We start from the raw sequence: 110050 nt of genomic DNA, 5'->3' as shown, positions 1-110050 counted from the left end.
TTGCCCGTAGGCGTAGGTGTGAGTGTGAAAAGCTGCTGTCAATATGTGTCAGCCCTGTGATGGAATGGCGATCAGCCAAGGGTGTAACCCCACCTCTCGGCCAATGACAGCTGGGATAGGCTCCAGCCCCCTGCCACCCCGAATAGAATAAGCAGAGTAGATAATGTATGGATGGATGGATGGATGGATGGGTAGAGACAGTTAAAGATGGACAGTTAAGGGGGGATAGAGAGAGAATGACGGACAGCAAAGGGACAAGGTCAGAATTGAACTCGGTCCGCTGTGATAAAGACTCAGCTTTAAATGGTACGTGCTCTACCAGATGAGTAACTGGTAGTTTATTTTCATTGTTCAGTAATATTAATATTTAGTTTGTAGCACACACTCATATAGTCATGTATTTAGTGTGAGCCACAGGCCTTATCTTGTCAGTACATATAAAATATATTTTGAAAAAATGAACAACTTCCTCTTTGTACTTAAAGTTCTCAGTATTTTCTCAGCACTCTTCATCAGGTTACTTTCCACCACTTCTCTTTGACTCATTTTGGTTCATTAACCACACAGTGAGAAACCTGAAGCTTTTCACGCTGATGTTTCATTGCACTTACAGCAGCATCTTCAGCATGAGAACGTCAAGTACTGATGGAAACCAGACGAGTCGACTGCATGCTGCAGCTTTTACAGTTGATGTGTCTCACAATGAATGAGAAGTTCTCTTAAAGGACTTTCAGCAAACTGCTGACTGTGTTATAATGTTTGTAATATGTGCACCTGTCAATAAAAGTAGAGATTATTCAACAGATGGATTATATTAATCCTCATGATTATTTACCACAAAAAATACAACCAAATGCATTCAAGGGGAACTTACGAAACATTTTGCAGACTGCTTTCCTCGTCCTGCCGACTCACAAGCTTTTCATATGATGAAATGATAGTGACTGATGAGTTATTCATTAACTCCATGAGAGGAGCAAATAAAAAGACAAATAGCAAATTGTGTGAACAATGACCTTTTCTTTATTATATAATGGAAAACAAACTTTGTAAAAACCCTAAAAAAAGGTTTGTTTTGATGTATCAATAAAACGTTTTCACACTTTCTGCTCCTCCATCATCTCAAATGTCTCATTTCAATCATCCTAATTTCTCTTCTAAAATTAGATATTTTGAATCCAAAGAAAACAGCATGAAGGCAAATAAAGAGAATTACAATAACAAGAACACAAATCAGCACAGACCTACACAGTGTAAAGATGAAGCTGCAGTATATTATATTTGAGTTATCTGCTAAAGAATAAAAACATCTGTCCTATTTACATTCCATCTTTTGTTCATGTCACCAATCTGCTGCAGAGTAATACCATTTAATAATTCAGAATTAGAGGACGAGAAATAGAGAAGTATTCTATTCATGGTGAACATGATGTCGTCCTCTTCTCCTTCATGATGCTTGAATCTCAATGACTCTGTTCACATAGTCTGCTTCTACTGCTTCCTGTGAAAATAACACAACACAGAGGGAGTGGTGTCAGCGCTCGGCTGTGACTTTAATGCATCTGAAAGAGAAATACCAGCAGCACTGAGAGTTTGTCTCTGTGAACCAATCAGTCAATATAAAGTAAGATCACTTCTCCTTAATGACATTTGGCTCCATTGCATTCTCCTGTCACTGATGTAATGGAGACATGGATATCTAAACATTGTTGTTTCTGAAGGAATTCTTCTGTATGATTATTCAGTGTTAATGACACACACTCAGAAAACGTTGCTCATTCACAATAAAAGCTTTATTCCTTTATTGTTGAAAGAATGATGAACCTGTCCTCAGCTAGTAGCTCACCTTCTCTGGTTTGTTGCAGCATCTTGACCTAAACCAACTGAAAGAAAGAAGATGGAATTAATAAACAGGAATAAAAGTTTACTTTCAGTGTTTTAAGAACATTGTACAGAGACCAATAAGTCATGAACATATTGTCGGAAAGTTTGTCTCACCACTCAAAGATGATGATTGTACTGCAGAGCATTACAATTCCCAGGATCTTCATTGTGACGTAGACAACAACCCCAAACTCTGGATCACCTGTAACAAGACAGCACGGTCACCTGCTGCTTAATGGAAGGTGTTATGTCTCTGAAAAATCCGTAACTTTAATTCCACCTTTAACTAAAAGTGTAAACTTGTTAATTACATTTATTGTATCACATAATGGTGCAAGAACTTTGTAAAAGTTGCTTTATAGGGTTAAACAAGCAAACAGAAGTGAAAAGAGAGCGTGTTGGATAAAGCAGATTCACTACAGTTCTACATTTACCTGCATCATTTAAATTAATCCATGATGACGTCTGATAACCGAGATCATTCATGGCCACACAGTAATGAACTCCTCCATCTGTCACAGGGAAGCTGTAAAACTCTCCTTCAGATACGATCATGCTTCCATCTTTGCTGATCTTGAACCAGATGAAGTGACTGACAGGAGGCTTTGCTCTGCTGGAGCAGGTCAGGATCACCTGCTCACCTGCTGACACCAAACCTGATGGACTGATGGACACTGAGGTGTTTTTAGGAGCATCTGAGGAAAAAGAGAGATTAACTTTATTCATTAAAAACAGCTGACATTGCATAAATCATCATGTGCTGACAGGATCCAAATACAAACTCTGGTTGTCTCACATGAAACACTGAGAGTCTTTGTCTCCTCTGCTGTCTTCGGATCTTTTCCTTCATTCACAGGATATTTGGCAGAACAGGTGATGTTGTATCCATCATATTATTATTGCAACATTCGAAAACAATGACAAATACTCTGATCACTTTGCTTTGCTTCAGTCCCCCCAACACACCTGCACCTCTGCTTTCTGCACAGCTTCTGGCCCCGCCCCCTCTTTCTGTCTGTCTCTCTGTCTGCTTTGTTGACTGTCTTCATCAGCAGTCTGTTTAATTAAGTCACAAAAGTTAAATATTTTCTCTCCCAATTCAGTTCTCACAGCACGTGAGCCGCGTGTGCACGAGGGACATTATTAATGACTTAGCGATCAAAACGATCCATCGATCGTTACCGAATGACATCTGCACCTTTTTATAAGCTTTATTAACAGTGACAATCAATGCATTTACAATAGGGACATACGGTGATACACAGTAGGAATGTTTACATTGCGCAGAACTGCATATGATTGTGTGCGGACAGAGAGCGTCCTGATGTCCTGTGACTCATGTCACTGTTTCAGTGCGCTTCCTCAACAAGGAGAGCGGGCGAACACTACCGGTGGTAACTCGGTTCAAATCGACAGTAAAAACGGTCTTGTCCAGAGAACCATCTAGCAGGGCTTTGAGGCTGAGTTTGTCATTTAAAAGACCCTTTTCTTTATCCATTTCTGCTCACATTTGTTTCTGCATGCTATCCACAACATTGCAGCTGCATCGGTTCCTGATTTCTCAAACTACGGGGCGGGCGGAGGCTCAGAATAATAGAACGCGTGTGCGTTAATCGCGCCTTAAAATAATTAGTGGCGTTAAAGGGAATGTAACCTTGACAGCCCTAAAATAAACATTTTGTTTTCCTTCAAGGTGACTGCCAGTATGGGGATCATGACGCGCATGGGCACTCCTGTCCTGAATAAACTGGCTGAAGGAACAGAGTTTGTCCGCTGTCAGCATTCTTTGGGAAGACCTTTACCACTTAAAGGTACAAAATCCAAGAGCCTGACACAAGTTGTCTGACTGCTTTGTAATGTCCAATGTTCCCTCTCTCTCTCTCTGTCTCTCTCTGGCCCTACTCTGGTTATACATTATACATCCTTTATCATCCAACCTCTCTAGCACCGTTGGTAAACTCTTGGCCCTGTAACCCAGAGAAAGTGCTGATATCTCACCTGCCGGACATGAGGCAGATCATGTCCTTCGGCAGTGGCTATGGAGGAAACTCTCTCCTGGGGAAGAAGTGCTTTGCCCTCCGCATCGCCTCCCGCATCGCCAAGGATGAGGGTTGGCTGGCTGAACACATGCTGGTGAGTGTGTGATGATGTCCTGAATGCTTGATACATAATTCTTGATGGTAAAACTTGCAAGATGTTTATTTTGTGCTCTTAAAACTTAAGGTAAATGTTTCGTGTATCTAGTGTAGACTATTGTAGTGGTCCTTCTTTTATTAGTGTTGGTCAAAAGGTTGAGTAAAAATTATAGAATGATTAATAAACATTTTTATTGCCCACTCCTTCTCTTTAGATCCTGGGTATCACTAACCCTCAGGGAGTGAAGCGTTACGTAGCAGCGGCCTTCCCTAGCGCCTGTGGTAAAACCAACTTAGCCATGATGAAACCAGCTCTGCCAGGCTGGAAGGTTGAGTGTGTAGGCGATGACATTGCATGGATGAAATTTGACAGCCAAGGTGAGAGGGAGGAGGAGAAGGTTCACACACATGGAATACTTTTTTCATCCATCGGTATCTTAGCAAATCCTAATTTGTTTGTATGATGATTCCGTCTCTGCAGGTAAACTGAGAGCCATCAACCCAGAGAACGGCTTTTTTGGCGTGGCTCCCGGCACCTCAGACAAGACCAACCCCTACGCCATGGCCACCATTGCCAAAAACACTGTGTTCACAAATGTTGGCGAGACCAGCGATGGAGGAGTGTGGTGGGAGGGCCTTGACCTCCCTGCAGCTGGGGTCACCCTCACAGACTGGCACGGCAAAACCTGGAAGAAAGGTAACATCAACCTGGCATTCCAGGCTATATAAAAACAATATAGCCTATAGACTGACAGGCAGGCACTAAACAGTAGTTTTACTGATGTGATTTCAGAGCAGGTTAGTTTTATGTTAAACTTGAAGAATTAGTCACGCTAATCCCCTTCACAACAGACTGTGAATACATCAATCTAACATAAGGAATAAAAGTAACACCCACTGAGTTTTCAGTGCCATCTACAGGTTTGCCAAAACAATGTGTTTCATTTAGTGACCTAAAGATCAGACTAAATATTATCTATGATATTTATATTTGGATGTTCATCGAATGTAAAATAACTATTGTAGTGATAGGAGTAAGTCCACAGTTTCCCATAGATGGTGTATCTCTCATCCTGGGTAACGATTTGGCTGGGGGTAAAGTTTTATTAAATCCTCAAGTAACTGCTGTTCCTCTTTCTGAACATCTCTATGATTTGGAGCAGAGTTTTCCGGAGGTGTTTACTGTTTGCGCTGTTACACGCGCAATGTCAAAAAGACAGAAGCAGGATCCAACTGATGAAGTAGGCGAGGTAGAATTAGGGGATAGTTTCATGAAGGATGACACTGAATGTTTAGCTTCTTTGCCAGTTGTTTCACCTCCTGCTCCGTCTTCTCCATCCGTTGTCACTTCCATTTCATCCATTTCCGATGAGAAACTTAGCTCTAAAGTGTGTATGTCACGGGAGCTGCTTATCGTTGAACAGAAACGTGATTCGTCACTAACTTCTTCTTTTGATGCTGTTGTCCCAGGGGATGAAGTTGAGAAAATGTCCACACGTTATTTTTTGAAAGACGATGTGCTCGTCCGTAAATGGACACCATCGCATGTGTCCACACAGGATGATTGGAGTGTTGTGACACAAATTGTAAGTCCGCAAACGTATAGACATGAGGTCCTCAAATTGGCTCACGACAATCCGCTTGCTGGCCATTTAGGGGTTAATAAAACCTATGTCCGAATCTTGCGGTGTTTTTTCTGGCCAGGACTGAAACGGGATGTGCGGCAGTATTGCAAAACATGTCATTTCTGCCAAGTTTCGGGTAAACCGAATCAGAGTATTCCTTCATATCCTCTTTATCCGATTCCAGTTGTGGGTGAGCCGTTTGAGCGCGTTCTTGTAGACTGTGTTGGTCCCTTTCCACGCACAAAAGCTGGTAATAAGTTTCTTTTGACCGTTATGTGTTCTGCAACTCGGTTTCCTGAAGCCATTCCCATGCGCAAAATCACGGCCCCTACTGTTGCAAAGGCACTGATAACATTTTTCTCTTTGTTTGGGTTACTTAAAGTAATACAAACTGATCAGGGATCCAATTTCATGTTATGTTTTAAGTTATGAAACAACTTGACATTACTCACTGCTTTCAAGTGCATATCATCCAGAGAGCCAGGGAGCTATTGAACGTTTCCACCAGACTCTAAAATCTATGCTATGCACTTATTGCCTGGAGGTTAACAAAGACTGGGACGAGGGTGTCCATCTCCTCCTCTTTGCTGCTCGTGAGGTGGTTCAGGAGTCCCTGGGCTTTAGTCCGGCAGAGTTGCTCTTTGCGCACACTGTGCGAGGCCCTCTCAAGCTCTTGCAGGAGAAATGGCTGAGTGATAGCAAACCGCAGAATTTGTTTGACTACGTTAGTAATTTTCGTTTCAAACTTCATCGCGCGTGTGAATTGGCAAAGCAAAACATGTCTGCTGCCCAAACAAAAATGAAAACATGGTTTGATAAAGACGCTAAAAGTAGAAGTTTCAGTCCTGGTGATAAAGTGTTGGTGTTGTTGCCCATTCCTGGTTCTGCGCTGCAGGCCCGTTACAGGGGCCCTTACGTAGTACAGAAAAAAGTGAGTGACCGAGACTACATAGTTTCCACTCCGGAGCGGAGACGGCAAAGCAGATTGTGCCATATAAATATGTTGAAGCCGTACCTGGACAGAGACTCTGCCCCTTTGTCTTCTGTGACTGAGGAGGGCAAAACAGTTTTGGCGCTGTCCAGTGCTGAACTTATTGACGAGGCTCAGGTAGAAGCGTTGCTGTCCAGTGCTGATCCCGCTGAGACACCGACTGCTTCAGACATTCCGGATGAGGATGTTTCTGGTCCGTCCTGTGGTGTCGTTCAAGGACGGTTAAATAATTCGGAAATGTTGTCTAAACTTGATGAGTGTTTTCTGCATTTAACTGAGTTACAGCGTGAGGATGTGGTCAGTTTAATAAAAAGTCACGTTTCATTATTTTCAGATGTTCCAACTCAGACTCATGTGCTGCAACACGATATTGATGTGGGGGATTCTCCTCCGATAAAGCAGCATGCCTATAGAGTAAATCCAGATAAGCGTCTACGTCTGCAGAAGCAAGTTGATTACATGCTTGAAAATGGCATTGCAGAGCCCAGCTCGAGTTCTTGGAGTTCACTGTGTCTTCTAGCTGGCAAATCTGATGGCTCTGATCGGTTTTGCACGGATTTTCGTAAAGTGAATGGGGTTACTAAAGCAGACTGTTTTCCTCTTCCCCGGGTTGAGGACTGCGTTGATCATGTCGGCAGTGCCAATTATGTAACAAAACTTGACCTGTTAAAAGGGTATTGGCAGGTGCCCTTGACTCCTCGGGCGAAGGAGATCTCTGTGTTTGTGACCCCTGATGCTTTCCTGCAATATTCTGTTATGCCGTTTGGCGTGCGTAATGCTCCTGCTACGTTTCAGCGTTTAGTTAATACCGTGTTGTCCGGTATTTCAGGTTGTGAAGCGTATCTTGATGATATAGTTGTGTACTCCACTTTGTGGGACGAGCATATTCGGCAGCTTCATATAGTGTTCGGCCGGCTGCGTGATGCTAATCTCACACTGAATCTGGCGAAGTGCGAATTTGGACAAGCTACGGTGACATACTTGGGTAAAGTTGTGGGCCGGGGGCATGTCAAGCCGGTAACTTCAAAGGTGGAAGCTATCCTGTCCTTCCCTGCTCCGACTTCTCGGCGTGAGCTACGCTGTTTTTTTGGGGATGGCAGGATATTACAGAAGCTTCTGTAAAAACTTTTCTGCTGTTGCGGCTCCGCTCACTGACCTGTTGAGCCCTAAGGTTCGGTTTCAGTGGTCAGACAATTGTCAGCGCGCTTTTGAATGTGTTAAGGCTTTGATGACTCACGCTCCTGTCCTTGCTGCGCCTGCGTTCGATCGTCCGTTCAAACTTGCTGTTGATGCGAGTGATGCGGGGGCGGGTGCTGTGCTCCTTCAGGAGGGGAATGATGGAGTAGAGCATCCAGTTTCGTATTTCTCCAGAAAATTTAATCGGCACCAACGCGTGTACTCTACCATTGGAAAAGAGGCGCTTGCTCTCGTATTGTCACTGAAGCATTTTGAGGTTTATGTCGGTTCTGCCAGTACGCTTACTATCATATACACTGACCATAATCCACTCGTGTTCATAAATCAGATGCGAAACACAAATACTCGATTAATGCGCTGGGCTCTTTTCTTGCAGTCCTTCAATGTGGAGGTCAGGCATATTAAGGGCCGAGATAATGTCCTGGCCGACACGTTGTCGCGCGCTTAATGAAAATGTCTACTGTGTCCACATTTATCATCTTAGGGTGGGGGTGTTACGTGTGGCCAGTTCTCTCCCTGTGTCTCTGATTCTCCATCCTCCTTCTGCCTGCTGCGCACCTGAGTGCAATGAGCGCTCAGGGAGGGGGAGGAGATATAGAGGTGCAGGGAGAGCAGAGTGAGGAGGGCAGACACACACACGCAGACAGCAACCTCGTGGTGAGGAGGGTTTTTCTTTTGTTTTTTTTATATTGTTGGGGTTTTGTTGTTTTAGTTTGGGCTGGAGATTTCCGGTAGTCTAGTTATTTCGTCTTTTGTTTTATGATGATTTTCCCAGTTTAGGTAGTTTAGGGGGAGGTGCTGGGAGCGACGGTCCATTGCGTGGCTGGCCCAGTACTTGCCCACTTTTGTTCATTTTGGCCGGGGTCTCCAGCTCCTTTTTTTTCCTTATCACTTATTTTCGTAGTGATGATTTTCTGATTCTTTATTCAATAAACAAATTAAAACCCTGTGGGTTTTCAAACATTCTTCTGTTGTGTGGCGTCCTTTTTAAATATGTTGCGGTCCTCATTGTGAGCCTTTGTTTTGTCTTATACTTATTTTGAGAGGCCGTAACATCTGTTAAAAGGAAACTCGACTCCGTGTGCCCACCCCAATTCCCGCTCAGTGTCCTATCATTGACCCCCATTGGGAGAGTGAGGAGGGCGTCCCCATCGATGCCATTATTTTCGGTGGCAGAAGGCCAGAAGGTTGGTGCTCATCTCATTCGATAAGTGTTGATAAAAGCATTTTCACATGATTTCACATTTTAAACATGTAGTTTTTAGTCATCAGTGGTGTGACTGGCAAAGAGGGAAGGAAGATTAAAAAGGTGAAGTTACCTTGATATAAAGCAACCAGAAAAGGAAGTCTACAAATATCATGTCTGAGACAGATAAAGGCAAGATATATTATAAACAATTAATTAGGGAAACGAAAAGGCAAAACATTTTTTAATAGAGGAACAGAGGAAAGATATTTTGCAAGTAGTTTCTATAAAGTTTAAGCGATATTACAGTCATGACTGCCATTTCCTTCCACTATTGTATGTTTAATTCAGACTGAAACTGAGCCATGAAATAGTGTGCACAAAACAGATCTCAGAGTAAAGCCACTGATATAAATTGAACAACAGAGGATCAAATACAAAGTATACTGTATACGGCCTTCCTCACATAACGGTTGTCATGAGTTTCTAGTTTAGTTCCGGTTTTCTTGTATTTTGGGTGTTCAATTATTATTTCTTGTTTAACCATGTCACTTTGTCTCCCTGTCATGAGTTTTCATTGTTCAATTTTGTATTTAATATATTGTGTTCTTGTCTTGATTTAGTCTTGTTTAGTTATGTAATTCATTTGTGTTTTATTGTCTAGAGATTTTCTGCATGAGTTCTACTATCACAGTCCTGAGTTTGGTTTTTAGTGTTTCCTGTTTTATTTTGTAGCCCTATGTATGTTTTGTCTTGTTTTACTTCCTGCCTTTGTGTGTTTTCCCGCCTGTTGGATTATGTGCCCTGCCCTTATTGTTTTCACCTGCTCCCTTGATTGTCTCACCTGTGTCTGATTAGCCTCACCTCCTAAGTTTATTTAGTCTTTGTGCTCCCTTGTCTCGTGTGCCAGTAAACCAGCTCCGTGCCGTCATCACTTCAGGAATTGTCAGCATTTGCTCCATGCCCGTCTTGTCAGGTTTTGTACTTTTATTTTGATACTTTGTCAAGCCCTTGGTTTTGTCAGTAGGTTTTCCTCCTTGTGAGTGATTTTCTGTTGTTCTTTAATAGTGACCTTTTTCCTCCTTGTGAGTGATTTTCTGTTGCACTTTAATAATTAAAGATTTGTTTATTTTCTACTTTTGCCTCCTGAGTCATGCATTTGGGTTCGAGTCCTTGTTCAGTTGTGACAACGGTGTTTGTGCTGACTTCTATTGAATTTCCCCTCTGGGGATCAATAAAGTACGATCTTCTCTTCTTTGAAGGGGCCGTTTCATTTTAATGGATATTCACACATTTTGTATGGGTTTCACATTTTTGGGTGTTTATTGTTCACTGTGAAAAAGTAAAAACTCCATAATTCTGTGTTTTTCCAGAATAGTTTTTATAAAGGTAGCCTCTGAAATGGGCCGTTCATAACAGCTGCAGGTTTCTACGTAGAACCTTGCTTTCACTGAAATCGACCAATCATCATTCACCTCAGGCTGCCTTCTTCACTAGCTTGTTGTCAAGTTGTTAAGATTTCAACTTCCGATACCTCCTGCCGGGCTCGTACATATAAGGCCGAATAACCGATCCTAGAGCAGCCATGTTTTCTACAACTTCGGAGTGACTGTGCAGTGCGGCCGCTTCCTCACGTGGGATCGCACACGTTGGGGAGGGGCTATGCTGTCACTCCAAATACTGTCATGGTCAAACCTTTCAATGGCAAAACGACTTGTTCGTTTCAGAAAGACGGAGAGGCTCTGAAGAATAATTAAATTAAAATATGTATATAATTTTAAAAATTAAACAAACTTATCCAATATGATTCAATTAGAATAATAGAAGATTGATGGCATAGCTAAAATATGTCCCTTTTAACATATATGTTTGAGTCATTACACCTACAATCTTTATTACATATTGACATGGGGTGTCAACACTTACAACACAAAACTAAGTGTGCAAGAAAATGATAGCATGCTTATGTTTCAGGAGTCCCTCTGGTTTACGAGTCCTTAAACTGGCAGCATGGAGTCTTTGTTGGAGCAGCAATGAGGTCGGAAGCCACAGCAGCTGCTGAGCATCAAGGTACAACCTCACACACATTATTTTCCTGTAGTCTAAATCCTTTACATATATTAGTGCTGATTTACAGATCTGAAAACAGAGACTTGATTGTTGTAGCGTTCATGGTGAATTTTTTTTGTGACTATCTTTTGTCATCACTTGTTATACATCAAACATTACTGAATTTCCCTGTTTAAGACATTTTTATGTTAATGGGGTGGTAAGGAAGTGACTATTGCTACATCTAAAGTGTTTCATATTTCCTTCAGGAAAGGTGATCATGCATGACCCCTTTGCCATGCGCCCGTTCTTCGGTTACAACTTTGGCGACTACCTCGCTCACTGGCTGAGCATGGAGAGCCGAAAGGCCCCCACTCATCTGCCCAAGATCTTCCACGTCAACTGGTTCAGAAAGGACCCTTCCACCGGCTCCTTCCTCTGGCCCGGCTTTGGCGAAAACGCCCGCGTACTGGAGTGGATCTTCAAGCGCTGCAGCCGGGAGAGGGAGGATGAGGCAGCCAAGAAGAGCATTATTGGCTGGCTGCCAGAAGATGGCGCCATCGACACTACAGGTCTCAGCAGCAATGTTGATATGGGTGCTCTGTTTGACGTGCCTGCGCCTTTCTGGCAGAAGGAGACAAAGGAGTTGAGAGCTTACTTCACTCAGCAAGTTGGAGCTGATCTGCCAGCTCAGGTGGAGGCTGAGCTGAAGGCACTGGAGGACAGAGTGCACAATTAAAAACCTACTGACAGGAAGTCCATCAAAAAACAGGGAGGAAGTCTTTAGTAAAACAGGATTCAGATTATTTGGGCGCAATCAGTCACTGGCTGAGTTCACATACACTGAGAATTTAGACCTGAACCCGGTTAGTTAGAAAACTGTTTGGGGTTTATTCATAAAAACTGGGATTCTTAATTGTTAATAATTCAGAAAAGCAAGAAAGATGTTATTTCTCTTTGCATGAAAACACAGTCAGTGAGGTTAGAGAAGATAATAATCTGAGATGCATTCCCCACCTTTTGATTACTACCTGACAGAGATGCTGCAACACTGAGGGACTGGTGCTGGGTTGGTGGTAGGAGGGAGGTTTGGCTTACAACATGAAGGTTAGATTTCTGTGAAGCTCGAGAAGCACACGTCTCTACCTCTGCTCTTTCACATAACTGGGCATGATACTGAAGCAACATCAACATGGCCCTGTAGTGCCTTTGAGACATTTAACAGTTTCATGGCTGCTAATGTTTACAGGCTGATACCCAAAGATTTTTTTATTTTTGCAAAATTCTGACAAAGAATAGATTAGGTTTTAACATTTTTACTCACAGAAAGATCTAAAATATATTTTAGCGTTAGCTCTTTAATGCACTACTGTCAGAGTCTAATGAAATGCCCCTCATTTTGAGTTAAACTTGGTATTTACATATACATAAACCAGAAGTCCTTTAACTATTCAATATATTGATTTCCCTGTGCCCGAGGATTACTATGCATAATTCATCTTTCCACTTTTGTAATGTTTGTGATTAAATTCTTTGATTTCAGGTGATGTTTACGCACATTATGTAAAAATGTTGGACCAATAAATGCGACTGAGATTATTAGGTATTTTTAGAAGCCAAGGTTTTTATTACTGTGCAATGAATAAATATCTTCAAATACAGAAACTATGTCTCATGTTCATTTTTATAGTAATTAAAATACAAATGAAAATGTGGTTTACAAATTAAGAAAGAAAGTGAATACACAATAGGCACGTAAATGAGACTAAAATGCCTTATTACACATGATAATACTGCAAAACTGAAACTAAAATGATTGATAGTCTAGTTTACTATAATTCATTCTCAACAGTCCCTTACAGACGATTCAACTTTCTCTTGCACATATGTGACATGCAGATTACTAAACACAGCAACAAGGTTGGAACACAAATACAAGCTCTGATAATGTGATTAATTATATACTAGATTGTGATTGCTGAATGTCTCCTGTCTTTAATCAAACAAACTCAGCCATGTTATTTTGGTCATAGCATTTTCTAAATAAACATTTAGGCATACCTTTTCCTTGAATTGTTTTTAAAAGTGTATAGTTTCCTGTTTTAGTAATAAACTAACATAAAACATCTTGTGTAAGCAAAGCAAACTGACTGCATATTAGGAAACTAAACTAAATGTGGTGTTAAAACAATACTCATTTTTTCTTCACTTGAGCATAGAGGTCCTCTGGGCTGTCAGCAGTCTGTCTTAAGCTGTTTGTTGCCTCAGACACTTTGACCTCTGCATACAGCGTATCCTGCTGCTGTCCACTGTCCTGCACTGAGACAGAGACGGGTTGAGGTTTACGTGCAGAAAAGTTGATCTCTCCGTAGTGGATGTTGTCCTCTGTTATGCTGGCTGACTGTTGAAGAGCCAGCACGCCATCTCTTTGACTCTGAAAAATAAATCAAATACCTTTTCAGGGCATATCTTGAATGCAGGAGTCTTGTTGTTTCCATTAGTGATATTTAATTTGAATGAAGTCCCCCAGGGTTTGATTCTTGGGCCTCTATTATTCAGCCTCTACATGCTCATGCTCATGGTTGCTCTGACTACTTGTTTTCTTCTTACACACTAGTTTTAATTCTAACTTCACACTAGAAAATGAACTAATGCTATGCTAACATATCTGACATTTGGATATTCAGTTAGGACAAAGTTGACGGTATAACCTTTTTTAACTTGATGTGTTATCTTTGTTAAATGTTATTTAGGACTCCCAAGTACTCAAATAACATTTTAATCCAATGCGCCAGCTAGCTGTTCCTTCCAAGTTACTAACGTTACTCTTTACTCTGAACAGCTAGTATAATCTTTGACTGTTGGTTACACCTGGCAGTCACTTGATGTAAATATTTTATAACAACTTATATCCATTTAAGAAATTGTTAGTTTAGAGCATTATTTTTATGTATTATTTAGACCATATAAACAAGTAAAGTTATGGTAGACTATAACTAGGCTAAGTTTGACTTTCTAACTGCTGCTGCACATTCCTCCTTTGCATAAATCTTAACACTGCCTCCAGTTAGCTACAGAATAGAATTTAAAGTTTTGCTCTTTGTTTATAAATCATGTTAAAGTCTGGCCAAAATATCTTTCTATATGCTTTAAGAATATATCGAGATCCCTTTGACAATAAAGAAACAGCTTCCTCAAGTCAAAACCAAACTTAAGCTGCATTTATCTATAACTTTCTGATTAAATCAAATCTGCTTTATCTTTAGACACTTTCTGAATCAAAACTGAAACGACAAAAAAATTGTGTTTGTTTGATAGTTGTGTTAGAGTGATGCTTACAGGCTGTTTTGTCACATTGGTTGTGTTTCCTAATATTTAACCCACCACTAACCGCTAACTTCTTAAATATTGCTGAGTCTAAAGACTGATGCTTTACATATCAGGCCAGAGTCACTGTTGACAGATATACTATAAAATCTCCTTACAACACACAGTTCAGCTTATTCTCACCTCAGTCTGTTGAGGAGTTTGATGTTTGGACTTAAACCACCTGGAGGACATTAGAGAGGTCATAATAAGTATACAGTTTCAGGTATAGACTGTTTAAAAAGATGGACGACATGTTAGCTCCTAAAAGGAAAGCCAAAATATTTCCAGCGACCCCTGCTTAATGGCTGCAGTATAGGTCATAAAGCCTGCCTCCTCCATGTTAACAGATGGGACATGAGTGAAACTATAAAATCAAAATACACGATCAATATCACATACGGCTCCTGCAACTGATCTGTTCCAGATTAGCAGAGTAGAGGAGGAACAGCAGCTCCACCCTGAGATCCTTACTGTGCATTCTCTGGCTCCAAAAAACAACACCAGCACTAGATGGCAGTGCCCATCTCGGGGTATTTTGGCTTCAATTTTGTACAATGAGAGCAGATGGAGACGTGTCGACCATCTTTACATACAGTCATTGGTTTCAAGTTTATTAGACCGCCAAAACAAAACAAACAAAGAAATAATTTAAAAAAAAATACTGCAAAATAATAATTAATAATTAATCACGCCAAATCTAGGTTAGAAGCTAGTTGTAGAAGATAGGTAGGTTATACTGACAATAACAAAGAAGCTTTGTCAAACTTGAGTCATGCTAACAGAACAAAGATGTAAAGGTGGAGATTCTGTTGCTGTAGAAACAGAAGATTGCATACTCATACTCATTTCCTTAGGAACGTAGTTTTGCAAAACTTACCAGATAGAGACCGTGAGGAAGATGAGTATGATGAGTATGATGACAACAATCCCTCCAAGAGCTGAACCCCAGAGTAGAGAGTTCTCTGTTCCTTAATAAAACAGTACAAGAAACCAAGTGACTAAAAAACGTAAAAAATGTTGCCATTATTTCTATAAAACCGTTTCATACAAATGCTGTAAAAATGACATTATAGTCAAAAGATGAACACAATGAACAAGCAAAGCTTCACAGCAGCAGAAACAAGGAAAAGGACGAGATTGCCTCAAAACAGGAGATTCACTACAGTTCTACATTTACCTGCATCATTTAAATTAATCCATGATGACGTCTGATTACCGAGATCATTCATGGCCACACAGTAATAAACTCCTCCATCAGTCACAGTGAAGCTGTAAAACTCTCCTTCAGATACGTTCATGGGTCCATCTTTGCTGATCTTGAACCAGATGAAGTGACTGACAGGAGGCTTTGCTCTGCTGGAGCAGGTCAGGTTCACCTGCTCACCTGCTGACACCAAACCTGATGGACTGATGGACACTGAGGTGTTTTTAGGAGCATCTGAGGAAAAAGTGAGATTAACTTTATTCATTAAAAACAGCTGACATTGCATAAATCATCATGTGCTGACAGGATCCAATAACAAACTCTGGTTGCCTCACATGAAACACTGAGAGTCTTTGTCTCCTCTGCTGTCTTCGGATCTTTTCCTTCATTCACAGGATATTTGGCAGAACAGGTGATGTTGTATCCATCATGTTTGTCTGACAGAGTGATGGTCTCCTGGATTTTAGTTGTAAAGTTTCCATCTGTGTTTTCCTCCATGTTGTTGTGAGAGTGTTGTTGGAGATTCCAGGTGAGTTTAGGAGGGGAGTGTGGACAGGGAGTGAAAGCTGAGCAGGTTATATTGACAGACTCCTTCTCCTTCAGATCACCTGAGATCTCTATGCTGGGGCTCCGAGGAGAATCTGTGGTTTAAATTAGACACAAGTTTTACACTGAGGCATACATTTAAATTTACTCACTTTTTTTCTGCAGCTGTCACAGACGGCGAGACTTCTGTCTTGAAAGCGAACAAAGTATAAATAACAGTTTGTTCTGCTTTTCAGTATTCTTACATTTGACCATTTTAATGTCAAACTGTAACAACAGACTCAGTTTAATATAAACTGATGACAAAGTAAAATAACAATAAAAAGTTTTCTATTCGGACCAAAGAAACTGATTTCACTGTTTATAACAAACAACAACATTATAAAGTGACTGATAAAAACAAATCTCTCTTACCTTCAATTGTTATGTGAAGAGGATCACAAACAGCTGTTGCTATGAATGGCGAGTTTATTATTCTGAAGTAGTATTTTTCTGTATATGTTGTGGTTAAGTTGTAAAACAGAGTGGTGCAGTTTTTCTCTTTCAGGTTTCCAGTGATCTTCATTGGATAGATGTTAACTGTCCCACTGCTGTTATAAATCGCATTGTTTAGATTGCTGTCACTTTTAATCCACACTCCAAATGTTTCTCTTGTGCTGATGAAGCCTGTTTCTGGTTCAGCCCTAAAGCTACATGGGATCTGCAAACAAGATCCACTCAGTGCGTCCATCTTCTTCGGTGTCGTAACAAAGAAATGTGACCATTTAGTCCGACAATCAGCCGTAGCATCTGTAAAACCAGACTCATGATTATTATAATGTAGAGCAAAATCTGCACAAAGAAAATGTTGATGATAAACTAAGAGGTAATGTGTTGCATGCTGGTCTTTTTCACTGTGCTGTTAACACATCAGTGTAAAACACTTCACTTTGCAGTCAGAACATAAACAGTTGAAAGTAACTCTGTCTGCTCTTCTTTTCCTGCTTGTTTCTACATAAAGTTCAAACTGTGAACATTAAACATCTTTAAATAAAAGTGAGAGAACAAACAGCTCACCTGAAAGAGAGAAGACACTCTGTAACATGTTGGCTGTCAACATGTTCACACACAGGACTGCAAGGACACCCATCACCTGGATTTGATAATAAGTTACTATTCAATGTCTTAATCAAAGCATCTGTTAAACAAAGCATTTTTCCTTTTGAAGAAATGAAATATGTTTTTTTGTATAGTGTTTCTAAAAAGCAGCTAAATAAAAAGCTCAAACATAAAAAGCAGTAACATTTGATCTTACCAAACAAGCTGCGAGACGCTAAAGAAGAAAAACAATGTTTTAAAATGTGTGACCTTCAGCAGAACTGCAGCAGACCAGTAACCTCCCTGCTAAGCTGCAGAACTAAAAGGAGTCTTCATCCTTCCTGCTCTCACCCTGTGAACGAGGAAGTTGACAGAGGCTGCACGATGGTGCAGTGGTTAGCACTGTTGCCTGACAGCTAGAAGGTTCCTAGTATAAACCCCAGTTCGGACAAAGTGGACCTTTCTGCGTGGAGTTTGCATGTTCCTGTGCATGCCTGGGATCCCTCCAGGTACTCTGGCTTCCTCCCACAGTCCAAAGACATGCTCGTCAGGTTCATTAGTGACTCTAAATTGCCCGTAGGCGTAGGTGTGAGTGTGAAAAGCTGCTGTCAATATGTGTCAGCCCTGTGATGGATTGGCGATCAGCCAAGGGTGTAACCCCACCTCTCGGCCAATGACAGCTGGGATAGGCTCCGGCCCCCTGCCACCCTGAATAGAATAAGCAGAGTAGATAATGTATGGATGGATGGATGGATGGATGGATGGGTAGAGACAGTTAAAGATGGACAGTTAAGGGGGGATAGAGAGAGAATGACGGACAGCAAAGGGACAAGGTTAGAATTGAACTCGGTCCGCTGTGATAAAGACTCAGCTTTAAATGGTACGTGCTCTACCAGATGAGTAACTGGTAGTTTATTTTCATTGTTCAGTAATATAAATATTTAGTTTGTAGCACACACTCATATAGTCATATATTTAGTGTGAGCCACAGGCCTTATCTTGTCAGTACATATACAATATATTTTGAATAAATGAACAACTTCCTCTTTGTACTTAAAGTTCTCAGTATTTTCTCAGCACTCTTCATCAGGTTACTTTCCACCACTTCTCTTTGACTCATTTTGGTTCATTAACCACACAGTGAGAAACCTGAAGCTTTTCACGCTGATGTTTCATTGCACTTACAGCAGCATCTTCAGCATGAGAACGTCAAGTACTGATGGAAACCAGACGAGTCGACTGCATGCTGCAGCTTTTACAGTTGATGTGCCTCACAATGAATGAGAAGTTCTCTTAAAGGACTTTCAGCAAACTGCTGACTGTGTTATAATGTTTGTAATATGTGCACCTGTCAATAAAAGTAGAGATTATTCAACAGCTGGATTATATTAATCCTCATGATTATTTACCACAAAAAATACAACCAAATGCATTCAAGGGGAACTTACGAAACATTTTGCAGACTGCTTTCCTCGTCCTGCCGACTCACAAGCTTTTCATATGATGAAATGATAGTGACTGATGAGTTATTCATTAACTCCATGAGAGGAGCAAATAAAAAGACAAATAGCAAATTGTGTGAACAATGACTTTTTCTTTATTATATAATGGAAAACAAACTTTGTAAAAACCCTAAAAAAAGGTTTGTTTTGATGTATCAATAAAACGTTTTCACACTTTCTGCTCCTCCATCATCTCAAATGTCTCATTTCAATCATCCTAATTTCTCTTCTGAAATTAGATATTTTGAATCCAAAGAAAACAGCATGAAGGCAAATAAAGAGAATTACAATAACAAGAACACAAATCAGCACAGACCTACACAGTGTAAAGATGAAGCTGCAGTATATTATATTTGAGTTATCTGCTAAAGAATAAAAACATCTGTCCTATTTACATTCCATCTTTTGTTCATGTCACCAATCTGCTGCAGAGTAATACCATTTAATAATTCAGAATTAGAGGACGAGAAATAGAGAAGTATTCTATTCATGGTGAACATGATGTCGTCCTCTTCTCCTTCATGATGCTTGAATCTCAATGACTCTGTTCACATCGTCTGCTTCTACTGCTTCCTGTGAAAATAACACAACACAAAGGGAGTGGTGTCAGCGCTCGGCTGTGACTTTAATGCAGCTGAAAGAGAAATACCAGCAGCACTGAGAGTTTGTCTCTGTGAACCAATCAGTCAATATAAAGTAAGATCACTTCTCCTTAATGACATTTGGCTCCATTGCATTCTCCTGTCACTGATGTAATGGAGACATGGATATCTAAACATTGTTGTTTCTGAAGGAATTCTTCTGTATGATTATTCAGTGTTAATGACACATACTCAGAAAACGTTGCTCTTTCAAAATCAAAGCTTTATTCCTTTATTGTTGAAAGAATGATGAACCTGTCCTCAGCTAGTAGCTCACCTCCTCTGGTTTGTTGCAGCATCTTGATCTAAACCAACTGAAAGAAAGAAGATGGAATTAATAAACAAGAATAAAAGTTTACTTTCAGTGTTGTAAGAACATTGTACAGAGACCAATAAGTCATGAACATATTGTCGGAAAGTTTGTCTCACCACTCAAAGATGATGATTGTACTGCAGAGCATTACAATTCACAGGATCTTCATTGTGACGCAGACAACAACCCCAAACTCTGGATCACCTGTAACAAGACAGCACGGTCACCTGCTGCTTAATGGAAGGTGTTATGTCTCTGTAAAATCCGTAACTTTAATTCCACCTTTAACTAAAAGTGTAAACTTGTTAATTACATTTATTGTATCACATAATGGTGCAAGAACTTTGTAAAAGTTGCTTTATAGGGTTAAATAAGCAAACAGAAGAGAAAAGAGAGCGTGTTGGATAAAGCAGATTCACTACAGTTCTACATTTACCTGCATCATTTAAATTAATCCATGATGACGTCTGATTACCGAGATCATTCAGGGCCACACAGTAATAAACTCCTCCATCAGTCACAGTGAAGCTGTAAAACTCTCCTTCAGATACGTTCATGCTTCCATCTTTGCTGGTCTTGAACCAGATGAAGTGACTGACAGGAGGCTTTGCTCTGCTGGAGCAGGTCAGGATCACCTGCTCACCTGCTGACACCAAACCTGATGGACTGATGGACACTGAGGTGTTTTTAGGAGCATCTGAGGAAAAAGTGAGATTAACTTTATTCATTAAAAACAGCTGACATTGCATAAATCATCATGTGCTGACAGGATCCAATAACAAACTCTGGTTGTCTCACATGAAACACTGAGAGTCTTTGTCTCCTCTGCTGTCTTCGGATCTTTTCCTTCATTCACAGGATATTTGGCAGAACAGGTGATGTTGTATCCATCATGTTAGTCTGACAGAGTGATGGTCTCCTGGATTTTAGTTGTAAAGTTTCCATCTGTGTTTTCCTCCATGTTGTTGTGAGAGTGTTGTTGGAGATTCCAGGTGAGTTTAGGAGGGGAGTGTGGACAGGGAGTGAAAGCTAAGCAGGTTATATTGACAGACTCCTTCTCCTTCAGATCACCTGAGATCTCTATGCTGGGGCTCCGAGGAGAATCTGTGGTTTAAATTAGACACAAGTTTTACACTGAGGCATACATTTAAATTTACTCACTTTGTTTCTGCAGCTGTCACAGACGGCGACACTTCTGTCTTGAAAGCGAACAAAGTATAAATAACAGTTTGTTCTACTTTTCAGTATTCTTACATTTGACCATTTTAATGTCAAACTGTAACAACAGACTCAGTTTAATATAAACTGATGACAAAGTAAAATAACAATAAAAAGTTTTCTATTCGGACCAAAGAAACTGATTTCACTGTTTATAACAAACAACAACATTATAAAGTGACTGATAAAAACAAATCTCTCTTACCTTCAATTGTTATGTGAAGAGGATCACAAACAGCTGTTGCTATGAATGGCCAGTTTATTATTCTGAAGTAGTATTTGTCTGTGTATGTTGTGGTTAAGTTGTAAAACAGAGTGGTGCAGTTTTTCTCTTTCAGGTTTCCAGTGATCTTCATTGGATAGGGGTTAACTCTCTCACTGCTGTTATAAATCGCATTGTTTAGATTGCTGTCACTTTTAATCCACATTCCAAATGTTTCTCTTGTGCTGATCAAGTCTGTTTCTGGTTTAGCCCTAAAGCTACATGGGATCTGCAAACAAGATCCACTCAGTGCTTTCATCTTCTTCGGTGTCGTAACAAAGAAATGTGACCAATTAGTCCGACAATCAGTCGTAGCATCTGTAAAATACAGACTCATGATTATTATAATGTAGAGCAAAATCTGCACAAAGAAAATGTTGATGATAAACTAAGAGGTAATGTGTTGCATGCTGGTCTTTTTCACTGTGCTGTTAACACATCAGTATAAAACACTTCACTTTGCAGTCAGAACATGAACAGTTGAAAGTAACTCTGTCTGCTCTTCTTTTCCTGCTTGTTTCTACATAAAGTTCAAACTGTGAACATTAAACATCTTTAAATAAAAGTGAGAGAACAAACAGCTCACCTGAAAGAGAGAAGACACTCAGTAACATGTTGGCTGTCAACATGTTCACACACAGGACTGCAAGGACACCCATCACCTGGATTTGATAATAAGTTGCTATTCAATGTCTTAATCAAAGCATCTGTTAAACAAAGCATTTTTCCTTTTGAAGAAATGAAATATGTTTTTTTGTATAGTGTTTCTAAAAAGCAGCTAAATAAAAAGCTCAAACATAAAAAGCAGTAACATTTGATCTTACCAAACAAGCTGCGAGACGCTAAAGAAGAAAAACAATGTTTTAAAATGTGTGACTTTCAGCAGAACTGCAGCAGACCAGTAACCTCCCTGCTAAGCTGCAGAACTACAAGAAGTCTTCATCCTTCCTGCTCTCACCCTGTGAATGAGGAAATTGACAGAGGCTGCACGATGGTGCAGTGGTTAGCACTGTTGCCTGACAGCTAGAAGGTTCCTAGTATAAACCCCAGTTCGGACGAAGTGTACCTTTCTGCGTGGAGTTTGCATGTTCCTGTGCATGCCTGGGATCCCTCCAGGTACTCTGGCTTCCTCCCACAGTCCAAAGACATGCTCGTCAGGTTCATTAGTGACTCTAAATTGCCCGTAGGCGTAGGTGTGAGTGTGAAAAGCTGCTGTCAATATGTGTCAGCCCTGTGATGGAATGGCGATCAGCCAAGGGTGTAACCCCACCTCTCGGCCAATGACAGCTGGGATAGGCTCCAGCCCCCTGCCACCCCGAATAGAATAAGCAGAGTAGATAATGTATGGATGGATGGATGGATGGATGGATGGATGGGTAGAGACAGTTAAAGATGGACAGTTAAGGGGGGATAGAGAGAGAATGACGGACAGCAAAGGGACAAGGTCAGAATTGAACTCGGTCCGCTGTGATAAAGACTCAGCTTTAAATGGTACGTGCTCTACCAGATGAGTAACTGGTAGTTTATTTTCATTGTTCAGTAATATAAATATTTAGTTTGTAGCACACACTAATATAGTCATGTATTTAGTGTGAGCCACAGGCCTTATCTTGTCAGTACATATAAAATATATTTTGAATAAATGAACAACTTCCTCTTTGTACTTAAAGTTCTCAGTATTTTCTCAGCACTCTTCATCAGGTTACTTTCCACCACTTCTCTTTGACTCATTTTGGTTCATTAACCACACAGTGAGAAACCTGAAGCTTTTCACGCTGATGTTTCATTGCACTTACAGCAGCATCTTCAGCATGAGAACGTCAAGTACTGATGGAAACCAGACGAGTCGACTGCATGCTGCAGCTTTTACAGTTGATGTGTCTCACAATGAATGAGAAGTTCTCTTAAAGGACTTTCAGCAAACTGCTGACTGTGTTATAATGTTTGTAATATGTGCACCTGTCAATAAAAGTAGAGATTATTCAACAGATGGATTATATTAATCCTCATGATTATTTACCACAAAAAATACAACCAAATGCATTCAAGGGGAACTTACGAAACATTTTGCAGACTGCTTTCCTCGTCCTGCCGACTCACAAGCTTTTCATATGATGAAATGATAGTGACTGATGAGTTATTCATTAACTCCATGAGAGGAGCAAATAAAAAGACAAATAGCAAATTGTGTGAACAATGACTTTTTCTTTATTATATAATGGAAAACAAACTTTGTAAAAACCCTAAAAAAAGGTTTGTTTTGATGTATCAATAAAACGTTTTCACACTTTCTGCTCCTCCATCATCTCAAATGTCTCATTTCAATCATCCTAATTTCTCTTCTGAAATTAGATATTTTGAATCCAAAGAAAACAGCATGAAGGCAAATAAAGAGAATTACAATAACAAGAACACAAATCAGCACAGACCTACACAGTGTAAAGATGAAGCTGCAGTATATTATATTTGAGTTATCTGCTAAAGAATAAAAACATCTGTCCTATTTACATTCCATCTTTTGTTCATGTCACCAATCTGCTGCAGAGTAATACCATTTAATAATTCAGAATTAGAGGACGAGAAATAGAGAAGTATTCTATTCATGGTGAACATGATGTCGTCCTCTTCTCCTTCATGATGCTTGAATCTCAATGACTCTGTTCACATCGTCTGCTTCTACTGCTTCCTGTGAAAATAACACAACACAGAGGGAGTGGTGTCAGCGCTCGGCTGTGACTTTAATGCATCTGAAAGAGAAATACCAGCAGCACTGAGAGTTTGTTTCTGTGAACCAATCAGTCAATATAAAGTAAGATCACTTCTCCTTAATGACATTTGGCTCCATTGCATTCTCCTGTCACTGATGTAATGGAGACATGGATATCTAAACATTGTTGTTTCTGAAGGAATTCTTCTGTATGATTATTCAGTGTTAATGACACACACTCAGAAAATGTTGCTCTTTCAAAATAAAAGCTTTATTCCTTTATTGTTGAAAGAATGATGAACCTGTCCTCAGCTAGTAGCTCACCTCCTCTGGTTTGTTGCAGCATCTTGATCTAAACCAACTGAAAGAAAGAAGATGGAATTAATAAACAAGAATAAAAGTTTACTTTCAGTGTTTTAAGAACATTGTACAGAGACCAATAAGTCATGAACATATTGTCGGAAAGTTTGTCTCACCACTCAAAGATGATGATTGTACTGCAGAGCATTACAATTCCCAGGATCTTCATTGTGACGCAGACAACAACCCCAAACTCTGGATCACCTGTAACAAGACAGCACGGTCACCTGCTGCTTAATGGAAGGTGTTATGTCTCTGAAAAATCCGTAACTTTAATTCCACCTTTAACTAAAAGTGTAAACTTGTTAATTACATTTATTGTATCACATAATGGTGCAAGAACTTTGTAAAAGTTGCTTTATAGGGTTAAACAAGCAAACAGAAGTGAAAAGAGAGCGTGTTGGATAAAGCAGATTCACTACAGTTCTACATTTACCTGCATCATTTAAATTAATCCATGATGACGTCTGATTACCGAGATCATTCATGGCCACACAGTAATGAACTCCTCCATCTGTCACAGGGAAGCTGTAAAACTCTCCTTCAGATACGATCATGCTTCCATCTTTGCTGATCTTGAACCAGATGAAGTGACTGACAGGAGGCTTTGCTCTGCTGGAGCAGGTCAGGATCACCTGCTCACCTGCTGACACCAAACCTGATGGACTGATGGACACTGAGGTGTTTTTAGGAGCATCTGAGGAAAAAGAGAGATTAACTTTATTCATTAAAAACAGCTGACATTGCATAAATCATCATGTGCTGACAGGATCCAAATACAAACTCTGGTTGTCTCACATGAAACACTGAGAGTCTTTGTCTCCTCTGCTGTCTTCGGATCTTTTCCTTCATTCACAGGATATTTGGCAGAACAGGTGATGTTGTATCCATCATATTATTATTGCAACATTCGAAAACAATGACAAATACTCTGATCACTTTGCTTTGCTTCAGTCCCCCCAACACACCTGCACCTCTGCTTTCTGCACAGCTTCTGGCCCCGCCCCCTCTTTCTGTCTGTCTCTCTGTCTGCTTTGTTGACTGTCTTCATCAGCAGTCTGTTTAATTAAGTCACAAAAGTTAAATATTTTCTCTCCCAATTCAGTTCTCACAGCACGTGAGCCGCGTGTGCACGAGGGACATTATTAATGACTTAGCGATCAAAACGATCCATCGATCGTTACCGAATGACATCTGCACCTTTTTATAAGCTTTATTAACAGTGACAATCAATGCATTTACAATAGGGACATACGGTGATACACAGTAGGAATGTTTACATTGCGCAGAACTGCATATGATTGTGTGCGGACAGAGAGCGTCCTGATGTCCTGTGACTCATGTCACTGTTTCAGTGCGCTTCCTCAACAAGGAGAGCGGGCGAACACTACCGGTGGTAACTCGGTTCAAATCGACAGTAAAAACGGTCTTGTCCAGAGAACCATCTAGCAGGGCTTTGAGGCTGAGTTTGTCATTTAAAAGACCCTTTTCTTTATCCATTTCTGCTCACATTTGTTTCTGCATGCTATCCACAACATTGCAGCTGCATCGGTTCCTGATTTCTCAAACTACGGGGCGGGCGGAGGCTCAGAATAATAGAACGCGTGTGCGTTAATCGCGCCTTAAAATAATTAGTGGCGTTAAAGGGAATGTAACCTTGACAGCCCTAAAATAAACATTTTGTTTTCCTTCAAGGTGACTGCCAGTATGGGGATCATGACGCGCATGGGCACTCCTGTCCTGAATAAACTGGCTGAAGGAACAGAGTTTGTCCGCTGTCAGCATTCTTTGGGAAGACCTTTACCACTTAAAGGTACAAAATCCAAGAGCCTGACACAAGTTGTCTGACTGCTTTGTAATGTCCAATGTTCCCTCTCTCTCTCTCTGTCTCTCTCTGGCCCTACTCTGGTTATACATTATACATCCTTTATCATCCAACCTCTCTAGCACCGTTGGTAAACTCTTGGCCCTGTAACCCAGAGAAAGTGCTGATATCTCACCTGCCGGACATGAGGCAGATCATGTCCTTCGGCAGTGGCTATGGAGGAAACTCTCTCCTGGGGAAGAAGTGCTTTGCCCTCCGCATCGCCTCCCGCATCGCCAAGGATGAGGGTTGGCTGGCTGAACACATGCTGGTGAGTGTGTGATGATGTCCTGAATGCTTGATACATAATTCTTGATGGTAAAACTTGCAAGATGTTTATTTTGTGCTCTTAAAACTTAACGTAAATGTTTCGTGTATCTAGTGTAGACTATTGTAGTGGTCCTTCTTTTATTAGTGTTGGTCAAAAGGTTGAGTAAAAATTATAGAATGATTAATAAACATTTTTATTGCCCACTCCTTCTCTTTAGATCCTGGGTATCACTAACCCTCAGGGAGTGAAGCGTTACGTAGCAGCGGCCTTCCCTAGCGCCTGTGGTAAAACCAACTTAGCCATGATGAAACCAGCTCTGCCAGGCTGGAAGGTTGAGTGTGTAGGCGATGACATTGCATGGATGAAATTTGACAGCCAAGGTGAGAGGGAGGAGGAGAAGGTTCACACACATGGAATACTTTTTTCATCCATCGGTATCTTAGCAAATCCTAATTTGTTTGTATGATGATTCCGTCTCTACAGGTAAACTGAGAGCCATCAACCCAGAGAACGGCTTTTTTGGCGTGGCTCCCGGCACCTCAGACAAGACCAACCCCTACGCCATGGCCACCATTGCCAAAAACACTGTGTTCACAAATGTTGGCGAGACCAGCGATGGAGGAGTGTGGTGGGAGGGCCTTGACCTCCCTGCAGCTGGGGTCACCCTCACAGACTGGCACGGCAAAACCTGGAAGAAAGGTAACATCAACCTGGCATTCCAGGCTATATAAAAACAATATAGCCTATAGACTGACAGGCAGGCACTAAACAGTAGTTTTACTGATGTGATTTCAGAGCAGGTTAGTTTTATGTTAAACTTGAAGAATTAGTCACGCTAATCCCCTTCACAACAGACTGTGAATACATCAATCTAACATAAGGAATAAAAGTAACACCCACTGAGTTTTCAGTGCCATCTACAGGTTTGCCAAAACAATGTGTTTCATTTAGTGACCTAAAGATCAGACTAAATATTATCTATGATATTTATATTTGGATGTTCATCGAATGTAAAATAACTATTGTAGTGATAGGAGTAAGTCCACAGTTTCCCATAGATGGTGTATCTCTCATCCTGGGTAACGATTTGGCTGGGGGTAAAGTTTTATTAAATCCTCAAGTAACTGCTGTTCCTCTTTCTGAACATCTCTATGATTTGGAGCAGAGTTTTCCGGAGGTGTTTACTGTTTGCGCTGTTACACGCGCAATGTCAAAAAGACAGAAGCAGGATCCAACTGATGAAGTAGGCGAGGTAGAATTAGGGGATAGTTTCATGAAGGATGACACTGAATGTTTAGCTTCTTTGCCAGTTGTTTCACCTCCTGCTCCGTCTTCTCCATCCGTTGTCACTTCCATTTCATCCATTTCCGATGAGAAACTTAGCTCTAAAGTGTGTATGTCACGGGAGCTGCTTATCGTTGAACAGAAACGTGATTCGTCACTAACTTCTTCTTTTGATGCTGTTGTCCCAGGGGATGAAGTTGAGAAAATGTCCACACGTTATTTTTTGAAAGACGATGTGCTCGTCCGTAAATGGACACCATCGCATGTGTCCACACAGGATGATTGGAGTGTTGTGACACAAATTGTAAGTCCGCAAACGTATAGACATGAGGTCCTCAAATTGGCTCACGACAATCCGCTTGCTGGCCATTTAGGGGTTAATAAAACCTATGTCCGAATCTTGCGGTGTTTTTTCTGGCCAGGACTGAAACGGGATGTGCGGCAGTATTGCAAAACATGTCATTTCTGCCAAGTTTCGGGTAAACCGAATCAGAGTATTCCTTCATATCCTCTTTATCCGATTCCAGTTGTGGGTGAGCCGTTTGAGCGCGTTCTTGTAGACTGTGTTGGTCCCTTTCCACGCACAAAAGCTGGTAATAAGTTTCTTTTGACCGTTATGTGTTCTGCAACTCGGTTTCCTGAAGCCATTCCCATGCGCAAAATCACGGCCCCTACTGTTGCAAAGGCACTGATAACATTTTTCTCTTTGTTTGGGTTACTTAAAGTAATACAAACTGATCAGGGATCCAATTTCATGTTATGTTTTAAGTTATGAAACAACTTGACATTACTCACTGCTTTCAAGTGCATATCATCCAGAGAGCCAGGGAGCTATTGAACGTTTCCACCAGACTCTAAAATCTATGCTATGCACTTATTGCCTGGAGGTTAACAAAGACTGGGACGAGGGTGTCCATCTCCTCCTCTTTGCTGCTCGTGAGGTGGTTCAGGAGTCCCTGGGCTTTAGTCCGGCAGAGTTGCTCTTTGCGCACACTGTGCGAGGCCCTCTCAAGCTCTTGCAGGAGAAATGGCTGAGTGATAGCAAACCGCAGAATTTGTTTGACTACGTTAGTAATTTTCGTTTCAAACTTCATCGCGCGTGTGAATTGGCAAAGCAAAACATGTCTGCTGCCCAAACAAAAATGAAAACATGGTTTGATAAAGACGCTAAAAGTAGAAGTTTCAGTCCTGGTGATAAAGTGTTGGTGTTGTTGCCCATTCCTGGTTCTGCGCTGCAGGCCCGTTACAGGGGCCCTTACGTAGTACAGAAAAAAGTGAGTGACCGAGACTACATAGTTTCCACTCCGGAGCGGAGACGGCAAAGCAGATTGTGCCATATAAATATGTTGAAGCCGTACCTGGACAGAGACTCTGCCCCTTTGTCTTCTGTGACTGAGGAGGGCAAAACAGTTTTGGCGCTGTCCAGTGCTGAACTTATTGACGAGGCTCAGGTAGAAGCGTTGCTGTCCAGTGCTGATCCCGCTGAGACACCGACTGCTTCAGACATTCCGGATGAGGATGTTTCTGGTCCGTCCTGTGGTGTCGTTCAAGGACGGTTAAATAATTCGGAAATGTTGTCTAAACTTGATGAGTGTTTTCTGCATTTAACTGAGTTACAGCGTGAGGATGTGGTCAGTTTAATAAAAAGTCACGTTTCATTATTTTCAGATGTTCCAACTCAGACTCATGTGCTGCAACACGATATTGATGTGGGGGATTCTCCTCCGATAAAGCAGCATGCCTATAGAGTTAATCCAGATAAGCGTCTACGTCTGCAGAAGCAAGTTGATTACATGCTTGAAAATGGCATTGCAGAGCCCAGCTCGAGTTCTTGGAGTTCACTGTGTCTTCTAGCTGGCAAATCTGATGGCTCTGATCGGTTTTGCACGGATTTTCGTAAAGTGAATGGGGTTACTAAAGCAGACTGTTTTCCTCTTCCCCGGGTTGAGGATTGCGTTGATCATGTCGGCAGTGCCAATTATGTAACAAAACTTGACCTGTTAAAAGGGTATTGGCAGGTGCCCTTGACTCCTCGGGCGAAGGAGATCTCTGTGTTTGTGACCCCTGATGCTTTCCTGCAATATTCTGTTATGCCGTTTGGCGTGCGTAATGCTCCTGCTACGTTTCAGCGTTTAGTTAATACCGTGTTGTCCGGTATTTCAGGTTGTGAAGCGTATCTTGATGATATAGTTGTGTACTCCACTTTGTGGGACGAGCATATTCGGCAGCTTCATATAGTGTTCGGCCGGCTGCGTGATGCTAATCTCACACTGAATCTGGCGAAGTGCGAATTTGGACAAGCTACGGTGACATACTTGGGTAAAGTTGTGGGCCGGGGGCATGTCAAGCCGGTAACTTCAAAGGTGGAAGCTATCCTGTCCTTCCCTGCTCCGACTTCTCGGCGTGAGCTACGCCGTTTTTTTGGGGATGGCAGGATATTACAGAAGCTTCTGTAAAAACTTTTCTGCTGTTGCGGCTCCGCTCACTGACCTGTTGAGCCCTAAGGTTCGGTTTCAGTGGTCAGACAATTGTCAGCGCGCTTTTGAATGTGTTAAGGCTTTGATGACTCACGCTCCTGTCCTTGCTGCGCCTGCGTTCGATCGTCCGTTCAAACTTGCTGTTGATGCGAGTGATGCGGGGGCGGGTGCTGTGCTCCTTCAGGAGGGGAATGATGGAGTAGAGCATCCAGTTTCGTATTTCTCCAGAAAATTTAATCGGCACCAACGCGTGTACTCTACCATTGGAAAAGAGGCGCTTGCTCTCGTATTGTCACTGAAGCATTTTGAGGTTTATGTCGGTTCTGCCAGTACGCTTACTATCATATACACTGACCATAATCCACTCGTGTTCATAAATCAGATGCGAAACACAAATACTCGATTAATGCGCTGGGCTCTTTTCTTGCAGTCCTTCAATGTGGAGGTCAGGCATATTAAGGGCCGAGATAATGTCCTGGCCGACACGTTGTCGCGCGCTTAATGAAAATGTCTACTGTGTCCACATTTATCATCTTAGGGTGGGGGTGTTACGTGTGGCCAGTTCTCTCCCTGTGTCTCTGATTCTCCATCCTCCTTCTGCCTGCTGCGCACCTGAGTGCAATGAGCGCTCAGGGAGGGGGAGGAGATATAGAGGTGCAGGGAGAGCAGAGTGAGGAGGGCAGACACACACACGCAGACAGCAACCTCGTGGTGAGGAGGGTTTTTCTTTTGTTTTTTTTATATTGTTGGGGTTTTGTTGTTTTAGTTTGGGCTGGAGATTTCCGGTAGTCTAGTTATTTCGTCTTTTGTTTTATGATGATTTTCCCAGTTTAGGTAGTTTAGGGGGAGGTGCTGGGAGCGACGGTCCATTGCGTGGCTGGCCCAGTACTTGCCCACTTTTGTTCATTTTGGCCGGGGTCTCCAGCTCCTTTTTTTTCCTTATCACTTATTTTCGTAGTGATGATTTTCTGATTCTTTATTCAATAAACAAATTAAAACCCTGTGGGTTTTCAAACATTCTTCTGTTGTGTGGCGTCCTTTTTAAATATGTTGCGGTCCTCATTGTGAGCCTTTGTTTTGTCTTATACTTATTTTGAGAGGCCGTAACATCTGTTAAAAGGAAACTCGACTCCGTGTGCCCACCCCAATTCCCGCTCAGTGTCCTATCATTGACCCCCATTGGGAGAGTGAGGAGGGCGTCCCCATCGATGCCATTATTTTCGGTGGCAGAAGGCCAGAAGGTTGGTGCTCATCTCATTCGATAAGTGTTGATAAAAGCATTTTCACATGATTTCACATTTTAAACATGTAGTTTTTAGTCATCAGTGGTGTGACTGGCAAAGAGGGAAGGAAGATTAAAAAGGTGAAGTTACCTTGATATAAAGCAACCAGAAAAGGAAGTCTACAAATATCATGTCTGAGACAGATAAAGGCAAGATATATTATAAACAATTAATTAGGGAAACGAAAAGGCAAAACATTTTTTAATAGAGGAACAGAGGAAAGATATTTTGCAAGTAGTTTCTATAAAGTTTAAGCGATATTACAGTCATGACTGCCATTTCCTTCCACTATTGTATGTTTAATTCAGACTGAAACTGAGCCATGAAATAGTGTGCACAAAACAGATCTCAGAGTAAAGCCACTGATATAAATTGAACAACAGAGGATCAAATACAAAGTATACTGTATACGGCCTTCCTCACATAACGGTTGTCATGAGTTTCTAGTTTAGTTCCGGTTTTCTTGTATTTTGGGTGTTCAATTATTATTTCTTGTTTAACCATGTCACTTTGTCTCCCTGTCATGAGTTTTCATTGTTCAATTTTGTATTTAATATATTGTGTTCTTGTCTTGATTTAGTCTTGTTTAGTTATGTAATTCATTTGTGTTTTATTGTCTAGAGATTTTCTGCATGAGTTCTACTATCACAGTCCTGAGTTTGGTTTTTAGTGTTTCCTGTTTTATTTTGTAGCCCTATGTATGTTTTGTCTTGTTTTACTTCCTGCCTTTGTGTGTTTTCCCGCCTGTTGGATTATGTGCCCTGCCCTTATTGTTTTCACCTGCTCCCTTGATTGTCTCACCTGTGTCTGATTAGCCTCACCTCCTAAGTTTATTTAGTCTTTGTGCTCCCTTGTCTCGTGTGCCAGTAAACCAGCTCCGTGCCGTCATCACTTCAGGAATTGTCAGCATTTGCTCCATGCCCGTCTTGTCAGGTTTTGTACTTTTATTTTGATACTTTGTCAAGCCCTTGGTTTTGTCAGTAGGTTTTCCTCCTTGTGAGTGATTTTCTGTTGTTCTTTAATAGTGACCTTTTTCCTCCTTGTGAGTGATTTTCTGTTGCACTTTAATAATTAAAGATTTGTTTATTTTCTACTTTTGCCTCCTGAGTCATGCATTTGGGTTCGAGTCCTTGTTCAGTTGTGACAACGGTGTTTGTGCTGACTTCTATTGAATTTCCCCTCTGGGGATCAATAAAGTACGATCTTCTCTTCTTTGAAGGGGCCGTTTCATTTTAATGGATATTCACACATTTTGTATGGGTTTCACATTTTTGGGTGTTTATTGTTCACTGTGAAAAAGTAAAAACTCCATAATTCTGTGTTTTTCCAGAATAGTTTTTATAAAGGTAGCCTCTGAAATGGGCCGTTCATAACAGCTGCAGGTTTCTACGTAGAACCTTGCTTTCACTGAAATCGACCAATCATCATTCACCTCAGGCTGCCTTCTTCACTAGCTTGTTGTCAAGTTGTTAAGATTTCAACTTCCGATACCTCCTGCCGGGCTCGTACATATAAGGCCGAATAACCGATCCTAGAGCAGCCATGTTTTCTACAACTTCGGAGTGACTGTGCAGTGCGGCCGCTTCCTCACGTGGGATCGCACACGTTGGGGAGGGGCTATGCTGTCACTCCAAATACTGTCATGGTCAAACCTTTCAATGGCAAAACGACTTGTTCGTTTCAGAAAGACGGAGAGGCTCTGAAGAATAATTAAATTAAAATATGTATATAATTTTAAAAATTAAACAAACTTATCCAATATGATTCAATTAGAATAATAGAAGATTGATGGCATAGCTAAAATATGTCCCTTTTAACATATATGTTTGAGTCATTACACCTACAATCTTTATTACATATTGACATGGGGTGTCAACACTTACAACACAAAACTAAGTGTGCAAGAAAATGATAGCATGCTTATGTTTCAGGAGTCCCTCTGGTTTACGAGTCCTTAAACTGGCAGCATGGAGTCTTTGTTGGAGCAGCAATGAGGTCGGAAGCCACAGCAGCTGCTGAGCATCAAGGTACAACCTCACACACATTATTTTCCTGTAGTCTAAATCCTTTACATATATTAGTGCTGATTTACAGATCTGAAAACAGAGACTTGATTGTTGTAGCGTTCATGGTGAATTTTTTTTGTGACTATCTTTTGTCATCACTTGTTATACATCAAACATTACTGAATTTCCCTGTTTAAGACATTTTTATGTTAATGGGGTGGTAAGGAAGTGACTATTGCTACATCTAAAGTGTTTCATATTTCCTTCAGGAAAGGTGATCATGCATGACCCCTTTGCCATGCGCCCGTTCTTCGGTTACAACTTTGGCGACTACCTCGCTCACTGGCTGAGCATGGAGAGCCGAAAGGCCCCCACTCATCTGCCCAAGATCTTCCACGTCAACTGGTTCAGAAAGGACCCTTCCACCGGCTCCTTCCTCTGGCCCGGCTTTGGCGAAAACGCCCGCGTACTGGAGTGGATCTTCAAGCGCTGCAGCCGGGAGAGGGAGGATGAGGCAGCCAAGAAGAGCATTATTGGCTGGCTGCCAGAAGATGGCGCCATCGACACTACAGGTCTCAGCAGCAATGTTGATATGGGTGCTCTGTTTGACGTGCCTGCGCCTTTCTGGCAGAAGGAGACAAAGGAGTTGAGAGCTTACTTCACTCAGCAAGTTGGAGCTGATCTGCCAGCTCAGGTGGAGGCTGAGCTGAAGGCACTGGAGGACAGAGTGCACAATTAAAAACCTACTGACAGGAAGTCCATCAAAAAACAGGGAGGAAGTCTTTAGTAAAACAGGATTCAGATTATTTGGGCGCAATCAGTCACTGGCTGAGTTCACATACACTGAGAATTTAGACCTGAACCCGGTTAGTTAGAAAACTGTTTGGGGTTTATTCATAAAAACTGGGATTCTTAATTGTTAATAATTCAGAAAAGCAAGAAAGATGTTATTTCTCTTTGCATGAAAACACAGTCAGTGAGGTTAGAGAAGATAATAATCTGAGATGCATTCCCCACCTTTTGATTACTACCTGACAGAGATGCTGCAACACTGAGGGACTGGTGCTGGGTTGGTGGTAGGAGGGAGGTTTGGCTTACAACATGAAGGTTAGATTTCTGTGAAGCTCGAGAAGCACACGTCTCTACCTCTGCTCTTTCACATAACTGGGCATGATACTGAAGCAACATCAACATGGCCCTGTAGTGCCTTTGAGACATTTAACAGTTTCATGGCTGCTAATGTTTACAGGCTGATACCCAAAGATTTTTTTATTTTTGCAAAATTCTGACAAAGAATAGATTAGGTTTTAACATTTTTACTCACAGAAAGATCTAAAATATATTTTAGCGTTAGCTCTTTAATGCACTACTGTCAGAGTCTAATGAAATGCCCCTCATTTTGAGTTAAACTTGGTATTTACATATACATAAACCAGAAGTCCTTTAACTATTCAATATATTGATTTCCCTGTGCCCGAGGATTACTATGCATAATTCATCTTTCCACTTTTGTAATGTTTGTGATTAAATTCTTTGATTTCAGGTGATGTTTACGCACATTATGTAAAAATGTTGGACCAATAAATGCGACTGAGATTATTAGGTATTTTTAGAAGCCAAGGTTTTTATTACTGTGCAATGAATAAATATCTTCAAATACAGAAACTATGTCTCATGTTCATTTTTATAGTAATTAAAATACAAATGAAAATGTGGTTTACAAATTAAGAAAGAAAGTGAATACACAATAGGCACGTAAATGAGACTAAAATGCCTTATTACACATGATAATACTGCAAAACTGAAACTAAAATGATTGATAGTCTAGTTTACTATAATTCATTCTCAACAGTCCCTTACAGACGATTCAACTTTCTCTTGCACATATGTGACATGCAGATTACTAAACACAGCAACAAGGTTGGAACACAAATACAAGCTCTGATAATGTGATTAATTATATACTAGATTGTGATTGCTGAATGTCTCCTGTCTTTAATCAAACAAACTCAGCCATGTTATTTTGGTCATAGCATTTTCTAAATAAACATTTAGGCATACCTTTTCCTTGAATTGTTTTTAAAAGTGTATAGTTTCCTGTTTTAGTAATAAACTAACATAAAACATCTTGTGTAAGCAAAGCAAACTGACTGCATATTAGGAAACTAAACTAAATGTGGTGTTAAAACAATACTCATTTTTTCTTCACTTGAGCATAGAGGTCCTCTGGGCTGTCAGCAGTCTGTCTTAAGCTGTTTGTTGCCTCAGACACTTTGACCTCTGCATACAGCGTATCCTGCTGCTGTCCACTGTCCTGCACTGAGACAGAGACGGGTTGAGGTTTACGTGCAGAAAAGTTGATCTCTCCGTAGTGGATGTTGTCCTCTGTTATGCTGGCTGACTGTTGAAGAGCCAGCACGCCATCTCTTTGACTCTGAAAAATAAATCAAATACCTTTTCAGGGCATATCTTGAATGCAGGAGTCTTGTTGTTTCCATTAGTGATATTTAATTTGAATGAAGTCCCCCAGGGTTTGATTCTTGGGCCTCTATTATTCAGCCTCTACATGCTCATGCTCATGGTTGCTCTGACTACTTGTTTTCTTCTTACACACTAGTTTTAATTCTAACTTCACACTAGAAAATGAACTAATGCTATGCTAACATATCTGACATTTGGATATTCAGTTAGGACAAAGTTGACGGTATAACCTTTTTTAACTTGATGTGTTATCTTTGTTAAATGTTATTTAGGACTCCCAAGTACTCAAATAACATTTTAATCCAATGCGCCAGCTAGCTGTTCCTTCCAAGTTACTAACGTTACTCTTTACTCTGAACAGCTAGTATAATCTTTGACTGTTGGTTACACCTGGCAGTCACTTGATGTAAATATTTTATAACAACTTATATCCATTTAAGAAATTGTTAGTTTAGAGCATTATTTTTATGTATTATTTAGACCATATAAACAAGTAAAGTTATGGTAGACTATAACTAGGCTAAGTTTGACTTTCTAACTGCTGCTGCACATTCCTCCTTTGCATAAATCTTAACACTGCCTCCAGTTAGCTACAGAATAGAATTTAAAGTTTTGCTCTTTGTTTATAAATCATGTTAAAGTCTGGCCAAAATATCTTTCTATATGCTTTAAGAATATATCGAGATCCCTTTGACAATAAAGAAACAGCTTCCTCAAGTCAAAACCAAACTTAAGCTGCATTTATCTATAACTTTCTGATTAAATCAAATCTGCTTTATCTTTAGACACTTTCTGAATCAAAACTGAAACGACAAAAAAATTGTGTTTGTTTGATAGTTGTGTTAGAGTGATGCTTACAGGCTGTTTTGTCACATTGGTTGTGTTTCCTAATATTTAACCCACCACTAACCGCTAACTTCTTAAATATTGCTGAGTCTAAAGACTGATGCTTTACATATCAGGCCAGAGTCACTGTTGACAGATATACTATAAAATCTCCTTACAACACACAGTTCAGCTTATTCTCACCTCAGTCTGTTGAGGAGTTTGATGTTTGGACTTAAACCACCTGGAGGACATTAGAGAGGTCATAATAAGTATACAGTTTCAGGTATAGACTGTTTAAAAAGATGGACGACATGTTAGCTCCTAAAAGGAAAGCCAAAATATTTCCAGCGACCCCTGCTTAATGGCTGCAGTATAGGTCATAAAGCCTGCCTCCTCCATGTTAACAGATGGGACATGAGTGAAACTATAAAATCAAAATACACGATCAATATCACATACGGCTCCTGCAACTGATCTGTTCCAGATTAGCAGAGTAGAGGAGGAACAGCAGCTCCACCCTGAGATCCTTACTGTGCATTCTCTGGCTCCAAAAAACAACACCAGCACTAGATGGCAGTGCCCATCTCGGGGTATTTTGGCTTCAATTTTGTACAATGAGAGCAGATGGAGACGTGTCGACCATCTTTACATACAGTCATTGGTTTCAAGTTTATTAGACCGCCAAAACAAAACAAACAAAGAAATAATTTAAAAAAAAATACTGCAAAATAATAATTAATAATTAATCACGCCAAATCTAGGTTAGAAGCTAGTTGTAGAAGATAGGTAGGTTATACTGACAATAACAAAGAAGCTTTGTCAAACTTGAGTCATGCTAACAGAACAAAGATGTAAAGGTGGAGATTCTGTTGCTGTAGAAACAGAAGATTGCATACTCATACTCATTTCCTTAGGAACGTAGTTTTGCAAAACTTACCAGATAGAGACCGTGAGGAAGATGAGTATGATGAGTATGATGACAACAATCCCTCCAAGAGCTGAACCCCAGAGTAGAGAGTTCTCTGTTCCTTAATAAAACAGTACAAGAAACCAAGTGACTAAAAAACGTAAAAAATGTTGCCATTATTTCTATAAAACCGTTTCATACAAATGCTGTAAAAATGACATTATAGTCAAAAGATGAACACAATGAACAAGCAAAGCTTCACAGCAGCAGAAACAAGGAAAAGGACGAGATTGCCTCAAAACAGGAGATTCACTACAGTTCTACATTTACCTGCATCATTTAAATTAATCCATGATGACGTCTGATTACCGAGATCATTCATGGCCACACAGTAATAAACTCCTCCATCAGTCACAGTGAAGCTGTAAAACTCTCCTTCAGATACGTTCATGGGTCCATCTTTGCTGATCTTGAACCAGATGAAGTGACTGACAGGAGGCTTTGCTCTGCTGGAGCAGGTCAGGTTCACCTGCTCACCTGCTGACACCAAACCTGATGGACTGATGGACACTGAGGTGTTTTTAGGAGCATCTGAGGAAAAAGTGAGATTAACTTTATTCATTAAAAACAGCTGACATTGCATAAATCATCATGTGCTGACAGGATCCAATAACAAACTCTGGTTGCCTCACATGAAACACTGAGAGTCTTTGTCTCCTCTGCTGTCTTCGGATCTTTTCCTTCATTCACAGGATATTTGGCAGAACAGGTGATGTTGTATCCATCATGTTTGTCTGACAGAGTGATGGTCTCCTGGATTTTAGTTGTAAAGTTTCCATCTGTGTTTTCCTCCATGTTGTTGTGAGAGTGTTGTTGGAGATTCCAGGTGAGTTTAGGAGGGGAGTGTGGACAGGGAGTGAAAGCTGAGCAGGTTATATTGACAGACTCCTTCTCCTTCAGATCACCTGAGATCTCTATGCTGGGGCTCCGAGGAGAATCTGTGGTTTAAATTAGACACAAGTTTTACACTGAGGCATACATTTAAATTTACTCACTTTTTTTCTGCAGCTGTCACAGACGGCGAGACTTCTGTCTTGAAAGCGAACAAAGTATAAATAACAGTTTGTTCTGCTTTTCAGTATTCTTACATTTGACCATTTTAATGTCAAACTGTAACAACAGACTCAGTTTAATATAAACTGATGACAAAGTAAAATAACAATAAAAAGTTTTCTATTCGGACCAAAGAAACTGATTTCACTGTTTATAACAAACAACAACATTATAAAGTGACTGATAAAAACAAATCTCTCTTACCTTCAATTGTTATGTGAAGAGGATCACAAACAGCTGTTGCTATGAATGGCGAGTTTATTATTCTGAAGTAGTATTTTTCTGTATATGTTGTGGTTAAGTTGTAAAACAGAGTGGTGCAGTTTTTCTCTTTCAGGTTTCCAGTGATCTTCATTGGATAGGTGTTAACTGTCCCACTGCTGTTATAAATCGCATTGTTTAGATTGCTGTCACTTTTAATCCACACTCCAAATGTTTCTCTTGTGCTGATGAAGCCTGTTTCTGGTTCAGCCCTAAAGCTACATGGGATCTGCAAACAAGATCCACTCAGTGCGTCCATCTTCTTCGGTGTCGTAACAAAGAAATGTGACCATTTAGTCCGACAATCAGCCGTAGCATCTGTAAAACCAGACTCATGATTATTATAATGTAGAGCAAAATCTGCACAAAGAAAATGTTGATGATAAACTAAGAGGTAATGTGTTGCATGCTGGTCTTTTTCACTGTGCTGTTAACACATCAGTGTAAAACACTTCACTTTGCAGTCAGAACATAAACAGTTGAAAGTAACTCTGTCTGCTCTTCTTTTCCTGCTTGTTTCTACATAAAGTTCAAACTGTGAACATTAAACATCTTTAAATAAAAGTGAGAGAACAAACAGCTCACCTGAAAGAGAGAAGACACTCTGTAACATGTTGGCTGTCAACATGTTCACACACAGGACTGCAAGGACACCCATCACCTGGATTTGATAATAAGTTACTATTCAATGTCTTAATCAAAGCATCTGTTAAACAAAGCATTTTTCCTTTTGAAGAAATGAAATATGTTTTTTTGTATAGTGTTTCTAAAAAGCAGCTAAATAAAAAGCTCAAACATAAAAAGCAGTAACATTTGATCTTACCAAACAAGCTGCGAGACGCTAAAGAAGAAAAACAATGTTTTAAAATGTGTGACCTTCAGCAGAACTGCAGCAGACCAGTAACCTCCCTGCTAAGCTGCAGAACTAAAAGGAGTCTTCATCCTTCCTGCTCTCACCCTGTGAACGAGGAAGTTGACAGAGGCTGCACGATGGTGCAGTGGTTAGCACTGTTGCCTGACAGCTAGAAGGTTCCTAGTATAAACCCCAGTTCGGACAAAGTGGACCTTTCTGCGTGGAGTTTGCATGTTCCTGTGCATGCCTGGGATCCCTCCAGGTACTCTGGCTTCCTCCCACAGTCCAAAGACATGCTCGTCAGGTTCATTAGTGACTCTAAATTGCCCGTAGGCGTAGGTGTGAGTGTGAAAAGCTGCTGTCAATATGTGTCAGCCCTGTGATGGATTGGCGATCAGCCAAGGGTGTAACCCCACCTCTCGGCCAATGACAGCTGGGATAGGCTCCGGCCCCCTGCCACCCTGAATAGAATAAGCAGAGTAGATAATGTATGGATGGATGGATGGATGGATGGATGGGTAGAGACAGTTAAAGATGGACAGTTAAGGGGGGATAGAGAGAGAATGACGGACAGCAAAGGGACAAGGTTAGAATTGAACTCGGTCCGCTGTGATAAAGACTCAGCTTTAAATGGTACGTGCTCTACCAGATGAGTAACTGGTAGTTTATTTTCATTGTTCAGTAATATAAATATTTAGTTTGTAGCACACACTCATATAGTCATATATTTAGTGTGAGCCACAGGCCTTATCTTGTCAGTACATATACAATATATTTTGAATAAATGAACAACTTCCTCTTTGTACTTAAAGTTCTCAGTATTTTCTCAGCACTCTTCATCAGGTTACTTTCCACCACTTCTCTTTGACTCATTTTGGTTCATTAACCACACAGTGAGAAACCTGAAGCTTTTCACGCTGATGTTTCATTGCACTTACAGCAGCATCTTCAGCATGAGAACGTCAAGTACTGATGGAAACCAGACGAGTCGACTGCATGCTGCAGCTTTTACAGTTGATGTGTCTCACAATGAATGAGAAGTTCTCTTAAAGGACTTTCAGCAAACTGCTGACTGTGTTATAATGTTTGTAATATGTGCACCTGTCAATAAAAGTAGAGATTATTCAACAGCTGGATTATATTAATCCTCATGATTATTTACCACAAAAAATACAACCAAATGCATTCAAGGGGAACTTACGAAACATTTTGCAGACTGCTTTCCTCGTCCTGCCGACTCACAAGCTTTTCATATGATGAAATGATAGTGACTGATGAGTTATTCATTAACTCCATGAGAGGAGCAAATAAAAAGACAAATAGCAAATTGTGTGAACAATGACTTTTTCTTTATTATATAATGGAAAACAAACTTTGTAAAAACCCTAAAAAAAGGTTTGTTTTGATGTATCAATAAAACGTTTTCACACTTTCTGCTCCTCCATCATCTCAAATGTCTCATTTCAATCATCCTAATTTCTCTTCTGAAATTAGATATTTTGAATCCAAAGAAAACAGCATGAAGGCAAATAAAGAGAATTACAATAACAAGAACACAAATCAGCACAGACCTACACAGTGTAAAGATGAAGCTGCAGTATATTATATTTGAGTTATCTGCTAAAGAATAAAAACATCTGTCCTATTTACATTCCATCTTTTGTTCATGTCACCAATCTGCTGCAGAGTAATACCATTTCATAATTCAGAATTAGAGGACGAGAAATAGAGAAGTATTCTATTCATGGTGAACATGATGTCGTCCTCTTCTCCTTCATGATGCTTGAATCTCAATCACTCTGTTCACATAGTCTGCTTCTACTGCTTCCTGTGAAAATAACACAACACAGAGGGAGTGGTGTCAGCGCTCGGCTGTGACTTGCAGCTGAAAGAGAAATACCAGCAGCACTGAGAGTTTGTCTCTGTGAACCAATCAGTCAATATAAAGTAAGATCACTTCTCCTTAATGACATTTGGCTCCATTGCATTCTCCTGTCACTGATGTAATGGAGACATGGATATCTAAACATTGTTGTTTCTGAAGGAATTCTTCTGTATGATTATTCAGTGTTAATGACACATACTCAGAAAACGTTGCTCTTTCAAAATAAAAGCTTTATTCCTTTATTGTTGAAAGAATGATGAACCTGTCCTCAGCTAGTAGCTCACCTCCTCTGGTTTGTTGCAGCATCTTGATCTAAACCAACTGAAAGAAAGAAGATGGAATTAATAAACAAGAATAAAAGTTTACTTTCAGTGTTTTAAGAACATTGTACAGAGACCAATAAGTCATGAACATATTGTCGGAAAGTTTGTCTCACTACTCAAAGATGATGATTGTACTGCAGAGCATTACAATTCCCAGGATCTTCATTGTGACGTAGACAACAACCCCAAACTCTGGATCACCTGTAACAAGACAGCACGGTCACCTGCTGCTAAATGGAAGGTGTTATGTCTCTGTAAAATCCGTAACTTTAATTCCACCTTTAACTAAAAGTGTAAACTTGTTAATTACATTTATTGTATCACATAATGGTGCAAGAACTTTGTAAAAGTTGCTTTATAGGGTTAAATAAGCAAACAGAAGAGAAAAGAGAGCGTGTTGGATAAAGCAGATTCACTACAGTTCTACATTTACCTGCATCATTTAAATTAATCCATGATGACGTCTGATTACCGAGATCATTCAGGGCCACACAGTAATAAACTCCTCCATCAGTCACAGGGAAGCTGTAAAACTCTCCTTCAGATACGTTCATGGGTCCATCTTTGCTGATCTTGAACCAGATGAAGTGACTGACGGGCTTTGCTCTGCTGGAGCAGGTCAGGATCACCTGCTCACCTGCTGACACCAAACCTGATGGACTGATGGACACTGAGGTGTTTTTAGGAGCATCTGAGGAAAAAGAGAGATTAACTTTATTCATTAAAAACAGCTGACATTGCATAAATCATCATGTGCTGACAGGATCCAATAACAAACTCTGGTTGTCTCACATGAAACACTGAGAGTCTTTGTCTCCTCTGCTGTCTTCGGATCTTTTCCTTCATTCACAGGATATTTGGCAGAACAGGTGATGTTGTATCCATCATATTATTATTGCAACATTCGAAAACAATGACAAATACTCTGATCACTTTGCTTTGCTTCAGTCCCCCCAACACACCTGCACCTCTGCTTTCTGCACAGCTTCTGGCCCCGCCCCCTCTTTCTGTCTGTCTCTCTGTCTGCTTTGTTGACTGTCTTCATCAGCAGTCTGTTTAATTAAGTCACAAAAGTTAAATATTTTCTCTCCCAATTCAGTTCTCACAGCACGTGAGCCGCGTGTGCACGAGGGACATTATTAATGACTTAGCGATCAAAACGATCCATCGATCGTTACCGAATGACATCTGCACCTTTTTATAAGCTTTATTAACAGTGCCAATCAATGCATTTACAATAGGGACATACGGTGATACACGGTAGGAATGTTTACATTGCGCAGAACTGCATATGATTGTGTGCGGACAGAGAGCGTCCTGATGTCCTGTGACTCATGTCACTGTTTCAGTGCGCTTCCTCAACAAGGAGAGCGGGCGAACAACTGGCAAAATAGCAGAAACACTGCCGGTGGTAACTCGGTTCAAATCGACAGTAAAAACGGTCTTGTCCAGAGAACCATCTAGCAGGGCTTTGAGGCTGAATTTGTCATTTAAAAGACCCTTTTCTTTATCCATTTCTGCTCACGTTTGTTTCTGCATGCTATCCACAACATTGCAGCTGCATCGGTTCCTGATTTCTCAAACTACGGGGCGGGCGGAGGGTCAGAATAATAGAACGCGTGTGCGTTAAAATAATTAGTGGCGTTAAAGGGAATGTAACCTTGACAGCCCTAAAATAAACATTTTGTTTTCCTTCAAGGTGACTGACTCGCCATATGTTGTTGCCAGTATGGGGATCATGACGCGCATGGGCACTCCTGTCCTGAATAAACTGGCTGAAGGAACAGAGTTTGTCCGCTGTCAGCATTCTTTGGGACGACCTTTACCACTTAAAGGTACAAAATCCAAGAGCCTGACACAAGTTGTCTGACTGCTTTGTAATGTCCAAAAAGCTAACATGTTCCCTCTCTCTCTCTCTCTCTCTCTCTCTGGCCCTACTCTGGTTATACATTATACATCTCTTTATCATCCAACCCCATCTCCTTTCTGTCATCTCTGGTTCTTAACTCGTCTTCTACATTATTTGCGTCATCATCCCTATTCCATTTCACCAACTCTAACTATCCCTCTCATTATACTCTGTCTGTGTCCTCTCTAGCACCGTTGGTAAACTCTTGGCCCTGTAACCCAGAGAAAGTGCTGATATCTCACCTGCCGGACATGAGGCAGATCATGTCCTTCGGCAGTGGCTATGGAGGAAACTCTCTCCTGGGGAAGAAGTGCTTTGCCCTCCGCATCGCCTCCCGCATCGCCAAGGATGAGGGTTGGCTGGCTGAACACATGCTGGTGAGTGTGTGATGATGTCCTGAATGCTTGACATAATTCTTGATGGTAAAACTTGCAAGATGTTTATTTTGTGCTCTTAAAACTTAAGGTAAATGTTTCGTGTATCTAGTGTAGACTATTGTAGTGGTCCTTCTTTTATTAGTGTTGGTCAAAAGGTTGAGTAAAAATTATAGAATGATTAATAAACATTTTTATTGCCCACTCCTTCTCTTTAGATCCTGGGTATCACTAACCCTCAGGGAGTGAAGCGTTACGTAGCAGCGGCCTTCCCTAGCGCCTGTGGTAAAACCAACTTAGCCATGATGAAACCAGCTCTGCCAGGCTGGAAGGTTGAGTGTGTAGGCAATGACATTGCATGGATGAAATTTGACAGCCAAGGTGAGAGGGAGGAGGAGAAGGTTCACACACATGGAATACTTTTTTCATCCATCGGTATCTTAGCAAATCCTAATTTGTTTGTATGATGATTCCGTCTCTGCAGGTAAACTGAGAGCCATCAACCCAGAGAACGGCTTTTTTGGCGTGGCTCCCGGCACCTCAGACAAGACCAACCCCTACGCCATGGCCACCATTGCCAAAAACACTGTGTTCACAAATGTTGGCGAGACCAGCGATGGAGGAGTGTGGTGGGAGGGCCTTGACCTCCCTGCAGCTGGGGTCACCCTCACAGACTGGCACGGCAAAACCTGGAAGAAAGGTAACATCAACCTGGCATTCCAGGCTATATAAAAACAATATAGCCTATAGACTGACAGGCAGGCACTAAACAGTAGTTTTACTGATGTGATTTCAGAGCAGGTTAGCTTTATGTTAAACTTGAAGAATTAGTCACGCTAATCCCCTTCACAACAGACTGTGAATACATCAATCTAACATAAGGAATAAAAGTAACACCCACTGAGTTTTCAGTGCCATCTACAGGTTTGCCAAAACAATGTGTTTCATTTAGTGACCTAAAGATCAGACTAAATATTATCTATGATATTTATATTTGGATGTTCATCGATTGTAAAATAACTATTGTAGTGATAGGAGTAAGTCCACAGTTTCCCATAGATGGTGTATCTCTCATCCTGGGTAACGATTTGGCTGGGGGTAAAGTTTTATTAAATCCTGAAGTAACTGCTGTTCCTCTTTCTGAACATCTCTATGATTTGGAGCAGAGTTTTCCGGAGGTGTTTACTGTTTGCGCTGTTACACGCGCAATGTCAAAAAGACAGAAGCAGGATCCAACTGATGAAGTAGGCGAGGTAGAATTAGGGGATAGTTTCATGAAGGATGACACTGAATGTTTAGCTTCTTTGCCAGTTGTTTCACCTCCTGCTCCGTCTTCTCCATCCGTTGTCACTTCCATTTCATCCATTTCCGATGAGAAACTTAGCTCTAAAGTGTGTATGTCACGGGAGCTGCTTATCGTTGAACAGAAACGTGATTCGTCACTAACTTCTTCTTTTGATGCTGTTGTTCCAGGGGATGAAGTTGAGAAAATGTCCACACGTTATTTTTTGAAAGACGATGTGCTCGTCCGTAAATGGACACCATCGCATGTGTCCACACAGGATGATTGGAGTGTTGTGACACAAATTGTAAGTCCGCAAACGTATAGACATGAGGTCCTCAAATTGGCTCACGACAATCCGCTTGCTGGCCATTTAGGGGTTAATAAAACCTATGACCGAATCTTGCGGTGTTTTTTCTGGCCAGGACTGAAACGGGATGTGCGGCAGTATTGCAAAACATGTCATTTCTGCCAAGTTTCGGGTAAACCGAATCAGAGTATTCCTTCATATCCTCTTTATCCGATTCCAGTTGTGGGTGAGCCGTTTGAGCGCGTTCTTGTAGACTGTGTTGGTCCCTTTCCACGCACAAAAGCTGGTAATAAGTTTCTTTTGACCGTTATGTGTTCTGCAACTCGGTTTCCTGAAGCCATTCCCATGCGCAAAGTCACGGCCCCTACTGTTGCAAAGGCACTGATAACATTTTTCTCTTTGTTTGGGTTACTTAAAGTAATACAAACTGATCAGGGATCCAATTTCATGTTATGTTTTAAGTTATGAAACAACTTGACATTACTCACTGCTTTCAAGTGCATATCATCCAGAGAGCCAGGGAGCTATTGAACGTTTCCACCAGACTCTAAAATCTATGCTATGCACTTATTGCCTGGAGGTTAACAAAGACTGGGACGAGGGTGTCCATCTCCTCCTCTTTGCTGCTCGTGAGGTGGTTCAGGAGTCCCTGGGCTTTAGTCCGGCAGAGTTGCTCTTTGCGCACACTGTGCGAGGCCCTCTCAAGCTCTTGCAGGAGAAATGGCTGAGTGATAGCAAACCGCAGAATTTGTTTGACTACGTTAGTAATTTTCGTTTCAAACTTCATCGCGCGTGTGAATTGGCAAAGCAAAACATGTCTGCTGCCCAAACAAAAATGAAAACATGGTTTGATAAAGACGCTAAAAGTAGAAGTTTCAGTCCTGGTGATAAAGTGTTGGTGTTGTTGCCCATTCCTGGTTCTGCGCTGCAGGCCCGTTACAGGGGCCCTTACGTAGTACAGAAAAAAGTGAGTGACCGAGACTACATAGTTTCCACTCCGGAGCGGAGACGGCAAAGCAGATTGTGCCATATAAATATGTTGAAGCCGTACCTGGACAGAGACTCTGCCCCTTTGTCTTCTGTGACTGAGGAGGGCAAAACAGTTTTGGCGCTGTCCAGTGCTGAACTTATTGACGAGGCTCAGGTAGAAGCGTTGCTGTCCAGTGCTGATCCCGCTGAGACACCGACTGCTTCAGACATTCCGGATGAGGATGTTTCTGGTCCGTCCTGTGGTGTCGTTCAAGGACGGTTAAATAATTCGGAAATGTTGTCTAAACTTGATGAGTGTTTTCTGCATTTAACTGAGTTACAGCGTGAGGATGTGGTCAGTTTAATAAAAAGTCACGTTTCATTATTTTCAGATGTTCCAACTCAGACTCATGTGCTGCAACACGATATTGATGTGGGGGATTCTCCTCCGATAAAGCAGCATGAGTAAATCCAGATAAGCGTCTACGTCTGCAGAAGCAAGTTGATTACATGCTTGAAAATGGCATTGCAGAGCCCAGCTCGAGTTCTTGGAGTTCACCGTGTCTTCTAGCTGGCAAATCTGATGGCTCTGATCGGTTTTGCACGGATTTTCGTAAAGTGAATGGGGTTACTAAAGCAGACTGTTTTCCTCTTCCCCGGGTTGAGGACTGCGTTGATCATGTCGGCAGTGCCAATTATGTAACAAAACTTGACCTGTTAAAAGGGTATTGGCAGGTGCCCTTGACTCCTCGGGCGAAGGAGATCTCTGTGTTTGTGACCCCTGATGCTTTCCTGCAATATTCTGTTATGCCGTTTGGCGTGCGTAATGCTCCTGCTACGTTTCAGCGTTTAGTTAATACCGTGTTGTCCGGTATTTCAGGTTGTGAAGCGTATCTTGATGATATAGTTGTGTACTCCACTTTGTGGGACGAGCATATTCGGCAGCTTCATATAGTGTTCGGCCGGCTGCGTGATGCTAATCTCACACTGAATCTGGCGAAGTGCGAATTTGGACAAGCTACGGTGACATACTTGGGTAAAGTTGTGGGCCGGGGGCATGTCAAGCCGGTAACTTCAAAGGTGGAAGCTATCCTGTCCTTCCCTGCTCCGACTTCTCGGCGTGAGCTACGCCGTTTTTTTGGGGATGGCAGGATATTACAGAAGCTTCTGTAAAAACTTTTCTGCTGTTGCGGCTCCGCTCACTGACCTGTTGAGCCCTAAGGTTCGGTTTCAGTGGTCAGACAATTGTCAGCGCGCTTTTGAATGTGTTAAGGCTTTGATGACTCACGCTCCTGTCCTTGCTGCGCCTGCGTTCGATCGTCCGTTCAAACTTGCTGTTGATGCGAGTGATGCGGGGGCGGGTGCTGTGCTCCTTCAGGAGGGGAATGATGGAGTAGAGCATCCAGTTTCGTATTTCTCCAGAAAATTTAATCGGCACCAACGCATGTACTCTACCATTGGAAAAGAGGCGCTTGCTCTCGTATTGTCACTGAAGCATTTTGAGGTTTATGTCGGTTCTGCCAGTACGCCAACTATCATATACACTGACCATAATCCACTCGTGTTCATAAATCAGATGCGAAACACAAATACTCGATTAATGCGCTGGGCTCTTTTCTTGCAGTCCTTCAATGTGGAGGTCAGGCATATTAAGGGCCGAGATAATGTCCTGGCCGACACGTTGTCGCGCGCTTAATGAAAATGTCTACTGTGTCCACATTTATCATCTTAGGGTGGGGGTGTTACGTGTGGCCAGTTCTCTCCCTGTGTCTCTGATTCTCCATCCTCCTTCTGCCTGCTGCGCACCTGAGTGCAATGAGCGCTCAGGGAGGGGGAGGAGATATAGAGGTGCAGGGAGAGCAGAGTGAGGAGGGCAGACACACACACACAGACAGCAACCTCGTGGTGAGGAGGGTTTTTCTTTTGTTCCTCCTATCTTTGGTTGTATTCTTTTCCACAGGTCCTTTTCCCCTCAACATGTATTTATATTGTTGGGGTTTTGTTGTTTTAGTTTGGGCTGGAGATTTCCGGTAGTCTAGTTATTTCGTCTTTTGTTTTATGATGATTTTCCCAGTTTAGGTAGTTTAGGGGGAGGTGCTGGGAGCGACGGTCCATTGCGTGGCTGGCCCAGTACTTGCCCACTTTTGTTCATTTTGGCCGGGGTCTCCAGCTCCTTTTTTTCCCCTTATCACTTATTATTGTAGTGATGATTTTCTGATTCTTTATTCAATAAACAAATTAAAACCCTGTGGGTTTTCAAACATTCTTCTGTTGTGTGGCGTCCTTTTTAAATATGTTGCGGTCCTCATTGTGAGCCTTTGTTTTGTCTTATACTTAGTTTGAGAGGCCGTAACATCTGTTAAAAGGAAACTCGACTCCGTGTGCCCACCCCAATTCCCGCTTCTGTGCTCCAGCGGCTCAGTGTCCTATCATTGACCCCCATTGGGAGAGTGAGGAGGGCGTCCCCATCGATGCCATTATTTTCGGTGGCAGAAGGCCAGAAGGTTGGTGCTCATCTCATTCCATAAGTGTTGATAAAAGCATTTTCACATGATTTCACATTTTAAACATGTAGTTTTTAGTCATCAGTGGTGTGACTGGCAAAGAGGGAAGGAAGATTAAAAAGGTGAAGTTACCTTGTTATAAAGCAACCAGAAAAGGAAGTCTACAAATATCATGTCTGAGACAGATAAAGGCAAGATATATTATAAACAATTAATTAGGGAAACGAAAAGGCAAAACATTTTTTAATAGAGGAACGGAGGAAAGATATTTTGCAAGTAGTTTCTATAAAGTTTAAGCGATATTACAGTCATGACTGCCATTTCCTTCCACTATTGTATGTTTAATTCAGACTGAAACTGAGCCATGAAATAGTGTGCACAAAACAGATCTCAGAGTAAAGCCACTGATATAAATTGAATAACAGAGGATCAAATACAAAGTATACTGTATACGGCCTTCCTCACATAACGGTTGTCATGAGTTTCTAGTTTAGTTCCGGTTTTCTTGTATTTTGGGTGTTCAATTATTATTTCTTGTTTAACCATGTCACTTTGTCTCCCTGTCATGAGTTTTCATTGTTCAATTTTGTATTTAATATATTGTGTTCTTGTCTTGATTTAGTCTTGTTTAGTTATGTAATTCATTTGTGTTTTATTGTCTAGAGATTTTCTGCATGAGTTCTACTATCACAGTCCTGAGTTTGGTTTTTAGTGTTTCCTGTTTTATTTTGTAGCCCTATGTATGTTTTGTCTTGTTTTACTTCCTGCCTTTGTGTGTTTTCCCGCCTGTTGGATTATGTGCCCTGCCCTTATTGTTTTCACCTGCTCCCTTGATTGTCTCACCTGTGTCTGATTAGCCTCACCTCCTAAGTTTATTTAGTCTTTGTGCTCCCTTGTCTCGTGTGCCAGTAAACCAGCTCCGTGCCGTCATCACTTCAGGAATTGTCAGCATTTGCTCCATGCCCGTCTTGTCAGGTTTTGTACTTTTATTTTGATACTTTGTCAAGCCCTTGGTTTTGTCAGTAGGTTTTCCTCCTTGTGAGTGATTTTCTGTTGTTCTTTAATAGTGACCTTTTTCCTCCTTGTGAGTGATTTTCTGTTGCACTTTAATAATTAAAGATTTGTTTATTTTCTACTTTTGCCTCCTGAGTCATGCATTTGGGTTCGAGTCCTTGTTCAGTTGTGACAACGGTGTTTGTGCTGACTTCTATTGAATTTCCCCTCTGGGGATCAATAAAGTACTATCTTATCTTTGAAGGGGCCGTTTCATTTCAATGGATATTCACACATTTTGTATGGGTTTCACATTTTTGGGTGTTTATTGTTCACTGTGAAAAAGTAAAAACTCCATAATTCCGTGTTTTTCCAGAATAGTTTTTATAAAGGTAGCCTCTGAAATAGGCCGTTCATAACAGCTGCAGGTTTCTACGTAGAACCTTGCTTTCACTGAAATCGACCAATCATCATTCACCTCAGGCTGCCTTCTTCACTAGCTTGTTAAGTTGTTGTCAAGATTTCAACTTCCGATACCTCCTGCCAATTCGGGCTCGTACATATAAGGCCGAATAACCGATCCTAGAGCAGCCATGTTTTCTACAACTTCGGAGTGACTGTGCAGTGCGGCCGCTTCCTCACGTGGGATCGCACACGTTGGGGAGGGGCTGTGCTGTCACTCCAAATACTGTCATGGTCAAACCTTTCAATGGCAAAACGACTTGTTCGTTTCAGAAAGACGGAGACGCTCTGAAGAATAATTAAATTAAAATATGTATATACTTTTAAAAATTAAACAAACTTATCCAATATGATTTAATTAGAATAATAGAATATTGATGGCATAGCTAAAATATGTCCCTTTTAACATATATGTTTGAGTCATTACACCTACAATCTTTATTACATATTGACATGGGGTGTCAACACTTACAACACAAAACTAAGTGTGCAAGAAAATGATAGCATGCTTATGTTTCAGGAGTCCCTCTGGTTTACGAGTCCTTAAACTGGCAGCATGGAGTCTTTGTTGGAGCAGCAATGAGGTCGGAAGCCACAGCAGCTGCTGAGCATCAAGGTACAACCTCACACACATTATTTTCCTGTAGTCTAAATCCTTTACATATATTAGTGCTGATTTACAGATCTGAAAACAGAGACTTGATTGTTGTAGCATTCATGGTCAATTTTTTTTGTGACTATCTTTTGTCATCACTTGTTATACATCAAACATGACTGAATTTCCCTGTTTAAGACATTTTTATGATAATGGGGTGGTAAGGAAGTGACTATTACTACATCTAAAGTGTTTCATATTTCCTTCAGGAAAGGTGATCATGCATGACCCCTTTGCCATGCGCCCGTTCTTCGGTTACAACTTTGGCGACTACCTCGCTCACTGGCTGAGCATGGAGAGCCGAAAGGCCCCCACTCATCTGCCCAAGATCTTCCACGTCAACTGGTTCAGAAAGGACCCTTCCACCGGCTCCTTCCTCTGGCCCGGCTTTGGCGAAAACGCCCGCGTACTGGAGTGGATCTTCAAGCGCTGCAGCCGGGAGAGGGAGGACGAGGCAGCCAAGAAGAGCATTATTGGCTGGCTGCCAGAAGATGGCGCCATCGACACTACAGGTCTCAGCAGCAATGTTGATATGGGTGCTCTGTCTGACGTGCCTGCGCCTTTCTGGCAGAAGGAGACAAAGGAGTTGAGAGCTTACTTCACTCAGCAAGTTGGAGCTGATCTGCCAGCTCAGGTGGAGGCTGAGCTGAAGGCACTGGAGGCACTGGAGGAGTGCACAATTAAAAACCTACTGACAGGAAGTCCATCAAAAAACAGGGAGGAAGTCTTTAGTAAAACAGGATTCAGATTATTTGGGCGCAATCAGAGTCACTGGCTGAGTTCACATACACTGAGAATTTAGACCTGAACCCGGTTAGTTAGAAAACTGTTTGGGGTTTATTCATAAAAACTGGGATTCTTAATTGTTAATAATTCAGAAAAGCAAGAAAGATGTTATTTCTCTTTGCATGAAAACACAGTCAGTGAGGTTAGAGAAGATAATAATCTGAGATGCATTCCCCACCTTTTGATTACTACCTGACAGAGATGCTGCAACACTGAGGGACTGGTGCTGGGTTGGTGGTAGGAGGGAGGTTTGGCTTACAACATGAAGGTTAGATTTCTGTGAAGCTCGAGAAGCACACGTCTCTACCTCTGTTCTTTCACATAACTGGGCATGATACTGAAGCAACATCAACATGGCCCTGTAGTGCCTTGAGACATTTAACAGTTTCATGGCTGCTAATGTTTACAGGCTGATACCCAAAGATTTTTTTATTTTTGCAAAATTCTGACAAAGAATAGATTAGGTTTTAACATTTTTACTCACAGAAAGATTTAAAATATATTTTAGCGTTAGCTCTTTAATGCACTACTGTCAGAGTCTAATGAAATGCCCCTCATTTTGAGTTAAACTTGGTATTTACATATACATAAACCAGAAGTCCTTTAACTATTCAATATATTGATTTCCCTGTGCCCGAGGATTACTATGCATAATTCATCTTTCCACTTTTGTAATGTTTGTGATTAAATTCTTTGATTTCAGGTGATGTTTACGCACATTATGTAAAAATGTTGGACCAATAAATGCGACTGAGATTATTAGGTATTTTTAGAAGCCAAGGTTTTTATTACTGTGCAATGAATAAATATCTTCAAATACAGAAACTATGTCTCATGTTCGTTTTTATAGTAATTAAAATACAAATAAAAATGTGGTTTACAAATTAAGAAAGAAAGTGAATACACAATAGGCATGTAAATGAGAATAAAATGCCTTACTACACATGATAATACTGCAAAACTTTACAGTAAAATTATACATCTAAAATGATTGATAGTCTAGTTTACTATAATTCATTCTCAACGGTCCCTTACAGACGATTCAACTTTCTCTTGCACATATGTGACATGCAGATTACTAAACACAGCAACAAGGTTGGAACACAAATACAAGCTCTGATAATGTGATTAATTATATACTACATATTACTATATGGATTGTGATTGCTGAATGTCTCCTGTCTTTAATCAAACAAATTCAGCCATGTTATTTTGGTGATAGCATTTTCTAAATAAACATTTAGGCATACCTTTTCCTTGAATTGTTTTTAAAAGTGTATAGTTTCCTGTTTTAAGTAATAAACTAACATAAAACATCTTGTGTAAGCGAAGCAAAATGACTGCATATTAGGAAACTAAACTAAATGTGGTGTTAAAACAATACTCATTTTTTCTTCACTTGAGCATAGAGGTCCTCTGGGCTGTCAGCAGTCTGTCTTAAGCTGTTTGTTGCCTCAGACACTTTGACCTCTGCATACAGCGTATCCTGCTGCTGTCCACTGTCCTGCACTGAGACAGAGACGGGTTCAGGTTTACGTGCAGAAAAGTTGATCTCTCCGTAGTGGATGTTGTCCTCTGTTATGCTGGCTGACTGTTGAAGAGCCAGCATGCCATCTCTTTGACTCTGAAAAATAAATCAAATACCTTTTCAGGGCATATCTTGAATGCAGGAGTCTTGTTGTTTCCATTAGTGATATTTAATTTGAATGAAGTCCCCCAGGGTTTGATTCTTGGGCCTCTATTATTCAGCCTCTACATGCTCATGCTCATGGTTGCTCTGACTACTTGTTTTCTTCTTACACAGTAGTTTTAATTCTAACTTCACACTTGAAAATGAACTAATGCTATGCTAACATATCTGACATTTGGATATTCAGTTAGGACAAAGTTGACGGTATAACCTTTTTTAACTTGATGTGTTATCTTTGTTAAATGTTATTTAGGACTCCCAAGTACTCAAATAACATTTTAATCCAATGCGCCAGCTAGCTGTTCCTTCCAAGTTACTAACGTTACTCTTTTCTCTGAACAGCTAGTATAATCTTTGACTGTTGGTTACACCTGGCAGTCACTTGATGTAAATATTTTATAACAACTTTTCTCCATTTAAGAAATTGTTAGTTTAGAGCATTATTTTTATGTATTATTTAGACCATATAAACAAGTAAAGTTATGGTAGACTATAACTAGACTAAGTTTGACTTTCTAACTGCTGCTGCACATTCCTCCTTTGCATAAATCTTAACACTGCCTCCAGTTAGCTACAGAATAGAATTTAAAGTTTTGCTCTTTGTTTCTAAATCATGTTAAAGTCTGGCCAAAATATGTTTCTGATATGCTTTAAGAATATATCGAGATCCCTTTGACAATAAAGAAACAGCTTCCTCAAGTCAGAACCAAACTTAAGCTGCATTTATCTATAACTTTCTGATTAAATCAAATCTGCTTTATCTTTAGACACTTTCTGAATCAAAACTGAAACGACAAAACAATTGTGTTTGTTTGATAGTTGTGTTAGAGTGATGCTTACAGGCTGTTTTGTCACATTGGTTGTGTTTCCCTAATATTTAACCCACCACTAACCGCTAACTTCTTAAATATTGCTGAGTCTAAAGACTGATGCTTTACATATCAGGCCAGAGTCACTGTTGACAGATATACTATAAAATCTCATTACAACACACAGTTCAGCTTATTCTCACCTCAGTCTGTTGAGGAGTTTGATGTTTGGACTTAAACCACCTGGAGGACATTAGAGAGGTCATAATAAGTATACAGTTTCAGGTATAGACTGTTTAAAAAGATGGACGACATGTTAGCTCCTAAAAGGAAAGCCAAAATATTTCCAGCGACCCCTGCTTACTGGCTGCAGTATAGGTCATAAAGCCTGCCTCCTCCATGTTAACAGATGGGACATGAGTGAAACTATAAAATCAAAATACACGATCAATATCACATACGGCTCCTGCAACTGATCTGTTCCAGATTAGCAGAGGAGAGGAGGAACAGCAGCTCCACCCTGAGATCCTTACTGTGCATTCTCTGGCTCCAAAAAACAACACCAGCACTAGATGGCAGTGCCCATCTCGGGGTATTTTGGCTTCAATTTTGTACAATGAGAGCAGATGGAGACGTGTCGACCATCTTTACATACAGTCATTGGTTTCAAGTTTATTAGACCGCCAAAACAAAACAAACAAAGAAATAATTAAAAAAAAAAAATACTGCAAAATAATAATTAATAATTAATCACGCCAAATCTAGGTTAGAAGCTAGTTGTAGAAGATAGGTAGGTTATACTGACAATAACAAAGAAGCTTTGTCAAACTTGAGTCATGCTAACAGAACAAAGATGTAAAGGTGGAGATTCTGTTGCTGTAGAAACAGAAGATTGCATACTCATACTCATTTCCTGAGGAACGTAGTTTTGCAAAACTTACCAGATAGAGACCGTGAGGAAGATGAGTATGATGAGTATGATGACAACAATCCCTCCAAGAGCTGAACCCCAGAGTAGAGAGTTCTCTGTTCCTTAATAAAACAGTACAAGAAACCAAGTGACTAAAAAACATAAAAAATGTTGCCATTATTTCAATAGAACCGTTTCATACAAATGCTGTAAAAATTACATTATAGTCAAAATATGAACACAATGAACAAGCAAAGCTTCACAGCAGCAGAAACAAGGAAAAGGACGAGATTGCCTCAAAACAGGAGATTCACTACAGTTCTACATTTACCTGCATCATTTAAATTAATCCATGATGACGTCTGATTACCGAGATCATTCAGGGCCACACAGTAATAAACTCCTCCATCAGTCCCAGTGAAGCTGTAAAACTCTCCTTCAGATACTTTCATGGGTCCATCTTTGCTGGTCTTGAACCAGATGAAGTGACTGACAGGAGGCTTTGCTCTGCTGGAGCAGGTCAGGATCACCTGCTCACCTGCTGACACCAAACCTGATGGACTGATGGACACTGAGGTGTTTTTAGGAGCATCTGAGGAAAAAGTGAGATTAACTTTATTCATTAAAAACAGCAGACATTGCATAAATCATCATGTGCTGACAGGATCCAATAACAAACTCTGGTTGTCTCACATGAAACACTGAGAGTCTTTGTCTCCTCTGCTGTCTTCACATCTTGTCCTTCATTCACAGGATATTTGGCAGAACAGGTGATGTTGTATCCATCATGTTTGTCTGACAGAGTGATGGTCTCCTGGATTTTAGTTGTAAAGTTTCCATCTGTGTTTTCCTCCATGTTGTTGTGAGAGTGTTGTTGGAGATTCCAGGTGAGTTTAGGAGGGGAGTGTGGACAGGGAGTGAAAGCTGAGCAGGTTATAGTGACAGACTCCTTCTCCTTCAGATCACCTGAGATCTCTATGCTGGGGCTCCGAGGAGAATCTGTGGTTTAAATTAGACACAAGTTTTACACTGAGGCATACATTTAAATGTACTCACTTTTTTTCTGCAGCTGTCACAGACGGCGGGACTTCTGTCTTGAAAGCGAACAAAGTATAAATAACAGTTTGTTCTGCTTTTCAGTATTCTTACATTTGACCATTTTAATGTCAAACTGTAACAACAGACTCAGTTTAATATAAACTGATGACAAAGTAAAATAACAATAAAAAGTTTTCTATTCGGACCAAAGAAACTGATTTCACTGTTTATAACAAACAACAACATTATAAAGTGACTGATAAAAACAAATCTCTCTTACCTTCAATTGTTATGTGAAGAGGATCACAAACAGCTGTTGCTCTGAATGGCCAGTTTATCATTCTGAAGTAGTATGTGTTTGTATATGTTGTGTTTAAGTTGGAAAACAGAGTGGTGCAGTTTTTCTCTGTCAGGTTTCCAGTGATCTTCATTGGATAGATGTTAACTGTCCCACTGCTGTTATAAATCGCATTCTCTAGATTGCTGTCATTTTTAATCCACACTCCAAATTTTTCTCTTGTGCTGATGAAGTCTGTTTCTGGTTTAGCCCTAAAGCTACATGGGATCTGCAAACAAGATCCACTCAGTGCTTTCATCTTCTTCGGTGTCGTAACAAAGAGGTGTGATTTATCCGGACAATCAGTCGTAGCATCTGTAAAACCAGACTCATGATTATTATAATGTAGAGCAAAATCTGCACAAAGAAAATGTTGATGATAAACTAAGAGGTAATGTGTTGCATGCTGGTCTTTTTCACTGTGCTGTTAACACATCAGTGTAAAACACTTCACTTTGCAGTCAGAACATGAACAGTTGAAAGTAACTCTGTCTGCTCTTCTTTTCCTGCTTGTTTCTACATAAAGTTCAAACTGTGAACATTAAACATCTTTAAATAAAAGTGAGAGAACAAACAGCTCACCTGAAAGAGAGAAGACACTCGGTAACATGTTGGCTGTCAACATGTTCACACACAGGACTGCAAGGACACCCATCACCTGGATTTGATAATAAGTTACTATTCAATGTCTTAATCAAAGCATCTGTTAAACAAAGCATTTTTCCTTTTGAAGAAATGAAATATGTTTTTTTGTATAGTGTTTCTAAAAAGCAGCTAAATAAAAAGCTCAAACATAAAAAGCAGTAACATTTGATCTTACCAAACAAGATGCGAGACGCTAAAGAAGAAAAACAATGTTTTAAAATGTGTGACTTTCAGCAGAACTGCAGCAGACCAGTAACCTCCCTGCTAAGCTGCAGAACTAAAAGGAGTCTTCATCCTTCCTGCTCTCACCCTGTGAATGAGGAAGTTACATTTTGTTGCATCTTCTGCTGTAACAGTTTTGGCTTTTTTGGTAGTGACAGAGGCTGCACGAGGGTGCAGTGGTTAGCACTGTTGCCTCACAGCTAGAAGGTTCCTAGTATAAACCCCAGTTCAGACAAAGTGGACCTTTCTGCGTGGAGTTTGCATGTTCCTGTGCATGCCTGGGATCCCTCCAGGTACTCCGGCTTCCTCCCACAGTCCAAAGACATGCTCGTCAGGTTCATTAGTGACTCTAAATTGCCCGTAGGTGTAGGTGTGAGTGTGAAAAGCTGCTGTCAATATGTGCAGAGTAGATAATGTATGGATGGATGGATGGATGGGTAGAGACAGTTAAAGATGGACAGTTAAGGGGGGATAGAGAGAGAATGACGGACAGCAAAGGGACAAGGTCAGAATTGAACTCGGTCCGCTGTGATAAAGACTCAGCTTTAAATGGTACGTGCTCTACCAGATGAGTAACTGGTAGTTTATTTTCATTGTTCAGTAATATTAATATTTAGTTTGTAGCACACACTCATATAGTCATGTATTTAGTGTGAGCCACAGGCCTTATCTTGTCAGTACATATAAAATATATTTTGAATAAATGAACAACTTCCTCTTTGTACTTAAAGTTCTCAGTATTTTCTCAGCACTCTTCATCAGGTTACTTTCCACCACGTCTCTTTGACTCATTTTGGTTCATTAACCACACAGTGAGAAACCTGAAGCTTTTCACGCTGATGTTTCATTGCACTTACAGCAGCATCTTCAGCATGAGAACGTCAAGTACTGATGGAAACCAGACGAGTCGACTGCATGCTGCAGCTTTTACAGTTGATGTGTCTCACAATGAATGAGAAGTTCTCTTAAAGGACTTTCAGCAAACTGCTGACTGTGTTATAATGTTTGTAATATGTGCACCTGTCAATAAAAGTAGAGATTATTCAACAGATGGATTATATTAATCCTCATGATTATTTACCACAAAAAATACAACCAAATGCATTCAAGGGGAACTTACGAAACATTTTGCAGACTGCTTTCCTCGTCCTGCCGACTCACAAGCTTTTCATATGATGAAATGATAGTGACTGATGAGTTATTCATTAACTCCATGAGAGGAGCAAATAAAAAGACAAATAGCAAATTGTGTGAACAATGACTTTTTCTTTATTATATAATGGAAAACAAACTTTGTAAAAACCCTAAAAAAAGGTTTGTTTTGATGTATCAATAAGAAGTTTTCACACTTTCTGCTCCTCCATCATCTCAAATGTCTCATTTCAATCATCCTAATTTCTCTTCTAAAATTAGATATTTTGAATCCAAAGAAAACAGCATGAAGGCAAATAAAGAGAATTACAATAACAAGAACACAAATCAGCACAGACCTACACAGTGTAAAGATGAAGCTGCAGTATATTATATTTGAGTTATCTGCTAAAGAATAAAAACATCTGTCCTATTTACGTTCCATCTTTTGTTCATGTCACCAATCTGCTGCAGAGTAATACCATTTCATAATTCAGAATTAGAGGACGAGAAATAGAGAAGTATTCTATTCATGGTGAACATGATGTCGTCCTCTTCTCCTTTATGATGCTTGAATCTCAATCACTCTGTTCACATAGTCTGCTTCTACTGCTTCCTGTGAAAATAACACAACACAGAGGGAGTGGTGTCAGCGCTCGGCTGTGACTTTAATGCAGCTGAAAGAGAAATACCAGCAGCACTGAGAGTTTGTCTCTGTGAACCAATCAGTCAATATAAAGTAAGATCACTTCTCCTTAATGACATTTGGCTCCATTGCATTCTCCTGTCACTGATGTAATGGAGACATGGATATCTAAACATTGTTGTTTCTGAAGGAATTCTTCTGTATGATTATTCAGTGTTAATGACACACACTCAGAAAACGTTGCTCTTTCACAATAAAAGCTTTATTCCTTTATTGTTGAAAGAATGATGAACCTGTCCTCAGCTAGTAGCTCACCTTCTCTGGTTTGTTGCAGCATCTTGATCTAAACCAACTGAAAGAAAGAAGATGGAATTAATAAACAGGAATAAAAGTTTACTTTCAGTGTTTTAAGAACATTGTACAGAGACCAATAAGTCATGAACATATTGTCGGAAAGTTTGTCTCACTACTCAAAGATGATGATTGTACTGCAGAGCATTACAATTCCCAGGATCTTCATTGTGACGTAGACAACAACCCTAAACTCTGGATCACCTGTAACAAGACAGCACGGTCACCTGCTGCTTAATGGAAGGTGTTATGTCTCTGTAAAATCCGTAACTTTAATTCCACCTTTAACTAAAAGTGTAAACTTGTTAATTACATTTATTGTATCACATAATGGTGCAAGAACTTTGTAAAAGTTGCTTTATAGGGTTAAATAAGCAAACAGAAGAGAAAAGAGAGCGTGTTGGATAAAGCAGATTCACTACAGTTCTACATTTACCTGCATCATTTAAATTAATCCCTGATGACGTCTGATAACCGAGATCATTCAGGGCCACACAGTAATGAACTCCTCCATCAGTCACAGTGAAGCTGTAAAACTCTCCTTCAGATACGTTCATGGGTCCATCTTTGCTGATCTTGAACCAGATGAAGTGACTGACGGGCTTTGCTCTGCTGGAGCAGGTCAGGATCACCTGCTCACCTGCTGACACCAAACCTGATGGACTGATGGACACTGAGGTGTTTTTAGGAGCATCTGAGGAAAAAGAGAGATTAACTTTATTCATTTAAAACAGCTGACATTGCATAAATCATCATGTGCTGACAGGATCCAATAACGAACTCTGGTTGTCTCACATGAAACACTGAGAGTCTTTGTCTCCTCTGCTGTCTTCACATCTTTTCCTTCATTCACAGGATATTTGGCAGAACAGGTGATGTTGTATCCATCATGTTTGTCTGACAGAGTGATGGTCTCCTGGATTTTAGTTGTAAAGTTTCCATCTGTGTTTTCCTCCATGTTGTTGTGAGAGTGTTGTTGGAGATTCCAGGTGAGTTTAGGAGGGGAGTGTGGACAGGGAGTGAAAGCTGAGCAGGTTATAGTAACAGACTCCTTCTCCTTCAGATCACCTGAGATCTCTATGCTGGGGCTCCGAGGAGAATCTGTGGTTTAAATTAGACACAAGTTTTACACTGAGGCATACATTTAAATGTACTCACTTTGTGTTTTTTCTGCAGCTGTCACAGACGGTGAGACTTCTGTCTTGAAAGTGAACAGTCTAAGTCTGTTCTATTTAGTATTCTTACATTTGACCATTTTAATGTCAAACTGTAACAACAGACTCAGTTTAATATAAACTGATGACAAAGTAAAATAACAATAAAAAGTTTTCTATTCGGACCAAAGAAACTGATTTCACTGTTTATAACAAACAACAACATTATAAAGTGACTGATAAAAACAAATCTCTCTTACCTTCAATTGTTATTTGAAGAGGATCACAAACAGCTGTTGATCTGAATGGCCAGTTTATTATTCTGAAGTAGTATTTGTTTGTATATGTTGTGGTTAAGTTGTAAAACAGAGTGGTGCAGTTTTTCTCTTTCAGGTTTCCAGTGATCTTCATTGGATAGGTGTTAACTGTCCCACTGCTGTTATAAATCACATTGTTTAGATTGATGTCACTTTTAATCCACACTCCAAATGTTTCTCTTGTGCTGATGAAGCCTGTTTCTGGTTCAGCCCTAAAGCTACATGGGATCTGCAAACAAGATCCACTCAGTGCGTCCATCTTCTTCGGTGTCGAAACAAAGAGGTGTGATTTATCCGGACAATCAGTCATAGCATCTGTAAAACCAGACTCATGATTATTATAATGTAGAGCAAAATCTGCACAAAGAAAATGTTGATGATAAACTAAGAGGTAATGTGTTGCATGCTGGTCTTTTTCACTGTCCTGTTAACACATCAGTGTAAAACACTTCACTTTGCAGTCAGAACATGAACAGTTGAAAGTAACTCTGTCTGCTCTTCTTTTCCTGCTTGTTTCTACATAAAGTTCAAACTGTGAACATTAAACATCTTTAAATAAAAGTGAGAGAACAAACAGCTCACCTGAAAGAGAGAAGACACTCAGTAACATGTTGGCTGTCAACATGTTCACACACAGGACTGCAAGGACACCCATCACCTGGATTTGATAATAAGTTACTATTCAATGTCTTAATCAAAGCATCTGTTAAACAAAGCATTTTTCCTTTTGAAGAAATGAAATATGTTTTTTTGTATAGTGTTTCTAAAAAGCAGCTAAATAAAAAGCTCAAACATAAAAAGCAGTAACATTTGATCTTACCAAACAAGCTGCGAGACGCTAAAGAAGAAAAACAATGTTTTAAAATGTGTGACTTTCAGCAGAACTGCAGCAGACCAGTAACCTCCCTGCTAAGCTGCAGAACTACAAGAAGTCTTCATCCTTCCTGCTCTCACCCTGTGAATGAGGAAGTTACATTTTGTTGCATCTTCTGCTGTAACCATTTTGGCTTTTTTGGGTTAGTAACAGAGGCTGCACGATGGTACAGTGGTTAGCACTGTTGCCCCGCAGCTAGAGGCAAGCGTGCAAGCGTAGGTTCCCTCTGGGTACTCCGCCTTCCTTCCACAGTCCAAAGACATGCTCGTCGGGTTCATTGGTGACTCTAAATTGCCTGTAGGTGTGGGTATGAGCGTGAAAGGTTGTCTGTCTCTATGTGTCAGCCCTGTGATTGACTGGCAATCAGTCCAGGGTCCAATGACAGCTGGGATAGGCTCTGGATGGATGGATGGGTAGGGACAGCTTACTCTGGTACACACTCTACTAAAATAAAAACTGCACGACTGCATTTTTTAACTTAACCACAACATATACAGACAGATACTACTTCAGAATTGAGAACAGACCCTTCATGGCAAATAGGGGTGTAACGGTATGCAGAAGTCACGGTTTGGTACATACCTCGGTTTGGGGTCACGGTTTGGTATGAGTTCAGTACAACAGGAAAAAAGCAACAAAAGGTCCCAAAAGCATAGTTCCAGGTTTCTTTTCATGTATTTTGAACAGACAGTAGTTTACGTTACTGTTTGTTAGTCCTACGGTCCTTTAGAACTACTTGAGATAGTTGATGCATTTTTAGGGATGAACTGAGGTAGCAGGTATAGCATATAGTGTAGCATATGACAACAGGCATCTTTGGTAACTTATCATTATATAAATAAGGAACTCTAACATATTTCACTGTATTAGAAAGGAAAATACAAACAGTAAAAAAATTATCTCACATAGGCCACGCTTTTATATTGACTGAGGTCCAACAAAAATGTAAAATAAAGTCAAACCGAAAAGCATCTTTTGAAAATATTACAAAATTACAAGGGAGTGTTTTAATTGCTTCAGCCAGAGCTGTTGCAAAATAACAAGCAATAAGAACTGAATGACATCTCCTGATGTTAATACAAAATAAATACAATGTTAAATATAAAACAAAATATAAAATATCTGCCATTTTATTATTATTTTATTAAACAATTAAAAGAGTTTTCATTTCCCACTCGGAGTTAACAAAGTGTGCGGTCACTGTGAGATAGCTTTCAGTGGCACCGGAAGTCCATCCTTCAGTTGTTAGTGCAACAGCGGGTGCAGCGGACACCTTGTGCTCGTGCTCTATCACCGCTCGTGTACGCCTGTAAAGGGCAGGGACCACGGACTGGCTTATGTGCGCACGGGAAGGGACATTGTAACGAGGCATCGAGCACTTTTAATAAATACCTGAAGCCGGGGTCCTCTACTACTGCATAAGGGCGCAGAGCCGTTGAAATGTAAATGCCAATAGCTTTGGTAATGTCTTTGGCTCTGTCTGCTTTCACATCTAGGGGCTTTTTAAAACAGTGCGGATGAGTTGTTGGACCCCCGTTAACTTTTGCCTCGCTCTGGTGATAGGCACATCTGGGTGATGCTGTCGTGCGTTCCATTTGTACTCGGAAGTCGGAATTTCAGAGTTCCCAGTCGAAAATTTCAACTGGAAGGCCCCCTGAGGTTGGATTTCCCGACTCAGAAAGTCGGAGGAACCTCACCAACACCAACCTCATATCTCCGTGCATCAACAGTAAATGAAAGCTGTAGTATTAACTGTTTATTACCACTTCTGTCTTATTTGTGTCTCATTAAATCAGCCGTACTCACAGTACTGTCCAACCTCTCTCTGTGGACAAGTTGTGGACCTTATATTTGTTCTGTAGTTGACTTGTTGTACTGGAACTACAGACTGTACTGGAACGTGGTCAACTCGAATGTGACATCATTCCCATTTCCGAATTCCAACTTCCTAGGTAAATGGATGGAAATGCACGTCATTAGCATGTTCCATTGTTTCCACTGACATACCGCACAACTGTCGAACAACGCGGACACACTGTCCTCGTCCGATCCACCACTCGCACTCCATCGCCATTGTAGTCAACTGGGAACCCGAAAATTCCCCACACAGCTATAGTTGCCATAGTTACGCGTCTGCTTCTTCTTCTGTTTGTTGTTTGTTTGTTGTCACACCTGTTGTACATATTTTGTACTATTTGTATAACACGTATTGCTTTTTATATTTTTATTCTTATTCCTGTTTTTTATCTTATTCTATTTAAGTCTTTTACTACTGACGTATTCTGCCTATGACTGAATGCACTCGACCATGACGTTCGTACCGTGACGGTTCGGGACGAATACACATACCGTTAAACCCCTAATGGTAACAGATGTTTGGGATTTCCTTGTGATGAGGAGGGTTTTCTTTAGTTCCTCCTAACTTCCGTTTTGCTTTCCACAGGCCTTTTCCCCCAGCATTAATTATATTATTGGGTTTTGCTGTTTTAGTTTGTTGTTTAAGTTTGGGCTAGAGATCTCCGGTAGTCCAGTTATTTCGTCTTTTGTTTGGATTTGTTTTCTTTGGATTCAAAATATTTAATTTCAGAAGAGAAATTGCATTTGGTTGTATTTTTTGTGGTAAATAATCATGAGGATTAACTCCTGAATATAATCCAGCTGTTGAATAATCTCTACTTTTATTGACAGGTGCAAATATTACAAACATTATAACACAGTCAGCAGTTTGCTGAAAGTCCTTTAAGAGAACTTCTCATTCATTGTGAGACACATCAACTGTAAAAGCTGCAGCATGCAGTCGACTCGTCTGGTTTCCATCAGTACTTGACGTTCTCATGCTTAAGATGCTGCTGTAAGTGCAATGAAACATCAGCGTGAGAAGCTTCAGGTTTCGCAATGTGTGGTTAATGAACCAAAATGAGTCAAAGAGAAGTGGTGGAAAGTAACCTGATGAAGAGTGCTGAGAAAATACTGAGAACTTTAAGTACAAAGAGGAAGTTGTTCATTTTTTCAAATGTTACTATTACATAATACACTGCACAAATAAAATAAAGTGAACACATAAACATTACAATGTAACTCCAAGTCAATCACACTTCTGGGATATCAAACTGTCCTGTTAGGAAGCAACACTGATTGTGAATCAATTTCACCTGCTGTTGTGCAAATGGAACATACAACAGGTGGAAATGAGAGGCAATTAGCAAGACAACCCCTATAAAGGAATGGTTCTGCAGGTGGTGGCCACAGACCATTTCCCTGTCCTCATCCTTTCTGGTTGATTTCTGGTCACCTTTGCATTTTGCCAGTGCCCTCACCACTAGAGGAAGCATGAGGCGGTGTTGAAGAAATTGCTCAGGTAGTGCAACTCATCCAGGATGGCACATCAATGCGCGTTGTGGCAAGAAGGTTTGCTGTGTCTCCCAATACAGTAGCTGCTTCCCAAGTCTCTAACTTGATAGCTCCTCGCTCCCCGCTCCTCGCCCGAACCGGAAGTAGTTCTGGAGCCACCATATTGAGGACTGTCTTAAAGCTCTTATCGCAGCTCGGAGGAGCGAGGAGCGAGGAGAGAGGAGGAAGTTCCGAGGAGCGATAAGCGAGGATACACGAGAACAGCCTCCACGGAAGTCTTTTACTGGCCGACACGCCCCCTTATTAGATATCAGTGAGTGATTGGACGCTGCAACAGATCGGACTTCTGTGAAACTTCACAACATCACCGGAGTTTCATACCGCAGAGAGGAAGAAGCAGACCTTAAAACAGACTTTACAGGGCGCCTTGAAACCGACTATAAACAACGTCGGTATAATGAGTTGGTATTTGACAACCTGTGATCGTTTAGAACGAAATATTGATCATAACTTGTCGTAAAATATATAAAATGCAGTGAATAACTGCAGATTTGCTTTGTTTTCTGAGTGAAAATCTGAGTAAAAAATAAGTTGTCTAACAATCCAAAGTAGCAAAAACAGATTCATTTCTATTAAATTGAATCTAAAAAAATACCTCTTGTCATGATCAGTTATTTCCCTGCTAACTTTTATTACGGGTGAATGAATGAATTCAGAGGGAGCAGGAGAATCTCTCTGTCAGCAGGTAACACTACGTGTGAGAGTGATCATCAGTGAGGTCGGGTTTGATCGGCATGACGTGATTTCTATTTCTCCTGAAACTTTTAGCCTAATAAATCATTTCCATAGTTCATGAACAGACAGTATTTGGGCTTATTAAATAATTAATTCAGATCAGATTATCTGTGAGGAAAAATGTAAATAATGAACAAATAATATAAAGGCATAGTGCTGGTAAGAAATGTCCGTCTGGCTCTGCAGCAGGAACACAGACTGCAGCCAGTTCTTCATGTGCAGGTGTTTGTGTTACGTGTGGCCAGTTAATTTTGTTTTGCTCCTTTCTCTCTCTCTCCCTGTGTCTCTGATTCTCCATCCTCCTTCTGCCTGCTGCGCACCTGAGTGCAATGAGCGCTCAGGGAGGGGGAGGAGATATAGAGGTGCAGGGAGAGCAGAGTGAGGAGGGCAGACACGCACACGCAGACAGCAACCTCGTGGTGAGGAGGGTTTTTCTTTTGTTCCTCCTAACTTTGGTTGTATTCTTTTCCACAGGTCCTTTTCCCCTCAACATGTATTTATATTGTTGGGGTTTTGTTGTTTTAGTTTGGGCTGGAGATTTCCGGTAGTCTAGTTATTTCGTCTTTTGTTTTATGATGATTTTCCCAGTTTAGGTAGTTTAGGGGGAGGTGCTGGGAGCGACGGTCCATTGCGTGGCTGGCCCAGTACTTGCCCACTTTTGTTCATTTTGGCCGGGGTCTCCAGCTCCTTTTTTTCCCTTATCACTTATTTTCGTAGTGATGATTTTCTGATTCTTTATTCAATAAACAAATTAAAACCCTGTGGGTTTTCAAACATTCTTCTGTTGTGTGGCGTCCTTTTTAAATATGTTGCGGTCCTCATTGTGAGCCTTTGTTTTGTCTTATACTTAGTTTGAGAGGCCGTAACATCTGTTAAAAGGAAACTCGACTCCGTGTGCCCACCCCAATTCCCGCTTCTGTGCTCCAGCGGCTCAGTGTCCTATCATTGACCCCCATTGGGAGAGTGAGGAGGGCGTCCCCATCGATGCCATTATTTTCGGTGGCAGAAGGCCAGAAGATAGGTGCTCATCTCATTCCATAACTGTTGATAAAAGCATTTTCACATGATTTCACATTTTAAACATGTAGTTTTTAGTCATCAGTGGTGTGACTGGCAAAGAGGGAAGGAAGATTAAAAAGGTGAAGTTACCTTGTTATAAAGCAACCAGAAAAGGAAGTCTACAAATATCATGTCTGAGACAGATAAAGGCAAGATATATTATAAACAATTAATTAGGGAAACGAAAAGGCAAAACATTTTTTAATAGAGGAACGGAGGAAAGATATTTTGCAAGTAGTTTCTATAAAGTTTAAGCGATATTACAGTCATGACTGCCATTTCCTTCCACTATTGTATGTTTAATTCAGACTGAAACTGAGCCATGAAATAGTGTGCACAAAACAGATCTCAGAGTAAAGCCACTGATATAAATTGAACAACAGAGGATCAAATACAAAGTATACTGTATACGGCCTTCCTCACATAACGGTTGTCATGAGTTTCTAGTTTAGTTCCGGTTTTCTTGTATTTTGGGTGTTCAATTATTATTTCTTGTTTAACCATGTCACTTTGTCTCCCTGTCATGAGTTTTCATTGTTCAATTTTGTATTTAATATATTGTGTTCTTGTCTTGATTTAGTCTTGTTTAGTTATGTAATTCATTTGTGTTTTATTGTCTAGAGATTTTGTGCATGAGTTCTACTATCACAGTCTTGAGTTTGGTTTTTAGTGTTTCCTGTTTTATTTTGTAGCCCTATGTATGTTTTGTCTTGTTTTACTTCCTGCCTTTGTGTGTTTTCCCGCCTGTTGGATTATGTGCCCTGCCCTTATTGTTTTCACCTGCTCCCTTGATTGTCTCACCTGTGTCTGATTAGCCTCACCTCCTAAGTTTATTTAGTCTTTGTGCTCCCTTGTCTCGTGTGCCAGTAAACCAGCTCCGTGCCGTCATCACTTCAGGAATTGTCAGCATTTGCTCCATGCCCGTCTTGTCAGGTTTTGTACTTTTATTTTGATACTTTGTCAAGCCCTTGGTTTTGTCAGTAGGTTTTCCTCCTTGTGAGTGATTTTCTGTTGTTCTTTAATAGTGACCTTTTTCCTCCTTGTGAGTGATTTTCTGTTGCACTTTAATAATTAAAGATTTGTTTATTTTCTACTTTTGCCTCCTGAGTCATGCATTTGGGTTCGAGTCCTTGTTCAGTTGTGACAACGGTGTTTGTGCTGACTTCTATTGAATTTCCCCTCTGGGGATCAATAAAGTACGATCTTCTCTTCTTTGAAGGGGCCGTTTCATTTTAATGGATATTCACACATTTTGTATGGGTTTCACATTTTTGGGTGTTTATTGTTCACTGTGAAAAAGTAAAAACTCCATAATTCCGTGTTTTTCCAGAATAGTTTTTATAAAGGTAGCCTCTGAAATAGGCCGTTCATAACAGCTGCAGGTTTCTACGTAGAACCTTGCTTTCACTGAAATCGACCAATCATCATTCACCTCAGGCTGCCTTCTTCACTAGCTTGTTGTCAAGTTGTTGTCAAGATTTCAACTTCCGATACCTCCTGCCAATTCGGGCTCGTACATATAAGGCCGAATAACCGATCCTAGAGCAGCCATGTTTTCTACAACTTCGGAGTGACTGTGCAGTGCGGCCGCTTCCTCACGTGGGATCGCACACGTTGGGGAGGGGCTGTGCTGTCACTCCAAATACTGTCATGGTCAAACCTTTCAATGGCAAAACGACTTGTTCGTTTCAGAAAGACGGAGAGGCTCTGAAAAATAATTAAATTAAAATATGTATATACTTTTAAAAATGAAACAAACTTATCCAATATGATTCAATTAGAATAATAGAAGATTGATGGCATAGCTAAAATATGTCCCCTTTAACATATTACATGTTTGAGTCATTACACCTACAATCTTTATTACATATTGACATGGGGTGTCAACACTTACAACACAAAACTAAGTGTGCAAGAAAATGATAGCATGCTTATGTTTCAGGAGTCCCTCTGGTTTACGAGTCCTTAAACTGGCAGCATGGAGTCTTTGTTGGAGCAGCAATGAGGTCGGAAGCCACAGCAGCTGCTGAGCATCAAGGTACAACCTCACACACATTATTTTCCTGTAGTCTAAATCCTTTACATATATTAGTGCTGATTTACAGATCTGAAAACAGAGACTTGATTGTTGTAGCGTTCATGGTCAATTTTTTTTGTGACTATCTTTTGTCATCACTTGTTATACATCAAACATTACTGAATTTCCCTGTTTAAGACATTTTTATGATAATGGGGTGGTAAGGAAGTGACTATTACTACATCTAAAGTGTTTCATATTTCCTTCAGGAAAGGTGATCATGCATGACCCCTTTGCCATGCGCCCGTTCTTCGGTTACAACTTTGGCGACTACCTCGCTCACTGGCTGAGCATGGAGAGCCGAAAGGCCCCCACTCATCTGCCCAAGATCTTCCACGTCAACTGGTTCAGAAAGGACCCTTCCACCGGCTCCTTCCTCTGGCCCGGCTTTGGCGAAAACGCCCGCGTACTGGAGTGGATCTTCAAGCGCTGCAGCCGGGAGAGGGAGGACGAGGCAGCCAAGAAGAGCATTATTGGCTGGCTGCCAGAAGATGGCGCCATCGACACTACAGGTCTGAGCAGCAATGTTGATATGGGTGCTCTGTTTGACGTGCCTGCGCCTTTCTGGCAGAAGGAGACAAAGGAGTTGAGAGCTTACTTCACTCAGCAAGTTGGAGCTGATCTGCCAGCTCAGGTGGAGGCTGAGCTGAAGGCACTGGAGGACAGAGTGCACAATTAAAAACCTACTGACAGGAAGTCCATCAAAAAACAGGGAGGAAGTCGTTAGTAAAACAGGATTCAGATTATTTGGGCGCAATCAGAGTCACTGGCTGAGTTCACATACACTGAGAATTTAGACCTGAACCCGGTTAGTTAGAAAACTGTTTGGGGTTTATTCATAAAAACTGGGATTCTTAATTGTTAATAATTCAGAAAAGCAAGAAAGATGTTATTTCTCTTTGCATGAAAACACAGTCAGTGAGGTTAGAGAAGATAATAATCTGAGATGCATTCCCCACCTTTTGATTACTACCTGACAGAGATGCTGCAACACTGAGGGACTGGTGCTGGGTTGGTGGTAGGAGGGAGGTTTGGCTTACAACATGAAGGTTAGATTTCTGTGAAGCTCGAGAAGCACACGTCTCTACCTCTGCTCTTTCACATAACTGGGCATGATACTGAAGCAACATCAACATGGCCCTGTAGTGCCTTTGAGACATTTAACAGTTTCATGGCTGCTAATGTTTACAGGCTGATACCCAAAGATTTTTTTATTTTTGCAAAATTCTGACAAAGAATAGATTAGGTTTTAACATTTTTACTCACAGAAAGATTTAAAATATATTTTAGCGTTAGCTCTTTAATGCACTACTGTCAGAGTCTAATGAAATGCCCCTCATTTTGAGTTAAACTTGGTATTTACATATACATAAACCAGAAGTCCTTTAACTACTCAATATATTGATTTCCCTGTGCCCGAGGATTACTATGCATAATTCATCTTTCCACTTTTGTAATGTTTGTGATTAAATTCTTTGATTTCAGGTGATGTTTACGCACATTATGTAAAAATGTTGGACCAATAAATGCGACTGAGATTATTAGGTATTTTTAGAAGCCAAGGTTTTTATTACTGTGCAATGAATAAATATCTTCAAATACAGAAACTATGTCTCATGTTCATTTTTATAGTAATTAAAATACAAATAAAAATGTGGTTTACAAATTAAGAAAGTGAATACACAATAGGCACGTAAATGAGACTAAAATGCCTTATTACACATGATAATACTGCAAAACTGAAACTAAAATGATTGATAGTCTAGTTTACTATAATTCATTCTCAACAGTCCCTTACAGACGATTCAACTTTCTCTTGCACATATGTGACATGCAGATTACTAAACACAGCAACAAGGTTGGAACACAAATACAAGCTCTGATAATGTGATTAATTATATACTACATATTACTATATGGATTGTGATTGCTGAATGTCTCCTGTCTTTAATCAAACAAACTCAGCCATGTTATTTTGGTCATAGCATTTTCTAAATAAACATTTAGGCAAACCTTTTCTTTGAATTGTTTTTAAAAGTGTATAGTTTCCTGTTTTAGTAATAAACTAACATAAAACATCTTGTGTAAGCAAAGCAAACTGACTGCATATTAGGAAACTAAACTAAATGTGGTGTTAAAACAATACTCATTTTTTCTTCACTTGAGCATAGAGGTCCTCTGGGCTGTCAGCAGTCTGTCTTAAGCTGTTTGTTGCCTCAGACACTTTGACCTCTGCATACAGCGTATCCAGCTGCTGTGCACTGTCCTGCACTGAGACAGAGACGGGTTCAGGTTTACGTGCAGAAAAGTTGATCTCTCCGTAGTGGATGTTGTCCTCTGTTACGCTGGCTGACTGTTGAAGAGCCAGCATGCCATCTCTTTGACTCTGAAAAATAAATCAAATACCTTTTCAGGGCATATCTTGAATGCAGGAGTCTTGTTGTTTCCATTAGTGATATTTAATTTGAATGAAGTCCCCCAGGGTTTGATTCTTGGGCCTCTATTATTCAGCCTCTACATGCTCATGCTCATGGTTGCTCTGACTACTTGTTTTCTTCTTACACACTAGTTTTAATTCTAACTTCACACTTGAAAATGAACTAATGCTATGCTAACATATCTGACATTTGGATATTCAGTTAGGACAAAGTTGACGGTATAGCCTTTTTTAACTTGATGTGTTATCTTTGTTAAATGTTATTTAGGACTCCCAAGTACTCAAATAACATTTTAATCCAATGCGCCAGCTAGCTGTTCCTTCCAAGTTACTAACGTTACTCTTTACTCTGAACAGCTAGTATAATCTTTGACTGTTGGTTACACCTGGCAGTCACTTGATGTAAATATTTTATAACAACTTTTCTCCATTTAAGAAATTGTTAGTTTAGAGCATTATTTTTATGTATTATTTAGACCATATAAACACGTAAAGTTATGGTAGACTATAACTAGGCTAAGTTTGACTTTCTAACTGCTGCTGCACATTCCTCCTTTGCATAAATCTTAACACTGCCTCCAGTTAGCTACAGAATAGAATTTAAAGTTTTGCTCTTTGTTTATAAATCATGTTAAAGTCTGGCCAAAATATCTTTCTGATATGCTTTAAGAATATATCGAGATCCCTTTGACAATAAAGAAACAGCTTCCTCAAGTCAGAACCAAACTTAAGCTGCATTTATCTATAACTTTCTGATTAAATCAAATCTGCTTTATCTTTAGACACTTTCTGAATCAAAACTGAAACGACAAAACAATTGTGTTTGTTTGATAGTTGTGTTAGAGTGATGCTTACAGGCTGTTTTGTCACATTGGTTGTGTTTCCCTAATATTTAACCCACCACTAACCGCTAACTTCTTAAATATTGCTGAGTGTAAAGACTGATGCTTTACATATCAGGCCAGAGTCACTGTTGACAGATATACTATAAAATCTCCTTACAACACACAGTTCAGCTTATTCTCACCTCAGTCTGTTGAGGAGTTTGATGTTTGGACTTAAACCACCTGGAGGACATTAGAGAGGTCATAATAAGTATACAGTTTCAGGTATAGACTGTTTAAAAAGATGGACGACATGTTAGCTCCTAAAAGGAAAGCCAAAATATTTCCAGCGACCCCTGCTTACTGGCTGCAGTATAGGTCATAAAGCCCGCCTCCTCCATGTTAACAGATGGGACATGAGTGAAACTATAAAATCAAAATACACGATCAATATCACATACGGCTCCTGCAACTGATCTGTTCCAGATTAGCAGAGTAGAGGAGGAACAGCAGCTCCACCCTGAGATCCTTACTGTGCATTCTCTGGCTCCAAAAAACAACACCAGCACTAGATGGCAGTGCCCATCTCGGGGTATTTTGGCTTCAATTTTGTACAATGAGAGCAGATGGAGACGCGTCGACCATCTTTACATACAGTCATTGGTTTCAAGTTTATTAGACCGCCAAAACAAAACAAACAAAGAAATAATAAATAAAAAAAATACTGCAAAATAATAATTAATAATTAATTACGCCAAATCTAGGTTAGAAGCTAGTTGTAGAAGATAGGTAGGTTATACTGACAATAACAAAGAAGCTTTGTCAAACTTGAGTCATGCTAACAGAACAAAGATGTAAAGGTGGAGATTCTGTTCATCACTCATTTCCTTAGGAACGTAGTTTTGCAAAACTTACCAGATAGAGACCGTGAGGCAGATGAGTATGATGAGTATGATGACAACAATCCCTCCAAGAGCTGAACCCCAGAGTAGAGAGTTCTCTGTTCCTTAATAAAACAGTACAAGAAACCAAGTGACTAAAAAACTTAAAAAATGTTGCCATTATTTCTATAGAACCGTTTCATACAAATGCTGTAAAAATTACATTATAGTCAAAATATGAACACAATGAACAAGCAAAGCTTCACAGCAGCAGAAACAAGGAAAAGGACGAGATTGCCTCAAAACAGGAGATTCACTACAGTTCTACATTTACCTGCATCATTTAAATTAATCCATGATGACGTCTGATTACCGAGATCATTCATGGCCACACAGTAATAAACTCCTCCATCAGTCACAGTGAAGCTGTAAAACTCTCCTTCAGATACGTTCATGGGTCCATCTTTGCTGATCTTGAACCAGATGAAGTGACTGACTGGAGGCTTTGCTCTGCTGGAGCAGGTCAGGTTCACCTGCTCACCTGCTGACACCAAACCTGATGGACTGATGGACACTGAGGTGTTTTTAGGAGCATCTGAGGAAAAAGAGAGATTAACTTTATTCATTAAAAACAGCTGACATTGCATAAATCATCATGTGCTGACAGGATCCAATAACAAACTCTGGTTGTCTCACATGAAACACTGAGAGTCTTTGTCTCCTCTGCTGTCTTCACATCTTTTCCTTCATTCACAGGATATTTGGCAGAACAGGTGATGTTGTATCCATCATGTTTGTCTGACAGAGTGATGGTCTCCTGGATTTTAGTTGTAAAGTTTCCATCTGTGTTTTCCTCCATGTTGTTGTGAGAGTGTTGTTGGAGATTCCAGGTGAGTTTAGGAGGGGAGTGTGGACAGGGAGTGAAAGCTGAGCAGGTTATAGTGACAGACTCCTTCTCCTTCAGATCACCTGAGATCTCTATGCTGGGGCTCTGAGGAGAATCTGTGGTTTAAATTAGACACAAGTTTTACACTGAGGCATACATTTAAATTTACTCACTTTGTTCCTGCAGCTGTCACAGACGGCGACACTTCTGTCTTGAAAGCGAACAAAGTATAAATAACAGTTTGTTCTACTTTTCAGTATTCTTACATTTGACCATTTTAATGTCAAACTGTAACAACAGACTCAGTGTTTAACCAGAATTTGAAGTGATGACAAAGTTTTACAATAAAAAATGAGTACAAAATGGCATCACTTTTTCTGCAGCTGTCACAGACGGCGAGACTTCTGTCTTGAAAGTGAACAGTCTAAGTCTGTTCTATTTAGTATACTTACATTTGACCATTTTAATGTCAAACTGTAACAACAGACTCAGTTTAATATAAACTGATGACAAAGTAAAATAACAATAAAAAGTTTTCTATTCGGACCAAAGAAACTGATTTCACTGTTTATAACAAACACCAACATTATAAAGTGACTGATAAAAACAAATCTCTCTTACCTTCAATTGTTATGTGAAGAGGATCACAAACAGCTGTTGCTCTGAATGGCCAGTTTATTATTCTGAAGTAGTATGTGTTTGTATATGTTGTGTTTAAGTTGTAAAACAGAGTGGTGCAGTTTTTCTCTTTCAGGTTTCCAGTGATCTTCATTGGATAGGTGTTAACTGTCCCACTGCTGTTATAAATCACATTGTTTAGATTGCTGTCACTTTTAATCCACACTCCAAATGTTTCTCTTGTGCTGATGAAGTCTGTTTCTGGTTCAGCCCTAAAGCTACATGGGATCTGCAAACAAGATCCACTCAGTGCGTCCATCTTCTTCGGTGTCGTAACAAAGAAATGTGACCAATTAGTCCGACAATCAGTCGTAGCATCTGTAAAACCAGACTCATGATTATTATAATGTAGAGCAAAATCTGCACAAAGAAAATGTTGATGATAAACTAAGAGGTAATGTGTTGCATGCTGGTCTTTTTCACTGTGCTGTTAACACATCAGTGTAAAACACTTCACTTTGCAGTCAGAACATGAACAGTTGAAAGTAACTCTGTCTGCTCTTCTTTTCCTGCTTGTTTCTACATAAAGTTCAAACTGTGAACATTAAACATCTTTAAATAAAAGTGAGAGAACAAACAGCTCACCTGAAAGAGAGAAGACACTCAGTAACATGTTGGCTGTCAACATGTTCACACACAGGACTGCAAGGACACCCATCACCTGGATTTGATAATAAGTTACTATTCAATGTCTTAATCAAAGCATCTGTTAAACAAAGCATTTTTCCTTTTGAAGAAATGAAATATGTTTTTTTGTATAGTGTTTCTAAAAAGCAGCTAAATAAAAAGCTCAAACATAAAAAGCAGTAACGTTTGATCTTACCAAACATGCTGCGAGACGCTAAAGAAGAGAAACAATGTTTTAAAATGTGTGACTTTCAGCAGAACTGCAGCAGACCAGTAACCTCCCTGCTAAGCTGCAGAACTAAAAGGAGTCTTCATCCTTCCTGCTCTCACCCTGTGAACGAGGAAGTTGACAGAGGCTGCACGAGGGTGCAGTGGTTAGCACTGTTGCCTGACAGCTAGAAGGTTCCTAGTATAAACCCCAGTTCGGATGAAGTGTACCTTTCTGCGTGGAGTTTGCATGTTCCTGTGCATGCCTGGGATCCCTCCAGGTACTCTGGCTTCCTCCCACAGTCCAAAGACATGCTCGTCAGGTTCATTAGTGACTCTAAATTGCCCGTAGGCGTAGGTGTGAGTGTGAAAAGCTGCTGTCAATATGTGTCAGCCCTGTGATGGATTGGCGATCAGCCAAGGGTGTAACCCCACCTCTCGGCCAATGACAGCTGGGATAGGCTCCGGCCCCCTGCCACCCTGAATAGAATAAGCAGAGTAGATAATGTATGGATGGATGGATGGATGGATGGATGGATGGGTAGAGACAGTTAAAGATGGACAGTTAAGGGGGGATAGAGAGAGAATGACGGACAGCAAAGGGACAAGGTTAGAATTGAACTTGGTCCGCTGTGATAAAGACTCAGCTTTAAATGGTACGTGCTCTACCAGATGAGTAACTGGTAGTTTATTTTCATTGTTCAGTAATATTAATATTTAGTTTGTAGCACACACTGATATAGTCATGTATTTAGTGTGAGCCACAGGCCTTATCTTGTCAGTACATATAAAATATATTTTGAAAAAATGAACAACTTCCTCTTTGTACTTAAAGTTCTCAGTATTTTCTCAGCACTCTTCATCAGGTTACTTTCCACCACTTCTCTTTGACTCATTTTGGTTCATTAACCACACAGTGAGAAACCTGAAGCCTTTCACGCTGATGTTTCATGGCACTTACAGCAGCATCTTCAGCATGAGAACGTCAAGTACTGATGGAAACCAGACGAGTCGACTGCATGCTGCAGCTTTTACAGTTGATGTGTCTCACAATGAATGAGAAGTTCTCTTAAAGGACTTTCAGCAAACTGCTGACTGTGTTATAATGTTTGTAATATGTGCACCTGTCAATAAAAGTAGAGATTATTCAACAGCTGGATTATATTAATCCTCATGATTATTTACCACAAAAAATACAACCAAATGCATTCAAGGGGAACTTACGAAACATTTTGCAGACTGCTTTCCTCGTCCTGCCGACTCACAAGCTTTTCATATGATGAAATGATAGTGACTGATGAGTTATTCATTAACTCCATGAGAGGAGCAAATAAAAAGACAAATAGCAAATTGTGTGAACAATGACCTTTTCTTTATTATATAATGGAAAACAAACTTTGTAAAAACCCTAAAAAAAGGTTTGTTTTGATGTATCAATAAAACGTTTTCACACTTTCTGCTCCTCCATCATCTCAAATGTCTCATTTCAATCATCCTAATTTCTCTTCTGAAATTAGATATTTTGAATCCAAAGAAAACAGCATGAAGGCAAATAAAGAGAATTACAATAACAAGAACACAAATCAGCACAGACCTACACAGTGTAAAGATGAAGCTGCAGTATATTATATTTGAGTTATCTGCTAAAGAATAAAAACATCTGTCCTATTTACATTCCATCTTTTGTTCATGTCACCAATCTGCTGCAGAGTAATACCATTTCATAATTCAGAATTAGAGGACGAGAAATAGAGAAGTATTCTATTCATGGTGAACATGATGTCGTCCTCTTCTCCTTCATGATGCTTGAATCTCAATGACTCTGTTCACATCGTCTGCTTCTACTGCTTCCTGTGAAAATAACACAACACAAAGGGAGTGGTGTCAGCGCTCGGCTGTGACTTGCAGCTGAAAGAGAAATACCAGCAGCACTGAGAGTTTGTCTCTGTGAACCAATCAGTCAATATAAAGTAAGATCACTTCTCCTTAATGACATTTGGCTCCATTGCATTCTCCTGTCACTGATGTAATGGAGACATGGATATCTAAACATTGTTGTTTCTGAAGGAATTCTTCTGTATGATTATTCAGTGTTAATGACACACACTCAGAAAACGTTGCTCTTTCAAAATAAAAGCTTTATTCCTTTATTGTTGAAAGAATGATGAACCTGTCCTCAGCTAGTAGCTCACCTTCTCTGGTTTGTTGCAGCATCTTGATCTAAACCAACTGAAAGAAAGAAGATGGAATTAATAAACAAGAATAAAAGTTTACTTTCAGTGTTGTAAGAACATTGTACAGAGACCAATAAGTCATGAACATATTGTCGGAAAGTTTGTCTCACCACTCAAAGATGATGATTGTACTGCAGAGCATTACAATTCACAGGATCTTCATTGTGACGCAGACAACAACCCCAAACTCTGGATCACCTGTAACAAGACAGCACGGTCACCTGCTGCTTAATGGAAGGTGTTATGTCTCTGTAAAATCCGTAACTTTAATTCCACCTTTAACTAAAAGTGTAAACTTGTTAATTACATTTATTGTATCACATAATGGTGCAAGAACTTTGTAAAAGTTGCTTTATAGGGTTAAATAAGCAAACAGAAGAGAAAAGAGAGCGTGTTGGATAAAGCAGATTCACTACAGTTCTATATTTACCTGCATCATTTAAATTAATCCATGATGACGTCTGATTACCGAGATCATTCAGGGCCACACAGTAATAAACTCCTCCATCTGTCACAGTGAAGCTGTAAAACTCTCCTTCAGATACGTTCATGCTTCCATCTTTGCTGATCTTGAACCAGATGAAGTGACTGACAGGAGGCTTTGCTCTGCTGGAGCAGGTCAGGTTCACCTGCTCACCTGCTGACACCAAACCTGATGGACTGATGGACACTGAGGTGTTTTTAGGAGCATCTGAGGAAAAAGTGAGATTAACTTTATTCATTAAAAACAGCTGACATTGCATAAATCATCATGTGCTGACAGGATCCAATAACAAACTCTGGTTGTCTCACATGAAACACTGAGAGTCTTTGTCTCCTCTGCTGTCTTCGGATCTTTTCCTTCATTCACAGGATATTTGGCAGAACAGGTGATGTTGTATCCATCATATTATTATTGCAACATTCGAAAACAATGACAAATACTCTGATCACTTTGCTTTGCTTCAGTCCCCCCAACACACCTGCACCTCTGCTTTCTGCACAGCTTCTGGCCCCGCCCCCTCTTTCTGTCTGTCTCTGTCTGCTTTGTTGACTGTCTTCATCAGCAGTCTGTTTAATTAAGTCACAAAAGTTAAATATTTTCTCTCCCAATTCAGTTCTCACAGCACGTGAGCCGCGTGTGCACGAGGGACATTATTAATGACTTAGCGTTCAAAACGATCCATCGATCGTTACCGAATGACATCTGCACCTTTTTATAAGCTTTATTAACAGTGCCAATCAATGCATTTACAATAGGGACATACGGTGATACACAGTAGGAATGTTTACATTGCGCAGAACTGCATATGATTGTGTGCGGACAGAGAGCGTCCTGATGTCCTGTGACTCATGTCACTGTTTCAGTGCGCTTCCTCAACAAGGAGAGCGGGCGAACACTACCGGTGGTAACTCGGTTCAAATCGACAGTAAAAACGGTCTTGTCCAGAGAACCATCTAGCAGGGCTTTGAGGCTGAGTTTGTCATTTAAAAGACCCTTTTCTTTATCCATTTCTGCTCACGTTTGTTTCTGCATGCTATCCACAACATTGCAGCTGCATCGGTTCCTGATTTCTCAAACTACGGGGCGGGCGGAGGCTCAGAATAATAGAACGCGTGTGCGTTAATCGCGCGTTAAAATAATTAGTGGCGTTAAAGGGAATGTAACCTTGACAGCCCTAAAATAAACATTTTGTTTTCCTTCAAGGTGACTGACTCGCCATATGTTGTTGCCAGTATGGGGATCATGACGCGCATGGGCACTCCTGTCCTGAATAAACTGGCTGAAGGAACAGAGTTTGTCTGCTGTCAGCATTCTTTGGGACGACCTTTACCACTTAAAGGTACAAAATCCAAGAGCCTGACACAAGTTGTCTGACTGCTTTGTAATGTCCAAAAAGCTAACATGTTCCCTCTCTCTCTCTCTGTCTCTCTCTGGCCCTACTCTGGTTATACATTATACATCCTTTATCATCCAACCTCTCTAGCACCGTTGGTAAACTCTTGGCCCTGTAACCCAGAGAAAGTGCTGATATCTCACCTGCCGGACATGAGGCAGATCATGTCCTTCGGCAGTGGCTATGGAGGAAACTCTCTCCTGGGGAAGAAGTGCTTTGCCCTCCGCATCGCCTCCCGCATCGCCAAGGATGAGGGTTGGCTGGCTGAACACATGCTGGTGAGTGTGTGATGATGTCCTGAATGCTTGATACATAATTCTTGATGGTAAAACTTGCAAGATGTTTATTTCTTGCTCTTAAAACTTAAGGTAAATGTTTCGTGTATCTAGTGTAGACTATTGTAGTGGTCCTTCTTTTATTAGTGTTGGTCAAAAGGTTGAGTAAAAATTATAGAATGATTAATAAACATTTTTATTGCCCACTCCTTCTCTTTAGATCCTGGGTATCACTAACCCTCAGGGAGTGAAGCGTTACGTAGCAGCGGCCTTCCCTAGCGCCTGTGGTAAAACCAACTTAGCCATGATGAAACCATCTCTGCCAGGCTGGAAGGTTGAGTGTGTAGGCAATGACATTGCATGGATGAAATTTGACAGCCAAGGTGAGAGGGAGGAGGAGAAGGTTCACACACATGGAATACTTTTTTCATCCATCGGTATCTTAGCAAATCCTAATTTGTTTGTATGATGATTCCGTCTCTGCAGGTAAACTGAGAGCCATCAACCCAGAGAACGGCTTTTTTGGCGTGGCTCCCGGCACCTCAGACAAGACCAACCCCTATGCCATGGCCACCATTGCCAAAAACACTGTGTTCACAAATGTTGGCGAGACCAGCGATGGAGGAGTGTGGTGGGAGGGCCTTGACCTCCCTGCAGCTGGGGTCACCCTCACAGACTGGCACGGCAAAACCTGGAAGAAAGGTAACATCAACCTGGCATTCCAGGCTATATAAAAACAATATAGCCTATAGACTGACAGGCAGGCACTAAACAGTAGTTTTACTGATGTGATTTCAGAGCAGGTTAGTTTTATGTTAAACTTGAAGAATTAGTCACGCTAATCCCCTTCACAACAGACTGTGAATACATCAATCTAACATAAGGAATAAAAGTAACACCCACTGAGTTTTCAGTGCCATCTACAGGTTTGCCAAAACAATGTGTTTCATTTAGTGACCTAAAGATCAGACTAAATATTATCTATGATATTTATATTTGGATGTTCATCGAATGTAAAATAACTATTGTAGTGATAGGAGTAAGTCCACAGTTTCCCATAGATGGTGTATCTCTCATCCTGGGTAACGATTTGGCTGGGGGTAAAGTTTTATTAAATCCTGAAGTAACTGCTGTTCCTCTTTCTGAACATCTCGATGATTTGGAGCAGAGTTTTCCGGAGGTGTTTACTGTTTGCGCTGTTACACGCGCAATGTCAAAAAGACAGAAGCAGGATCCAACTGATGAAGTAGGCGAGGTAGAATTAGGGGATAGTTTCATGAAGGATGACACTGAATGTTTAGCTTCTTTGCCAGTTGTTTCACCTCCTGCTCCGTCTTCTCCATCCGTTGTCACTTCCATTTCATCCATTTCCGATGAGAAACTTAGCTCTAAAGTGTGTATGTCACGGGAGCTGCTTATCGTTGAACAGAAACGTGATTCGTCACTAACTTCTTCTTTTGATGCTGTTGTCCCAGGGGATGAAGTTGAGAAAATGTCCACACGTTATTTTTTGAAAGACGATGTGCTCGTCCGTAAATGGACACCATCGCATGTGTCCACACAGGATGATTGGAGTGTTGTGACACAAATTGTAAGTCCGCAAACGTATAGACATGAGGTCCTCAAATTGGCTCACGACAATCCGCTTGCTGGCCATTTAGGGGTTAATAAAACCTATGACCGAATCTTGCGGTGTTTTTTCTGGCCAGGACTGAAACGGGATGTGCGGCAGTATTGCAAAACATGTCATTTCTGCCAAGTTTCGGGTAAACCGAATCAGAGTATTCCTTCATATCCTCTTTATCCGATTCCAGTTGTGGGTGAGCCGTTTGAGCGCGTTCTTGTAGACTGTGTTGGTCCCTTTCCACGCACAAAAGCTGGTAATAAGTTTCTTTTGACCGTTATGTGTTCTGCAACTCGGTTTCCTGAAGCCATTCCCATGCGCAAAATCACGGCCCCTACTGTTGCAAAGGCACTGATAACATTTTTCTCTTTGTTTGGGTTACTTAAAGTAATACAAACTGATCAGGGATCCAATTTCATGTTATGTTTTAAGTTATGAAACAACTTGACATTACTCACTGCTTTCAAGTGCATATCATCCAGAGAGCCAGGGAGCTATTGAACGTTTCCACCAGACTCTAAAATCTATGCTACGCACTTATTGCCTGGAGGTTAACAAAGACTGGGACGAGGGTGTCCATCTCCTCCTCTTTGCTGCTCGTGAGGTGGTTCAGGAGTCCCTGGGCTTTAGTCCGGCAGAGTTGCTCTTTGCGCACACTGTGCGAGGCCCTCTCAAGCTCTTGCAGGAGAAATGGCTGAGTGATAGCAAACCGCAGAATTTGTTTGACTACGTTAGTAATTTTCGTTTCAAACTTCATCGCGCGTGTGAATTGGCAAAGCAAAACATGTCTGCTGCCCAAACAAAAATGAAAACATGGTTTGATAAAGACGCTAAAAGTAGAAGTTTCAGTCCTGGTGATAAAGTGTTGGTGTTGTTGCCCATTCCTGGTTCTGCGCTGCAGGCCCGTTACAGGGGCCCTTACGTAGTACAGAAAAAAGTGAGTGACCGAGACTACATAGTTTCCACTCCGGAGCGGAGACGGCAAAGCAGATTGTGCCATATAAATATGTTGAAGCCGTACCTGGACAGAGACTCTGCCCCTTTGTCTTCTGTGACTGAGGAGGGCAAAACAGTTTTGGCGCTGTCCAGTGCTGAACTTATTGACGAGGCTCAGGTAGAAGCGTTGCTGTCCAGTGCTGATCCCGCTGAGACACCGACTGCTTCAGACATTCCGGATGAGGATGTTTCTGGTCCGTCCTGTGGTGTCGTTCAAGGACGGTTAAATAATTCGGAGATGTTGTCTAAACTTGATGAGTGTTTTCTGCATTTAGCCGAGTTACAGCGTGAGGATGTGGTCAGTTTAATAAAAAGTCACGTTTCATTATTTTCAGATGTTCCAACTCAGACTCATGTGCTGCAACACGATATTGATGTGGGGGATTCTCCTCCGATAAAGCAGCATGCCTATAGAGTAAATCCAGATAAGCGTCTACGTCTGCAGAAGCAAGTTGATTACATGCTTGAAAATGGCATTGCAGAGCCCAGCTCGAGTTCTTGGAGTTCACCGTGTCTTCTAGCTGGCAAATCTGATGGCTCTGACCGGTTTTGCACGGATTTTCGTAAAGTGAATGGGGTTACTAAAGCAGACTGTTTTCCTCTTCCCCGGGTTGAGGACTGCGTTGATCATGTCGGCAGTGCCAATTATGTAACAAAACTTGACCTGTTAAAAGGGTATTGGCAGGTGCCCTTGACTCCTCGGGCAAAGGAGATCTCTGTGTTTGTGACCCCTGATGCTTTCCTGCAATATTCTGTTATGCCGTTTGGCGTGCGTAATGCTCCTGCTACGTTTCAGCGTTTAGTTAATACCGTGTTGTCCGGTATTTCAGGTTTTGAAGCGTATCTTGATGATATAGTTGTGTACTCCACTTTGTGGGACGAGCATATTCGGCAGCTTCATATAGTGTTCGGCCGGCTGCGTGATGCTAATCTCACACTGAATCTGGCGAAGTGCGAATTTGGACAAGCTACGGTGACATACTTGGGTAAAGTTGTGGGCCGGGGGCATGTCAAGCCGGTAACTTCAAAGGTGGAAGCTATCCTGTCCTTCCCTGCTCCGACTTCTCGGCGTGAGCTACGCCGTTTTTTTGGGGATGGCAGGATATTACAGAAGCTTCTGTAAAAACTTTTCTGCTGTTGCGGCTCCGCTCACTGACCTGTTGAGCCCTAAGGTTCGGTTTCAGTGGTCAGACAATTGTCAGCCCGCTTTTGAATGTGTTAAGGCTTTGATGACTCACGCTCCTGTCCTTGCTGCGCCTGCGTTCGATCGTCCGTTCAAACTTGCTGTTGATGCGAGTGATGCGGGGGCGGGTGCTGTGCTCCTTCAGGAGGGGAATGATGGAGTAGAGCATCCAGTTTCGTATTTCTCCAGAAAATTTAATCGGCACCAACACGTGTACTCTACCATTGGAAAAGAGGCGCTTGCTCTCGTATTGTCACTGAAGCATTTTGAGGTTTATGTCGGTTCTGCCAGTACGCCAACTATCATATACACTGACCATAATCCACTCGTGTTCATAAATCAGATGCGAAACACAAATACTCGATTAATGCGCTGGGCTCTTTTCTTGCAGTCCTTCAATGTGGAGGTCAGGCATATTAAGGGCCGAGATAATGTCCTGGCCGACACGTTGTCGCGCGCTTAATGAAAATGTCTACTGTGTCCACATTTATCATCTTAGGGTGGGGGTGTTACGTGTGGCCAGTTCTCTCCCTGTGTCTCTGATTCTCCATCCTCCTTCTGCCTGCTGCGCACCTGAGTGCAATGAGCGCTCAGGGAGGGGGAGGAGATATAGAGGTGCAGGGAGAGCAGAGTGAGGAGGGCAGACACACACACGCAGACAGCAACCTCATGGTGAGGAGGGTTTTTCTTTTGTTCCTCCTAACTTTGGTTGTATTCTTTTCCACAGGTCCTTTTCCCCTCAACATGTATTTATATTGTTGGGGTTTTGTTGTTTTAGTTTGGGCTGGAGATTTCCGGTAGTCTAGTTATTTCGTCTTTTGTTTTATGATGATTTTCCCAGTTTAGGTAGTTTAGGGGGAGGTGCTGGGAGCGACGGTCCATTGCGTGGCTGGCCCAGTACTTGCCCACTTTTGTTCATTTTGGCCGGGGTCTCCAGCTCCTTTTTTTCCCCTTATCACTTATTTTCGTAGTGATGATTTTCTGATTCTTTATTCAATAAACAAATTAAAACCCTGTGGGTTTTCAAACAGTCTTCTGTTGTGTGGCGTCCTTTTTAAATATGTTGCGGTCCTCATTGTGAGCCTTTGTTTTGTCTTATACTTAGTTTGAGAGGCCGTAACATCTGTTAAAAGGAAACTCGACTCCGTGTGCCCACCCCAATTCCCGCTTCTGTGCTCCAGCGGCTCAGTGTCCTATCATTGACCCCCATTGGGAGAGTGAGGAGGGCGTCCCCATCGATGCCATTATTTTCGGTGGCAGAAGGCCAGAAGATAGGTGCTCATCTCATTCCATAACTGTTGATAAAAGCATTTTCACATGATTTCACATTTTAAACATGTAGTTTTTAGTCATCAGTGGTGTGACTGGCAAAGAGGGAAGGAAGATTAAAAAGGTGAAGTTACCTTGTTATAAAGCAACCAGAAAAGGAAGTCTACAAATATCATGTCTGAGACAGATAAAGGCAAGATATATTATAAACAATTAATTAGGGAAACGAAAAGGCAAAACATTTTTTAATAGAGGAACGGAGGAAAGATATTTTGCAAGTAGTTTCTATAAAGTTTAAGCGATATTACAGTCATGACTGCCATTTCCTTCCACTATTGTATGTTTAATTCAGACTGAAACTGAGCCATGAAATAGTGTGCACAAAACAGATCTCAGAGTAAAGCCACTGATATAAATTGAACAACAGAGGATCAAATACAAAGTATACTGTATACGGCCTTCCTCACATAACGGTTGTCATGAGTTTCTAGTTTAGTTCCGGTTTTCTTGTATTTTGGGTGTTCAATTATTATTTCTTGTTTAACCATGTCACTTTGTCTCCCTGTCATGAGTTTTCATTGTTCAATTTTGTATTTAATATATTGTGTTCTTGTCTTGATTTAGTCTTGTTTAGTTATGTAATTCATTTGTGTTTTATTGTCTAGAGATTTTCTGCATGAGTTCTACTATCACAGTCCTGAGTTTGGTTTTTAGTGTTTCCTGTTTTATTTTGTAGCCCTATGTATGTTTTGTCTTGTTTTACTTCCTGCCGTTGTGTGTTTTCCCGCCTGTTGGATTATGTGCCCTGCCCTTATTGTTTTCACCTGCTCCCTTGATTGTCTCACCTGTGTCTGATTAGCCTCACCTCCTAAGTTTATTTAGTCTTTGTGCTCCCTTGTCTCGTGTGCCAGTAAACCAGCTCCGTGCCGTCATCACTTCAGGAATTGTCAGCATTTGCTCCATGCCCGTCTTGTCAGGTTTTGTACTTTTATTTTGATACTTTGTCAAGCCCTTGGTTTTGTCAGTAGGTTTTCCTCCTTGTGAGTGATTTTCTGTTGTTCTTTAATAGTGACCTTTTTCCTCCTTGTGAGTGATTTTCTGTTGCACTTTAATAATTAAAAATTTGTTTATTTTCTACTTTTGCCTCCTGAGTCATGCATTTGGGTTCGAGTCCTTGTTGACAACGGTGTTTGTGCTGACTTCTATTGAATTTCCCCTCTGGGGATCAATAAAGTACGATCTTCTCTTCTTTGAAGGGGCCGTTTCATTTTAATGGATATTCACACATTTTGTATGGGTTTCACATTTTTGGGTGTTTATTGTTCACTGTGAAAAAGTAAAAACTCCATAATTCTGTGTTTTTCCAGAATTCCAGAATAGTTTTTATAAAGGTAGCCTCTGAAATAGGCCGTTCATAACAGCTGCAGGTTTCTACGTAGAACCTTGCTTTCACTGAAATCGACCAATCATCATTCACCTCAGGCTGCCTTCTTCACTAGCTTGTTGTCAAGTTAAGATTTCAACTTCCGATACCTCCTGCCAATTCGGGCTCGTACATATAAGGCCGAATAACCGATCCTAGAGCAGCCATGTTTTCTACAACTTCGGAGTGACTGTGCAGTGCGGCCGCTTCCTCACGTGGGATCGCACACGTTGGGGAGGGGCTATGCTGTCACTCCAAATACTGTCATGGTCAAACCTTTCAATGGCAAAACGACTTGTTCGTTTCAGAAAGACGGAGAGGCTCTGAAGAATAATTAAATTAAAATATGTATATACTTGTAAAAATTAAACAAACTTATCCAATATGATTCAATTAGAATAATAGAAGATTGATGGCATAGCTAAAATATGTCCCTTTTAACATATATGTTTGAGTCATTACACCTACAATCTTTATTACATATTGACATGGGGTGTCAACACTTACAACACAAAACTAAGTGTGCAAGAAAATGATAGCATGCTTATGTTTCAGGAGTCCCTCTGGTTTACGAGTCCTTAAACTGGCAGCATGGAGTCTTTGTTGGAGCAGCAATGAGGTCGGAAGCCACAGCAGCTGCTGAGCATCAAGGTACAACCTCACACACATTATTTTCCTGTAGTCTAAATCCTTTACATATATTAGTGCTGATTTACAGATCTGAAAACAGACTTGATTGTTGTAGCGTTCATGGTCAATTTTTTTTGTGACTATCTTTTGTCATCACTTGTTATACATCAAACATTACTGAATTTCCCTGTTTAAGACATTTTTATGATAATGGGGTGGTAAGGAAGTGACTATTACTACATCTAAAGTGTTTCATATTTCCTTCAGGAAAGGTGATCATGCATGACCCCTTTGCCATGCGCCCGTTCTTCGGTTACAACTTTGGCGAATACCTCGCTCACTGGCTGAGCATGGAGAGCCGAAAGGCCCCCACTCACCTGCCCAAGATCTTCCACGTCAACTGGTTCAGAAAGGACCCTTCCACCGGCTCCTTCCTCTGGCCCGGCTTTGGCGAAAACACCCGCGTACTGGAGTGGATCTTCAAGCGCTGCAGCCGGGAGAGGGAGGACGAGGCAGCCAAGAAGAGCATTATTGGCTGGCTGCCAGAAGATGGCGCCATCGACACTACAGGTCTCAGCAGCAATGTTGATATGGGTGCTCTGTTTGACGTGCCTGTGCCTTTCTGGCAGAAGGAGACAAAGGAGTTGAGAGCTTACTTCACTCAGCAAGTTGGAGCTGATCTGCCAGCTCAGGTGGAGGCTGAGCTGAAGGCACTGGAGGACAGAGTGCACAATTAAAAACCTACTGACAGAAGGTCCATCAAAAAACAGGGAGGAAGTCGTTAGTAAAACAGGATTCAGATTATTTGGGCGCAATCAGAGTCACTGGCTGAGTTCACATACACTGAGAATTAAGACCTGAACCCGGTTAGTTAGAAAACTGTTTGGGGTTTATTCATAAAAACTGGGATTCTTAATTGTTAATAATTCAGAAAAGCAAGAAAGATGTTATTTCTCTTTGCATGAAAACACAGTCAGTGAGGTTAGAGAAGATAATAATCTGAGATGCATTCCCCACCTTTTGATTACTACCTGACAGAGATGCTGCAACACTGAGGGACTGGTGCTGGGTTGGTGGTAGGAGGGAGGTTTGGCTTACAACATGAAGGTTAGATTTCTGTGAAGCTCGAGAAGCACACGTCTCTACCTCTGTTCTTTCACATAACTGGGCATGATACTGAAGCAACATCAACATGGCCCTGTAGTGCCTTTGAGACATTTAACAATACAGTTTCATGGCTGCTAATGTTTACAGGCTGATACCCAAAGATTTTTTTATTTTTGCAAAATTCTGACAAAGAATAGATTAGGTTTTAACATTTTTACTCACAGAAAGATTTAAAATATATTTTAGCGTTAGCTCTTTAATGCACTACTGTCAGAGTCTAATGAAATGCCCCTCATTTTGAGTTAAACTTGGTATTTACATATACATAAACCAGAAGTCCTTTAACTATTCAATATATTGATTTCCCTGTGCCCGAGGATTACTATGCATAATTCATCTTTCCACTTTTGTAATGTTTGTGATTAAATTCTTTGATTTCAGGTGATGTTTACGCACATTATGTAAAAATGTTGGACCAATAAATGCGACTGAGATTATTAGGTATTTTTAGAAGCCAAGGTTTTTATTACTGTGCAATGAATAAATATCTTCAAATACAGAAACTATGTCATGTTCATTTTTATAGTAATTAAAATACAAATGAAAATGTGGTTTACAAATTAAGAAAGAAAGTGAATACACAATAGGCATGTAAATGAGACTAAAATGCCTTATTACACATGATAATACTGCAAAACTTTACAGTAAAATTATACATCTAAAATGATTGATAGTCTAGTTTACTATAATTCATTCTCAACAGTCCCTTATAGACGATTCAACTTTCTCTTGCACATATGTGACATGCAGATTACTAAACACAGCAACAAGGTTGGAACACAAATACAAGCTCTGATAATGTGATTAATTATATATTACATATTACTATATGGATTGTGATTGCTGAATGTCTCCTGTCTTTAATCAAACAAACTCAGCCATGTTATTTTGGTGATAGCATTTTCTAAATGAACATTTAGGCATACCTTTTCCTTGAATTGTTTTTAAAAGTGTATAGTTTCCTGTTTTAGTAATAAACTAACATAAAACATCTTGTGTAAGCAAAGGAAAATGACTGCATATTAGGAAACTAAACTAAATGTGGTGTTAAAACAATACTCATTTTTTCTTCACTTGAGCATAGAGGTCCTCTGGGCTGTCAGCAGTCTGTCTTAAGCTGTTTGTTGCCTCAGACACTTTGACCTCTGCATACAGCGTATCCTGCTGCTGTCCACTGTCCTGCACTGAGACATAGACGGGTTCAGGTTTACGTGCAGAAAAGTTGATCTCTCCGTAGTGGATGTTGTCCTCTGTTATGCTGGCTGACTGTTGAAGAGCCAGCATGCCATCTCTTTGACTCTGAAAAATAAATCAAATACCTTTTCAGGGCATATCTTGAATGCAGGAGTCTTGTTGTTTCCATTAGTGATATTTAATTTGAATGAAGTCCCCCAGGGTTTGATTCTTGGGCCTCTATTATTCAGCCTCTACATGCTCATGCTCATGGTTGCTCTGACTACTTGTTTTCTTCTTACACACTAGTTTTAATTCTAACTTCACACTTGAAAATGAACTAATGCTATGCTAACATATCTGACATTTGGATATTCAGTCAGGACAAAGTTGACGGTATAACCTTTTTTAATTTGATGTGTTATCTTTGTTAAATGTTATTTAGGACTCCCAAGTACTCAAATAACATTTTAATCCAATGCGCCAGCTAGCTGTTCCTTCCAAGTTACTAACGTTACTCTTTTCTCTGAACAGCTAGTATAATCTTTGACTGTTGGTTACACCTGGCAGTCACTTGATGTAAATATTTTATAACAACTTTTCTCCATTTAAGAAATTGTTAGTTTAGAGCATTATTTTTATGTATTATTTAGACCATATAAACACGTAAAGTTATGGTAGACTATAACTAGACTAAGTTTGACTTTCTAACTGCTGCTGCACATTCCTCCTTTGCATAAATCTTAACACTGCCTCCAGTTAGCTACAGAATAGAATTTAAAGTTTTGCTCTTTGTTTATAAATCATGTTAAAGTCTGGCCAAAATATCTTTCTGATATGCTTTAAGAATATATCGAGATCCCTTTGACAATAAAGAAACAGCTTCCTCAAGTCAGAACCAAACTTAAGCTGCATTTATCTATAACTTTCTGATTAAATCAAATCTGCTTTATCTTTAGCCACTTTCTGAATCAAAACTGAAACGACAAAAAAATTGTGTTTGTTTGATAGTTGTGTTAGAGTGATGCTTACAGGCTGTTTTGTCACATTGGTTGTGTTTCCTAATATTTAACCCACCACTAACCGCTAACTTCTTAAATATTGCTGAGTCTAAAGACTGATGCTTTACATATCAGGCCAGAGTCACTGTTGACAGATATACTATAAAATCTCATTACAACACACAGTTCAGCTTATTCTCACCTCAGTCTGTTGAGGAGTTTGATGTTTGGACTTAAACCACCTGGAGGACATTAGAGAGGTCATAATAAGTATACAGTTTCAGGTATAGACTGTTTAAAAAGATGGACGACATGTTAGCTCCTAAAAGGAAAGCCAAAATATTTCCAGCGACCCCTGCTTACTGGCTGCAGTATAGGTCATAAAGCCTGCCTCCTCCATGTTAACAGATGGGACATGAGTGAAACTATAAAATCAAAATACACGATCAATATCACATACGGCTCCTGCAACTGATCTGTTCCAGATTAGCAGAGTAGAGGAGGAACAGCAGCTCCACCCTGAGATCCTTACTGTGCATTCTCTGGCTCCAAAAAACAACACCAGCACTAGATGGCAGTGCCCATCTCGGGGTATTTTGGCTTCAATTTTGTACAATGAGAGCAGATGGAGACGTGTCGACCATCTTTACATACAGTCATTGGTTTCAAGTTTATTAGACCGCCAAAACAAAACAAACAAAGAAATAATTAAAAAAAAAAAATACTGCAAAATAATAATTAATAATTAATCACGCCAAATCTAGGTTAGAAGCTAGTTGTAGAAGATAGGTAGGTTATACTGACAATAACAAAGAAGCTTTGTCAAACTTGAGTCATGCTAACAGAACAAAGATGTAAAGGTGGAGATTCTGTTGCTGTAGAAACAGAAGATTGCATACTCATACTCATTTCCTGAGGAACGTAGTTTTGCAAAACTTACCAGATAGAGACCGTGAGGCAGATGAGTATGATGAGTATGATGACAACAATCCCTCCAAGAGCTGAACCCCAGAGTAGAGAGTTCTCTGTTCCTTAATAAAACAGTACAAGAAACCAACTGACTAAAAAACGTAAAAAATGTTGCCATTATTTCAATAGAACCGTTTCATACAAATGCTGTAAAAATTACATTATAGTCAAAATATGAACACAATGAACAAGCAAAGCTTCACAGCAGCAGAAACAAGGAAAAGGACGAGATTGCCTCAAAACAGGAGATTCACTACAGTTCTACATTTACCTGCATCATTTAAATTAATCCATGATGACGTCTGATTACCGAGATCATTCAGGGCCACACAGTAATAAACTCCTCCATCAGTCACAGTGAAGCTGTAAAACTCTCCTTCAGATACGTTCATGGGTCCATCTTTGCTGGTCTTGAACCAGATGAAGTGACTGACAGGAGGCTTTGCTCTGCTGGAGCAGGTCAGGATCACCTGCTCACCTGCTGACACCAAACCTGATGGACTGATGGACACTGAGGTGTTTTTAGGAGCATCTGAGGAAAAAGTGAGATTAACTTTATTCATTAAAAACAGCAGACATTGCATAAATCATCATGTGCTGACAGGATCCAATAACAAACTCTGGTTGTCTCACATGAAACACTGAGAGTCTTTGTCTCCTCTGCTGTCTTCACATCTTTTCCTTCATTCACAGGATATTTGGCAGAACAGGTGATGTTGTATCCATCATGTTTGTCTGACAGAGTGATGGTCTCCTGGATTTTAGTTGTAAAGTTTCCATCTGTGTTTTCCTCCATGTTGTTGTGAGAGTGTTGTTGGAGATTCCAGGTGAGTTTAGGAGGGGAGTGTGGACAGGGAGTGAAAGCTGAGCAGGTTATAGTGACAGACTCCCTCTCCTTCAGATCACCTGAGATCTCTATGCTGGGGCTCCGAGGAGAATCTGTGGTTTAAATTAGACACAAGTTTTACACTGAGGCATACATTTAAATGTACTCACTTTTTTTCTGCAGCTGTCACAGACGGCGGGACTTCTGTCTTGAAAGCGAACAAAGTATAAATAACAGTTTGTTCTGCTTTTCAGTATTCTTACATTTGACCATTTTAATGTCAAACTGTAACAACAGACTCAGTTTAATATAAACTGATGACAAAGTAAAATAACAATAAAAAGTTTTCTATTCGGACCAAAGAAACTGATTTCACTGTTTATAACAAACAACAACATTATAAAGTGACTGATAAAAACAAATCTCTCTTACCTTCAATTGTTATTTGAAGAGAATTACAAACAGCTGTTGCTCTGAATGGCCAGTTTATTATTCTGAAGTAGTATGTGTTTGTATATGTTGTGTTTAAGTTGGAAAACAGAGTGGTGCAGTTTTTCTCTTTCAGGTTTCCAGTGATCTTCATTGGATAGATGTTAACTGTCCCACTGCTGTTATAAATCGCATTGTTTAGATTGATGTCATTTTTAATCCACACTCCAAATGTTTCTCTTGTGCTGATGAAGTCTGTTTCTGGTTTAGCCCTAAAGCTACATGGGATCTGCAAACAAGATCCACTCAGTGCTTTCATCTTCTTCGGTGTCGTAACAGAGAGGTGTGATTTATCCGGACAATCAGTCGTAGCATCTGTAAAACCAGACTCATGATTATTATAATGTAGAGCAAAATCTGCACAAAGAAAATGTTGATGATAAACTAAGAGGTAATGTGTTGCATGCTGGTCTTTTTCACTGTGCTGTTAACACATCAGTGTAAAACACTTCACTTTGCAGTCAGAACATGAACAGTTGAAAGTAACTCTGTCTGCTCTTCTTTTCCTGCTTGTTTCTACATAAAGTTCAAACTGTGAACATTAAACATCTTTAAATAAAAGTGAGAGAACAAACAGCTCACCTGAAAGAGAGAAGACACTCAGTAACATGTTGGCTGTCAACATGTTCACACACAGGACTGCAAGGACACCCATCACCTGGATTTGATAATAAGTTACTATTCAATGTCTTAATCAAAGCATCTGTGAAACAAAGCATTTTTCCTTTTGAAGAAATGAAATATGTTTTTTTGTATAGTGTTTCTAAAAAGCAGCTAAATAAAAAGCTCAAACATAAAAAGCAGTAACATTTGATCTTACCAAACAAGCTGCGAGACGCTAAAGAAGAAAAACAATGTTTTAAAATGTGTGACTTTCAGCAGAACTGCAGCAGACCAGTAACCTCCCTGCTAAGCTGCAGAACTAAAAGGAGTCTTCATCCTTCCTGCTCTCACCCTGTGAATGAGGAAGTTACATTTTGTTGCATCTTCTGCTGTAACCATTTTGGCTTTTTTGGTAGTGACAGAGGCTGCACGAGGGTGCAGTGGTTAGCACTGTTGCCTCACAGCTAGAAGGTTCCTAGTATAAACCCCAGTTCGGACAAAGTGGACCTTTCTGCGTGGAGTTTGCATGTTCCTGTGCATGCCTGGGATCCCTCCAGGTACTCCGGCTTCCTCCCACAGTCCAAAGACATGCTCGTCAGGTTCATTAGTGACTCTAAATTGCCCGTAGGTGTAGGTGTGAGTGTGAAAAGCTGCTGTCAATATGTGTAGAGTAGATAATGTATGGATGGATGGATGGATGGATGGGTAGAGACAGTTAAAGATGGACAGTTAAGGGGGGATAGAGAGAGAATGACGGACAGCAAAGGGACAAGGTCAGAATTGAACTCGGTCCGCTGTGATAAAGACTCAGCTTTAAATGGTACGTGCTCTACCAGATGAGTAACTGGTAGTTTATTTTCATTGTTCAGTAATATTAATATTTAGTTCGTAGCACACACTAATATAGTCATGTATTTAGTGTGAGCCACAGGCCTTATCTTGTCAGTACATATAAAATATATTTTGAAAAAATGAACAACTTCCTCTTTGTACTTAAAGTTCTCAGTATTTTCTCAGCACTCTTCATCAGGTTACTTTCCACCACTTCTCTTTGACTCATTTTGGTTCATTAACCACACAGTGAGAAACCTGAAGCTTTTCACGCTGATGTTTCATTGCACTTACAGCAGCATCTTCAGCATGAGAACGTCAAGTACTGATGGAAACCAGACGAGTCGACTGCATGCTGCAGCTTTTACAGTTGATGTGTCTCACAATGAATGAGAAGTTCTCTTAAAGGACTTTCAGCAAACTGCTGACTGTGTTATAATGTTTGTAATATGTGCACCTGTCAATAAAAGTAGAGATTATTCAACAGCTGGATTATATTAATCCTCATGATTATTTACCACAAAAAATACAACCAAATGCATTCAAGGGGAACTTACGAAACATTTTGCAGACTGCTTTCCTCGTCCTGCCGACTCACAAGCTTTTCATATGATGAAATGATAGTGACTGATGAGTTATTCATTAACTCCATGAGAGGAGCAAATAAAAAGACAAATAGCAAATTGTGTGAACAATGACTTTTTCTTTATTATATAATGGAAAACAAACTTTGTAAAAACCCTAAAAAAAGGTTTGTTTTGATGTATCAATAAAAAGTTTTCACACTTTCTGCTCCTCCATCATCTCAAATGTCTCATTTCAATCATCCTAATTTCTCTTCTAAAATTAGATATTTTGAATCCAAAGAAAACAGCATGAAGGCAAATAAAGAGAATTACAATAACAAGAACACAAATCAGCACAGACCTACACAGTGTAAAGATGAAGCTGCAGTATATTATATTTGAGTTATCTGCTAAAGAATAAAAACATCTGTCCTATTTACATTCCATCTTTTGTTCATGTCACCAATCTGCTGCAGAGTAATACCATTTCATAATTCAGAATTAGAGGACGAGAAATAGAGAAGTATTCTATTCATGGTGAACATGATGTCGTCCTCTTCTCCTTCATGATGCTTGAATCTCAATGACTCTGTTCACATAGTCTGCTTCTACTGCTTCCTGTGAAAATAACACAACACAGAGGGAGTGGTGTCAGCGCTCGGCTGTGACTTTAATGCAGCTGAAAGAGAAATACCAGCAGCACTGAGAGTTTGTCTCTGTGAACCAATCAGTCAATATAAAGTAAGATCACTTCTCCTTAATGACATTTGGCTCCATTGCATTCTCCTGTCACTGATGTAATGGAGACATGGATATCTAAACACTGTTGTTTCTGAAGGAATTCTTCTGTATGATTATTCAGTGTTAATGACACACACTCAGAAAACGTTGCTCTTTCACAATAAAAGCTTTATTCCTTTATTGTTGAAAGAATGATGAACCTGTCCTCAGCTAGTAGCTCACCTTCTCTGGTTTGTTGCAGCATCTTGACCTAAACCAACTGAAAGAAAGAAGATGGAATTAATAAACAGGAATAAAAGTTTACTTTCAGTGTTTTAAGAACATTGTACAGAGACCAATAAGTCATGAACATATTGTCGGAAAGTTTGTCTCACTACTCAAAGATGATGATTGTACTGCAGAGCATTACAATTCCCAGGATCTTCATTGTGACGTAGACAACAACCCTAAACTCTGGATCACCTGTAACAAGACAGCACGGTCACCTGCTGCTTAATGGAAGGTGTTATGTCTCTGTAAAATCCGTAACTTTAATTCCACCTTTAACTAAAAGTGTAAACTTGTTAATTACATTTATTGTATCACATAATGGTGCAAGAACTTTGTAAAAGTTGCTTTATAGGGTTAAATAAGCAAACAGAAGAGAAAAGAGAGCGTGTTGGATAAAGCAGATTCACTACAGTTCTACATTTACCTGCATCATTTAAATTAATCCCTGATGACGTCTGATAACCGAGATCATTCAGGGCCACACAGTAATGAACTCCTCCATCAGTCACAGTGAAGCTGTAAAACTCTCCTTCAGATACGTTCATGGGTCCATCTTTGCTGATCTTGAACCAGATGAAGTGACTGACGGGCTTTGCTCTGCTGGAGCAGGTCAGGATCACCTGCTCACCTGCTGACACCAAACCTGATGGACTGATGGACACTGAGGTGTTTTTAGGAGCATCTGAGGAAAAAGAGAGATTAACTTTATTCATTTAAAACAGCTGACATTGCATAAATCATCATGTGCTGACAGGATCCAATAACAAACTCTGGTTGTCTCACATGAAACACTGAGAGTCTTTGTCTCCTCTGCTGTCTTCACATCTTTTCCTTTATTCACAGGATATTTGGCAGAACAGGTGATGTTGTATCCATCATGTTTGTCTGACAGAGTGATGGTCTCCTGGATTTTAGTTGTAAAGTTTCCATCTGTGTTTTCCTCCATGTTGTTGTGAGAGTGTTGTTGGAGATTCCAGGTGAGTTTAGGAGGGGAGTGTGGACAGGGAGTGAAAGCTGAGCAGGTTATAGTAACAGACTCCTTCTCCTTCAGATCACCTGAGATCTCTATGCTGGGGCTCCGAGGAGAATCTGTGGTTTAAATTAGACACAAGTTTTACACTGAGGCATACATTTAAATGTACTCACTTTGTGTTTTTTCTGCAGCTGTCACAGACGGCGACACTTCTGTCTTGAAAGTGAACAAAGTATAAATAACAGTTTGTTCTGCTTTTCAGTATTCTTACATTTGACCATTTTAATGTCAAACTGTAACAACAGACTCAGTGTTTAACCAGAATTTGAAGTGATGACAAAGTTTTACAATAAAAAAGGAGTACAAAATGGCATCACTTTTTCTGCAGCTGTCACAGACGGTGAGACTTCTGTCTTGAAAGTGAACAGTCTAAGTCTGTTCTATTTAGTATTCTTACATTTGACCATTTTAATGTCAAACTGTAACAACAGACTCAGTTTAATATAAACTGATGACAAAGTAAAATAACAATAAAAAGTTTTCTATTCGGACCAAAGAAACTGATTTCACTGTTTATAACAAACAACAACATTATAAAGTGACTGATAAAAACAAATCTCTCTTACCTTCAATTGTTATTTGAAGAGGATCACAAACAGCTGTTGATCTGAATGGCCAGTTTATTATTCTGAAGTAGTATTTGTTTGTATATGTTGTGGTTAAGTTGTAAAACAGAGTGGTGCAGTTTTTCTCTTTCAGGTTTCCAGTGATCTTCATTGGATAGGTGTTAACTGTCCCACTGCTGTTATAAATCACATTGTTTAGATTGATGTCACTTTTAATCCACACTCCAAATGTTTCTCTTGTGCTGATGAAGCCTGTTTCTGGTTCAGCCCTAAAGCTACATGGGATCTGCAAACAAGATCCACTCAGTGCGTCCATCTTCTTCGGTGTCGAAACAAAGAGGTGTGATTTATCCGGACAATCAGTCATAGCATCTGTAAAACCAGACTCATGATTATTATAATGTAGAGCAAAATCTGCACAAAGAAAATGTTGATGATAAACTAAGAGGTAATGTGTTGCATGCTGGTCTTTTTCACTGTGCTGTTAACACATCAGTGTAAAACACTTCACTTTGCAGTCAGAACATGAACAGTTGAAAGTAACTCTGTCTGCTCTTCTTTTCCTGCTTGTTTCTACATAAAGTTCAAACTGTGAACATTAAACATCTTTAAATAAAAGTGAGAGAACAAACAGCTCACCTGAAAGAGAGAAGACACTCAGTAACATGTTGGCTGTCAACATGTTCACACACAGGACTGCAAGGACACCCATCACCTGGATTTGATAATAAGTTACTATTCAATGTCTTAATCAAAGCATCTGTGAAACAAAGCATTTTTCCTTTTGAAGAAATGAAATATGTTTTTTTGTATAGTGTTTCTAAAAAGCAGCTAAATAAAAAGCTCAAACATAAAAAGCAGTAACATTTGATCTTACCAAACAAGCTGCGAGACGCTAAAGAAGAGAAACAATGTTTTAAAATGTGTGACTTTCAGCAGAACTGCAGCAGACCAGTAACCTCCCTGCTAAGCTGCAGAACTACAAGAAGTCTTCATCCTTCCTGCTCTCACCCTGTGAACGAGGAAGTTACATTTTGTTGCATCTTCTGCTGTAACAGTTTTGGCTTTTTTGGGTTAGTAACAGAGGCTGCACGATGGTACAGTGGTTAGCACTGTTGCCTCACCGCTAGAGGCAAGCGTGCAAGCGTAGGTTCCCTCTGGGTACTCCGCCTTCCTTCCACAGTCCAAAGACATGCTCGTCAGGTTCATTGGTGACTCTAAATTGCCTGTAGGTGTGGGTATGAGCATGAAAGGTTGTCTGTCTCTATGTGTCAGCCCTGTGATTGACTGGCAATCAGTCCAGGGTCCAATGACAGCTGGGATAGGCTCTGGATAGATGGATGGGTAGGGACAGCTTACTCTGGTACACACTCTACTAAAATAAAAACTGCACGACTGCATTTTTTAACTTAACCACAACATATACAGACAGATACTACTTCAGAATTGAGAACAGACCCTTCATGGCAAATAGGGGTGTAACGGTATGCAGAAGTCACGGTTTGGTACATACCTCGGTTTGGGGTCACGGTTTGGTATGAGTTCGGTACAACAGGAAAAAAGCAACAAAAGGTCCCAAAAGCATAGTTCCAGGTTTCTTTTCATGTATTTTGAACAGACAGTAGTTTACGTTACTGTTTGTTAGTCCTACGGTCCTTTAGAACTACTTGAGATAGTTGGTGCATTTTTAGGGATGAACTGAGGTAGCAGGTATAGCATATAGTGTAGCATATGACAACAGGCATCTTTGGTAACTTATCATTATATAAATAAGGAACTCTAACATATTTCACTGTATTAGAAAGGAAAATACAAACAGCAAAATGATCTCACATAGGCCACGCTTTTATATTGACTGAGGTCCAACAAAAATGTAAAATAAAGTCAAACCGAAAAGCATCTTTTGAAAATATTACAAAATTACAAGGGAGTGTTTTAATTGCTTCAGCCAGAGCTGTTGCAAAATAACAAGCAATAAGAACTGAATGACATCTCCTGATGTTAATACAAAATAAATACAATGTTAAATATAAAACAAAATATAAAATATCTGCCATTTTATTATTATTTTATTAAACAATTAAAAGAGTTTTCATTTCCCACTCGGAGTTAACAAAGTGTGCGGTCACTGTGAGATAGCTTTCAGTGGCACCGGAAGTCCATCCTTCAGTTGTTAGTGCAACAGCGGGTGCAGCGGACACCTTGTGCTCGTGCTCTATCACCGCTCGTGTACGCCTGTAAAGGGCAGGGACCACGGACTGGCTTATGTGCGCACGGGAAGGGACATTGTAACGAGGCATCGAGCACTTTTAATAAATACCTGAAGCCGGGGTCCTCTACTACTGCATAAGGGCGCAGAGCCGTTGAAATGTAAATGCCAATAGCTTTGGTAATGTCTTTGGCTCTGTCTGCTTTCACATCTAGGGGCTTTTTAAAACAGTGCGGATGAGTTGTTGGACCCCCGTTAACTTTTGCCTCGCTCTGGTGATTGGCACATCTGGGTGATGCTGTCGTGCGTTCCATTTGTACTCGGAAGTCGGAATTTCAGAGTTCCCAGTCGAAAATTTCAACTGGAAGGCCCCCTGAGGTTGAATTTCCGACTCAGAAAGTCGGAGGAACCTCACCAACACCAACCTCATATCTCCGTGCATCAACAGTGAATGAAAGCTGTAGTATTAACTGTTTATTATCACTTCTGTCTTATTTGTGTCTCATTAAATCAGCCGTACTCACAGTACTGTCCAACCTCTCTCTGTGGACAAGTTGTGGACCTTATATTTGTTCTGTAGTTGACTTGTTGTACTGGAACTACAGACTGTACTGGAACGTGGTCAACTCGAATGTGACATCATTCCCATTTCCGAATTCCAACTTCCTAGGTAAATGGATGGAAATGCACGTCATTAGCATGTTCCATTGTTTCCACTGACATACCGCACAACTGTCAAACGACGCGGACACACTGTCCTCGTCCGATCCACCACTCGCACTCCATCGCCATTGTAGTCAACTGGGAACCCGAAAATTCCCCACACAGCTGATTTAAATGAAGCAGGCGGGTTTTCCAGCTTGAGCTTGCCATAATTACGCGTCTGCTTCTTCTTCTGTTTGTTGTTTGTTTGTTGTCACACCTGTTGTACATATTTTGTACTATTTGTATAACACGTATTGCTTTTTATATTTTTATTCTTATTCCTGTTTTTTATCTTATTCTATTTAAGTCTTTTACTACTGACGTATTCTGCCTATGACTGAATGCACTCGACCATGACGTTCGTACCGTGACGGTTCGGGACGAATACACATACCGTTAAACCCCTAATGGTAACAGATGTTTGGGATTTCCTCGTGATGAGGAGGGTTTTCTTTAGTTCCTCCTAACTTCCGTTTTGCTTTCCACAGGCCTTTTCCCCCAGCATTAATTATATTATTGGGTTTTGCTGTTTTAGTTTGTTGTTTAAGTTTGGGCTAGAGATCTCCGGTAGTCCAGTTATTTCGTCTTTTGTTTGGATTTGTTTTCTTTGGATTCAAAATATTTAATTTCAGAAGAGAAATTGCATTTGGTTGTATTTTTTGTGGTAAATAATCATGAGGATTAACTCCTGAATATAATCCAGCTGTTGAATAATCTCTACTTTTACTGACAGGTGCACATATTACAAACATTATAACACAGTCAGCAGTTTGCTGAAAGTCCTTTAAGAGAACTTCTCATTCATTGTGAGACACATCAACTGTAAAAGCTGCAGCATGCAGTCGACTCGTCTGGTTTCCATCAGTACTTGACGTTCTCATGCTTAAGATGCTGCTGTAAGTGCAATGAAACATCAGCGTGAGAAGCTTCAGGTTTCGCAATGTGTGGTTAATGAACCACAATGAGTCAAAGAGAAGTGGTGGAAAGTAACCTGATGAAGAGTGCTGAGAAAATACTGAGAACTTTAAGTACAAAGAGGAAGTTGTTCATTTTTTCAAATGTTACTATTACATAATACACTGCACAAATAAAAAAAAGTGAACACATAAACATTACAATGTAACTCCAAGTCAATCACACTTCTGGGATATCAAACTGTCCAGTTAGGAAGCAACACTGATTGTGAATCAATTTCACCTGCTGTTGTGCAAATGGAACATACAACAGGTGGAAATGAGAGGCAATTAGCAAGACAACTCCTATAAAGGAATGGTTCTGCAGGTGGTGGCCACAGACCATTTCCCTGTCCTCATCCTTTCTGGCTGATTTCTTGTCACTTTTGCGTTTTGCCAGTGCCCTCACCACTAGAGGTAGCATGAGGCGGTGTTGAAGAAATTGCTCAGGTAGTGCAACTCATCCAGGATGGCACATCAATGCGCGTTGTGGCAAGAAGGTTTGCTGTGTCCCCCTACACAGTGGCTGCTTCCCAAGTCTCCACCATATTAGCCACCATATTGAGGACTGTCTTAAAGCTCTTATCGCAGCTCGGAGGAGCGAGGAGCGAGGAAAGAGGAGGGAGTTCCGAGGAGCGATAAGCGAGGATACACGAGAACAGCCTCCACGGAAGTCTTTTACTGGCCGACACGCCCCCTTATTAGATATCAGTTCGTGATTGGACGCTGCAGCAGATCGAACTTACGTGAAACTTCACAACATCACCGGAGTTTCATATCGCAGAGAGGAAGAAGCAGACCTTAAAACAGACTTTACAGGGCGCCTTGAAACCGACTATAAACAACGTCGGTATAATGAGTTGGTATCTGACAAGCTGAGATCGTTTAGAACGAAATATTGATCATAACTTGTCGTAAAATATTTAAAATGCAGTGAATATCATTAGATCAGCATGACGTGATTTCTATTTCTCCTGAAACTTTGAGCCTAATAAATCATTTCCATAGTTCACGAACAGACAGTATTTGGGCTTATTAAATAATTAATTCAGATCAGATTATCTGTGAGGAAAAATGTAAATAATGAACAAATAATATAAAGGCATAGTGCTGGTAAGAAATGTCCGTCTGGCTCTGCAGCAGGAACACAGACTGCAGCCTGTTCTTCATGTGAAGGTGTTTGTTACACAGGTAACAGGTTACAGAGAGAAAACACTGTTACTGTGTGTTTTATTAGAATTAATACAGTGCACATGTGTGCAGACACAAACAGCTGTTAAAGCAGACTGACAGCTGATCCAGCGGTGATCAGCTGACGCGATCATCACAAATGGACATAGCAGCACGTGACGCTTCATCGGAAAGGACGTCTCATGTCTCATAAAAAACCTTCCCTCGTTTCCTCTCTCCTCTCTTGGTTTCCTCGCGTCTCTCCATGCATCTCTGGTGGGAGGGACTAAGACGCAAGTGAAAGACGCAAGTGAAGGAAGCATGGATGCAATTTAAGAGACTTGGGAAGCAGCCAGTGTCAAGAGCATGGAGGAGATACCAGGAGACAGACCAGTACACCAGGAGATGTGGAAGGGGCCGTAGGAGGACAACAACCTAGCAGCAGGACTGCTATCTGCTCCTTTGTGCAAGGAGGAACAGGAGGAGCACTGCCAGGGCCCTACAAAATGACCTCCAGCAGTCCATTAATGTGCATGTTTCTGCTCAAACTGTCAGAAACAGACTCCACAAGGGTGGTATGAGGGCCCGACATCCACAAGTGGGGCCTGTGCTCACAGCCCAGCACTGTGCAGCCCTATTGGCATTTGCCAGAGAACACCAGGATTGGCAGATTTGCCATTGGCGCCCTGTGCTCTTCACGGATGAGAGCAGGTTCACACTGAGCACACGTGACAGACGTGACAGAGTCTGGAGACGCCATGGAGAACGTTCTGCTGCCTGCAACATCCTTCAGCATGACCGGTTTGGCGGTGGGTCAGTGATGGTCTGGGGAGGCATATCCTTGGAGGGCCGCACAGACCTCCATGTGCTAGCCAGAGGTACCCTGACTGCCATTAGGTACCGGGATGAGATCCTCAGACCCATTGTCGGACCATATGCTGGTGCAGTGGGCCCTGGGTTCCTTCTGATGCATGACGATGCTCGGCCTCATGTGGCTGGAGTGTGTAGCAGTTCCTGCATGACGAGGGCATTGATGCTATGGACTGGCCTGCCCGTTCCCCAGGCCTGAATCCAATCGAGCACCTCTGGGACATCGTGTCTCGTTCCATCCACCGATGCCACGTCTCACCACAGACTGTCCAGGAGTTGACTGATGCCCCGATCCAGGTCTGGGAGGAGATCCCTCAGGAGAACATCCGTTGTCTCATTAGGAGCATGCCCAGACGTTGTAGGGAGTGCATACAGGCACGTGGAGGCCATACACACTACTGAGCCTCATTTTGAATTGTCTTGAGGAATTTCCACAGAAGTTGGATCAGCCTGTGATCTGATATTTCCACTTTTATATTGAGTATGATTCTGAATCCAGACCTCCATGGGTTAATGATTTTGATTTCCATTGATCATTTTTATGTTATTTTGTTCTCAACGCATTCCACGATGTAAGGAATAAAGATTTTCAACAGGAATATTTCATTCATCGAGATCTAGGATGTGTTGTTTCAGTGTTCCCTTTATTTTTTTGAGCAGTGTATATTGTATATGTATTACTGATAAGAAGGCCTGTAGGTTCACAATAAATACATTACTACATTGGTGTGTACTACAAACTAAATATTAATATAACTGAACAATGAAAATAAACACCATGATGAACTTAAGATGCAACAAAAGCTTGGGGCACCCAGTTACTCATCTGGTAGAGCGCGTACCATTTAAAGCTGAGTCCTTATCACAGCGGACCAAGTTCAATTCTAACCTTTGCCCTTTGCTGTGTGTCATTCTCTCTCTATCCGGCCTCAAGAGTCCATCTTAAGCTGTCTCTACCCCAAAAAAGACAAAAAAAAATAAAGAAAGAAAAAGCAGAAGATGCAACAAAATGTAACTTCCTCATTCACAGGGTGAGAGCAGGAAGGATGAAGACTCCTTTTAGTTCTGCAGCTTAGCAGGGAGGTTACTGGTCTGCTGCAGTTCTGCTGAAAGTCACACATTTTAAAACATTGTTTTTCTTCTTTAGCGTCTCGCAGCTTGTTTGATAAGATCAAATGTTACTGCTTTTTATGTTTGAGCTTTTTATTTAGCTGCTTTTTAGAAACACTATACAAAAAAACATATTTCATTTCTTCAAAAGGAAAAATGCTTTGTTTAACAGATGCTTTGATTAAGACATTGAATAGTAACTTATTATCAAATCCAGGTGATGGGTGTCCTTGCAGTCCTGTGTGTGAACATGTTGACAGCCAACATGTTACTGAGTGTCTTCTCTCTTTCAGGTGAGCTGTTTGTTCTCTCACTTTTATTTAAAGATGTTTAATGTTCACAGTTTGAACTTTATGTAGAAACAAGCAGGAAAAGAAGAGCAGACAGAGTTACTTTCAACTGTTCATGTTCTGACTGCAAAGTGAAGTGTTTTACACTGATGTGTTAACAGCACAGTGAAAAAGACCAGCATGCAACACATTACCTCTTAGTTTATCATCAACATTTTCTTTGTGCAGATTTTGCTCTACATTATAATCCCATCCCATCCCAATCCAGATCCCATGTAGCTTTAGGGCTGAACTAGATCAGGCAGTTTATATTGTTGTTTGTTTTATTGTTTATTATCTTTTCTTTTCTGGTTAAACACTGAGTCTGTTGTTGCAGTTTGACATTAAAATGGTCAAATGTAAGAATACTGAAAAGCAGAACAAACTGTTATTTATACTTTGCTCACTTTCAAGACAGAAGTCGCTCCTTCTGTGACAACTGCAAATAAGACAGAGAGTAAATTTAAATGTATGCCTCAGTGTAAAACTTGTGTCTGATTTAAACCACAGATTCTCCTCGGAGCCCCAGCATAGAGATCTCAGGTGATCTGAAGGAGAAGGAGTCTGTCACTATAACCTGCTCAGCTTTCACTCCCTGTCCAGGCTCCCCTCCTAAACTCACCTGGAATCTCCAACAACACTCTCACAACAACATGGAGGAAAACACAGATGGAACCTTTACAACTGAAATCCAGGAGACCATCACTCTGTCAGACAAACATGATGGATACAACATCACCTGTTCTGCCAAATATCCTGTGAATGAAGGAAAAGATCCGAAGACAGCAGAGGAGACAAAGACTCTCAGTGTTTCATGTGAGACAACCAGAGTTTGTTATTGGATCCTGTCAGCACATGATGATTTATGCAATGTCAGCTGTTTATAATGAATAAAGTTAATCTCTCTTTTTCCTCAGATGCTCCTAAAAACACCTCAGTGTCCATCAGTCCATCAGGTTTGGTGTCAGCAGGTGAGCAGGTGAACCTGACCTGCTCCAGCAGAGCAAAGCCTCCTGTCAGTCACTTCATCTGGTTCAAGATCAGCAAAGATGGACCCATGATCGTATCTGAAGGAGAGTTTTACAGCTTCACTGTGACAGATGGAGGAGTTTATTACTGTGTGGCCATGAATGATCTCGGTAATCAGTCATCATGGATTAATTTAAATGATGCAGGTAAATGTAGAACTGTAGTGAATCTGCTTTTTTAGACGGTCTCCTCTTATTCTTTTTTTCTGCTGCTGTGAAGCTTTGCTCGTTTATTTTGTTCATATTTTAAGTCTAATGTAATTTTTACAGCATTTGTATGAAATTGTTCTAAAGAAGTAATGGCAAAATTTTTGTTTGCATTCAACCATGGCTTTCTTTTAGTCACTTGGTTTGTTGTACTGTTTCATTAATGAACAGAGAACTCTCTACTCTGGGGTTCAGCTCTTGGAGGGATTGTTGTCATCATACTCATCTGCCTCACGGTCTCTATCTGGTAAGTTTTGCAAAACTACGTTCCTAAGGAAATGAGTACGAGTGTGCAATCTTCTGTTTATGTTTCTTTGTCCTGCTAACATCACTTAATTTGGACAAAACTTTTTTTATTGTCAGTAACCTACCTATCTCCTACAACTAGCTTCTAGTCTAGATTTGGCTTTGGAGTATTTTCATCCATTATTTGTTTGTTTTGTTTTGAGGGGTCTAATTAACTTGAAACCAATGACTGTATGTAAAGATGGACGATCCGTCTCCATCTCTCATTGTGCAAAATTGAAGCCAAAATACTTCCAAGACGTGCAGTGCCATCTAGTGCTGGTGACATTTTTTTGTACCAGAGAATGAGCAGTAGAGATCGACAGGTGGAGCTGCTGAAGCCACTTCCGCTAACCAAGGGGTATGAATGTGATAACTGATTGACAGTTGGGCACTTTACGTAGCAGCCTCTGCCATCAGTGTATGAATGTGTGTGTGAATGGGTGAATGTGATATGTAGTGTAAAAGCAGCTTTGAGTGGTCGCAAAGACTAGAAAAGTGCTATATAAGTACAGTTCTTTTCGCAAAATAAAAGCCTTGGAATAATTTGTGCAAAAAAACACAGTAAAACATATTTCTACTTTCCTTTAACAAATAAAACAAGAACAACCTATACTGCAGCCAGTCAGCAGGGGGCACTCCAAATGTTTTGGCTTCACTTTTCCGGAGCTGTCATTTTCATCCATTTTTCCAACAGTCTATGGCTGAAACTGTATACTTATGACCTCTCTAATGTCCTCCAGGTGGTTTAAGTCCAAACATCAAACTCCTCAACAGACTGAGGTGAGAATAAGCTGAACTGTGTGTTGTAAGGAGATTTTATAGTATATCTGTCAACAGTGACTCTGGCCTGATATGTAAAGCATCAGTCTTTAGACTCAGCAATATTTAAGAAGTTAGCGGTTAGTGGTGGGTTAAATATTAGGAAACACAACCAATGTGACAAAACAACCTGTAAGCATCACATTAACACTGGGTGGAAAGTGTAAAACAAACACAGCACAATCTTTTTGTGGTTTCAGTTTTAATTCGGAAAGTGGCTTGAGATGAAGCAAATTTGATTTAATCAGAAAGTTTAATGTTTTTAAAGATATACATAAATGCAGCTTAAGTTTGGTTCTGACTTGAGGAACCAGTTGTTTCCTTATAGTCAAAGGGATATCGATGTCAGGGTTTGGACTTATACAAAAAGGTAGAGGTAGGTAAAAGATATACCTAAATGTTTATTTACAAAATGCTATGGCAAAAATAACATGGCTGAATATGTTTGATTGGAGACAGGAGACATCCAGCAATCACAATCCATATAGTAATATGTAGTATATAATTAATCACATTATCAGAGCTTGTATTTGTGTTCCAACCTTGTTGCTGTGTTTAGTAATCTGCATGTCACATACGTGCAAGAGAAAGTTGAATCGTCTATAAGGGACTGTTGAGAATGAATTATAGTAAACTAGACTATCAATCATTTTAGATGTATAATTTTACTGTAAAGTTTTGCAGTATTATCATGTGTAATAAGGCATTTTATTCTCATTTACATGTCTATTGTGTATTCATTTTCTTTCTTAATTTGTAAACCACATTTTTATTTGTATTTTAATTACTATGAAAACGAACATGAGACATAGTTTCTGTATTTGAAGATATTTATTCATTGCACAGTAATAAAAACCTTGGCTTCTAGAAATACCTAATAATCTCAGTTGCATTTATTGGTCCAACATTTTTACATAATGTGCGTAAACATCACCTGAAATCAAAGAATTTAATCACAAACGGGTGAGACTTGCCGAGCCACTGCTTTTTGCGACTGGTCCGTAGTTGATCTAATCAAGGTTGTGCTTCTTTGGAAGTGGCCTGATAACCCCTGTTTTAAAAGATGCAGGCACAATACCACTAATTAGAGAGCTATTTATTATCTGTAATAAAAGCGGGCTGAGAATGGGAAGAAGGTCCTAAATAAACTTTGAGGGAATAGGATCCAGTAAACAAGTAGTGGGCTTGGAAGAGAGTACCAGTTTAGAGAGTGTGTCAGGGGAGATTATCTCAAAGTTGGTGAGTTTGCTGGATGTAATCGCCCCATCCTGGGTGGAAAAAGACATAGTGGAAGATACAGTTTTTCTAATTTTATTAATTTTTGTCGTGAAGAATTCTATGAAGTCAGATGTACTAAGGGAACTGTTACATATAGGGGGTGGTTTACAAATCATCCTAGTAACAGTGTCAAAAAGACATTTTTGATTATTTTTTGTATCAGGCCAGAAAAATAAGATGTTCGTGCAGCAAGAAGAGCACGCTTATATTCACGCAGGCTAGTTAACCACTTAAACCGAAATGTTTCTTGCTTGGTTGTCCTACATTTGTGTTTGAGATTTCTGCATTTTTGTGTCTCGGTTGTACCAGTGGGAAGGTTTTAATCTAGATTTGCTAGTGGACATGGGGGCGATGGAATTAAACGCGTCCAGCAGTGTATGATTTATGGCATCAGTGTTCTTGTCAAGGCAATAGGGCTGATCTACGGATGTTATGGCAGACTCAAGTTTTTCAGCAAGTTCATGAATGGTTGTTCAGTCAGTTTGATGGGTATGTTTCAGAGTTGCTAATACAATACATAGGCAGTGTAGCCTTAAAAGTAAAGACAGGTAGATGTGTTGAGACAGCTAGGTCTGACAGAGAGAGACCACGTGTCAAAAGTAGGTCAAGCGTGTGGCCATAGAGATGAATGGGTACATTGACATGTTGTGTAAAACCAGTAGAATCAATAAGATCTAAAAAAGCTTGACTGAATGGTTCAGATTTGTCATTCACATGAATATTAAAATCCCCCATAATTAAAAGACTGTCTATTCGTGTCAGTATATCACAAAGAAAGGTTGAAAATTCTGATAAAAACTGTAAATAAGGCCCTGGTGATCGATATAAAACAACTACATAGAACGATTGAAATCTACACTGCATAAGAAGTACCTTAAATGTCATAAAAGCAGTGGTGTTGATCTGCCCTAGCATTAATGATCTGGAGTTATATATAGCAGCTATGCCCCCACCTCTTCTTGCTTCACGTGACTCTTGAAAACTGGTGTAACTTGGAGGTGATGCTTCATTTATACTTACATAGTCATATGGCTTAAAGCCAGGTT

At 40.4% G+C, this 110050-nt stretch overlaps 11 protein-coding genes and 4 pseudogenes across 11 annotated transcripts; 6 read left to right on the top strand and 9 right to left on the bottom strand.

Annotated features, from left to right (window-relative positions):
• The first annotated feature begins 2382 nt into the window (after positions 1-2382).
• Positions 2383-11875, top strand: LOC138596249 (phosphoenolpyruvate carboxykinase [GTP], mitochondrial-like; annotated as a pseudogene).
• A 910-nt stretch (positions 11876-12785) lies between these two features.
• On the bottom strand, positions 12786-17270 carry LOC138596247 (sialic acid-binding Ig-like lectin 12). The gene is made up of 7 exons (XM_069667871.1): positions 17243-17270; positions 16601-16975; positions 15976-16281; positions 15614-15874; positions 15314-15404; positions 14568-14617; positions 12786-13491 (listed from the first exon to the last, which is right to left on the bottom strand). The coding sequence occupies exons 1-7, from the start codon at positions 17268-17270 to the stop codon at positions 13262-13264; spliced, it is 1341 nt and encodes a 446-aa protein (XP_069523972.1). The 3' UTR covers positions 12786-13261.
• A 2603-nt stretch (positions 17271-19873) lies between these two features.
• On the bottom strand, positions 19874-21536 carry LOC138596245 (vascular cell adhesion protein 1-like; annotated as a pseudogene).
• A 1084-nt stretch (positions 21537-22620) lies between these two features.
• On the top strand, positions 22621-34259 carry LOC138596244 (phosphoenolpyruvate carboxykinase [GTP], mitochondrial-like; annotated as a pseudogene).
• Positions 34260-35169: 910 nt separating this feature from the next.
• LOC138596243 (B-cell receptor CD22-like) lies at positions 35170-43842 on the bottom strand. Its single transcript, XM_069667869.1, has 8 exons — positions 43815-43842; positions 42575-42793; positions 38985-39359; positions 38360-38665; positions 37998-38258; positions 37698-37788; positions 36952-37001; positions 35170-35875 (listed from the first exon to the last, which is right to left on the bottom strand). The coding sequence occupies exons 1-8, from the start codon at positions 43840-43842 to the stop codon at positions 35646-35648; spliced, it is 1560 nt and encodes a 519-aa protein (XP_069523970.1). The 3' UTR covers positions 35170-35645.
• On the top strand, positions 43841-52362 carry LOC138596242 (phosphoenolpyruvate carboxykinase [GTP], mitochondrial-like). Its single transcript, XM_069667868.1, has 7 exons — positions 43841-43937; positions 44201-44388; positions 44604-44766; positions 44870-45085; positions 49313-49450; positions 51426-51521; positions 51770-52362. Exons 1-7 carry the CDS (start codon positions 43841-43843, stop codon positions 52360-52362), a joined length of 1491 nt encoding a protein of 496 aa, XP_069523969.1.
• A 757-nt stretch (positions 52363-53119) lies between these two features.
• LOC138595623 (B-cell receptor CD22-like) lies at positions 53120-58033 on the bottom strand (annotated as a pseudogene).
• Positions 58034-59317: 1284 nt separating this feature from the next.
• LOC138595624 (B-cell receptor CD22-like) lies at positions 59318-62249 on the bottom strand. Its single transcript, XM_069666953.1, has 7 exons — positions 62179-62249; positions 61540-61911; positions 60921-61226; positions 60562-60819; positions 60242-60329; positions 60090-60126; positions 59318-59744 (listed from the first exon to the last, which is right to left on the bottom strand). Exons 1-7 carry the CDS (start codon positions 62219-62221, stop codon positions 59691-59693), a joined length of 1158 nt encoding a protein of 385 aa, XP_069523054.1. The 5' UTR covers positions 62222-62249; the 3' UTR covers positions 59318-59690.
• Positions 62250-69636: 7387 nt separating this feature from the next.
• Positions 69637-70902, top strand: LOC138595631 (phosphoenolpyruvate carboxykinase [GTP], mitochondrial-like). The gene is made up of 2 exons (XM_069666967.1): positions 69637-69713; positions 69962-70902. Exons 1-2 carry the CDS (start codon positions 69677-69679, stop codon positions 70429-70431), a joined length of 507 nt encoding a protein of 168 aa, XP_069523068.1. The 5' UTR covers positions 69637-69676; the 3' UTR covers positions 70432-70902.
• An 886-nt stretch (positions 70903-71788) lies between these two features.
• LOC138596241 (sialic acid-binding Ig-like lectin 12) lies at positions 71789-76071 on the bottom strand. Its single transcript, XM_069667866.1, has 7 exons — positions 76044-76071; positions 75402-75776; positions 74591-74896; positions 74229-74489; positions 73929-74019; positions 73207-73256; positions 71789-72128 (listed from the first exon to the last, which is right to left on the bottom strand). Exons 1-7 carry the CDS (start codon positions 76069-76071, stop codon positions 71899-71901), a joined length of 1341 nt encoding a protein of 446 aa, XP_069523967.1. The 3' UTR covers positions 71789-71898.
• A 1650-nt stretch (positions 76072-77721) lies between these two features.
• Positions 77722-97152, bottom strand: LOC138596240 (vascular cell adhesion protein 1-like). The gene is made up of 4 exons (XM_069667865.1): positions 96864-97152; positions 96544-96631; positions 96392-96428; positions 77722-78143 (listed from the first exon to the last, which is right to left on the bottom strand). Exons 1-4 carry the CDS (start codon positions 97150-97152, stop codon positions 78090-78092), a joined length of 468 nt encoding a protein of 155 aa, XP_069523966.1. The 3' UTR covers positions 77722-78089.
• On the top strand, positions 78981-88643 carry LOC138596188 (phosphoenolpyruvate carboxykinase [GTP], mitochondrial-like). Its single transcript, XM_069667804.1, has 10 exons — positions 78981-78985; positions 79068-79144; positions 79874-79935; positions 80214-80349; positions 80494-80681; positions 80899-81061; positions 81165-81380; positions 85615-85750; positions 87727-87824; positions 88071-88643. The coding sequence occupies exons 1-10, from the start codon at positions 78981-78983 to the stop codon at positions 88538-88540; spliced, it is 1551 nt and encodes a 516-aa protein (XP_069523905.1). The 3' UTR covers positions 88541-88643.
• LOC138596187 (sialic acid-binding Ig-like lectin 12) lies at positions 89430-94081 on the bottom strand. Its single transcript, XM_069667803.1, has 7 exons — positions 94011-94081; positions 93372-93743; positions 92747-93052; positions 92385-92645; positions 92085-92175; positions 91347-91386; positions 89430-90269 (listed from the first exon to the last, which is right to left on the bottom strand). The coding sequence occupies exons 1-7, from the start codon at positions 94051-94053 to the stop codon at positions 90030-90032; spliced, it is 1353 nt and encodes a 450-aa protein (XP_069523904.1). The 5' UTR covers positions 94054-94081; the 3' UTR covers positions 89430-90029.
• On the bottom strand, positions 97149-98750 carry LOC138596239 (myelin-associated glycoprotein-like). Its single transcript, XM_069667864.1, has 3 exons — positions 98678-98750; positions 98039-98410; positions 97149-97528 (listed from the first exon to the last, which is right to left on the bottom strand). Exons 1-3 carry the CDS (start codon positions 98748-98750, stop codon positions 97149-97151), a joined length of 825 nt encoding a protein of 274 aa, XP_069523965.1.
• A 676-nt stretch (positions 98751-99426) lies between these two features.
• Positions 99427-107691, top strand: LOC138596238 (vascular cell adhesion protein 1-like; the record flags this gene model as incomplete). The annotated part of the gene is made up of 5 exons (XM_069667863.1): positions 99427-99522; positions 104084-104303; positions 105895-106200; positions 106302-106559; positions 107648-107691. Coding segments are annotated over 5 exons (924 nt in total), but the record flags the coding sequence as incomplete, so codon positions are not given.
• Positions 107692-110050: the final 2359 nt, after the last annotated feature.

The sequence above is a fragment of the Semicossyphus pulcher genome, unplaced genomic scaffold (genome assembly GCF_022749685.1).
Source record: "Semicossyphus pulcher isolate SPU_LCO1_2020_fin unplaced genomic scaffold, fSemPul1.0.p SCAF_18, whole genome shotgun sequence".
Lineage (NCBI taxonomy): Eukaryota > Metazoa > Chordata > Actinopteri > Labriformes > Labridae > Semicossyphus > Semicossyphus pulcher.
The sequence above is the reverse complement of the archived record's forward strand: the minus strand, read 5'-3'. Positions and strand labels throughout refer to the sequence as shown.

Bases quoted from the DNA above. Each gene is read 5' to 3' on its own strand.
- LOC138596243 (XM_069667869.1), bottom strand. From the start codon at position 43,842: ATGATCCCCATACTGGCAACAACATATG. The intron at 38,666-38,984 runs GTAAGAGAGATT...TTTAAACCACAG, and splicing joins TCTTCACATAACAATTGAAG to ATTCTCCTCGGAGCCCCAGC. The intron at 38,259-38,359 runs GTGAGGCAACCA...CTTTTTCCTCAG, and splicing joins AAAGACTCTCAGTGTTTCAT to ATGCTCCTAAAAACACCTCA.
- LOC138596187 (XM_069667803.1), bottom strand. From the start codon at position 94,053: ATGTTGACAGCCAACATGTTACTGAGTGTCTTCTCTCTTTCAG. The intron at 91,387-92,084 runs GTAAGTTTTGCA...AATGTCCTCCAG, and splicing joins TGCCTCACGGTCTCTATCTG to GTGGTTTAAGTCCAAACATC. The intron at 90,270-91,346 runs GTGAGAATAAGC...TTTATTTTTCAG, and splicing joins AAACTCCTCAACAGACTGAG to AGTCAAAGAGATGGCATGCT.
- LOC138595631 (XM_069666967.1), top strand. From the start codon at position 69,677: ATGAGGTCGGAAGCCACAGCAGCTGCTGAGCATCAAG. The intron at 69,714-69,961 runs GTACAACCTCAC...TATTTCCTTCAG, and splicing joins AGCAGCTGCTGAGCATCAAG to GAAAGGTGATCATGCATGAC.
- LOC138595624 (XM_069666953.1), bottom strand. From the start codon at position 62,221: ATGTTGACAGCCAACATGTTACTGAGTGTCTTCTCTCTTTCAG. The intron at 61,227-61,539 runs GTAAGAGAGATT...TTTAAACCACAG, and splicing joins TCTTCAAATAACAATTGAAG to ATTCTCCTCGGAGCCCCAGC. The intron at 59,745-60,089 runs GTGAGCTACTAG...TTATTTTCACAG, and splicing joins GCTGCAACAAACCAGAGAAG to GAAGCAGTAGAAGCAGACTA.
- LOC138596239 (XM_069667864.1), bottom strand. From the start codon at position 98,750: ATGGGTGTCCTTGCAGTCCTGTGTGTGAACATGTTGACAGCCAACATG. The intron at 98,411-98,677 runs GTGAGCTGTTTG...CTGGTTTTACAG, and splicing joins GAGTGTCTTCTCTCTTTCAG to ATGCTATGACTGATTGTCCG. The intron at 97,529-98,038 runs GTAAGAGAGATT...TTTAAACCACAG, and splicing joins TCTTCAAATAACAATTGAAG to ATTCTCCTCGGAGCCCCAGC.
- LOC138596242 (XM_069667868.1), top strand. From the start codon at position 43,841: ATGACGCGCATGGGCACTCCTGTCCTGAATAAACTGGCTGAAGGAACA. The intron at 45,086-49,312 runs GTAACATCAACC...ATCTGTTAAAAG, and splicing joins CGGCAAAACCTGGAAGAAAG to GAAACTCGACTCCGTGTGCC. The intron at 49,451-51,425 runs GTTGGTGCTCAT...CTTATGTTTCAG, and splicing joins CGGTGGCAGAAGGCCAGAAG to GAGTCCCTCTGGTTTACGAG.
- LOC138596188 (XM_069667804.1), top strand. The intron at 79,145-79,873 runs GTCAGGTTCACC...TCACTGTTTCAG, and splicing joins GCTTTGCTCTGCTGGAGCAG to TGCGCTTCCTCAACAAGGAG. The intron at 81,381-85,614 runs GTAACATCAACC...ATCTGTTAAAAG, and splicing joins CGGCAAAACCTGGAAGAAAG to GAAACTCGACTCCGTGTGCC.
- LOC138596247 (XM_069667871.1), bottom strand. From the start codon at position 17,270: ATGTTACAGAGTGTCTTCTCTCTTTCAG. The intron at 16,282-16,600 runs GTAAGAGAGATT...TTTAAACCACAG, and splicing joins TCTTCACATAACAATTGAAG to ATTCTCCTCGGAGCCCCAGC. The intron at 13,492-14,567 runs GCTGAACTGTGT...AGAGTCAAAGAG, and splicing joins ACAGACTGAGGTGAGAATAA to ATGGCGTGCTGGCTCTTCAA.
- LOC138596240 (XM_069667865.1), bottom strand. From the start codon at position 97,152: ATGAATAAAGTTAATCTCTCTTTTTCCTCAGATGCTCCTAAAAACACC. The intron at 96,632-96,863 runs GTAAATGTAGAA...GTCTTGTTACAG, and splicing joins GATTAATTTAAATGATGCAG to GTGATCCAGAGTTTAGGGTT. The intron at 96,429-96,543 runs GTGAGACAAACT...TCTTTCTTTCAG, and splicing joins ACAATCATCATCTTTGAGTA to TTGGTTTAGGTCAAGATGCT.
- LOC138596241 (XM_069667866.1), bottom strand. From the start codon at position 76,071: ATGTTACTGAGTGTCTTCTCTCTTTCAG. The intron at 75,777-76,043 runs GTGAGCTGTTTG...CTGGTTTTACAG, and splicing joins GAGTGTCTTCTCTCTTTCAG to ATGCTACGACTGATTGTCGG. The intron at 74,490-74,590 runs GTGAGACAACCA...CTTTTTCCTCAG, and splicing joins AAAGACTCTCAGTGTTTCAT to ATGCTCCTAAAAACACCTCA.